The sequence below is a fragment of the Oncorhynchus mykiss genome, chromosome 27, assembly GCF_057628025.1.
Source record: "Oncorhynchus mykiss isolate SJ-2025 chromosome 27, ASM5762802v1, whole genome shotgun sequence".
Taxonomy (NCBI): domain Eukaryota; kingdom Metazoa; phylum Chordata; class Actinopteri; order Salmoniformes; family Salmonidae; genus Oncorhynchus; species Oncorhynchus mykiss.
The window spans coordinates 23,501,322-23,645,500 of NC_143048.1; the positions used below are offsets into that span (position 1 = coordinate 23,501,322).

General features: G+C 42.1%; 5 protein-coding genes, 1 long non-coding RNA gene and 1 pseudogene across 11 annotated transcripts; 5 read left to right on the forward strand and 2 right to left on the reverse strand.

The window, feature by feature from the left end:
• Nucleotides 1–2,350: 2,350 nt before the first annotated feature.
• On the reverse strand, nucleotides 2,351–27,313 carry LOC110507132 (pre-rRNA-processing protein TSR1 homolog; annotated as a pseudogene). Its single transcript, XR_016492430.1, has 14 exons — nucleotides 26,314–27,313; nucleotides 19,871–19,975; nucleotides 19,338–19,566; nucleotides 18,294–18,425; nucleotides 17,625–18,074; nucleotides 13,681–13,828; nucleotides 13,205–13,472; nucleotides 7,445–7,591; nucleotides 6,472–6,497; nucleotides 6,270–6,380; nucleotides 4,870–5,002; nucleotides 4,537–4,653; nucleotides 3,967–4,107; nucleotides 2,351–3,704 (listed from the first exon to the last, which is right to left on the reverse strand). The product of XR_016492430.1 is annotated as a pre-rRNA-processing protein TSR1 homolog (transcript).
• On the forward strand, nucleotides 27,275–57,033 carry LOC110507781 (serine/threonine-protein kinase TAO1). Of its 2 annotated transcripts, XM_021588014.3 has the most exons (20): nucleotides 27,275–27,838; nucleotides 33,339–33,595; nucleotides 33,697–33,768; nucleotides 38,953–39,054; nucleotides 39,171–39,216; nucleotides 39,329–39,425; nucleotides 39,560–39,673; nucleotides 39,827–39,918; nucleotides 40,187–40,280; nucleotides 40,402–40,483; nucleotides 43,548–43,718; nucleotides 44,243–44,443; nucleotides 45,665–45,805; nucleotides 46,366–46,602; nucleotides 46,738–46,866; nucleotides 48,824–49,027; nucleotides 49,278–49,517; nucleotides 50,360–50,572; nucleotides 50,965–51,147; nucleotides 51,430–57,033. In XM_021588014.3, the coding sequence occupies exons 2-20, from the start codon at nucleotides 33,464–33,466 to the stop codon at nucleotides 51,961–51,963; spliced, it is 3,084 nt and encodes a 1,027-aa protein (XP_021443689.1). In that variant the 5' UTR covers nucleotides 27,275–27,838; nucleotides 33,339–33,463; the 3' UTR covers nucleotides 51,964–57,033. The 2 variants fall into 2 exon arrangements, with proteins under 2 accessions (XP_021443689.1, XP_090080062.1); XM_090223936.1 differs by lacking the exons at nucleotides 50,360–50,572; nucleotides 50,965–51,147; nucleotides 51,430–57,033 and adding an exon at nucleotides 49,632–49,760.
• A 596-nt stretch (nucleotides 57,034–57,629) lies between these two features.
• Nucleotides 57,630–60,019, forward strand: LOC149971281 (uncharacterized). The gene is made up of 4 exons (XR_016492509.1): nucleotides 57,630–58,038; nucleotides 58,452–58,589; nucleotides 58,703–58,747; nucleotides 58,967–60,019. It is a non-coding gene; the product is annotated as an uncharacterized LOC149971281 (long non-coding RNA).
• Nucleotides 60,020–60,188: 169 nt separating this feature from the next.
• On the forward strand, nucleotides 60,189–65,580 carry LOC110507783 (RNA polymerase II-associated factor 1 homolog). 2 transcript variants are annotated; one of them, XM_021588016.3, is made up of 14 exons: nucleotides 60,189–60,601; nucleotides 60,804–60,833; nucleotides 61,273–61,365; nucleotides 61,552–61,673; nucleotides 61,789–61,855; nucleotides 61,970–62,071; nucleotides 62,185–62,290; nucleotides 62,701–62,769; nucleotides 62,994–63,097; nucleotides 63,210–63,326; nucleotides 63,560–63,688; nucleotides 63,905–64,010; nucleotides 64,239–64,320; nucleotides 64,430–65,580. In XM_021588016.3, the coding sequence occupies exons 1-14, from the start codon at nucleotides 60,552–60,554 to the stop codon at nucleotides 64,858–64,860; spliced, it is 1,608 nt and encodes a 535-aa protein (XP_021443691.1). In that variant the 5' UTR covers nucleotides 60,189–60,551; the 3' UTR covers nucleotides 64,861–65,580. The 2 variants fall into 2 exon arrangements, with proteins under 2 accessions (XP_021443691.1, XP_021443690.1); XM_021588015.3 differs by having other exon boundaries at nucleotides 60,399–60,601; nucleotides 60,798–60,833.
• Nucleotides 65,581–65,845: 265 nt separating this feature from the next.
• Nucleotides 65,846–67,682, reverse strand: LOC110507784 (glia maturation factor gamma). Its single transcript, XM_090223937.1, has 7 exons — nucleotides 67,551–67,682; nucleotides 66,980–67,076; nucleotides 66,799–66,848; nucleotides 66,630–66,681; nucleotides 66,426–66,506; nucleotides 66,138–66,211; nucleotides 65,846–65,988 (listed from the first exon to the last, which is right to left on the reverse strand). Exons 1-7 carry the CDS (start codon nucleotides 67,551–67,553, stop codon nucleotides 65,917–65,919), a joined length of 429 nt encoding a protein of 142 aa, XP_090080063.1. The 5' UTR covers nucleotides 67,554–67,682; the 3' UTR covers nucleotides 65,846–65,916.
• Nucleotides 67,683–68,906: 1,224 nt separating this feature from the next.
• On the forward strand, nucleotides 68,907–93,546 carry LOC110507785 (protein Smaug homolog 2). 2 transcript variants are annotated; one of them, XM_021588018.3, is made up of 13 exons: nucleotides 68,907–69,432; nucleotides 73,433–73,909; nucleotides 74,086–74,562; nucleotides 74,834–75,064; nucleotides 78,066–78,196; nucleotides 78,498–78,584; nucleotides 78,886–79,165; nucleotides 83,971–84,056; nucleotides 84,380–84,495; nucleotides 84,719–84,920; nucleotides 85,366–85,492; nucleotides 89,721–89,804; nucleotides 90,025–93,546. In XM_021588018.3, the coding sequence occupies exons 2-13, from the start codon at nucleotides 73,714–73,716 to the stop codon at nucleotides 90,051–90,053; spliced, it is 2,046 nt and encodes a 681-aa protein (XP_021443693.3). In that variant the 5' UTR covers nucleotides 68,907–69,432; nucleotides 73,433–73,713; the 3' UTR covers nucleotides 90,054–93,546. The 2 variants fall into 2 exon arrangements, with proteins under 2 accessions (XP_021443693.3, XP_021443694.3); XM_021588019.3 differs by having other exon boundaries at nucleotides 78,066–78,175.
• Nucleotides 93,547–94,961: 1,415 nt separating this feature from the next.
• On the forward strand, nucleotides 94,962–103,120 carry LOC110507786 (suppressor of cytokine signaling 5). Of its 2 annotated transcripts, XM_036965428.2 has the most exons (3): nucleotides 94,962–95,051; nucleotides 95,238–95,266; nucleotides 101,009–103,120. In XM_036965428.2, the coding sequence occupies exon 3, from the start codon at nucleotides 101,177–101,179 to the stop codon at nucleotides 102,827–102,829; it is 1,653 nt and encodes a 550-aa protein (XP_036821323.2). In that variant the 5' UTR covers nucleotides 94,962–95,051; nucleotides 95,238–95,266; nucleotides 101,009–101,176; the 3' UTR covers nucleotides 102,830–103,120. The 2 variants fall into 2 exon arrangements, with proteins under 2 accessions (XP_036821323.2, XP_090079793.1); XM_090223667.1 differs by lacking the exon at nucleotides 94,962–95,051 and having other exon boundaries at nucleotides 95,125–95,266.
• Nucleotides 103,121–144,179: the final 41,059 nt, after the last annotated feature.

The window sequence follows — 144,179 nt, forward strand, 5'->3', positions numbered from 1 at the left end:
CTCCCTCACCCACACCACCTAGCTCTCCCTCTTCCTCTTCAGCTCTTATTCTAATTTCCCAGTTCTATAGATCCCTTTTGCATTCTCTCTCTCCATCTGAACACCCCTAGACGGGTTTTTCCCTTATCTCTCACTCCTTAACTAGCCCCCTCTCTCTTTATACACATCCAACGGAAAAATCTCACCCATTATATCTTCAGTGGGAGCCAGCTAAGTGTGGTGGCAGTGAACTGGGAACCACAGGACATTCCTGCAGCAAGCAGAGCAGGCCTCAGTCAGTCTTGTTAGTTAACTCCTTCTGACCATGGCCAGCACCCAGCAGTACCAAGCACACACTTCACTTACAGTGCCTTGCGAAAGTATTCGGCCCCCTTGAACTTTGCGACCTTTTGCCACATTTCAGGCTTCAAACATAAAGATATAAAACTGTATTTTTTTGTGAAGAATCAACAACAAGTGGGACACAATCATGAAGTGGAACGACATTTATTGGATATTTCAAACGTTTTGAACAATTCAAAAACGGAAAAATTGGGTGTGCAAAATTATTCAGCCCCTTTACTTTCAGTGCAGCAAACTCTCTCCAGAAGTTCAGTGAGGATCTCTGAATGATCCAATGTTGACCTAAATGACTAATGATGATAAATACAATCCACCTGTGTGTAATCAAGTCTCCGTATAAATGCACCTGCACTGTGATAGTCTCAGAGGTCCGTTAAAAGCGCAGAGAGCATCATGAAGAACAAGGAACACACCAGGCAGGTCCGAGATACTGTTGTGAAGAAGTTTAAAGCCGGATTTGGATACAAAAAGATTTCCCAAGCTTTAAACATCCCAAGGAGCACTATGCAAGCGATACTATTGAAATGGAAGGAGTATCAGACCACTGCAAATCTACCAAGACCTGGCCGTCCCTCTAAACTTTCAGCTCATACAAGGAGAAGACTGATCAGAGATGCAGCCAAGAGGCCCATGATCACTCAGGATGAACTGCAGAGATCTACAGCTGAGGTGGGAGACTCTGTCCATAGGACAACAATCAGTCGTATATTGCACAAATCTGGCCTTTATGGAAGAGTGGCAAGAAGAAAGCCATTTCTTAAAGATATCCATAAAAAGTGTTGTTTAAAGTTTGCCACAAGCCACCTGGGAGACACACCAAACAAGTGGAAGAAGGTGCTCAATGCAACAATGCAAAACGTTATGTTTGGCGTAAAAGCAACACAGCTCATCACCCTAAACACACCATCCCCACTGTCAAACATGGTGGTGGCAGCATCATGGTTTGGGCCTGCTTTTCTTCAGCAGGGACAGGGAAGATGGTTAAAATTGATGGGAAGATGGATGGAGCCAAATACAGGACCATTCTGGAAGAAAACCTGATGGAGTCTGCAAAAGACCTGAGACTGGGACAGAGATTTGTCTTCCAACAAGACAATGATCCAAAACATAAAGCAAAATCTACAATGGAATGGTTCAAAAATAAACATATCCAGGTGTTAGAATGGCCAAGTCAAAGTCCAGACCTGAATCCAATCGAGAATCTGTGGAAAGAACTGAAAACTGCTGTTCACAAATGCTCTCCATCCAACCTCACTGAGCTCGAGCTGTTTTGCAAGGAGGAATGGGAAAAAATGTCAGTCTCTCGATGTGCAAAACTGATAGAGACATACCCCAAGCGACTTACAGCTGTAATCGCAGCAAAAGGTGGCGCTACAAAGTATTAACTTAAGGGGGCTGAATAATTTTGCACGCCCAATGTTTGTTTTTAATTTGTTAAAAAAGTTTGAAATATCCAATAAATGTCGTTCCACTTCATGATTGTGTCCCACTTGTTGTTGATTCTTCACAAAAAAATACAGTTTTATGTCTTTATGTTTGAAGCCTGAAATGTGGCAAAAGGTCGCAAAGTTCAAGGGGGCCGAATACTTTCGCAAGGCACTGTATTTTTAGGCTGGATTCCACTGCGTTACCACATCGTCGTTGGTCCCTAAACAACTGCATTTTTATCTGTTTCAAATTGATAGTGTCGGCGGGAAATTTTGTGTACGCTGTCTATAGACATAGTCCCATTCTTTTACGTGTTACTTTAAGGACATTCTCCATGGCGGGTGGGGATATTGCCCCCCCCCCCCCCCTCCCCCTCCTGATCATGAACAGCTAGCTAGAACAGCCACACCACACTCCTTCCTTCAGCTTTAAACAAGATGTGTTCAACACATCACTAAGTGCCCTTGCCTCCATCCACACGAGTAAATCAAAAAAAGCTGATAATAAAGTGTGTTTCAGCAAAACTGTCCAGGGCTCCCGGCGTGCCCCCCAAGGCAATAAAGAGGCATTACTCGTGCGATTGTTTAATCTTTATTTTTCAACTTTTTCCACACTGTAATCAAATTCGCAGTATGAAAAAATGTACACAGTGAACTTTTGATCCCCTCCATTTCTTGGATCATGTTCCGCTCCTCCAACCCCAAGTCTTCACCTTCCAGTTTCCCAGACATATTGGCATGCCTCTTTGGTGCAGTCCCAACAGAGACCCCGGATGAATAATGGAGCTGCAAGCATGCAAGAGAAGTTTTATGATAAATATTACAATTCATAAATCACTGTTTCTCTGAGGAGCATAAAGCATGGGATGAGGATGGGGAGGGATGTAAAACTGTTGAGCGCTGGGGATCCAGAGAGACCAACATGGGGTCATGCGCTCTCTGCTTGAGTCTGACTGGTGATGAAATGGAGTCTTCAGGTCGGGGAGAGACAACCGGGGAGATGGGGGCGATGCACTGTGTAAAAGTCTGAGACCGTAGCTAGTGTGGAGGATATAAGCAGTCAACCAAGTGTTTAGAATAAACTTTTTCAAACAATACAATTAATTGAACAGGCACAAATTGTTTCGTCAGAAATGTACACTATCTGTTTAAAATAAACAAAAAAAACAATTACAATATGGGAATAAAATGTAAAGACCTAAAGGAATGGCAGTGGAAAGAGCTGGAGAAGACTTCCCCAAACAGAGTGAGCAATGGACCTAAATAGAAAAGGCAAGCTAGTTCATCCAAAATTGTGATCATTGTTGTTCAGATGATCTATTTCTGTGTAATTCATGTGCCAAACATGTTGACATTGAGAATGGAATCTGTACAACAGTATTATTGATCTGAACATGCTCCCTCTGATTATGCCTCAACATTTTATTCATGTTTTTTCAAGTTTTTAGTGTTTGAGTACAGGGACATGACAGTGCATGAGTCTCAGATAATCAGTGAGTTCAGTTCCACCCAGTTATCAGTCACTGCAACAAAGAGCCTGTTTCCTCTTATACACTGCTGCCATCTAATGGCCAGGAAACAAACTGGACCACAAGGACGTTTTCTAATGAAATAAAAATAAACAAGTGATTTGGTCTGATAGGTTTTATTTAATACAAATGACAATCCATCTCTTGGAGTGAAAATGTCATCGCCACAGTCCATGCAAGTCCATCAGAACAGACTCCAAAACCCATATAGTACACCTCTTGCAACAGACCTACTCCACGTCAAAATCATCCAGCATCTGAGTCCCTTCTCCCTCGACCCAGGGCAGAGGTACATATGTCCAGCGACGTATTGACAAGGTTTATGTTTCTCTGTCCCTAGGGCCTCCTTGATGTGTCCTCTCCAACCCCACTTGGAGCTCAACAGGCTTAAACCACAGGATGTCATCTACCAGAGAGAAAAGAGCAGAGGTCAGTTAAAATGAAGATACATCATGTAAACCACAGGTGAGTCAGAGCCACTTCCTACATCGCCACATTGGTAGTACGACAGAAGGTGTGGGCCAAATGGTACAGATTCTCTATATATTGCACTATATAAAAAAAAGTAGTGCACTATCAAAGGAATGGGGTGCCATGTGCAACAGACTGTGAGAAGTTATGGGGATATTATTGGGAAACATGTAGTGCTCAGCTCATTGACCCCTCACCCCTGTTGAAGAACATGTATCTGCAGACAGCGGACCGGTGGTTGATCTTGAAAGGGTGTCCACTCAACACAATCCTCTTCAGCACCACACGCTGGGGGTCACAGCTCAGTAGACTACCTGTACCCACCAGGTCCTGCATGCCTGGGGGAGACAACTGTATTTATTATTATTTAATAACTTTTATTTAATTAGGCAAGTCAGTTAAGAGCAATTTTTTTTACAATGACGGCCTACCCCGGCCAAACTCAGACGACGCTGGGCAAATTGCGCACCGCCCTATGGGACTCCCAATCACAGCCGGATGTGATATAGCCTGGATTCGAACCAGGTACTACAGTGACACCTCTTGCACTGAGATGCAGTGTGTTAGACCACTGCGTCACTCGGGAGCCCAGGAGAGATACAGGCTCAAACACAGGCAGAGATACTAATTCAGCTACACATCAGATACACAAACATTTATATGAACACAGAAGCAAAGAATGGCAGTGTGTTCCTCTGGCCTTCCCCATTTTCAAACAGATAGAGACATACTAATTCAGCCAAACATCACTCTATCCAGGTCCTTACCATCCTCCCTCTGTCTGAAGAGCAGTACCCCAGCGGTGGGGAATGTAATGGGGGCTTTTACCGAAACCACCGTGGGGGCGTCAGCTCAAAGGAAACGCTCCAGCTTGTGCTTGTCGGCTGGAGAGAGAGCCAATCACAGGTTAGATACAACACTGAGCCGAACACTGACTGTAGACATGGTTCCATCACTTGCTTTGTTAATGCTAAAGTGCTGAAAGCTAGCCAACACACAATACTCCAGTCCCCACAGTGTCAGCATATTTGCCATACTTTTTATTCAATAGATAATTTTGTTCAAGACATAAATGGTGCAGTTTAGCCAGCTCTCCTAACCTGATGTGTGCTGGGAGAAGATGGCGCAGGCCCTGAACCTCCTGAATCCACAGTGGAACACCAGCTACTCTTTAGACTTGATAGGGTCTGTGTTGATGGGGTGTCTCCTCAACAGCATGTGCATCACTGACATCTGATCACAGAGGATAGAAAGAAACCAAGGGGTAAGGAACTGGAAGAATAGTTTCTGATGAACTATAGTGTTAATAAGACCATAAGCTAGGGTTGTCTATCTATATACAGTGCCTTCGGAAAGTATTCAGACCCATTGACTTTTTCCACATGTTATTAAGTCAGCATTATTCTAAAATGTTTCCCTCATCAGTCTACACACAACACCCCATAATGACAAAACAAAAACTGGATTTTAGAAATGTTAGAACATTTTACAGGCCAAAGAGTTCAATCTTGGACTCATCAGACCAGAGAATCTTGTTTCTCATGGTCTGACAGTCTTTAGGTGACTTTTGGCAAACTCCAAGCGGGCTGTAACCATTTTACTGAGGAGTTGCTTAAGTCTGGCCACTCTACCATAAAGGCCTGATTGGTGGAGTGCTGCAGAGATGGTTGTCTTTCTGGAAGGTTCTCCCATCTCCAAAGAAGAGTTCTAGAGCACTGTCAAAGTGACCATTGGGTTCTTAGTCACCTCCTTGACCAAGGCCTTTCTCCCCCGATTTCTCAGTTTGGACAGGCGGGCAGCTCTGGGAAGAGTCTGGGAAAAGTCTTGCAGCTCTGGGAAGAGTCACAGATCTTCCCCAGATCTGTGCCTCGACACAATCCTGTCTAGGAGCTCTACGGACAATTCCTTTGAATCATTCCAATCAATTGAATTGACCACAGGTGGACTCCAATCAAGTTGTAGAAACAACAAGGATGATCAATGGAAACAGGATGCACCTGAGCTCAATTGAGTCTCATAGCAAAGGGTCTGAATACTTATGTAAATAATGTATTTCTGTTCTTTACTTTTAAAAAATGTGCAGAAATGTCTAAAAACCTGTTTTTTTCTTTGTCATTATGGGGTATTGTGTGTAGAATGCTGAGGATTTAAAAAAAAAACATTTTTTTAGAATAAGGCTGTAACATAACAAAATGTGGAAAAAGTCCAAGGGTCTGAATAACTTCCGAAGGCACTGTACACACGCACACAAATACACACACACACGTTCTCGTCGAACATCTCATTCTGGCTGAAATAGCCACTAATTTGAAGGGGTGTCCACATACTTTTGTATATAGTGCATATTTATAATATACAAATATATATATATATATTCAGAATTTCTATTACTCTGTAGTTTGTGTACACTTTCAGCAACATATTTTACAGCAGAAATGGGTTACAATTATTAACTTTCAGACTTAATACATTCATTCAGGAGTATGCCAATACTGTATACCTTCTGTTCATGTGGCAGTAAGGAGACCAGCACCAGAGGCCTGCCTGCCTGGACACTCTCCATCACCGTGGGGGGAACATCCACTACATGGAGGGTCACATACCAGCCCACCTAGAGAGCAGAGCAAGGTTAATGGATGGGGGGGGCACAGAGAGGGGACAGGGTTGAAACAGGATGTCACACACACACGGCAGACTCTTACCATGGTCCCTCTTCCTCCTGCGCAGCCTCAGCTAGTATGCGGCGGCCTGTGCGCTCAAAGCTCTGAAACTGGAAGATGCGGGAGTAGTCTGCGGACAGGTTTTCCACTGGGTTCCAGGGGGAGGAGCGGAAATTCTTCCGGCCCCTGTAACGCTGGAACCTGAGCACACAGGAAATTAGCAACGTCAACGTATAGCTAAATAATTACGCTGGGCCAGGACGTCCTGGAAAGTAAAGTTTGGGCGTTAACGGCTCGAAGGCATTGTCTACTACATATGACCAGATGTTTCAGACCAGTTTGGTACATTCCTCCCTCCTCAGACTTTCCCTTGAGTGTTGCTAAAGGAAATGTTACATCTTGGAGTGCTTTGACTCTTTGACCAGAGGCCAGGATCAAGTCACTGGCTGGAAATGAGCTGTTCATCAAGGTTATCACATTCTGCTAGACCATTTTTCCAAATGTAAATATAAACGCAACGTACAGGTAACCACCAAAATAAAGGAAACACTTGAGGGACACAAAGTATATTGAAAGCAGGTACTTCCACACAGGTTTGGTTCCTGAGTTAATGAAGCAATTAACATCCCATCATGCTTAAGGTTATGTATAAAAATTGAGAAATTGCCATTATTTTGGCTACTATGGCTAGAAGAGATCTCAGGGGTCTCAAAAGAGCATAAGGGGTTTAAACGGTGTGTGTGTCTCAGTCACCAGATCTCAACCCAATCAAACACTTATAGGAGATTCTGGAGCGCCTGAGACAGTGTTTTCCACCACCATCAACAAAACATCAAACATCAATTTATGGAATTTCTCGTGTGAGAATGGTATCTCATTCCTCCAATAGAGTTCCAGACACTTAGAATATATGCCAAGGGGCACTGAAGCTGTTCTGGCTCATGGTGACCCAACGCCCTATTAAGACACTTTATGTTGGTGTTTCCTTTATTTTGGCAGTTACCTGTATGTGAACCATGGGTGACCATGGCCTCCCGGTAGCGTTTTAACCCCTCCCCTTCCTCTGCCTCATCCATGTACTCATCATAGCGCTGGTCTGATCCACCCTTGTTTGATGTGGAATTCAGCTCCTCCTCCGAACCACCACCTGAGGCAGCATCTACTAGGGATGGGAATTGTATTGCGATTCTCACAATTCTATATGTATTGCGATTAGATATTGTGATTTTATTATGACTCGATGTTCCAAACATATTGCTCACTATATGTCTGCTGCAGAGGGACAAGAGACAGCCATGAGAAAACGAGTTTTGATCAGACATTGAAATAAAAGTGCTGAAAACAAAATTTGCTCCCTATTAAACAAGCTATGAAGGAAATATGCTGGAATTTTGGTGAAAGTACAGCCATCTGGGGCAAAAATAATATTGCGATATTGTCAATACTATATATCGTCAAAAATAATATCCAGACGATATGCAACTGTATCGATCCCCCCCATCACTAGTTTCTACTGTAGAGCTACTGTACATACTACATCATATACACCAGACTTTTTCCACATTTTGTTTGGTTACAGCCTTATTCTAAAATTGATAACATTTGTTTTTCTTCAATCTACACACATTATCCCATAACGACAGAGCAAAAATAGGTTTAGAAATGTTTGTTAATTTATTAAAAATAAAAAAACTTAAATATCACATTTATATAAGTCGTCAGACCCTTTCCTCAGTACTTTGTTGAAGCACCTTTGACAGCGATTACAGCCTCGAATCTTCTTCGGTGTGACGCTACAAGCTTGGCACACCTGTATTTGGGGAGTTTCTTCCATTCTTCTCTGCAGAGCCTCTAGCTCTGTCAGGTTGGATGGGAGTGTTGCTGCACAGCTATTTTCAGGTTTCTCCAGAGATGTTTGGTCGGGTTCAAGTCCGGGCTCTGGCTGGGCCACTCAAGGACATTCAGACTTGTCCCGTAGCCACTCCTGCGTTGTCTTGGCTGTGTGCTTAGGGTCGTTGTCATGTTGGAAGGTGAACCTTCGCCCCAGCCTGAGGTTCTGAGCGCTCTGGAGCAGGTTTTCATCAAGGATCTCTATGTATTTTGCTTCGTTCATCTTTGCCTCGATCCTGACTAGTCTCCCAGTCCCTGCCGCTGAAAAATATCCCCACAACATGATGCTGCCACCACAATTCTTCACTGTAGGGATGGTGCCAGGTTTGCTCCAGACGTGACACTTAGCATTCAGGCCAAAGAGCTCAATCTTGGTTTCATCAGATAGGAGAATCTTGTTTCTCATGATCTGAAAGTCTTTAGTTGCCTTTTGGCAAACTCCAAGCGGACTGTCATGTGCCTTTTACTGAGGAGTGGCTTCAGTCTGGTCACTCTACCATAAAGGCCTGATTGGTGGAGTGCTGCACAGATGCACCAGAGACCTGCACCAAGACCCCCATTTGGGAAGGGAAAGGGGATACCTAGCCAGTTGTACAACAGAATGCATTCAAATGAAATGTGTCTTCCGCATTTAACCCAACCCCTCAGAGAGGTGCGGGGGGCTACCTTAATCTCAGATTGGCCAGGCTGACAGCTCTAGGAAGAGTCTTGGTGGTTCCAAACTTCTTCCATTTAAGAATGATGGAAGCCATTGTGTTCTTGGGGACCTTCAATGCTGCAGAAATGTTTTGGTACCCTTCCCCAGATCTGTGCCTTGACACAATCCTGTCTCGGAGCTCTACGGACAATTTATTCGACCTCATGGCTTGGTTTTTGCTCTGACATGCACTGTCAACTGTGGGACCTTATATAGACAGGTGTGTGCCTTTCCAAATCATGTCCAATCAATTGAATTTACCACAGGTGAACTCCAATCAAGTTGTAGAAACATCAAGGATGATGAATGGAAACAGGAGGCACCTGAGCTCAATTTCAAGTCTCATAGCAACGGGCCTGAGTACTTACGTAAATAAGGCATTTCTGTTTTTTCACTTTGTCATTATGGGGCATTGTGTGTAGATTGCTGAGTATTTTTATTTATTTAATATATTTTAGAATGTGACGTAGAAGTCCGTCACTGGCCGCGGGCAGCATTTGGTTCTTTAACGCACACACATATTCATCACTCCTCCCTGCGCCATTATACCATAAGTTAACAATGTGGGTCGACACACAAATTAACTTCTGTCTTGGTGCAGGCATTTCACACTTGTCAATGTTCATATTTGAGAGATACAATAATTATTATACTTATCAATGTTGTGGATGAGCGCATTGTTTGTTTGTTCTGTTCCTCTCTCTCCATCTCTGTAGCTTCCGGGTATGCTGGAAAAGGACCCGAGCTAAGGGAATTGGGTTGGCTTTATAGTGCCTGTCCCAAATGGCTCATTAATGCATATGGGCATATTGAAAGATATTGTCAGTAGTGATGTAATGTTGTAAATGTTATGTTGTGATATTGTTTAAAACCGTGTTGCAATGTATATCCTTTAGTATGTTTAGTTCATGGAAAATGTAGGTTTGTATTGTTAATTGATTAATTAATTAGGGTTAATTGTTCTGAGGGGAGGGGCTAGCCCTACAAAAGGAGCCTCTCTCCAGTCTCTAAAAAAGGCATTTTTTTTGGATTGAGCTGTGGATGGGGCAGCATTGTTTTTAAGCTGTCCCATAAGGTAGACGTTGATGGCAGTACTGTTGTTTTTTGTTCCGGAATCACTTGTAAATAAACACCTTTACACAGAAGAACTTTTGCGGCTCCGCCATCTTTTTATTTTGATAGAGGTTAGGTTATCCAGTTTAGCCTTCTGGCCTACTCTACGTGACATAGAATAAGGCTGTAACAAAATGTGGAAAAAGTCAAGGGGTCTGAATCCTTTTCGAAGGCACCGTATGTAATGTGAACTACTGGTGTTAATGAGGTTCAAGCCAAGGGCATTATACTATTTATTAGAGGTCGACCGATTAATCGGAATGGCCGATTAATTAGGGCCAATTTCAAGTTTTCATAACAATCGGAAATCGGTATTTTTGTACACCGATTTGGCCGATTTAAAAAAAATAGATATTTTATTTTTTACACACCTTTATTTAATCTTTATTTAACTAGGCAAGTCAGTTATGAACACATTCTTATTTTCAATGACGGCCTAGGAACAGTGTGTTAACTGCCTCGTTCAGGGGCAGGACGACAGATTTTCACTTTGTCAGCTTGGGGGATTCAATCTTGCAACCTTACAGTTAACTAGTCCAACGCTCTAACCACCTGCCTCTCATTGCACTCCACGAGGAGACTGCCTGTTACGCGAATGCAGTAAGCCAAGGTAAGTTGCTAGCGAGCATTAAACTTATCTTATAAAAAACAATCAATCAATCAATCATAATCACTAGTTAACTACACATGGTTGATGATATTACTAGTTTATCTAGCGTGTCCTGCGTTGGATATAATCGATGCGGTGCGTATCATTGCTCCAATGTGTACCCAACCATGAACATCAATGCCTTTCTTAAAATCAATACACAGAAGTGTATATTTTTAAACCTGCATATTTAGCTAAAAGAAATCCAGGTTAGCAGGCAATATTAACCAGGTGAAATTGTGTCACTCCTCACTGCACGCAGAGTCAGTATATATGCAACAGTTTGGGCTGCCTAATTTGCCAGAATTTTACGTAATTATGACATAACATTGAAGGTTGTGCAATGTGACAGGAATATTTAGACTAATGGATGCCACCCCTTAGATAAAATACAGAACGGTTCCGTAATTCACTGAAAGAATAAATGTATTGTTTTCGAGATGATAGTTTCCGGATTTGACCATATTAATGACCTAAGGCTCGTATTTATGTGTGTTATTATGTTATAACTAAGTCTATGATTTGATAGAGCAGTCTGACTGAGCGGGGGTGGGCAGCAGCAGGCTCGTAAACATTCATTCAAACAGCACTTTCATGCGTTTTGCCAGCAGCTCTTTGTTGTGCATCAAGCATTGCGCCGTTTATGACTTCAAGCCTATCTTGTTCTGCATGGGTAACGCTGTTTCGAGGGTGGCTGTTGTCGTTGTGTTCCTGGTTCAAGCCCAGGGAGGAGCGAGGAGAGGGACAGAAACTATACTGTTACACTGGCAATACTAAAGTGCCTATAAGAACATCCAATAGTCAAAGTTTAATGAAATACAAATGGTATAGAGAGAAATAGTCCTATAATTCCTATAATAACTACAACCTAAAACTTCTAGAACCACCAGCTTTCATATGTTCTCATGTTTTGAGCAAGGAACTTAAACATTAGCTTTCTTACATGGCACATTTTGCACTTTTACTTTCTTCTCCAACACTTTGTTTTTGCATTATTTAAACCAAATTGAACATGTTTCATTATTTATTTGAGGCTAAATTGATTTTATTGATGTATTACATTAAGTTAAAATAAGTGTTCATTCAGTATTGTTGTAATTGTCATTATCACAAATACATTTCAAACTTTTTTTGGTCCTCCAATAATCGGTATCGGCGTTGAAAAATCATGGTGTTGGCCCAAGGAAGTTAGAAGAAGTGTAAAAGTGGTTCTCACAGAAGTGGCATTACAGTAAGCAAGAGATACATGGGGGGGGGGGAATCCACACTGCATGGGGTCGATTCACAACCTTCAGAACAACTCCAGCTGTAATAATAATAATAATCACGATCATCCCCAGCACCCTTTCCTCCATTGTTAACATCTCCTAGATGTTAAATCCTGTCTAACCCCAACATCAAACACATTCTAATAACGATTAAAGAAAATAAATGGAGCTGAACCTTTTCTCCAAAGACGAATTTCCCCCTTTCTTTCAAGCAAGGCTGTTATAAATAAATGGCCGTCCCTCCCTTGGTCCAGACAGGAAGTTGTGTCCGCGGAGCAGGAAATCAGGTGGCTTCTCTTGGGACCCTTGCTCCAAACACTATTGTTGCCACGGTGAGCAGCCTGGCACTACAGCCCAGAGGCAGACACTGAGAAAACAAACAGTGGTGCTGCACCGCAGACCAACCACGGGTTACGTATACACTGTTTTGTTCCACCCCCAACCACACACCGCCCGGCGCCGTAACTGTTTTTCTCCACCAATCACTGTCCTGTCTGAGCTGCTTCCCCCTGACGTCTTCCGCATCACCCCACATCAGCTCAGACGTCTCAACAATCAATTCAGACTGTAGGATCACCCTCTTCTCCTTACACTACTCTGTCTGCTTACGCTTTCCTTTAGTAGTTTCACTATCGCAACAGGCAGAGGGTAAACAAACATGTAAACAAACACCTTAGCAGTGCACCCAATGCCCTGGGACAGGACAAGGTCAGTGTAACAGTTGTCACTCTTTCTTCTGTAGTAATGGCTACACCAACTGAGTTGACCCTCACATTAATTTATGCACTGTCTCTATGAACACTCACAGGACTCCACACACTCACACTGACACCACAACACACACATAACATGCATACACATTTACACTAACTCTACACACACACAATCTTCATTTACACTGCTACTACTCTGTCATACATTCTGATGCCTAGTCACCTTACCCCTATACATATCTACCTCTATCACTCCAGTATCCCTACACATTGTAAATATGGTACTGGAACTGACCCTGTATATAGCTTCTTACTTTCTCGTGTTCTAATTTCTAGTGTCTTTGCTTTTCCTTATGTTATTGTTTATGAATACTGCATTATTGGGTTTAGAGCTTGCAAGAAAAGCACTGTACTTGGGCACGTAACAATAAAACTTGAACCTAATGTATGTGCTGGAAAAATACATGCATAACTATTCTTCTGTGCAGACTTTTCAGTTTCCCAGGCTGTGGATTGTATTCACTACACACCACCTGAGAGTCAAGGTCCTCTTCATCTATGGATTCGTCCATCATCGCGTCATCATCCTCCTCATCGTCCGTGCACTCTTCAAGCCTCCTCACCATTCTCATCCTCCTCATCCACAATCCACGTGGCCTGGTAGTCTGATGTCCCCTTAGGCCCCTTCATAGCACGCTTGCTCTTTCTGACCTCTGAGGGGAGGACGAGGGGGGAAGGAGAACATTTATTAAAGAAGTTCATTACATTGTAAACCCAGAGACAATAATAAACTCAATGTGTTGACATGAACCAGTTCAAAGTACCCATACAATGGATGCCAACAACAGCACTGCGACCATAGATCTAACATGTAATTCAACGTAACGACCCTCTATAACTCTGCCCTCTCTCTCCCTTTACCTTCAGCCTCCAGCAGTTCAGTATCAGTGGGCCAGGTCTGCTCTCCATCCATGGGGCCTACCTCTGCCTCGGCCTGCAGACTCTCCCTGCGAGCTGGGTCTGCCTTCATCAGCACCCGCACTGACTCCATTTCATCAACACCACCATCCTGAAACACATAGAGAGCACAGTTAGCACGTACTGCCAACAAGCAGAAGCAGAACTGATAAATGCCTTCACTATAGTTTGTAAGTTATTAATTAAATCACTGTCAATTTTGTATGTAATGATATCAGCCCGTGATAAGCTGTGACCATCTTCGTAACATTGCTAAAATCAGAAATATTGTGCACAAAAATGCAGAATAGCTAAACAATGCCTTTGTCAATTCTAGATTAGACTAGTGCAATGCTATACTCTCCTGCTAAACTGATAAATAAACTTCAGTTAGTGCTAAATACGGCAGCTAGAATCTTGACTTGAACCAAAATATTGTATCATGTTACTCCAGTAATATTACTGACATCCTGTTAAGGCTAATTTCAAGGTTTTACTGTTAACCTACAAAGCATTACATGGACTTGCTCCTACCCATCTCTCCGATTTGGTACATTCCTACACGTACGCTACGGTCACAAGACGCATAAGATCCTTATTGTCCCTAGAATTTCTAAGCAAACAGCTGGAGGCAGGGCTATAGATCTTTGAGGGCTATACTCAGCCTCGTCTGAGGGTAGTAAGTTGGTGGTCTGTTGATATCCCTCTAGAGGTGTGGGGGCTGTGCTTTGGCAAAGTGTGTGGGGTTATATCCTGTCTGGTTGACCCTGTCCAGGGGTATCGTTGGTCAGGGCCACAGTGTCCCCCGACCCCCGCGTCTCAGCCTCCAGTATCTATGCTGCAATAGTCGACAGTTGAAGTCGGAAGTTTACATACACCTTAGCCAAATACATTTAAACTCAGTTTTTCGCAATTCCTGACATGTAATCCAAGTAAAAATTCCCTGTCTTAGGTCAGTTAGGATTACCACTTTATTTTAAGAATGTGAAATTATAGAATAATAGTAGAGAGATTGATTTATTACAGCTTTTATTTCTTTCATCACATTCCAGTGGGTCAGAAGTTTACATACACTCAATTAGTATTTGGTAGCCTTGCCTTTAAATTGTTTAACTTGGATCAAACGTTTTGGGTAGCCTTTGTCACGCCCTGACCATAGAGAGCTGTTTATTCTCTATGTTGGTTAGGTCGGAGTGTGACTAAGGCTGGGTTATTTAGGGGAATTGTATATCTATGTTGGCCTGGTATGGTTCCCAATCAGAGGCAGCTGTTTATCGTTGTCTCTGATTGGGGATCATATTTAGGTAGCCATTTCCCCATTGTGCTTGGTGGGATCTTGTCTATGCATAGTTGCCTGTGAGCATTATTATAGCTTCACATTTCGTTTGTTCGCTTTCTTGTTTTGTTCTTTGAAGGTTTCTATTTCAAAATAAAGGATGGAAACATATCACGCTGCATCTTGGTCTACTCCTTATGACGAACGTGACAGAAGATCCCACCACAAACGGACCAAGCAGCGTGGCCAGGAGGAGCAGGTATCCTGGGCCTGGGAGGAGATAATGGCAGGAGACGAAAGCCTTCCATGGAAGCAGACGCAAGAGGTGAAGGAAAGACAACGACGACACCGGGGTTCGCGGCCACGACGGAAGGGAGCCTCAAAAAGTAAATTGGGGAGGCACACGGAGTGGTCGGAGAAGCCGAGGGGCGAATCTGAGAGCGAAGAAGAATATTGGGATAGACTGAGCGAGGAGTATTGTGAGATAGTTGAGGGGAGGGATGAGGTAGAGTGGATGGTTTGGTGTCTGGAGCGAGACAGTCGCCGTGAGGAGCGTGGGACCAGTCAGGCACCATGTTTTGCGGAGATACGCAATGTGCCTCCAGTACGCATCCACAGCCCGGTGCGTTCTGTGCCAGCTCCTCGCACTTGCCGTGCGAAAGTGAGATTCTAGCCAGGACGGGTTGTGCCGGCTCAGCGCTCCTGGTCTCCAGTACCCCTCCTCGGTCCAGGATATCCTGCGCCGGCTCTACGCACTGTGTTGCCAGTGCGCCTCCACAGCCCAGTGCATCCTGTGCCAGGGCCCCGAACTTGCCGGGCTAAAGTGAGCATCCAGCCAGGATGGGTTGTGCCAGCTCAACGCTCTAGACCTCCAGTGCGCCTCCACAGTCCAGTACGCCTCCTCCTCGCACTCGCCCTGAGGTGCGTGTTATCAGCCCGGTGCCACCTGTACCGGTCCCACGCATCAGGCCTCCAGTGTGCCTCCACAGTCCAGTATGTCCTGTGCCTCCTCCTCGCACTGAGGTGCGTGTCATCAGCCCGGTGCCACCTGTACCAGTCCCACGCATCAGGCCTGCAGTGCGCCTCCACAGTCCAGTACGTCCTGTGCCTCCTCCCCACACTCGCCCTGAGGCGCGTTGTCATCAGTCCGGTGCCACCTGTACCGGTCCCACGCATCAGGCCTCCAGTGCGCCTCCACAGTCCAGTACGTCCTGTGCCTCCTCTCCACACTCACCCTGAGGTGCGTGTCATCAGCCCGGTGCCACCTGTACCGGTCCCACGCATCAGGCCTCCAGTGCACCTCCACAGTCCAGAGCTTCCGGCGACAGTTCCCAGTCCGGAGCTTCCAGCGACAGTTCCCAGTCCAGAGCTTCCGGCAACAGTTCCCAGTCCAGAGCTTCCGGCGACGTTTCACAGTCTGGAAACTCCAACGACGGTCCACGGTCCGGAACCTCCTAGGACGGTCCACAACCTCCTGAGACCGTCCGCGGTCCGGAACATCCAGCGACGGTCCGCCCACCAGAGCCTCCAGCGACAGTCTGCGGTCCAGAGTCCCCGGCGACGAACCGCGGTCCAGAGTCCTCGGCAACGATCTACGGTCCGGAGTCCCCGGCGACGATCCACGGTCTGGAGTCTCCGGTGACGATCCACGGTCCAGAGCCTCCGGTGACAATCCAAGGTCCGGTGCCACCGGCGACGATCCACGGTCCAGAGTCCCCGGCGACGATCTACGGCCCAGTTCCTCCGATGACGTATCCACAAGCGGAGTGGGGACTTTGCCCCGCACCGGAGCTGCCCCCGACGGTAGATGCCCACCCGGGCCCTCCCCTATTGAGTCAGGTTTTGCGGTCGGAGTCCGCACCTTTGGGGGAGGAGAGGGGGGAACTGTCACGCTCTGACCATAAAGAGCTGTTTATTCTCCTGTCTCCAGGAGACAGAACGAGTCTCCTTCCTGAGCGGTATGACGGCTGCGTGGTCCCATGGTGTTTATACTAGCGTACTATTGTTTGTACAGATGAACGTGGTACCTTCAGGTGTTTGGAAATTGCTCCCAAGGATGAACCAGATTTGTGGAGGTCTAAAATTTGTTTTCTGAGGTCTTGGCTGATTTCTTTTGATTTTCCCATGATGTCAAGCAAAGAGGCACTGAGTTTGAAGGTAGGCCTCCAATTGACTCAAATGATGTCAATTAACCTATCAGAAGATTCTAAAGCCATGACATCCTTTACTAGAATTTTCCAAACTGTTTAAAGGCACAGTCAACTAAGTGTATGTAAACTTCTGACCCATTGGAATTGTGATACAGTGAAGTTACAAGTTAAATAATCTGTCTGTAAACAATTGTTGGAAAAATGACTTGTGTCATGCACAAAGTAGATGTCCTAACCTACTTGCCAAAACTATAGTTTGTTAACAAGAAATTTGTGAAGTGGTTAAAAATCTAGTTTTAATGACTCCAACCTGGGTGTATGTAAACTTCCGACTTCACCTGTATGTGCCGGGGAGCTAGGGTCAGTCTATCCTATCTTTTGTCCTGTGTGAACTTAAATACGTTCCCTCTAATCCTCCCATTTCTCTCCCCTCCCGGGGGAACTGAGCCCTAAGAGAGATAGAGAGAGAGAAACTGACCCACCTGCATGCCTACGTCTCCTTCCTTCCCAGGCTTGGCAGGACGGGCGGTCATAGTTGAAGGGAAGGGGGTCTATGGGCGATTCGATCTGACTGAGCTGGAAGTCTCCAAACCCAGAGATGTGCACCAGCCTGTCCACCTGCAGAGGGCAGCCTCGGACATACCCAGACACACGCAGGGTCCCCAGGCCCGTGGGGGCTTCGCCTCTCCCTTTCTCAGAGCTGTTGGGGGTGTAGGGCCTGCTGGCCCAGGAGGTGAGGCCGACGGGAGCAGAAGCCCAACCTCCTCTGCCTCTGTGCTCCCAGGTGTCTGAAGTCAGTGTGGCGTCCTGGTCTGAGTCCAGAGGGAAGAGGCGCGCCCCAGGGAAGCGGATTTTGGATATCTTGGCTAGCTCCCGCCGTGAGTCCACACACTTCTTCACTGCCAGGTCTGAAACACCCTGACACACCAGAGCTGGGGGAGAGAGAAATGGAGGTTATATAGGATAAAGATGACAGTGGATGCAGAGAAAAAATTGATGGGGTAGTTGAGATTTGGAGTAAAGGAATCAGTATAATATCTACAGTATGTCATCTGCTAAACATTTATCTAATCTGCAAGGGGAGAGAACAAGTTGAAAAAAATCAAGCGCACTGTGAGCATCTTTTTTGGATAGCTTGTATGGAAGCTTACAATGGGCTGGTAGCCCCTGTGCAAAGAGACCGAGGCAGTAGTCTCCATAACTGTCCCAGCCTTCTGTAGAGTCCAGCACAAACACCAGACTATCTGCTACCTTCACCACATCCAGTAGAGAGTGCATGTCAACTAGAGAGAGAAGGGAGAGAATAGAGTCAGAGATTATGTTATCGGATTAGTACTAGCGTCAGCATCGAATGAAGGCAGGTAGCCTAGCGGTTAAGAGCGTTAGGCCAGCAACCGAAAGGTAGCTGATTCGAATCCCCGAGCAGACTAGGTTAAATATCTGTTGATGTGCCCTTGAGCAAGGCACTTAACTCTAATTGCTCCTGTAAAGGAGTCAGCATGCTTCAGTTCGGCTGGTGCCTAGCCAAACTCGGCTAGCCGAACCGAATGAGTGCGCTTGCATACTCCCTTAGAAAACCTCTGCTTAAAAAATTTAAATATAACGACAATAGTACTGTTTGTCCATCTTGAGACGCCATAGCAAGTATACACTTCCTCAAAATAGTCAGAATTGATCTAAGATATCTCAAGAAATCTATAATTAAATGATGTTTTTGCAGAGATCTAATTTAACATCTAACTAAGATGTTTGGTGCAGTATTTCTCAATGAAAAAAATGTACATCAAAGTGAGTTGTCTCTCAGTGAATGACAGAGTTTATAGAAGAATCTCTACTGTTGACCAATCACCAACGAAGAAGCGTAGACTTCGGCTCCGAACTTCAGCTTGCCCCCAGAAAATGCACCCCTCCCCCCCAAGTCCAAAACGAACATAAACGTCATCATAATATATGCACAAACACTTCTAAAATGTTTCGGATGGGAAGCATGCGGACGCCTTAAGTCGCTCTGTATAAGAGCGTCCCCTAAATTAATAAAATATCAAATGTAAATGAATGACTCAGAATGCCCCTTATAATTGTTGAGTACATCCAGACATGGATTACACTTTCATTTACGTAAACTATAGTCAGTATCTAAATAACTTTAATTTCGACAACATAAACACATTGTTGTAGCCAAGTCGGTGAGCTACCTGGGTCTGGGTGGAGGAAGGTGAACCTCTGTTTGAAGCGGGCCATGACCAGGCTAAAGCTGTCACTGACCTCATACACACTGTTATCCCCACGCACCAGCCAGCCAGCCTCCTCACACCACAGCAGCCTGGTCACAGCCTCAGCATCTACACCTGCATGGAGGGCCACCACAGCCACCAGGTGGGGGGGACCATCCCTGCTGCCCAGATGACATTTCTCTGCCAGGACCTGGACAGGACAGACACGTAGCATTTAAGATAGACTCAGCAATGTACGAAGTAATAGCAATATCGTGCTGATTTCCACAACAACTAGAGAGTGTATTGATGCTGAACTTCTCCTCTGTTATGGTCCCATAGCTACCACATTGTAGCATATACTCTGTGTGACTGCAAAGTCTTGCATCGTGTTCATCTCAATATGTGCGGTGCTGCTCGTTGCAATGTCATAAAGCTGACTCTACCTTTAACTTGCCTGATTTATACCGCTGTGGTTCCAAAGTGACATTGTGTCAAATGCAAGAGCATCTTACCAGGTCCTTCTTATTTTGCCGCAGCTGGTTGGCTTTGTGTCTTTTGTCCAGCTTTCTCGCCTCTTTCTTCTGTTTTTTGGTAAGAGCAGTCATCAACGTCATCGACTGTTGGGGATGACATCATTCAAAGGTGAATGACAGATCAGGATGGAAACAAATGAAAGGGCATGGCTACCAACATGTGCACTAGCAGATAGACAATTACAGTTGATGTAAGGGTAATGGACTAAACGCCTCTCCATGGTGAAGGAGGTTTCTGATGATCCACCAAAGGTGTGGAGCAGAGACCAGGCTTTTTTTGGAATCTAGCTCCTAATACATGGACTTGCCCAAGGTCAATACTTCAAAAATGTAAATTATGAAACGCCTACCATGTACCCATGTTCGTCCTCTGTAGTTGCGTGCCTTTCATTGTTTGTAGAAATCTATACATTTTCAATAAGCATTCATCAAATACAACCACTGTTTGCTCATTGCTGTTGCTCCCGAGTGGCGTAGCGGTCTAAGCCACTGCATCTCAGTGCAAGAGGTGTCACCTACAGTCCCTGGTTTGAATCCAGGCTGTAGCACATCTGGCTACAGCCATAGCCGGATGTGAACATAGCCGGATGTGAACAAAGAACATATTCTTATTTACAATGACGGCAAACCCCTGCCAAACCCGATACTCCGGCCAAACCCAGACAACGCTGGGCCAATTGTGCGCCGCCCTATGGTACTCCCAATCACAGCCGGATGTGATGCAGCCTGGATTTGAGTAAGTATGCAGTGAGTATGCAGTGCCGACCCGTCATTCAGGGCAGGGGGGGCTCGTTGTTATTTTGTCATTAATACATGTCACATATCAGTTTGCAAACAATGTAAAAAAATATATATATATTTATACACAGTACCAGTCAAAAGTTTGGACACACCTACTCATCATTCAATGTTTTTTCTTAATTTTTACTATTTTCTACATTGTAGATGTCACGACTTCCGCCGAAGTCGGCTCCTCTCCTTGTTCGGGCAGCATTCGGCCGTCGACGTCGCCGGCTTTCTAGCCATTGCCGCTCCATTTTTCTATTGTTCCATTTGTTTTGTCTTGTTCCCTGCACACCTGGTTTTCATTCCCTAATCACACTGCATGTATTTATTCCTCTGTTCCCCTCCATGTCTTTGTGTGAAAATGTTTTTGTTACATGTTCGTGTGTATGCGCCAGGCTGGGTTTTTCCCCGTTATTCCGTGGCTTTTCACGAGGGATGTTTATTGTACAACATTTGCTCAATTTTTGTGACTGTTTCGCGCATAGCACTTTTACCTTTGGCTGGAGGTTTTGACGCAGTGGCGTCTGTCTGTTTTATTGCCTCTGCCTTAATAAAGTGTGCTCCTGTTCACAACTCTCTGCTCTTCTGCACCTGACTTCTCCACCAGTAGCGTACAGTGTGACAGTAGAATAGTCACCAACTGGTCTAAATTGTCCACTCCTTCTTTTGTGGCATTGTAATCCATTATGATTTCTGGTTTTTGATGTTCCTGGCCACAGATTCTCCCATCCCTATGCAGCGTACTCATGAGTACCACATTTTTGCCTTTCTTTGGCACGTAGAACACTAGGGATGTGTCAGCCGTGAACACAAACTTAGAGGAATTGATAGGCCTGTTACGTGTATTCAACAGCTAAGGTGGGAGCTCTGGCTTGGTTTTTCGTACTGTTCCTATCATCAGCTTCCTCTTGAGGAGCTCTTGTCCCAGCTTGTGCAAAGTAAAAAAATTATCCCATGTGATGTTGTGGCCTCAGAGTCCCTGTGTCAAGTCCAGGACAACCCACATCCCTTGGTTTTTCTCAGGGCCTCCTCTATATGGCTTCTCTGTATACACTTGCAAGTTCCACCCATATGATGAAGCAGCATCAAAGCAGCCCAGATCTTGATTCCATATTTTGCGGGTTTAGACGGTATGTACTGCCTGAAGGGGCAGCAGCCCCTAAATGGCATAAGCTGTTCATCAACAGTAACGTTGGGTCCAGGTGTCACGTCCTGACCTTAGTTCCTTTTTTAGGTCTCTGTTTTAGTTTGGTCAGGGCGTGAGTTGGGGTGGACATTCTATGTTTTGTGTTCTATGTTTTCCATTTCAATGTATTTGGCCTGGTATGGTTCCCAATCAGAGGCAGCTGGCAATCGTTGTCTCTGATTGAGAACCATACTTAGGCAGCCTGTTTTTCCCACTTGAGTTGTGGGTAGTTATTTTCTGTTTAGTGTTTTGTGTGTTTCGTTCACTCTCTTTGTTATTCAGTGTCCAGTTGATTTATTAAATATTAACTTGGACACATACCACGCTGCGCATTGGTCCGATCTTGACTACTCTTCCTCAGATGACGAGGAAAACCGTTACACCAGGGTTGTAAAACAGGGGAAGGCGGACCACTCACTTGTCCCACACTGACCTGATTGCAGCTAGCTTGTCTCTCTGCAGCCAAGCTTGTCTGGTGTCTCAGTTATCAAAGCAGATAATCCTGGAAATAATGTGGAAGTTTTCCAGAGACATTGTTGGACGGAAAAGTTCTCTGCCAGTTTCTTCATCCCACAGGGATTCTGTTGATTCCCCATTGGATCTGAACACCAGCAAGGATAAGAACTCCAAAGTATGCATGTAAATGAGTTTGGTCCATCTCCTTCCATCTCTCTCTCCAAAAACACACCTTCCCTCCAAATTAGTGAAGTCCAGAATGATTTTCTGGATGGTGTCTGGGATGAACAGTTCAAAAGAAGACATGAGGAACCGCCATCCGCATCTGCCCTGGTTGCATCCTTATCACATTGGCAGCCACACGGGGTGGCTCATTCCTTGGGCAAGAAGACCATTTAATTTCAGAATTATTTGATGTCCACTTTTCTTCTCCTGCAGGCTGTTGATGAGCTGGTTGCCAACGGGTTGGTCCTGGGCTAGCTGCTGACGGGCTGACTGAGGGTCAATCTCATCCTCTTCTTCCAACTCACTGTCAGACTCCGAATTGACAGAGACATGATCCTCATATTCAGAAAATTCTTCATCTTCCAAAGTGGAAGATGCTCCTTCCACACTAGCTCACACCAGCTCTCTCTGCAAAAATGATGTGTTAGGCCCTCTGAGGAGAGATTACTTTTGCCATACTGATTGATTGTGGTAAGGAGCCACACATGCAAAGCTATATATTTGTTGTGTCCCTCCCCCAATTTGCACCTGGCTGGTGTAGAGTGTGGGAAGATAATTTTGTACAATGTATCAAAATAATGTACTGTAATAACATTGTGCAGGTTCCCACAAGACATTGTGTAGTTTCACACACTACAAAGGGTAAAGTGTGTGAGAAAAGCAGGAGACATGTTATTGGTGATATGTTGAAACAGCAGGCCCAGGGAGGAGGAAGAGTGAAGGCACACAGCAAACCTTACTTACTGTTTTTCACCCACTTTTATCACCCTCAGGTCCACATATGTAATATACATTAGGAGGGAGTGCACAGCACTCAATGAAAATGTGTTATTTTACATGTTCTTCCCAGAAAATTACCAAAGGCCAACGAGTCTCAGATTGAAAACATTATTCATTGTATCATTTTTCTTCTCCAATTTTAGTAAACATTGAAAATGGGTCCCACAGACCAGAACACAACAAGGGTTAAGCAAGTCTCTAGTCACCCCCAAAACCAATTCTTTCTTTGGCCGCCTCTCTTTCCAGTTCTCTGCTGCCAATGACTGGAACGAACTACAAAAATCTCTGAAACTGGAAACACTTATCTCCCTCACTAGCTTTAAGCACCAACTGTCAGAGCAGCTCACAGATTACTGCACCTGTACATAGCCCACCTATAATTTAGCCCTATCAACTACCTCTTTCCCAACTGTATTTTATTTATTTATTTTGCTCCTTTGCACCCCATTATTTTTATTTCTACTTTGCACATTCTTCCATTGCAAAACTACCATTCCAGTGTTTTACTTGCTATATTGTATTTACCTTGCCACCAAGGCCTTTTTTGCCTTTACCTCCCTTCTCACCTCATTTGCTCACATTGTATATAGACTTGTTTATACTTTATTATTGACTGTATGTTTGTTTTACTCCATGTGTAACTCTGTGTTGTTGTATCTGTCGAACTGCTTTGCTTTATCTTGGCCAGGTCGCAATTGTAAATGAGAACTTGTTCTCAACTTGCCTACCTGGTTAAATAAAGGTAAAATATTTTTTTTTTTTTTTAAAGTCAGCCATTTCAGCTGTTTTTTTAAAGGAAGTCAATTCGGCTAAATGAACTGTTTTGCTGCCAGACAAGGCTCTGTTGTTAGCCTGGTGCGGCAGTGGTAAGGTGTTGGGACAGTACGCCATAACAGTATGTGGGCACCGTTTGTCACCGTCATAGCACAATTATTATTGTTATTATTTCACCTTTATTTAACCAGGTAGGCCAGTTGAGAACAAGTTCTCATTTACAACTGTGACCTGGCCAAGATAAAGCAGTGCGACAAAAACAACAACACAGAGTTACACAGAAACAAACGTACAGTCAAAAACACAATAGAAAAAATCTGTACAGTGTGTGCAAATGTAGAAGAGTAGGGAGGTAGGCAATAAATATGCCATAGAGGCTAAATAATTACAATTTAGCATTATCACTGGAGGGATAGATGTACAATTAATGTATTATTTAGTGTTGTGCCTTTGCTGTCATGTATCCCCAAAAAGTTTTTTTGTGTGTTTGCCCCACCAAGCTGTACATGCTAAAATCGACCACTGAAAGTATGGAGTTCCCACATCTGATGATATTAATTTGTCACAGCTAACGTTACGTTCGAAACAGAATTTGAAGCACGTGTTCGGCAGCACAGCAGCAGCACGTCCATGGCTTCAACCAGCGGCAGAAAGGGACACATTCCTCCGTCACAAACGTACCCTTGTTCTCCCGTTCGATTTCTCCTTTCGTCCGATGCTTGCCACGTTTATGTTCTTTGTTTTTCTGTTTAAAAACACTGGCTATGTGGCCCTGTTGTTGTTCTCCACCAGACACCATTTTCGCCACGCTCGTGTGACGGAATGCCAACTTTGATGACGTAGTTCACTTGCTATTGAGAAAGGCCGCCGTAGGCAGACATGGCTCTCAAGAGAAGACAGGCTATGTGCACACTGTCCACAAAATGAGGTGGAAATTGAGCTGTACTTCCTTACCTCCTGCCAAATGTATGACCATATTAGAGACACATATTTCCCCCAGATTACACAGATCCACAAAGAATTCGAAAACAAACCCAATTTTGATAAACTCCCATATCTACTGGGTGAAATACCACAGTGTACAATCACAGCAGCAAGACGTGTGACCTGTTGCCACAATAAAAGGGCAACCAGTGAAGTGAACAAACACCATTGTAAATACAACCCATATTTATGTTTATTTATTTTCCCTTTTGCACTTTAACTATTTGCACATCGTTACAACACTGCATATAGACATAATATGACTTTTGAACTGTGTAATGTTTACTTGTAATTGTTATTGTTTATTTCACTTTCATTTATTATCTACTCACTTGCTTTGGAAATGTTAACATATGTTTCCCATGCCAATAAAGCCCTTAAATAGGGCAGAGGCAGCCCACTCAGACCTATCTCAGGAAATGCCTAGAGGCAGAGATAGGATGAAGGAAGTTCTAGGCAGGATAGCACTACTGAGCTCACAGTTTTCTTCTTCTTAGCAAACACTTGAACAGCTTTGGGATAGGCTACATCTAGTGCCCTGTCATCCAGCCTCTTTCTAAATTGTGTCCTCTTGTAAAAGGGTACATTTAATAGGATTATCTTTCAAAATCCTCTTTATTTTAATCTGGATGCACCTTTCATATACAGCATTGTATTCTTCATGATCACCCTTTTTTCTTTGGCATCAGAATTTTTACTTGCAGTACAGCCCTTTTGTATCTCCCATTCATGACATGGCCTGAAAGGCTTCCTGTTCATTTGGATAAAGAGAGGCTGCAGCCTTACTGGTAGGGCTGGCCATTTGGATGGGAGCCAAACAAGAGTATAAACTGCTTATTTGGAGCACCGATTGGTTCACTGTAGTTTAGAAGAGAAAGTTGTCACCAGCTTTTTTTTACTGCTTCACATTCCGTATAATTAGTCAAAGGTTTTCTTAATGTAGGATCAACTGGATTAGCCTGTAATTCATTCTAATGTGCTATGTGATTACAGTGTTATTACACAAGTCCCTAATATTCCATTAGGGTGTTTTCTTGTAAAATGTTACAGACATTGACTTCACTTTACAAATCTGATTTGTGAAGGCTGATGTTCAAGGATGGAATAATGTGTTATAATATGGTCATATGATCATAACTCATTATAAGTTGTTGTAGACATGTATAAACATGATATGCGCTACACATGAAAAAAAATGCTTCAAGAGCAGCAAACCAAGAAAAAGTCTTACCTGGGTGTGGCCCGTCAGAAAGTCCAGGACCCAGTTGCATAGGGCGGTGTCCTGACCCAGGGTCTCGAGCTTAATGACGAGTTTTGAGGGTACTATTGTGTTAAATGCTGAGCTGTAATAGATGAACAGCATTCTTACATAGGTATTCCTCTTGTCCAGATGGGTTAGGGCAGTGTGCAGTGTAACTGCAATGGCGTCGTCTGTGGACCTATTGGGGCGGTAAGGAAATTGGAGTGGGTCTAGGGTGTCAGGTAGGGTGGAGGTGATATGGTCCTTGACTAGTCTCTCAAAGCACTTCATATTAGGCCTACTAATATCACTGATACAATACATTGTGTTTTCCTTTTCTTTGGGTTGTCGAAATAGAATAGTAGGACTCACAATTGGTCAATCTGTAATAGCGTAGTTATGACCATCGGCATAATTTGTTAGATATTCCAAAAATGTATCTGTCTGAAACTAAATTGCACTAATTGAACCCAACTTCAGTGATGTTAATGGAAATGCCTTGCCCACCTTTGGTCTGTTTGGGTTCTCGAGAGCTATGCTATGTTGTTGTCTTAGGTCTCTTTATGTAGTGTTGTGGTGTCTCTTTTTTAATTTGATTTAACCTTTATTTAACTAGGCATGTCATTTAAGAACAAATTCTTATTTACTATGACGGCCTACCAAAAGGCAGTCTCTCTCTTTTGCCTTTTGGTAAGCCGTCATTGTAAATACGAATTTGTTAAATAAAGATGAAATAAAATAACAATTTAAAAGAGCTACATCATGCTAAGCAATGCTGGGGAAAAGTTGTAAAAACAATGTCCATAGCTTCAATAACTTGTTATGCTATATGGGCATGCCATTTTATTTTGTCCATAGTAATTAGAGAAACTGTTTAGTCTGCAGACCAGTAACTGCATTGTCACCGCTCATAGGGGTTTTGGTAGCTGTTCCATGCGTTTAGGTCAGAGTATTGGGTCAGAGCAATGACTGTATAATTATGAATGGGTCAGAGGGAGTTTACAGCGATAGGGCGGAACTGGCGTTCCAGAAACAGACTGAATTGAAAGAGGACGGGAGAGAATCCCAGCATAAACACTGTGAAATATTGAACATATTCCTACTCTCATTCAAAGAAAAGGCCTCTCCAATTTTCCGACGATATCAAGGGTGCGGTCGCTTTCAGTGTAGTTGTTTTCGTGGTCCTCCTTGAGCTTCCCTCACATTTTTCCCCACCGTATTTGTCACGGAGGGAGGCGGTGGAAAGCACGGCCGCCATCTTTGGGATCTGCCTGTAGTACGGGATTCGACAATTTGGGCCCCCGTTAGTCCAAGGCAAGGGTGGAGATTTTTTGCCAACTCTACACAGCCAATCTAAATCAACAAATCGGTTGACAACTTTGAAAAACATCAGAAATCAGTGTAAGGAAAATATAATAACAGGAAAAAACACACGTCCAGTACTCTTCCTGTCCACAATTGGTTGAACCAAACGACATTCTCTGCTCGGCTCAAACCAGCCAGGCCCGTCGGAAGGGTGAGTTTAAACTGGCTAGCAGCAGCTAATGATAGCTAGCCTCACATTTTTTAACGGGTTAAAATGTGAATGATACGGTGGTAAACAGTACTTGCAACGTAGCCCTAAAATACACGTATACCTACAACACTTGTCATATCACCATGTATTGCTTGCACACCACGTAAGAAACTAAGTTGGCTTCTATGGCTAGCTAACGTTACTAGTAACATCGTTAGCTAACAGTAGTACTAGTTAGCTGCTTCACGTTTTCTTGGCTGCATCGACCGAACTACTCGAATGGGGTGTAGGTAACTAGCTACCGGTAACTTTCCAGTTTGTTGACATTAGTAAAGCAATTACATAGCTTGCTACTGAAGTTGGCAGCATTGTCTCGTAGTAATGTTAAATGTTTTGGGGAGTTCTGACAGAACTTCGAGCAATGTCCTGGCTATAGCTAGCTAGGTATGTGTTAGCTATGCCACTACTAGCATTTGCTGGGCAGCTTGCCAGTGAGCAAGCAAATGGGAGTCTAGGGACGTTTCTCAATGATGAGTTTGCCTTGAACGTCATTCGTCAATTTACAATCTTGCTACTGTACTGTCACATTAACTAGGGTACATATTAGGTGTATGTTGCATCTATTGCAAAGATCAGAAGGTAAACAATAGTGTGTTTTGTTATGTCATCTGTTTCTTTGATCCACACAAAATTGGTTTACAAATGCTGGGTGTTCCGGTCCTTGTGCAATAGGTACACATCAATAAGAACAGAAAACTACTAAATGCATTTGAATAAACCTACAAGTGCACAAGCCTGGCTATTATTATTATTTTTAAGAATGAGACAGCACTTGGCAACAGCTTGCATTCCCATCTAGCTGCTATTACCCTAGTTTAGACCCCTCTATGATTGGATTTGTTAGCTGTGACATTCATATGTCCCAATCCGTTAACGTTGGCCTAAAAGGCTACATGAATGCTGGAAAGCACATTAAATATGATGTCCTCCTTGCATATTGATTAATAATTGTTATTTCCCTGGTTCAGTTTGTGTGTGTGTGGGGGGGTTAATCAATTAAGTGGGTGCCACTTCACCATGTGAACTGAAATGAGTTGGCTATGTGTTCATACTCATTTCATTTGTTTATGGGGCTCTTACATAATCATGAAAACAAAGGGGTTGGGTCAATTCAGTTTTCAAATCAGGAAGTTAATTGAATATTGCTAATTGTTTTCTACTATGAGGATTTATCAATTCATGAATTGCATTTCAATTCACTTCAAAAACAATGTACTGGATACTCCAGAGAGACACACAAATAGGTCCCAGGGATAGGCAATAAGGATGGCCATGTTTGTATCCACAGCCTTGCATTGTGAATACATAAGATGATTGATTAGCCTATCACAGACCACATTACACTTACACAGATAATACAATAGTTTTCCCCTTTAAGAGCTCCAAAGCAACACCATTGCTAGGGTTGTATAAGCTACGATAGAATAGTCTTACTGCCTGAAACAATTCCCAGCAGGGCCTATAGCTGAGCGAACAGGAAATGCTGAGAAATGCAGTGCAGTGACAGCATGCAGAGGGAATTCCATCCCTCCAGCTTTGTTGTCCTGTCCGGTTGTATTCTTGCAGTCTCTCTCTTTCTCCCTCTCTCTCTCTCTCTGTCTCTCTCTGTGTCTGTCTGTCTGTGTGGCACGTCGAAGTGTTTCATTAAATGTATCAGTTACCATCGCTGTCACTACTCTCACATGCACCCTGCCGTTCAAAACGTCATCATCATGAGAGATAGGCTACAACAACAAGGCTCATTCATGAACAACAATGTAGTAAACAACAATGGCAATAAAGCCACAGTCCCATGCCGTTAATGAGACTTTATTTCAGGGCTGTGGCTGCATCTGTACAGCAGGGTAGTGAGTGAGTCGTCCAGTGGGACAAAGGATGTCTGCCTGCTGTGCCTGAGGGACTGGAGTCCGGCTGTGCTGTTCCTCCCAGGCCGAGAAGGAAAGGAACAGTCTTGTGACTCTGGCGTCAGAGGGAGAGTGTTGCTCAGTGTGTCTGTGTGCAGCTGATCATCTGAGCTGGCTGGGCACAGTCAACCTTCCTCAGATAACTAGTTATCTATCAACAATTACATCATGTTTAAGAGCCAGAGATAAGTTACATGTTTATTGAGGCATACAGACCGTGACATATTGTGTTACTGCCAGAAATGTTTTTGAATTTCAAAAACAAATTGGCACTGTAGCCTAGTCAATTTTCTGGTGTTGTCGAGGAGTGGCTATGTTACACAGGCAGCTATGAACCATAGGAGCAACATGTTACCACCACACTTGTTGGTCTTCCTCTGGCAATGTTGGAATAGGCCTAGTAAAAACATTTTTTTTTTTTTTTTGAGGATGGAAAATACCCCCTAAATATATATTTGAATCAATTGACTGAGGAAATATCTGTCTTGACCATACAGGTCTAACAACTAGCCAGTTTTATGTTATGGATGGTATGGTGCATAGCTCATATCATCCATTCCTTAGTCACCTACTGTGTTGTAACGTTGGGTTTTCTTTGTGTGAGGTTATCAGTTGCAGGGCTATTTTCTTTGTTTCCTCCTTACATCTGTCTGTCTGCATCCCTCTGTCTATCAGCCAGGACACAGCCCACTGGCTTTCTTACAGTAGTTGCTGTTTCTATGGAAACAGGAGACTGTGGTCTCTTCCTACTTCGTTTGCCGGAATGGACCGAGAGCTATAACTGGCCACTCTCCAGAGCTCAGCCTTACGTCACTGGCCAGTGTGCCCATCCCTCGCTCCTATTATTAGGCTCTCCTGTGGCAGCCAGGGATGCTCAGAGGGCCATGATCCTACAGTAATGGGCTGGACATGGCAGGCACACTAGTTTCTTTCTCATCGTCTGCCTAAAGCAGCCCATGGCGTGCGTCATATCCGAGGGAGAGAACACTGGACTGAGCCAAAAAAGTTGAAAGCACAGCACTGGTGTTTTTTTCCTCTCAAACCATTGATGACACAACTGAATTTTTACACCTGAGGAAACCTTTGAGATCGAAGACTGCACACAACTCTGCCACTCGAGGGTGTCTCCTTTAGAGGTCGACCTATTATGATTTTTCAATGCCGATACCGATCATTGGAGGAATAAAAAAGCTGATACTGATTAATCGGCCAATTAAAAAAAAAATGTATTTGTAATAATGACAATTACAACAATACTGAATGAACACTTATTTTAACTTAATATAATAAGTTATTAGCGCTCACCTCTCTAACTAGCTAGCCATTTCACATCGGTTACACAAGCCTAATCTTGGGAGTTGATAGGCTTGAAGTCATAAACAGCTGCTGGAAAACGCACGAAAGTGGTGTTTGAATGAATGCTTATGAGCCTGCTGGTGCCTACCATCGCTCAGACAGACTGCTCTATCAAATCATAGACTTAGTTATAACATGATAACACACAGAAATACGAGCCTTAGGTCATTAATGTGGTCAAATCCGGAAACTATCATCTCGAAAACAAGACGTTTATTCTTTCAGTGAAATACGGAACCGTTCCGTATTTTATCTAACGGTTGGCATCCATAAGTCAAAATATTCCTGTTACATTGCACAACCTTCAATGTTATGTCATAATTACGTAAAATTCTGGCAAATTAGGCGGCCCAAACTGTTGCATAGTGACACAATTTCACCTGGTTAATATTGCCTGCTAACCTGCATATCTTTTAGCTAAATATGCAGGTTTAAAAATATTTACTTCTGTGTATTTATTGATTTTAAGAAAGGCATTGATGTTTATGGTTAGGTACACATTGGAGCAACTATATGCAACGCAGGACACGCTAGATAAACTAGTAATATCATCAACCATGTGTAGTGATTATGATGGATGGATTGATTGATTGTTTTTATAAGATAAGTTTAATGCTCGCTAGCAACTTACCTTGGCTTACTGCATTTGCGTAACAGGCAGTCTCCTCGTTGGACTAGTTAACTGTAAGGTTGCAAGATTGAATCCCCCGAGCTGACAAGGTAAAAATCTGTCGTTCTGCCCCTGAACAAGGCAGTTAACCCACCGTTCCTAGGCCACCATTGAAAATAAGAATGTGTTCTTAACTGACTTGCCTAGTTAAATAAAGATTAAATAAGGGTGTGAAAAAAAAAAAATAGGCCAAATTGGTGTCCAAAAATACAGATTTCCAATTGTTATGAAAACTTGAAAACGGCCCCAATTAATCGGCCATTCCAATTAATCGGTCGACCTCTAGTCTCCTTGGCACTTCCTCTCCCTCGTGCAAAAATAATAATGACATGAACCATGTTTCCATATACAGTTTTTATGCGAGTAAAGTCATACCATATATATAATTATATATTATTTTTACGACAGCTGTGATGGGAACAGGAAGTTTCGGTACAATTTTATAAATGCAGACATAATTTGTTTGTTTGACATGGTGGGATCTTTTAGTGTCTGTAAAATATATTAAGTGAGAGATGATGGTGGAAACACCGTTTAAGGGCAATATTAACCATCATATCGAAGTAATCTTGGAGTTGAGCGATGATATGATGTCGAGTCGTAGTTTTTATTAGGCTACAGATGAAAAAAAATGTATGAACTTCACAGGGTCGTGAAAGTGCACAATGATCTTGATGCTCCTTTCCAATAAGTATCGAGGGTCTGATTCTGGTGACATGAGGATCGATGCATGACTGCAGTTTGACTAATAAATATTTTTGTTTGTTTTATCCCCAATAATCTCATGTAGACTAGCCTACCGCGCTGTATCTGCGAGCTGTTGGTTTAAACACAAGTGACAAGACCAGAGTAACAAAACTATTGGTAGAGTTGAAAATGCGATGGAAACACATTCAACTTTAGATTTTTATTCGGTAGACGAAAACATAAGCAAAAAAGTACATTTTGTGTGCACTATGTCATCACGCACTGATTTTTATCCTCAATAAGTCAGTTTGATGGAGACACCACTGGTGGGAAAATGCATATATTTTCTTTATGCCGATTTTAGAATATTCACATGAAAATCTGTCGCCAATTGGATGGAAGCCTAGCTAGAGATGGTGTTTTTTTTCCAGAATAGTGCCTCTTTAGTTATCATGGTTACATGGCCCGATGCTGACTGTGCAGGAAAAGGTTTGAAAGGAGGCTTATTCTGAGCTTAGAGCTGCCCCGTCCCCCATGTAGGCTTTTCAGCATTAGTTAATCAGTATTAAAAGTCCTATTCACTCTCTCTGTTTAGGCGGTTATTCTTCTATGTCCCGGAGAATCAATTTCACCATTCACCCCCTCTCAATATCATAACTTGATTGATTTTGGGTCCCAGTTGGTAGAGTATGTTTCAATGCCAGGGTTGTGGGTTTGATTCCCACAGGGAAAAATAATGAAAAATCTGCTAAATAACTAAAATGGGGAGGGAGTATGATATTGATGTGCTAGTTCTCGCTCTCTGTCCTCTCCATCCCCCCAGGTGTGTACACGTATGAGGCCACTGTCCTGCAGATGAACCGTCGGTGGGGGCTGTCACGTCGCTGTCGCATATCCAGATAATCCCTGGCCGCGGCGGTGGCGGCACTGGCACGTCCCCCCCTCAGCATGCCCAACACTAGTCGGGCGGGGAGCCTGAAAGACCCCGATGTTGCTGAGCTCTTCTTCAAGGAGGACCCTGAGAAACTGTTCTCAGACTTGCGAGAGATCGGACATGGCAGCTTCGGTGCAGTCTACTTTGTGAGTACTTGGACCCGCCACTCTGTGCTCAGTAACAGAGCTGGACTTACATTCAGAACTGTTTAAGATAAGGGCAGGGTGTTGACTATATTTTTCTTCAGGCACGAGATGTGCGGACCACTGAGGTGGTGGCCATCAAGAAGATGTCGTACAGTGGAAAACAATCCAACGAGGTAAGAGACTGACTGTGCATCAAATGCTGTTGGTGTTACATCAAACAGTTATAACCAGTGTTGTACGGTATACCGGTACTATGGTAATATCACTGCACCAAAACGTTATGATACCTCAATTTAGAATACCGTAGTGCTGTTTCATGTGATACTACTAGTCCAATGATATTCACTTCACTTTCAAGCGCATATCACATGTGGCAGCTGTAGTCAGCCATCCACATCCCCTACCAGCCCTGTTACCTGCTTCTCTCCGTCCGCCCTCCATGTACATCTATTCCTCCGTCAGGATTTTCAAATAGAATTTAGCCGTGATGGCGAGCGGGGATGCAGACCCAGACCCTGATTAGTCTCCTCTTGTTAGATTTGTACATTTGTTACATTGGAGCAGTGTGCTAAGCGAGCAATTTTGGCACATTATATAATTTCATCGCATGTTTTGACCAAGAGCACACAGACCAGTCTGAGTAGTCTTTGCAAGTTCACTGTCATGCAGCCTCTGAGTGTCAGAGAGGGGAATGGAGCAGCGCTTCGCCCCAGGCATGGTTGCAGCTTTACAGCAACGAATACGGCTTGTTTCTAGCCTAAACAGTTAAAAAATATCACCCATATTTCCAGTTTTTCTTTCTTTCAGGATTCACGCGCATTTTAAATGATTAAATAAACCATGTTGCGGGCTGTTAACTAATCCTTGGTTTCTAATTATTGGTTTGATAACGAACAACGTTGTTCAGTCATGTTACCTAGCTAGCTAACAACCTGGTAACTTGACTAGGTTTAAGCAAATTTGATTGGCACAGGAAGAAAGGGAAAGGGTCTGCTACTCATGAGGTGTGCTTCAAAGGTAGGATTCATATAGGCCTAGTGTAAGAATAAACTATATCAACAATCTTTCTTTCTGGTGCTCCTTAAATTCTGTTTGGTGCCTAATGCTTTAAAAGTTGGGAGCAGTGTGTTTGGGAGAGGGAGAGAGTGGTGTGTGTTTTTGTTTGGGCTCCAAGTGGCGCAGTGGTCTATGGCACTGTATCTCAGTGCTAGAGGCATCACTACAGACACCCTGGTTCGAATCCAGGCTGTATCACACACAACCGGGGGTGATTTGGAGCCCCGCACAATTGGCCCAGCGTCGTCCGGGTTTGGCTGTGTAGGCCGTCATTGTAAATAAGAATTTGTTCTTAACTGACTTGCCTAGTTAAAATAAAGGTTAAATAATACAATAAAACAATTACAAGAGTAAGGAAGAGAGAGTGTGTGTGTTTATGAGAGCGAGGGAGACTGTGACGAAGGGAGAGAGAGTGTGTGTGTGTTAGTGAGAGCGAGGGAGACTGTGACGAAGGGAGAGAGAGTGTGTGTGTGTGTTAGTGAGAGCGAGGGAGACTGTGACGAAGGGAGAGAGAGTGTGTGTGTTAGTGAGAGCGAGGGAGACTGTGAGGAAGGGATAGAGAGTGTGTGTGTGTCTGTGTTAACCGGTGCAGTGTTTTCCCCTTACTGACACAATAACAAGCAGATCATTATGCAGTGTTTTCCCCTTACTGACACAGTGACATGCAGATCATTATGCAGTGTTTTCCTCTTACTGACACAGTGACAAGCAGATCATTATGCAGTGTTTTCCCCTTACTGACACAGTGACAAGCAGATCATTATGCAGTGTTTCCCCCTTACTGACACAATAACAAGCAGATCATTATGCAGTGTTTTCCCCTTACTGACACAGTGACATGCAGATCATTATGCAGTGTTTTCCCCTTACTGACACAGTGACATGCAGATCATTATGCAGTGTTTTCCCCTTACTTACACAGTGACAAGCAGATCATTATGCAGTGTTTCCCCCTTACTGACACAGTGACATGCAGATCATTATGCAGTGTTTCCCCCTTACTTACACAGTGACAAGCAGATCATTATGCAGTGTTTCCCCCTTACTGACACAGTGACAAGCAGATCATTATGCAGTGTTTTCCCCTTACTGACACAGTGACATGCAGATCATTATGCAGTGTTTCCCCCTTACTGACACAGTGACATGCAGATCATTATGCAGTGTTTCCCCCTTACTTACACAGTGACATGCAGATCATTATGCAGTGTTTCCCCCTCACTTACACAGTGACAATCAGATCATTATGCAGGGTTTCCCCTTACTGACACAGTGACAAGCAGATCATTATGCAGTGTTTCCCCTTACTTACACAGTGACAAGCAGATCATTATGCAGGGTTTCCCCCTTACTTACACAGTGACAAGCAGATCATTATGCAGGGTTTCCCCTTACTGACACAGTGACAAGCAGGTCATTATGCAGTGTTTCCCCGTACTTACACAGTGACAAGCAGATCATTATGCAGGGTTTCCCCCTTACTTACACAGTGACAAGCAGATCATTATGCAGTGTTTTCCCCTTACTGACACAGTGACAAGCAGATCATTATGCAGTGTTTTCCCCTTACTGACACAGTGACATGCAGATCATTATGCAGTGTTTTCCCCTTACTGACACAGTGACATGCAGATCATTATGCAGTGTTTCCCCCTTACTTACACAGTGACAAGCAGATCATTATGCAGGGTTTCCCCTTACTGACACAGTGACAAGCAGATCATTATGCAGTGTTTCCCCGTACTTACACAGTGACAAGCAGATCATTATGCAGGGTTTCCCCCTTACTTACACAGTGACAAGCAGATCATTATGCAGGGTTTCCCCTTACTGACACAATAACAAGCAGATCATTATGCAGTGTTTTCCCCTTACTGACACAGTGACATGCAGATCATTATGCAGTGTTTCCCCCTTACTTACACAGTGACAAGCAGATCATTATGCAGTGTTTTCCCCTTACTGACACAGTGACAAGCAGATCATTATGCAGTGTTTTCCCCTTACTGACACAGTGACATGCAGATCATTATGCAGTGTTTTCCCCTTACTGACACAGTGACAAGCAGATCATTATGCAGTGTTTTCCCCTTACTGACACAGTGGCATGCAAATCATTATGCAGTGTTTTCCCCTTACTGACACAGTGACATGCAGATCATTATGCAGTGTTTTCCCCTTACTGACACAATAACAAGCAGATCATTATGCAGTGTTTTCCCCTTACTGACACAATGACATGCATATCATTATGCAGTGTTTTCCCCTTACTGACACAATGACATGCAGATCATTATGCAGGTTTTCCCCTTACTGACACAGTGACATGCAGATCATTATGCAGTGTTTTCCCCTTACTGACACAGTGGCATGCAGATCATTATGCAGTGTTTTCCCCTTACTGACACAATAACAAGCAGATCATTATGCAGTGTTTTCCCCTTACTGACACAGTGACATGCAGATCATTATGCAGTGTTTTCCCCTTACTGACACAATAACAAGCAGATCATTATGCAGTGTTTTCCCCTTACTTACTCAATGACATGCAGATCATTATGCAGTGTTTTCCCCTTACTGACACAGTGACATGCAGATCATTATGCAGTGTTTTCCCCTTACTGACACAGTGACAAGCAGATCATTATGCAGTGTTTTCCCCTTACTGACACAGTGGCATGCAGATCATTATGCAGTGTTTTCCCCTTACTGACACAATGACATGCAGATCATTATGCAGTGTTTTCCCCTTACTGACACAATAACAAGCAGATCATTATGCAGTGTTTTCCCCTTACTGACACAGTGACATGCAGATCATTATGCAGTGTTTCCCCCTTACTGACACAGTGACATGCAGATCATTATGCAGTGTTTTCCCCTTACTGACACAGTGACATGCAGATCATTATGCAGTGTTTTCCCCTTACTGACACAGTTACATGCAGATCATTATGCATTTGTATTCCTTCTTCCAGACAAATCACAGGTAGGCCTTTGCAAATATGAGCAAATCAGCCAGTCTATGCAGTATTCTATTATACACTGAAAGTGTGACATTAAATTCAATATGTGTTGTATTGAGTAGAAGTGTGCATTTCAGTGAAAACGTGAACAAGGGGCTGGGGTACAGGGGGAAACGGGATGCTAGGCCACAGATTTTTTTCTCCACATGGTATCGTCACAACACTAGTTATAACACAACAGATTCAGCCAAAAATGTCACACTTGTTATCAGTTACCAGGTTAAGCTTACTTTGTTACAGCACCTTTCATAATTCCTTTCATAATGTTAGTTAGCATCTCTCACTTACTTGCAAATAGCATTATTTTTTCAAAAAAATACACAGTGAGCTCAAAAATATGTAAATCAGATAATTGTGTGACAATGTAGGCATGGAGTACAAACAATATGATCTATTAATCCCATGACATTTGATTTAATCAGTGGTGTGATGACACAACGTGTTCTCCAGGAAATGGTTGACTCGTTTTAAAGGTTACCCAACTTCAATGAGTTGAGACAGTGTAGGGCTGTTACAGATGTTTTGTTTGTTGTCTCAATATTGGTTTACAGTGAAAAGGCTCAATAGCATCTAATCTAACAAGGCCTATTCCTTCAAGATCCTTTCCTCATTGAGTTTGGAGCTTTAGGCCTGTAGTTTCTCTTCAAGGGGATTTGTTGTGTTTCTCAGCAGTTAAAGCATCTAGCTTATTTGCTTAAAGTAGTGGAATTGCAAATCAATGGCCTGTTCCCTGAAGCGCAGTCTAAAAACAGTTGATAATCAGATTTGAATCTGGCAAAATGACTGGATTGGGTAATTCATTAACCCAAAGAAGTAGAGTGGAACTCAAAGTGAAGTAACTAAAGTTCCATGTAGAACACATAGTTCCAGCCTGCATCTCTGTCCTTATTGTTTAAAGGGGCAATCTGCAGTTGCTAGATCCATTTTTGGACTTATAAATGAATGATATACCTATTGATTCTTGAAGAATATAACTTTTATAAATACTTCATGAGCTTAGTTTAACTGTCGTACCCCATCAGAACCCCAAATATAACCTTGTTTTACTCCAGTATTTGTAAGCATCGTAATTGTAAACAAACTGTATAGCGTCAAAACATTCTTAAAACTATAAATGTGATATCTTGGATGGTCAGTACATTTCTCCAGGTGCATCCCTCAGCTTTTTACCAAAACAAGAGGATGGGTGAATGCTAATTGCTTCAACTGCAGATTGGCCCTTTTAGAGCTTGTTACGCAAGCATGATGTAATCGTTCCACTGTTTTACCTTACAGAAATGGCAAGACATAATCAAGGAGGTGAAGTTTCTGCAGAGAATACAGCACCCAAACAGCATAGAGTATAAGGGATGCTATCTGCGAGAGCACACTGCCTGGGTAAGAGTGTTATCTGAATGGAAAATATAAACAATAGGTCAAAATGCTATGGTGAATACTCCGAAACAGGTACATTAGTTAACCCTATATAACACTCTCTCTTTCTGTCTCTGTAGCTGGTGATGGAATACTGTCTAGGCTCTGCCTCTGATGTCCTGGAAGGTAAGATGGGAGTTTTTATGACACAGTGATGATTTATAAGATGAGTTCTTCTTTGTGGTTTTCGCCATGATTTGCAGCACTCTCATCCCCTCTATCTCTACATCTTCTGTAGTTCACAAGAAACCTCTACAAGAAATGGAAATAGCAGCGATTACCCACGGTGCTCTACAGGGGTTGGCTTACCTTCATTCCCACAACATGATTCACCGGTGAGTAGTGCTAGTAGCTGTATATGTGGATGTGCTAGACTGACTTCTTTGTGCCCTTAGGGGGGAGTGTGCCTGTGCCAGTGGAACAAAGCTCTAATGCCATAATCGCTCTCCTCTGTTTGTCTGTCTGACAGAGATATTAAGGCAGGGAACGTCTTGCTGACAGAGCCTGGCCAGGTGAAACTTGCAGATTTTGGTTCTGCCTCCATTGTCTCTCCAGCCAACTCTTTTGTGGGGACGCCATATTGGTGAGTGGCAGAATTCCAATGTACAAGAGAAATGGATGGTGTTTGAAACATGGGGAAGAATTTCGAAATGGGGCACCCTCTATAGTCTCATTCAATATTTTCCATCAAATCAAAAGCGGTGTAACGGTCATTAAAATGGGTATGTTTCCTCAGGATGGCCCCAGAGGTAATCCTGGCTATGGACGAGGGTCAATATGATGGGAAGATTGACATCTGGTCTTTGGGGATAACTTGCATTGAATTAGGTAAACTCCTTAGTCCATGTACTCTGCTCTGGTTCAACTCTAGCTCTCCTGTTGTTTTAATGTTCTCCTTTGTTCATTCCATATCTCAAACCAATATCTGGCCAGTAAAGAAAGTATACCTATTTTTCATTTTTTCATACTGGTTGAAATAATACCTGTGCTAGGTTGTCTGTCTTCCTAGTTCTTCTCCTCCCCACTGTCCTCCTTGTTATGTTTGGCTGTTAGTGGATCCTGGTAACCTATTGTTTTCTCTGATATTTTTTTCTAGCTGAGAGAAAACCTCCACTGTTCAATATGAATGCGATGAGTGCCTTGTATCACATAGCGCAGAATGAAAGCCCCACACTGCAGTCAAGTGAATGGTACGTCATGTAGCTTCATCAGAGTTGATTATTTTAGGAGAAGGAATTTGTCCGCTTTTAAAGTGTGTCATGGTGAGAACGAAACTAACTCTTCCCTCTTTTCCCCCATCTCTCACTTCAGGACGGATTACTTCCGAAACTTTGTAGATTCTTGCCTTCAGAAATTCCCCCAAGACAGGCCCAACTCTGAGGAACTTTTAAATGTAAGACCTCCGAATGCTCGTCATTCTAAAAATCATGGACATTAATATGGAGTTGGTCCCCCCCCCTTTGCTGCTATAACAGCCTGCACTCTTCTGGGAAGGCTTTCAACAAGATGTTGGAACATTGCTGCAGGGACTTACTTCTATTCAGCCACAAGAGCATTAGTGAGGTTGGGCACTGATGTTGGGTGATTAGGCCTGGCTTGCAGTCGGTATTCCAATTCATCCCAAAGGTGTTTGATGGGGTTGAAGTTAGGGCTCTGTGCAGGCCAGTCAAGTACTTCCACACCGATCTCGACAAACCATTTCTGTATGGACCTCGCATTGTGCACAGGGGCATTGTCATGCTGAAACAGCCTTACCCAAACTGTTTCCACAAAGTTGGAAGCACAGAATGGTCTAGAATGTCATTGTATGCTGTAGCGTTAAGATTTCCCTTCGTTGGAACTAAAGAACCTAGCCGAAACATTTATTCCTCCACCAGACTTTACAGTTGGCACTATGCATTGGGGCTGGTAGCGTTCTCCTGGCATCTGCCAAACCCAGATTTGTCAGTCGGACTGACAAAGAAAGCGTTTCCACTGCTCCAGAGTCCAATGGCAGTGAGCTTTACGCCACTTCAGCCGACGCTTGGCATTGCATATGGGGGATGTTGGGCTTGTGTGCAGCTGTTTGGTCATGGAAACACATTTCATGAAGCTACCAATGAACAGTTATCGTGCTGACGTTGCTTCCAGAGGCAGTTTGGAACTCAGTATTGAGTGTTGCAACCAATGACAGACAATTTTTACTCGCTAGTCCTGGCAGTCCCGTTGTGTGAACTTGTGTGGCTTACCACTTCGCGGTTGAGTTGTTGTTGCTTCTAGACGTTTCCACTTCACAATACCTGCACTTATAGTTGACCGGAGCTGCTCTAGCAGGGCAGACATTTTACGAACTGACTTGTTGGAAAGGTAGCATCCTATGTTGGTGCCATGTTGAAAGTCACTGAGCTCTTCAGTGAGGCCATTCTATTGCCAATGTTTGTCTATGAATATTGCATGGCTGTGTGCTCGATTTTATACACCAGCAATGAGTGTCTGAAATGGCAAAATCCACTAATTTGAAGGGGTGTCCGTACTTTTGTTTATACAGTGCATTCGGAAACTATTCAGACCCCATGACGTTTTCCAAATTTTGTTACGTTACAGCCTTATTCTGAAATAGATTCAATTCTTTTTTTCCCTCATCAGTCTATACAATACCCCATAATGATGAAGTGAAAACTGTTTTTTTTTTCACCATTTTTACCCACTTATACAAAATTAAAAATAGAAATCAAATCAGTTTATCATATCAAATCAAAGTTTATTTGTCACGTGCGCTGAATAGACCTTACAGGGAAATGCTTACTTACAGGCTTTAACCATTCGTGCAAAAAAAGTATTCAGTGAACAATAGGTAGGTAAAGAAATAAAACAACAGTAAAAAGACAGGCTCTATACAGTAGTGAGGCTATAAAAGTAGCAAGGCTACATACAGACACCGGTTAGTCAGGCTGATTGAGGTAGTATGTACATGTAGATATGGTTAAAGGGACTATGCATATTTGATGAACAGAGAGTAGCAGTTGCGTAAAAGAGGGGTTGGTGGGTGGTGGGACACAATGCAGATAGCCCGGTTTGCCACTGTGCGGGAGCATTGGTTGGTCGGCCCAATTGAGGAAGTATGTACATGAATGTATATATTTAGACCCTTTGAGTCTAGAAACTGAACTCAGGTGCATTTCCATTGATCATTTGGTTGCTAGATTGAATCCCTAAGATCAAATCCCGAGCTGACAAGGTAAGAATCTGTCGTTCTGCCCCTGAACAAGGCAGTTAACCCACTGTTCCTAGGCCGTCATTGTAAATAAGAAATTGTTCTTAACTGACTTGCCTAGTTAAATATAGGTTTAAAAAAATGTAAATCATTTATCCTTGATGTTACTACAACTTGATTTGTCCCCAATAACTGAATGGTCACTATAATAGAGCTCCAGAATTCTTCTTTGGAGATAGGAGAACATTCCAGAAGTACAACCATCTCTGCATCACTCCACCAATCAGGCCTTTATGTTAGAGTGCCCAGATGGAAACCACTCCTCAGTAAAATGACACTCCTCAGGCACATGACAGCCCGCTGACCATGAGAAACAAGATTCTCTGTTCTGATGAAACCAAAATGGAACTTTGGCCTGAATTTCAAGCGTTACTTCTGGAGGAAACCTGGCACCATCCCTACGGTGAAGCATGGTGGTGGCAGCATCATGCTGTGGGGATGTTTGGAAAGATGAACGGAGCAAAGTACAGAGAGATTTTTGGTGAAAACCTGCTCCAGAGCGCTCAGGACCTCAGACTGGGGCGAAGGTTCACCTTCCAACAGGACAACGACCCTAAGCACACAGCCAAGACAACGCAGGAGTGACTTCGGGACACGTCTCTGAATGTCCTTGAGTGGTCCAGCCAGAGCCTGGACTTGAACCCGATTGAACATCTCTGGAGAGACCTGAAAATAGCTGTGCATCAACGCCATCCATCCAACCTGGCAGAGCTTGAGAGGCTCTGCAGAGAAGAATGAGAGAAACTCCCAAAATATAGGTGTGCCAGCTTGTCGTGTAATACCCAAGCAGACTCAAGGCTGTAATAGCTTCCAAAGCTGCTTCACCAAAGCACTGCATAAAGGGTCTGAATTCTTATGTAAATGCAATGTTTTATTTTTTATTTGTAATACATTTGCAACAATATCTTACCCTGTTTTTTCTTTGTCATTATGGGGCTTTGTGTGTAGATTGATGAGAAAAAAATATATTTAATAAATTTTAGAATAAGGCTGTAATGTAACACAATGTGGGAAAGCGGTCTAAATACTTCCCGAATTCATTGTATAGTGTGTCTATCTTATTTATGATTATCATGATCTACCAATGTCAAGACAGATACAGAGCTCTGTTCACTTGATTTTGAGTTTACCTTAAATTAACATGAATCATACCCACCCTCAACTCAAAAGAAAATGATTGTCCCTCTGCCTCCCTCTTTTTTAGCATGCGTTTGTGCAGCGCGAGCGGCCCGACTCTGTCCTGATGGACCTGATCCTGAGGACCAAGGTTGCGGTGCGGGAGTTGGACAACCTGCAGTACCGCAAGATGAAGAAGATCCTCTTCCAGGAGGCTCACAATGGCCCTGCAGCCGAGGCACAGGACGGAGACGAGGAGGTCAGTCGCCCAATCTGGCTCTGCTCTCCTGTGGAGCTTAGTTTGAAAGCATGGTTTATACCAGAACCATCATACTCTTTTGAAAAAAGCCTAGGTAGGATAATAATAATATTAATAATAAGTAGATGTAATTTGTAAAAGTGTATTTCCCACACTCAATAAGGTAGAAAACAAGACACAAACAAAATTCATCAACAAAAAGAAGAAAAAACAGGAAAAAACATTCACAAAACATCAAACCACTTTAAGCGATCAAACATTAAAAACCTGCTTGAATAGGTAACTCTTCAGTTGTGTTTAAAACAAGTAAATTGTTCAATAGAAGTTTCTCTAAATGCACTCTTAACCTTATAATATTACAGTTAATTATTATATTAAGGTAGGCCTGGTGGGTCTTAAAGATTTTCTCAATATTCAGTTGTTCGTTTTTATCTTCTGCTCATAACCTGCTGTAGTTGACGCACTGTCATTCAGAAAGTATTTCACTCACCTGTGTCTTGCTGTTGTTATGGTGTTGTCCCCAGGAACCGGAGAACAGTGGCAGGACAGGCACAGTGAGCAGCGTTGGCAGTAACCAGTCTATCCCCAGTATGTCGATCAGCGCCAGCTCTCAGAGCAGCTCTGTCAACAGCTTGACCGACGCCGGAGATGACAAGAGTGAACTGGACATGATGGAGGGAGACCACACGGTCATGTCCAACAGCTCCGTCATTCACCTCAAACCGGTGGGTAGAGATGATCTTAGAGCTGGACCCGCAGGCAATGTTCCCTCAATTTATCTGGGGTACTAAACACATTTCTGGTCTGCTGAACGCAAACTTGAACGTTGTGAAGATTCTGTGCAACTTTTGGCACGCGTTTACTGTGAACACTGAGGCTGTACCCGCATTAAGTTACAGTCATGATAGTGACCAATTAGGCTACTGTGGCTGTTTATCATAATGTAGGCCTATCAGAGTGGCCTGCCATAAAAAAACAGTTGAGAAAATGCATCTTATAACATTTTAACATGGAAGTAGCTGTTCCATCATTCAGCCTACAGTAGCAGCCGATGTGTGGTGTTCAATGTAGGCCTACATTCCATGAGATTTATGAAAAAAACAGGTAGGGATTGACAACCTGTTTATCCACTTGTCCTTCACACAAGGAGGTAACTGAAAATGTTGTTGTTTGATGCAAGAACCACTTTTTAAAATAAAATGCATTATTATTCTCATACTATTATTAGAGATTCAGACAAATTATGCTACCCTCTGTCTATTGGCTGCTTAGCTTATTCAAGCCGGTCTCAAAATACAACACTGCCACTTTAACTCCCAAGTGGCTCAGTGCTAGAGGCGTCACTACAGACCCTGGTTCGATCCCGGGCTGTATCACAACCGGCCGTGATCGGTAGTCCCATAGGGCGGCGCACAATTGGCCCAGCGTCATCCGGGTTAGGGGAGGGTTTGGCCGGGGTAGGCCATCATTATAAATAAGAATTTGTTCTTAACTGACTTGCCTAGTTAAATAAGGTTAAATACAAATGATTTGCAAATAGGGATACTGCAGCTCTGATTGGTTATGGTGCACCGGTCTGTGTAGAGTATCTCTTGCATAGTTAGTTTTGTTTCGGGAATGTTGCGTTGAAAGTGGCTAATGTTGCATTGATTTGATCACATTTCGCACAATAGAGGGAAATGTTGATAGTGTTAACTAAAGGGGAACACCAGAAAGTTGAGTGAAGTTCACTCTTGTGCTTCTCGGTGCAGGCTGATATTTCTTCTGCACTGCAGTCCCAGGGGATCTTAGAGGGAACATTGCTCGCAGGATAACTGGACACTGCGTTAATAATAGTGAGATGATTCAGTGATATACAAGACATAGTGTTTCCTGGTACCTTTCACAGATTATTTGTAAGGGTATTTTTATACTGTTAATGTGGTGCGTTGTATTTGTTTCTTCAGGAGGAGGAGACGACTTATCGCGAAGAGTCGGAACCTAACAGCCGGCCGCCCACTGAGCCCCAGTCTCCCCCTGCACACACTCCACGGCCAAAACAACACCGCAACCGCGAGCACTTTGCCACAATACGCACAGCCTCCCTGGTAAGAGCCCTAGAAATACAATGATACTGTAGATAACATGATTTTAAAATGGACCCTTAAAGGCCAAGTGCAGTCAAAAACATGATTTTTCATATGAAGATGGAATAATACTGTAGAATTGTAATAATTATTATAATGCCCTTTTAGTGTAAGAGCTGTTTGAAAAGACTGCCTGAAATTTCTGCCTGTTTTGGTGGGATGGAGTTTTGGCATGCCTGGTGACATCACCAGGTGGTAAATTGATTAATAGACCAATAAGAAAGAGTTCCAAACCCCTCTGCCAATAACAGCTAGTTTTTATTTTTCCTCTCCCCACTCAGACCCCTCCCAGACAGTCCTAGCAAAATTCTTGCTTGAGAAATTGATCTTTGCTAAGAAACTTTTTTTTATTTTTGAGTATTTTAATTGAAAACAATCACGGTAAGGTACTTAATTGTTACCCAGAAATAATTTGATATTGAGATAAAGGCCCAATTCAGCTGTTTTTTTTAAGTGTCTGCTCCTGTAGGAGATAATAAGCTGAACCTAGAGTTCTATGATAAGCCCTATGTTTTCCCCAGGTGACCCGTCAGATGAAGGAGCACGAGCAGGACAGTGAGCTGAGAGAGCAGATGTCAGGCTATAAGAGGATGAGGAGGCAGCACCAGAAGCATCTGATGGCCCTGGAGAACAAGCTGAAGGCTGAGATGGACGAACACCGGCTCCGTCTGGACAAAGAGCTGGAGAACCAGAGGAACAGCTTTGCCCAGGAGATGGAGAAACTCATTAAGAAGCACCAGGCCGCCATGGAGAAAGATGTACGGTCGTTTGCTCACTTACGCCATACTTACTTCATAATTCATACTCTGTCTAGATTCTACTACTGTCCCCTAGGTCTCTGTTGAATATTCTTGTTTGAAATGTTCAAGTGTTTAATTTTTGTGTCTCTGCAGGCGAAGACCTTTTCCAATGATGAGAAGAAGTTCCAGCAGCACATCCAGAGCCAGCAGAAGAAAGAGCTCAACAGCTTCCTAGAGTCCCAAAAACGAGAGTACAAACTCCGCAAGGAGCAGCTCAAAGAGGTGGAGAATCACATGCGGTCATACAGATGAACACACATTATACAAAGGCTTCAATATATATATATATATATATATAATTTCAAGAAAAAACACGATATGCACCATTGCTTGCCTAGATACTCCTCTCAGTATGTCAGACAGACTCAATGAATGACAAACCTCTACAGAAAATGTGCAAATATGGACAGCAAGCTCCCATGTCGACTTGCTTAAAGCGGCAATCCGCAGTTGAAACGATAACAAAGCATACTCCCACTGAGGATGAGGGATGTGGCTGGAAAAATTGTAACCACACTTAAGTTCATAGACAGAGTTATGGATGCAAGGACTTTATTTTATTTTTAATTTATTTCACCTTTATTTAACCAGGTAGGCAAGTTGAAAACAAGTTCTCATTTACAATTGCGACCTGGCCAAGATAAAGCAAAGCAGTTCGACACATACAGCAACACAGAGTTACACATGGAGTAAAACAAACATACAGTCAATAATACAGTAGAAACAAGTCTATATACAATGTGAGCAAATGAGGTGAGATAAGGGAGGTAAGGCAATAAATAGGCCATGGTGGCGAAGTAAATACAATATAGCAAGTAAAACACTGGAATGGTAGATTTGCAGTGGAAGAATGTGCAAAGTAGAAATAAAAATAATGGGGTGCAAAATAAAATAAATACAGTAGGGGAAGAGGTAGTTGTTTGGGCTAAATGATAGATGGGCTATGTACAGGTGCAGTAATCTGTGAGCTGCTCTGACAGTTGGTGCTTAAAGCTAGTGAGGGAGATAAGTGTTTCCAGTTTCAGATATTTTTGTAGTTCGTTCCAGTCATTGGCATCAGAGACCTGGAAGTAGATGCGCCCAAAGAAAGAATTGTTTTTGGGGGTGACCAGAGAGATATACCTGCTGGAGCGCGTGCTACAGGTGGGTGATTCTATGGTGACCAGCGAGCTGAGATAAGGGGGGACTTTACCTGGCAGGGTCTTGTAGATGACATGGAGCCAGTGGGTTTGGTCGACGAGTATGAAGCGAGGGCCAGCCAACGAGAGCGTACAGGTCGCAATGGTGGGTAGTATATGGGGCTTTGGTGACAAAACGGATGGCACTGTGATAGACTATCCAATTTGTTGAGCAGGGTATTGGAGGCTATTTTGTAAATGACATCGCCGAAGTCGAGGATTGGTAGGATGGTCAGTTTTACAAGGGTATGTTTGGCAGCATGAGTGAAGGATGCCTTGTTGCGAAATAGGAAGCCAATTCTAGATTTAACTTTGTTTTGGAGATGTTTGATGTGGGTCTGGAAGGAGAGTTTACAGTCTAACCAGACACCTAGGTATTTGTATTCTAAGTCAGAGCCGTCCAGCGTAGTGATGTTGGACAGGCGGGCAGGTGCAGGCAGCGATCGGTTGAAGAGCATGCATTTAGTTTTACTTGTATTTAAGAGCAATTGGAGGCCACGGAAGGAGAGTTGTATGGCATTGAAGCTCGTCTGGAGGTTAGTTAACACAGTGTCCAACGAAGGGCCAGAAGTATACAGAATGGTGTCGTCTGTTTAACAGGCTAGTAATAGGGATCGCAACAATTTCGGCAGATAATTTTAGAAAGAAAAGATTGTCTAGCCCGGCTGATTTGTAGGGGTCCAGATTTTGCAGCTCTTTCAGAACATCAGCTGACTGGATTTGGGAGAAGGAGAAATGGGGAAGGCTTGGGCGAGTTGCTGTGGGGGGTGCAGTGCTGTTGACCGGGGTAGGGGTAGCCAGGTGGAAAGCATGGCCAGCCGTAGAAAAATAGACTGACCATCCATGATATCTAAATGATAGTTTTAACCATGTTTTGAGGCTATACAGTGTTGTTTACATTTACGTTGTTTGCAAACATTGGAAAAACAAGCTTCTATTTTGGCTACTGATGGGGTACGACAGTTGAACTAAACTAATGTCCGCCCTTGTTCTTCCCCCAGGAGTTGAATGAGAACCAGTCGACCCCTAAGAAGGAGAAGCAGGAGTGGCTCTCCAAGCAGAAGGAGAACTTCCAGCACTTCCAGGCTGAGGAGGAGGCCAACCTGCTGAGGAGACAGAGACAATACCTAGAGCTGGAGTGTCGACGCTTCAAGAGGAGGATCCTCATCGCTCGCCACAACGTGGAGCAGGACCTAGTGAGAGAGGTCAGCTGTAATCACTCAGCTCTCCTCATTCATACAGTCCCTTGTTTCTCTCTCTCTCCTCAAAAGAGGGTCCCCTTGCCTGCTCTCGGTCTTTGTTTTGTAACCATGGCTCAGCTGTGTGTTCTGCTCATTTTCTCTACTTCTATACATAGTTCAAACATTCCTTTCGAATACTGCCCGTTGTCTTATAGAATGCAGTTTTCTCCTAACCTGTATGGTTTCTCCTCCCTGCCTGTCCGTCTGTGTGTAGGAGCTGAATAAGCGTCAGACGCAGAAGGACCTGGAGCATGCCATGCTGCTGCGGCACCATGAGTCCATGCAGGAGCTGGAGTTCCGCCAGGTCAACACCATCCAGAAGATGAGGGCTGAGCTGATCCGCCTGCAGCACCAGACAGAACTCACCAACCAGCAGGAATACAACAAGAGGAGGGAGAGAGAGCTCCGACGCAAACACGTCATGGAGGTCCGACAGCAGCCCAAGAGCCTCAAGGTGAGCACACATTGTATACAAACAGACAAATTGTTGTTTTCTGTTACTGTTAACGACCGTTATGTAGGAACCTGACCCCTCACTGTTCTGTTTGTCCTCACTCCTCTGTCCCAGTCCAAAGAGCTCCAGACCTGACCCCTCACTGTTCTGTTTGTTCTCACTCCTCTGTCCCAGTCCAAAGAGCTCCAGACCTGACCCCTCAATGTTCTGTTTGTCCTTCCTCCTCTGTCCCCATCCAAAGAGCTCCAGACCTGACCCCTCACTGTTCTGTTTGTCCTCTCTCCTCTGTCCCAGTCCAAAGAGCTCCAGACCTGACCCCTCTCTGTTCTGTTTGTCCTCTCTTCCTCCCTCCTCTGTCCCAGTCCAAAGAGCTCCAGACCTGACCCCTCTCTGTTCTGTTTGTCCTCTCTTCCTCCCTCCCTCTGTCCCAGTCCAAAGAGCTCCAGACCTGACCCCTCTCTGTTCTATTTGTCCTCTCTTCCTCCCTCCCTCTGTCCCAGTCCAAAGAGCTCCAGACCTGACCCCTCTCTGTTCTGTTTGTCCTCTCTTCCTCCCTCCCTCTGTCCCAGTCCAAAGAGCTCCAGACCTGACCCCTCTCTGTTCTGTTTGTCCTCTCTTCCTCCCTCCCTCTGTCCCAGTCCAAAGAGCTCCAGACCTGACCCCTCTCTGTTCTGTTTGTCCTCTCTTCCTCCTCCCTCTGTCCCAGTCCAAAGAGCTCCAGACCTGACCCCTCTCTGTTCTGTTTGTCCTCTCTTCCTCCTCCCTCTGTCCCAGTCCAAAGAGCTCCAGACCTGACCCCTCTCTGTTCTGTTTGTCCTCTCTTCCTCCTCCCTCTGTCCCAGTCCAAAGAGCTCCAGATTAAGAAACAGTTCCAAGACACATGTAAGATCCAGACCAGACAGTACAAGGCCTTGAGAAACCACCTACTGGAGAGCACACCAAAGTCTGACCACAAGGCTGTCCTGAAGCGTCTAAAGGAGGAGCAGACCCGCAAGCTGGCCATCCTGGCTGAGCAGTACGACCACTCTATCAACGAGATGCTCTCCACACAGGCTGTGAGTCACACGGAGACCTTGAAAACACTGCAGGGAGGGAGGCAGGAGAGGGATACGTTTCTAAAAATCTGACTACTGATGATGGGCCTTTTGGCAATGAGGTCCTTTATCTACTTCCCCAGAGTCATATGAACTCACATTTTTATGTCTCTGCTTGTAGTTTGAAGGAAGTTGCTAACTAGCACGCTAGCAGATACCATAGGCTTCCAGTCATTGTGCTAATCCTCGTTAGTGAAACTACCTCTATCTTCCTTCATACTGGACACATGCATAAAAATGGTATTCACAAGTTCATCTGACTCTGGGGAAGTAGATAAGGGCCTCATTGCCAAAATCCCGAAGTATCACTTTAACATTGTGCTGACCCCCTGTCTGGCACCCCTCGTCTCTAGCTGCGTCTGGATGAGGCTCAGGAGGCTCAGTGCCAGGTGCTGAGGATGCAGCTGCAGCAGGAGCTGGAGCTACTCAACGCCTACCAGAGCAAGATCAAGATGCAGACGGATGCCCAGCACGACCGTGAGCGGAAGGACCTTGAGCAGAGAGTGTCGCTCCGGAGGGCCCTACTGGAGCAGAAGGTCTGATCTTCCATACTGGGAAATTTTTTTTACATGGTGTGCGTCACAAACGGCACTCTATTCCCTGTATAGTGCACTGTGGTCAAAAGTAGTGCATTTTAAGTGGATAGGGTGCCATTTGGGATGTAGTAATGGTGTATTAGTGGCAAAAAGCTTCAATTGAAATTTAGACTTTATTTAATTTCAAGCTCCAGAGTTTGCTCTTATCATTGCTAAACCAGTGCTATTTTTACATGAAAATATTATGATACTGAGCAGCTGTGTGTACGTGTGTATCTTCAGATTGAGGAAGAGATGCTGGCCCTTCAGAACGAGCGTTCGGAGAGGATCCGTAGCCTGCTGGAGCGCCAGGCCAGGGAGATTGAAGCGTTCGACTCAGAGAGCATGCGTCTAGGCTTCAACAACATGGTGCTGTCCAACCTCTCCCCAGAGGCCTTTAGCCACAGCTTCCCAGGGGCCCCAGGCAGCTGGGCCCACCCCCAGACACAGCACCATTCTGGGGGCTCTCAAGGGCCACACTGGGGCAGTGGAGGGTCAGGGCACCAAGGCAGCCATCACCAACACCACTATCACTCTGGTCAAGGAGGGTCCCCCATGCAGCAAGCCTGGGGCCAAGGCATGCAGGGGGGCGGGGGTCCTCAGCCGTGGGGCCACCCCTCGGCAGTGCCCCTAGGGGCCAGAGGCAGTGGAGGTGTGCAGAATAGCCCCCAGGCACTGAGCAGGACAGCCTCAGGGGGGCGCAGTGAGCAGGCTATGAGCAGGAGCACCAGCGTCAACTCTCAGATATCCAACGGGTCGCACCTGTCCTACACATAGACTCCCAGTCCCAGAGTTAGAGTAGGATGCTGCCAAGTCCACAGAGCAGAGTGGGACAGTATGGGCTGAGCTCTACTACACCTCCACCTCTCTTTCACACATTTCTCATCCCCTCTCTCCTATTCCTCTCCTGTCCTGTGTACAGATGTGAATGCGTGTGGAAATAAATGTTGCTCAGGTCAAAAGGGCTGAAAGAGGCACACCCCCTCTACACATCAGTTTATTAGTACACATACAGATCAGTTCTTCTGTTTCTATAGAAACCATTCGGTGTCAACACTAAATACTTATTATTTAGTGTTCTCTCTCTTAGAAATCATTTTCATGTACATATGTGTTATCCATAGCCACTGCTCTCCTTTTGCACCACTGAGACCACTGTCAAAAAGCCTTTTGACATCTGCCAACTGCTTTTAATTTAAAAGTTGCTTAGTGTCTACCAATCACAGCAAACTAAGACAGCCCAGGAAATGCCCCTGCTCCCTCCAAATTTGATAATATATTGGCCCTTCTATCTATCCAGTTACTTTATTATTATTTATTTGTTTACTCTCCTTATGCTAGCCTGCTTTTATGGTCATTTTAAATCGCAGAGATTGTTTCTTTTTCCAAATCTGAAGATTCTAAAATGTTTTAACAGGGAGAGGTTTAATAAACTGCTCAGATACCGTATAGAGCTGCTTGACAATACCTGAAACAAATGAAAGTTGGTTTTACATTATCTTTTAGGTTTGAGATTGTGAGGGACACTGGGACACAATGTTGTTGGCTGGTATTTTGGCCAGCTTCCATGAAACTCGCTTTTGTTGTTGTATCCAAGCCTACTTTTAATCCAGGCAGTTGTTATTAAACATCTCACAAACTTATTTACTATCAACCCCTGTTGCAGGAATGTGGTGAAATTTTGTGAATAGGATTTTTTAAACGTTTTTACATACAAGAATCTGAGGGTTTTGTAGAATTAGATCAATTATATTTTGGCTGTTATTATTTGTCCTTTTTTTATTAAGACAGGAAGATAATAGTTTTTTTGTAATTGCAGCTGGTAAGAGCAAGAGAAGTTTGTGTTTTTAGCAATGTCATATCATCGAGGTAGGATTTTTGTTGTGAATTTCACATACTTGCAGTTTGAAAGATTTAAATGTTTACATTTAATATATTGAAGAAGCAGTAACAGACAGTGAACCTTTTTATATCAATGAGCATTTTGCCAACATTTAGTGATCTGCATTTTATTTTATGCCTCCCTGTGGGAGTTTAAGCTGCTAATTTATCCATTTGCCAATAAGAACACTAAAGCAGAATATGAATGTTTTTAGATGCTATTCTTTGTATTTGTCTGTTTCGAATGCAAAGCTAGGGGTCCAGGCTAACCATAGCTTCAACTATGGCCACATTCAGCTGTTCTGTACTACTGTAGTGTGTGGCATTGGCCACTAGGTTGCAGTCTTCAACCGCTCCTTATGCCATAATAGCCCACCTACTGTAGATCCAAATCTTCACTGTTGTTTAGGGTTTCCAAGTGGGTCGGTGTCTCTCATAGCATTACTACATCAGCCAAAACCAGAGGGACATGGCAGATCCATAATAAACTATAGGCTTAGCTAATAGCTAAAAGTGTATATGTATGTTAATACTCAGTAAGATGGTGCCTTTGTATGCCCTGATACTGATAATTTATTCTCAGTGTAAAACTGGCATATTTTTTTATGTTTTAGTTCAGCTCAGATTGATTAAATAGTTAACCAAGTTTGTATTACATTTCGCATCATTCAATGAAAATGATGTAATTCAGGAAGAGAGGATCCTAACATCTATCCTCATGTACCTCTGAAAATGATGTCCATATCAGGAGTTTTGTGAAGTGATCAATTGAACAGAAGTTCTAAAGGTGATAATATCATGCATACAGGTACTTGAGGGCTGGTTCTGGGTGTCTGCTGTGCGGAGGATGACAGATTGTGAGTTCCATCTTAGTTGGCTGAATGATCGAGGAGGGGATCAGTATAATTAATGATGGGCTACATGATTGTCTGATACAAGAGCCAAGACTCTGTAATACCTTTAATAAGAACCCTGACATTTATCAGTTGATTTTATTTTAGTGCCTTTAAATACTGCTACCTTTTCAAAGCACTTTATACAGTACATACAATGTATACAGTAAAACACATGGTAGTTTGACTTTATTTTAGGCACAGCCACATGAGGGATGAATATTGTGTGTCTGTATTATGTGGTTGAGGTGGGGAAGTTGAAAAGTTTAGCTAATAGTTTACCTTAAAGTCAGATACGTAGTGAGGATTTGAATACCTGGGGTTAATTACAAGTGAGTTAGCAGAGTCATACCAGTATATAGACCTATTTCTATGGCGCTATGGAGGATTCATGTTGGACAAGAACGAACCAGATTATGGTGTATGGTGACAGGGATAGTTAAAGGACTTCTATTGTATGCTTGGTTAAAAAACACCTTTTTCACTAAATGTTGCAGGCCAGGTTTAACATGACGTAAGTGGGCACAGTAGAGCATAGCTTCCATAAGTAGGACAAATATATATGATTTCAGAATGTGTTTGAAAGGGAAAGATTTAATCTCAATGTAATGGCTGTTTTTGACCATGACAGCAGGCTTGGCAAGGAGTACATGTTGTGGGAGCTGGTTAATGTAATGTTGTCAGTGTTTAAAATGATAATGGTCCACAACTTGAGCAACACTAAAAACTCTGCAATCAGGAAAAAAAGAGACCATCTCATCACCCTAAAAGTAACAATGGCAGGTAAATGAAGCGCATATACTTGTTAGTTACTGGTGTTCTGCATGTAAATATAACACTCGCACTAAATGATCATTCTACACTTATGTTGGTGAGTGGTTAAAAAGTGGTTAAAGCTGGAATCCTTAATGGTAAAACTGCCACGTCCATTTGGGATGTTACAACAACCAAAGTTACTGCAAACAACGAACACTATTTTTTTTCCTATCGGACATCAATGCACGCTCTATATTTTTTTACCACACTGCTCAACCCACCTCTCAGTTTCGTCCACAAATTAATAACCAAGGTGCTGGGGCGGACAGTGGCACTGTTTCCCCTAATGCGGATTCCATCTTTTAAAGGTGGCAAAGCACTTATGTAGTTATTTCCTTGGACACCCACAGTGGGTTCTATCTGTGAGCTCGTTCTCTCACCCATGAAACTGCTTCTTTCATGGGTGAGTTTATGCCATTGTGGTTCCCCTCTTTATTTTCTCACCCTCCATTCCCTGAATCACCAAGTCTGCATTTACTATGAGGGTAACTATCTCTGTATGGAAATCTAAAACACTTTAAAAACATATATATTGAGAAGGCCACAAGGCTCTAAAATACCTAATGTTGCAGATATCTTACGAAATTAAAGTGGGGTGAAATGTCCATATTGTGTATATCTACAATTTAAGAGATTAAACGTTTTAACTAAACTTGCTTTGTGACGAAGAACATTTTTAAAAGAAAATCTATAAGACTAACATTATTTAACTTGACAGACACTAACCAAATATTAAACAACATTGAGATTGGTATGAGGGTCTGTAAAAGTTACTGATGAAAAGTGAGCTTGGTTGTGTGTATACTGACTCTTACTGCTTCCTGTGCATGCATAGCCTACACTGTCATTTTCCTTTACTGTCACACACTTTGTTAGTCATTGCACCCTTCATGACGCCTGTCATTGCAGTAAGTCTGTACTTCCTGTGTTTCCTTCTACTCCACCCTCTCTACATTCACATCCACCAGATTAGTACCTATTCTGATGTTTGTTCTTGTTGAATGTGATGCTACAATTGTGCGGCAAAAACTTGTTTGATTTTACGGGCACAAAGAGATGCAGGAGAAGTTTGTTTTAAATGGTTGCAGACTCTAATCCCCCAATACAATTCTCCAATATCTGCCTCAGAATCATATCCAACTGTCCTTTCCAAAAAGCAGGCATGGGTTTCATTATGTTACAGTACATAGGGCTGTGAGTGTGTCCCAATACTCTCCAAAACCTTCCACCTCATGTTTCCTTTCATTTGTAACCACAGAGAGTTGAAACGCCTCAATAGGTTAATTTACCACTATAATGCTTATACCGACCAAGTCTTCTATGATCAGTGGTCAGGGGAAAAATGGTATTTCTGATTATTGGGACCTAGCCCATGTTCAGGTCAACAGCTTCTTAGGTCAATGGTTAATTCACGTCAGGCCAATGAAAGGTCCTTGCTATCCATGGTCCTTGGGATGTCCCTACCCCATTGGAGTTGACATTTTCAAATACTTAGGGTTCAGGGTAGGGATGTCCCAAGGACCCCGGATAGCACTAACCGCCAATGAAACCTCATCTCATACGAGATCGATTGCCAACCCATCACACCTTTTTGTTCATGTTTTTTTATTTTTTTTATTTTGTGAGGGAGACTACTTAGATATTTGTATTCATATTTGTTTTAATGATGTACAAGGCTTCTCCACCAACCTGGATAATGTTTTTAATTATAATTTAGCATTGATGGTGTCAGCTAAATAAAAATGGAGGTCCTCCCTCTGGTCAAACACTGTGCCATCCCAGAGCTGCCAAGCCCAGACACCACTGCATTGTTTCATCTCCAGAGTTCCCTTTGCCTTGGCCTGATGGCATGACATTTTAAAAATAGCATGATGTGAGCTATTTGGTTCTGGTCAGATGGTCAATGTAGTGGCTTGAAAAGATTGAGTGGTGATAGGCTACTTATGAAAACAGAGGATCCATTTCTATGAGGATGTCAGTATTCTTCCTTGGCACAGCATTACCACTACAACTCATATATAACCTGTATTAAAATGTATAAATTGTGAAACCTGTTATTGAATGTCTGAAAGATTATACATACATTTTCACCAAAACAATATACAAAAAAGTTAATTGAAATGTGTAAAAAGATAAATGAAACAGAAGAATAAAACTAGGATCAAATCTACTATTTTGTTTGTATTATAATGACTATTGTGCTGGCAGAGGGATATTGAACAGAAATCAGCTGTAATAAAGTAATTTTAGTATATAATTTGTGTCCTGTCTTTTCAATTTGGAGCAGAAGAAATTTGAACATTGTGTTAGAAAATGTTCACTTTGTACAGAATCATTGAGCCTGGTTGCCATTCTTTGTTCAGTTATTACATTCCACTACCTGTACTGTTATTTGCCAAATTTGGAATATGTATGGCACAATTTCAGTGCCAACAGATATTGCATTTTAATTCCATAATTTTTGAATGTATATATTATATATATATATATATATATATACACTATATATACAAAGGTATGTGGACACCTTCAAATTAGTGGATTTGGTTATTTCAGCCACACCAGTTGCTGACAGGTGTATAAAATTGACCACACCGCCATGCAATCTCCATAGACAAACATTGGCAGTAGAATGGCCTTATTGAATAACGCCGTAACTTTAAACGTAGCACCATCATAGAATGCCACCTTTCCAACAAATCAGTTTGTAGGCAAGCAATAAACATTTCAGAACTACTCGTCGAATAAGACGAATTTTGGCAAAGAGATTTATTTATAGACTAATACACTTGAAACAAATAGCCAAACCGAAAACTGCAGACATTACTAGTGCCTCCCCGCGATCAAACCGTCATAAAAAAAAATACATGAAACGCGAGGGGGGGCTTTTCGGGACAACACCGGAAATAACTCACTGGTAACGCAGTAACTTTGCTGGTGCATGCAGGCAAAGCTGCCCGTGAACATTGAAAACATGCATGTTAGCTGGCTAAATAGCGATACAATGTTATATTTGATCAAGTAAAATTATATTAACTTCCCAAATAAGTTATTAAGCAAGCTAGCTAAGTGTTCTAGCTTGCCAACAATACAAAAAACTCAGTCAGCTGGTGCTAATTGCTATCTAGCTGTATGTAGCAATGCGTATTGCTAACGTTAGCTAGCTAGACCAACCAAGTTTAGCTAAACATCTTGCCTCCATGAATGTTATTGATATTCACGGACTTGGATACCATTAAATCTGCTCCCATCACGATTAACGGTAAGATACTTTATTTCCAATATTTTTTGTTAGCTGGCAATGATGCATGTCACCAAGATTGAGTTAGCTAGCAGCTAGCTACCCTCTCACTGAACACAGCTGATCAACGTTCCTCCCTACTTAGCTAGGACATCTGCTAGTTTGCAAAGACCAACATACTGCTTGTTTGGTATGGGCTTGAGTTCATGTGCTAGTGTTGATAATCCCTGAAATGTCCTTGCTTTCAACCAAAAAACAAACCGTGTTTGCAATCCAGATCTAAAATTGGCATTGCTTAATATTGTTATCTTTCTTCAGGACTAGCAGTTCTCATGTTGCTGCCACCAGTACCTTCACTATTTGTCTGCATAGGACTGTAGTGTTGGTATGTTCCCCTATGGTTTAACTCTCCTCTCTGCTCTGTCTCAATGTAGAAGCCCCAGGATGGTGTGTGAGCTGATTGTCTCCTCACTATGGTTCCTTTTTGTAATATTTTGGGTGGAGACCATAAGCGTGTGGCTATTCCTATGTATTTTCTACCAGGACCAGGCATTTTATCACTGGGGAGATGGGTATGAGTATCTAATCATATTTTACACACAGGCAACTTGCTGATTTACAATCGTCTTACAAATATCCAGATGAAGTATCAAACAGACCTTCCTTTCTCATTGTGTTACTTCAGGGTATTTGCAGATGACCCTGGCCAAATGCTGTACATGTTGAGCAGGTGAGTCCTAATTTTGATTTCTATCAGTTCTTAGATGTGATCAGATTAAATGCAGTACTATAACTTGTATCTGAAATGGGAAACTATACTGTTGTTAATAGTTATTACCATGTAGTATGTCACAAGAATGTGTTTACAGATACTGACAAGTGAATAGGCATGATCCGGTCAAGTTTTTGACACTATCATGAATAAAGTCTCCATTGTTCTCTTTCACAGAGTGGATCCCTCTGGACAGATGCAGACCTGAGATAGGGAAAGAATATGAGGAACAGCACATCATGGATTGTTGGATGGATCTCTCCAGATATAAAATGTTGGGAGCTGTATGTTTGAGCCACTCCTATAAAATAATGAGAACAAGTAGTCGTTTTCTACCTCCCTGCTACTGGTTCCCTCTTAGATATAGCGCATGGTCTTTGTCAACATGAACAAACTGCATTGAATGCAGTTGGATTGTTGTTGGATATGGGTAGAGACACCCAGCTTGGCAGGAAGAACCAGGGAGGGGGTCCTGCAGTAACTGGAAATGATGCATAGTAAGGCTGCTAAGTGTTCCCCACCAAAGCATGAACCATCATACACATGTTCTATTTCTATTGTCTGTGTTAATATGTGATATAGGTCAAAAAATGTGAACAACACTTGGCAGATGCTTTGAAAAAAGTTTTTTAACTGTGATTTAGTCCTTAGTCAATGTCATTTTTGTGGATTTCGGCAGACTTGCACATTATCATGGTTGTACACGTTTGTTTGTTTGTTTTCACAAATCTGTCTATATACATAATCCGCTTCAGTCTGGGCATTTACATGACAGTGTCACTGGATTGTTTTGTGATGTAGAACACTAACATTATTGACATGACACACATATTTAATGAAAAGCTTGGAACTGTTACAACGTTATGAAAATATAATTTGCACTCATCTGTATTTTGCAAGTTTTGAAATTTGCGCTCAAACTAAAATGTTGAATGTAGCTATTTTGATGAAGACCATAGATCTGGGTTTCCTTGTTTTTTGTTGCTGTTGTAAAGCTCACACCTCAATAAAAATGTCATGAATGCTCTAATAGCAAATGAGGAAAATTATTAGAATCCATAGATTAATTCCACATTTCGATTTGTACCTGTTCATAACATGTCAATTGTCTTAATTGAACGATTGTCCTTCTGTAATGTCAGGCATAGCCTAAAACAAGTATTGTCTTTAATGTCGACTTCTTGTTTAGGAAAGTGACATGGCAGGTATTCAACTGGGCAGTGACATTAATGGTACGTTTGTTTTTATTTCTTTGCATCCGAAGACAGAATAAATTCTAGCATTTTCCAAGCTTGTTGCACTTCTATTTCAAACAGTTTTATGCTACAGATTGGTTGTCAGTATGTAATTTCTCCATTTTATATTCCAATACAGTAGAGGGCGATGATATTTTATTTTTGTAGCTTGCTTTCCGACGTAGAATCGTTTAAATTGATACTGACCGGTTTAAGGTACAACTGCCTACCACAAATCCACATACGATATATAGCAAATACATGACGGTAGATCTGCTACGCAATTACATTCAGGCCGCTCCGAAGCTACCCATGAAAATATTAGGGGTCCTACTAGTAGTAAGATGCCGCCAGCCAAGACAGAAAAGCAAAAAGAGCGCAAGCTCTGACTACTTTGGAGTAAATAGCTAGGTAGTCAACGGAGGTTCTTATTCTTTCAGGTAAAGTGTTTTAGTAAGGAGTTACTTGATCGGTTGTTTGAATTTACGTGAAGCTGTGTTTCCAGTCGTGATCATTATTTTAAGAGAATGGCTCCAACTATACAGACACAAGCCCAGCGAGACTCAGACGGTCACAGGTAAATCTTTTCTCCGATGTATTTGCTTTGCCGCAAACTAGCTAATGACGGCATGGCTAGTTAGCGATCATCATAATTTACATATGTTCTGACTGTGCCATCATAAGTTACTATTGAAATGGGGGCTGTGTTACTTCCTATTTATTCAGTCTCAGCTGAGTGTGTAGCTAACAACACTTTCTTTTTCTATCAACATGTCTAGGAGTTCATCACACAGAACTGTTCCAGAGAGGTATGCTTGCAGTTTGATGTTTCAACAAAATAGATTCAGTTACAATTCAATAAGGGTTTTTTAAAATGCAAATAGGGTTGGAGATCTCTATTTTTTGTAACCTTTATTTAACTAGGCATGTCAGTTAAGAACAAATTCTTATTTACAATAACTGCCGACCGGGGAACAGTGGGCTAACTGCCTTGTTCAGGGGCAGAACGACAGATTTTTACCTTGTCAGCTTGGGGATTCGATCCAGCAACCTTTCGGTTACTGTTCTAACCTCTAGGCTGCCTGCCTGCCACCTGCCCCGTCATTGACAGATCAAAACCCATATGACCATTAGGTGGTTATGAGGATATGTGGCATCAGTGGTTGATAGAACATGATGATGACTTTTTCTTCTCTGTACATTTTTTAAAAATGTGTGCTTCCATGTTTGTCCCAACCATTCTCCCAGGTCCGGCGTGGTCTGTCGGGTAAAGTACTGCAATAGCCTGCCTGACATCCCATTTGATCCCAAATTCATCACATATCCATTTGACCAGCACAGGTAAACACCCTTGTTCCTACCAAGTTCCTTCTGCTATAAAGGTCAGTCCAGATGTTGCTATGTATATTAAATGTATTGTTGTTGGAACCACAGTGTGCAGCTTTTCTTTTCTAAGCCTTCTCACATAAATACCGATCTGCCGCTGACTCTGATGTGACTGGATGTTGCTCTGTCTGGTGTTGACAGGTTTGTGCAGTACAAGGCTACATCGTTAGAGAAGCAACACAAACATGAGCTGCTGACTGAGCCTGACCTTGGCGTCACCATCGACCTCATTAACCCAGACACCTACCGTGTCGACCCCAGCAGTACGTTTCTGAACAACATACACACTGTTATACCACACAGTCAGTATATTTTTGTGGTGGTTACTTGAAGCTTGTGTAGTACTGAATTAGAATCGTCGCATCCTTATTTTTCTAGTTCTTCTTGATCCAGCTGATGAGAAGTTATTGGAGGAAGACATCACAGCTCCATCCAGCTCAAAAAGGTTTGGATACAGACTGTGTACCAGTCAATACAGTATCTGTGTGACAAAATTCAACTAAAATGTTAAGAATGACTTGGAATCTGTGTTATGAGCTCTTTGTTTGTTTTCCTGTAGATCTCAGCAGCACGCCAAGGTGGTCCCGTGGATGAGGAAAACTGAGTACATCTCTACAGAGTTCAACAGATATGGTGTCTCCAATGAGAAAGTGGAAGTCAAGTAAGTGTGACCTAACAGGCTAGCTAACCACCACATTCAGCATTCACACTTCCCATCTTGTAATGTTTTCTGTTTGTCCCACCCCTTCTATGACCTATGTGTTCTGTCCTTAGGATCGGTGTGTCTGTCAAACAGCAGTTCACAGAGGAGGAGATATACAAGGATAGGGACAGCCAGATTGCTGCTATTGAAAAGACCTTTGAGGATGCACAGAAACCGGTGAGAGTGCCCCGTGTTTGGCTCGGCACAATTTACTGTGCGATATTCAGTCCAAATAGGCCTTTCAGTAACAACTTCGAAGTCAATGTCCAGCTACACAGAGATGACACAGTTCATTGTATGCTCCTTCTAATATGATTAATTCCATCACAAACAAAGTTAATGTTTGATCTTATTTGTACCTAAATTGTCACAGCAAAATAATCGTGCAGCAACAGGATTTTAATGTTTAGTCCATAATGTTGCTTGATTGGTGGATAGGCTATTAGCTGGTCAAAATGTGGCTACATGAAAAGTGGTACACTTAATGTAGCTGTATAATATAACAGGAAAATTCTCAGCAACAAAAGTGATCAAATTAAGATCCTAGTATCTGTACATCACACGCTGTGTTCCTCCTCTTCCCCCAGATTGCCCAGCACTACAGTAAACCCAGAGTCACTCCTGTGGAGGTGATGCCTGTGTTCCCTGACTTCAAGGTGAGCATCCATAGCACTCATCCGGACATACAGTATCATTGTACTGGTCTTGGCTACCTATCTGGATTATGCCCATTGTCTTTGTTCCTGGGGAGTCATTGGTTCCTGTGGAGTCATTGGTTCCTGTATCTGTTTCAAGCTGGATGTGTTTAACTGTTGTTGTCTTGCCCTAGTGTGTTGTGGTAAAGAGTAAGCATTTGTATGTTCTGTTCTCTGCTCCCCAGATGTGGATCAACCCGTGTGCTCAGGTAATCTTCGACTCTGATCCTGCGCCTAAAGACATGTCAGCACCCCAGGGTGTGGAGATGATGTCACAGGCCATGATTAGGTGAGGAGAAAACATTGCCACATTGTGTGTGTGTGTCTGTGATTTTCTGTGACCGTCCTGCGCTATGACAATTTACATAATGTTCTGAATTGTCTATTGTTGTGACCTGCAGAGGTATGATGGATGAGGAAGGAAACCAGTTTGTGGCCTACTTCCTGCCCAATGAGGAAACAATTCGCAAGCGCAAGAGAGACGTGGATGAGGAGCTGGACTACATGCCTGATGATCTGTGAGTCATCCAACAAGCATTTACACACTTGAGTAGACGGGACACCAACAATTCTACTGATATGTTAACTGAATATTATTGGTATAGTTTTCACGTTGTCATTGTCTACTCCCTCACACCTACTTGGTTCACCATGTCCAAGTACAGAACCTTTATGGTGTTGGAATCTCTGAAACACACTTACTGTAACATTGAACTAGATGTGATGAGGATGGTTTCTTTGTGTGTTCTAGGTATGACTATAAGATAGCCAGGGAGTACAATTGGAACGTGAAGAACAAAGCCAGCAAGGGCTATGAGGAGAACTACTTCTTTATCTTCAGAGACGGAGATGGAGTCTACTACAATGAGCTGGAGACCAGGTAACCACTGGCTGGAGTGGGGGGTCACAAAGTGGGGGTCTGTTGGGTTTACTGTAACAAGAGGTGACATGGGTTTCTCTTGGAAGAGAGAATCGCATTCTGGTAGATTTGTATTTTCTATGGTGGGTTTAGTTAGTTTGTTTTGGCCTGAGGACACCACCTGTGAAGGTTGTTGTTCTGACTGTGTTGTTCTGACTGTGTTGTCCTGGATTGCAGAGTGAGGCTGAGTAAGAGGAGAGCTAAGGCTGGAGCCCAGTCTACTACAAACGCTGTGCTGGTGTGTAAGCACAGAGACATGAACGACAAGGAGCTGGAAGCACAGGTGAAACTGCTAGTCAGGCCCTCCTTTGGGGGGGTTTACTTCTGTTTTTTACTTCTGTTTTCTACACTGAGCATTACTTTAAATCTGTGGAAACTACTGTGTTTACTTAATACGTGGACCTCAACGCTGATAGAGATGAACAGGTAGTGCTGGACATCAGCAGAAAAGTGTACATTTGCAAACATCGAAATAATCAGAGTAATAACAACATCTGTCTTTGTCCATTAGGATGCGCGTAAGGCTCAGCTGGAGAACCATGAACCAGAGGATGAAGAAGAGGACATGGACTTGGGTAAACTGCAGGACTCTGGTCAGTCTCTGTCCTCCCCAATGATTACTACTGTGTCTGAAGAGTCTATGTTTACTGCTTCTTAGATCCATATGAACTAATTGTCTGTATCTGTTTGTTTCCACCCCAGGTGATGAGAAGGAGAAAGGCAGCGAGAGTGAGGCAGACAACTCTGACAGTGACTCTGACAGGGAGGATGAGGATGGGAAGCGGAGTGGAGCTGAGAATGATGATGAGGAGGGAGCGAAACGGAGGAGGAAGGCCAGTGGTAGCGGCAGTGAGAGTGGCGAGGAGGAGGTCAAGCTGGCGGATGAGGTGGAGATCTTCGGTAGCGATGACGACAGTGATAACGATGATAACGAGCCCAAGAATGGAGCAGCCCGGAGCAGTGGGGAGGAGGGCAGTGGGAGCGAGGAGGAGAAGGAGAGCCATAGGGAGAGGAGTAGGAGCGTGTCTCCGGCCCACAGTAGCGGTAGTGACCACTCAGAGGGTGGCCGTGCCCAGAGCGGGAGTGGCAGTGAACAGGCCTCAGATTCCAGCGATGGCAGTGACAGTGAATAAGAGGCCTTCTTACTGTGACAACGCTGGCACTCCATGCCTTACCCCCGAGCTCCAGCCAGCCCAGTCTCACGAGTCCCACCCGCAGAACAGCCCTGTCTTTACAGAGGCCAGCATCTCATTCCTGTTGAGAGTTGGTCTGCTACTTTTTTTTTAGGAGAGACACAATCTCTAAGGGACTACTACAAGGATTTTGGGTACCTGTAAGTGCCAGTTACTCAAATGTCAGACTTTTGCTCATAGATATAGTTGGAGCCACTATCTTAGTAGTTTTGTGTACAGGACATGCTTCATTGAATACAATTATTTCCTACCAACAACATATTTAGTTTGTTCTTTTAAGCCTGGGTTTCTTTTATTTTTTTGTCTCACTCAAAATGAGGCACTTAGTGGTGTGAAGCAGAACTAAAAAAAATACATAATTCTGTAGACTTTTCTTGTGCATAAATCTATTAAATGTTTTTTTTTGTCCTCAGCATTTGAGCATTCAATGCATTATAAATGTAATTGGAGCAGCCAATAAAATGTGAGCTAGTTTTGTAAGGAAAAGTTGTTGTTTTTTTTAAATGTTTTTGAGTTAACTTTCAAAAGAACATTTATTTTTCTGCCCATTTCTTGTTTCCCCCTCAAACTATTACAATGAACCTGAATAAGTTCAGTTGTGACGGAAACTTCTTAACATTTAGACATTGTAAATAAATGGTAGTAGCTGACTTCACAACATTTATGCCTGTATGCTTCTTATACTGCTAACAGTTACCCTCTCCAAAGTCCCCTGTTTTTAGATGAACCTGTATTCCTTGAAACATTTTCCTTCTGATGTAGTAATAATGTAGCCTGGTCCTAGATCTGTTTGGCCTATCAGCAACTCCTCCTCACTCATTGGCATGACCATTCCACGAGGAGTTGTTAAGAGAGCAGAAACTGGCAACCAGGCTAGTAGTAATGGTTTGAGTATAGCTAAGGAATAAGAATGCAATAACACAAGTGACAATAAAAGCAATTTATTGCAAACTGGTAATGAAGTTCATGTTGCACTTTTGCCAACATGAACACTGTTCAGCGAAAGAAAGACAGTTTGTTTATCAGCCACTCTTCAGACAAGTCATCTATGTTTCGCGTCTCAAAAACCTATTGAGAAAAAAGGGGTAGGAGGATCAGGCTTAACATGCTTATTTTCTGAACATGTTCTATTATAACTTCATTTTGTGAGTTTAGTGTTGGGCTTATGTTCAGATCATTATTATCAGTCAATACTCGAAACGGACAATAGTCCTGACCTTTGTGAGCTCTGCTGCGGAGACTAGTTGGTTCTTGCTTCCTGCGTACATCATTTGCTGCTCAGGCTTGCACCCTGTCGAGATGAGGAGGGTGCATAAGCTACAGATGTCTGTCCACTGAACCTTTTTGATCTCCATATGGTAAACACTGATTGAATCTCATTTCTACTTTCAATTATCAACCTTTACTACCTTTAAAAAGTTATTTTGTTCAAAGGGATGTTGCAGTACAGTAATGCTAATTCTTCACTTAATTGGCTGTTCACTGAATTAGGGTGGTTTACTCACCCACTGGACTTGAGAATATGAAACACAGCGGGTAGGACACCCTGCCATCTGTATGGATGTATTTGTAGCTGTAAACAATGAATGTACACTATATTGTCAAGGAGATCCAATCACTGGTCAATGATACAACTCAACACTGGCAGTGCTGGTGAATATGAGGTTAACAGATTTCTGCTGTATCACTCTGATAAGTTATAAAAGGATATCTTGGCTGCCGCTCTGGAAGTTCATTCCTCAGGTCATCCAGGGAGATGTCCTAAAATGTGAAAGCATGTTTTGAGTTGAACTGGTATTGATACAGGCGTGGATGGATTTGAATAATTATTAACTCAGTATGGGATATTCAACATCTCAGGTAGACATTGTGACTTGCCTCATACTCTTCCTCCAGGATCACAAGCTGTTTTGCCATGTCAATTTTCACTGAGGGAATAGGATCATCATTCTATATTGAGTCTTTAACATATGTTTTTCTGTTTCTGGGTTTATTATGTTTTTTTTTTATTAGGTGAAACAGGACAATTGGAACATGCTTTCGATTAAGTCTTACTCACTCAAGATGGCTGCATTGTTGGTCTCTTTTCGAAATCTGAACTTCTTCAGTTTTTCTTTCAGACTCTCATCCACCTCGCACACAACCAAAGAGCTTGACTAGAATGTAAATGTGAAACAAGTTCATCAACCGTGGGAAGTTTTGACACATTGTAATTGTATATGTTGGTCATATTGCTACTGTCAGGCTACATCATTGAAAGTTCTGTCATATTTCACTCAGTGAGAGAGAGAGAGAATGGGGACAGGGGAGAGAGAAAGAGGGAGGGAGGGAACCAGAGAAAGAGGTTTTAGAGCAACTTGTTTTGATATCTTAAGTGCAAGATTCCATGAACGCATAGCTCATAACAAAATCTTAAAGTGACATATTGAGACCAGGAAGTGCTTTTGTTGCATCATGGAACGACACAGCTTCCTCTGTCAAGATGGTATGGGGTAAGGGAGGGAAGTAGCAAAAATACATTTACGCCAGCCTAAAAACCTTTACAACATAAACTAGGACATCACCGTCCATGCCAAAATAAATTTTCCAGGTAAAGTGCAATATCGTAAAAAATAAACGGTCTCCCATACCATTCTAGAAGAGGTCTTGTTTTGGTTTCTTGTCTGCAAAAGTATTGTCTTCTTGTTGAGGTTGTTACTTCTCTGCCAACTGCTTGTGACAGGATGCTGTCTTACTCTCAAGATCCTCCTTTTATATAATAGCACATACAGTAGGGGAAGGCAGACATGTACACATATGAGCATCCCCAGTACCCCCTCACTGCACTGTGTCAGATCTAGCCTTCTTGTTAGGGATATTGTTAGTTCTATCTGCAATCCTTTGTCGCTGTACCCGACAGCAAATTGTGCCTTTTTAATAATACAATGTTGTATACAGGGCGGCAGGTAGCCTAGTGGTTAGAGCATTGGGCTTGTAATCAGAAGGTTTCTAGATCCTTAGCTGACAAGGTAAACGTCTGTCGTTCTACCTCTGAACAAGGCAGTTAACCCACTGTTCCTAGGCCATCACTGTAAACAAAAATGTGTTCTTAACTGACGTGCCTAGTTAAATACAAAAAGAACCAAAATATTTAGTGTTGCAACAAGATAAAATAACAAAGTGATATTCTCTTTTCAAATGTGTTTAATGGGTGCAGTCAGAGAAAGCTGAGCATTCTTTGATATTGTGATTAATTCTACATCAGTGTTTTCAGCCTTTATTTCAAGAAACGGCAAATTTGCCAAGGCACTGTCTGTGTCCTCTGTCATTTCTATCTTCATTCCTCAAACGTGAATCTAACAGATCAAATGCAATCAATCCAAATATGTTTGAGACTAAGGAGTTGAATTTGAATGTGCGGGGTGCTTGGTTTGACAGCAGCTATGCATCATATCAAAGAGGAAGAGAAGAAGCGAGAGGGATAATGGGCCCAAAATCTCGCTTCTCCCGCAGGTGGTGTTTTTGTATGGAGGTCATGAGGATGTTGAATTTGGGCAACAAACATTGCATGGATTATTTGCTACGCGTGGCTTATTTGATCGAATAGAAGTTTCGTAATGGTTAGGTTGTTACAACTGTACTGAAATAAGTAGGACACGTAATATGCCGGCAACTTTGAGAAAAAACACTTTATATCGGAGTGCCTGTTGTTCACACGCGTCTGCACTTTCATTGGCTAGAATCGTCCCACCTGATCTTGCCTCCTCCCGACTGCCTTCCATTTTATTTATTTCCATTGTTAGAGTGGCCACTTGAGTATCTGGTCAATATAATGTATACTCTGTGATCATATTGATCAACTTCAGTTTAGTAGTGGTGTGGGTGTTTGCGTTTAATCCACTAGATGGAGGACTTTTCTCTTTGTTTACCCCGCCCAAACGCCATTACGTTGGTCTCCGACGTTGCGTCAAATCTGAATCGAAGTTGGCTAGCTAGATTGAGCCAAGCGTACTTTCCCTATTTCTCTGTGTTCAAATAAACATGTTGTACATAGCTAGACTGTTTTAAATGTTATATTTGAAATAATCAGAAAATCATTATTTTCAAAGCAACCAACGACAACTGTTGGATCGAAATCTTCGTCTCATCCAGCGTTTATAAATGAAGCAATAGCTGCCTGCTACTTTAGCTAACAAGTGACAATTTACAAAGAAGGTAAACAAACCAACCGCTAGAGGTTGGAGAATGGGATGTGGATATAATGTAAGTAATCTGACGTGTTTTTTTCTACATGGACCATGGAGGACCTTTGCAACGCGAGGACTCAAATGTCGTTTTACGAGATGAAAAATAGAGAGACATTCCAACAGCAACGTCGCTACTGAAAAACAGTAACGTTACCATTCCTGAATCCCCCATCAATTTACACGGTGAAGGCCTGGTGCTAGTTTTTTAGCTAGCTGACTGCCCCCCAGCTCATCAAATACACCCTGGTAAAAGCCGTACCCTGGAAACGTCACCGTTGTCACACAGGTTTGTTTTTACGTTTTCTGACCAACTAGCTTAGCTAGCTACACGTATGACCTGGTCAAACGTAGCTAGCAAGCTAACTTGCATAGGTAAGGCTGCGAGTTGACGTTAACTAGCTACGTTTGACATAGTTACTGGCAAACTTGCTACGTCTACCAACAAACTAGCTAACGTAGATGAGTAACGTTAGCTCTGTAGACAGGCCCTTGTTTCTGGACTGTCTTACGCGAACGTTAGCCTAGTTAGAATAACATACCCCTTATATTTGTTAGCTAGTTACTACTAATACAGACCATCCTGGCCAGAATTTAGCTACTAACGTTACGTTCTGTTTTTTAAAACTTGGACAAATATCTATAGGATGCTGGCTGGTCTCAACGCTTATTCGTACGTATTATTCTGTACGTAAATCCGAGACACTCCATTTAGTATGAAATGTCACGTTTCGTATGGTATGTATTAATTTGTGGATGTCTAACATCCATTTCGTATGATACGTTACGAATTACAATTCGTATATATTTTACGAATTTGCAAAAACGTACAATATCTTATGAATTCTGGTTAGGTGGCTAACGTTAGCTAGGGTTTAGGAGTTAAAGGGTTAAGGTTAGGGGAAGGGTTAGCTAAGTAGTTACAAAGTAGCTAAAAAGTTGTCAGAGAAGAGATTCCAACTTGTAACCTTTGGGTTGCTAGACGTTCTCGTTATACGCCCACCCCACGACAACCACCCTACTTTCGTTTTTACCATAAGTTAACATCTGTCTGGTGTAACCATACCAAACATAACATATTATGGTAGTTTGAGTGCCCGGATTCAAGTTTACTATGTTAAGTCTAGCCTATTAGACCAGGCTAGTTCTATTTATGTAAATGAAACATAACAACTAGGCATTGCAAGTTCTATACCCACAACTTAAGGTGGTCATTGCAGTACTGGGATGGTTGGATGACTGTTTCAGATTTGATTGATCATGCCATGGCCTATTGGCAACCTGTGACACCATTACTTTACCCTGTAACAAGCTCTATTGCAAGTCATCACTTAGTATTTATTGTTCTAAGACTATATAACAGCCATGTAGATTGCAAGGAGATAATGTAGTCTTTGTTTTTTGCTTCAAGTCAAACAAACTCATGCATTGACTGGGCAGTTAAAGCCAACATCTAGGCCTATCAAACATTCACAGATGTTGGCTGAATGGTCAATAGAAATGTGCATGCATACTGCATGGAAGTTCTCTGTGTTGATGCTGAAGTGATGATGCTGGCAATAATGTGCTCTACTTTCACTGCACCATGAAGCTGATTATCCTGCATTATGATTAGCTGGCCTAAATATTAGCATGTTGTACAGAGACCATCTTTACTCTGGCAATTCCACGGTAACAGAGTGACACTAGCTAGGTTTCCATCCAATTGGCAAAAGTTTCATGTGAATATTCTAAAATGAGCATAAAAACTATGCACATTTTACAAGATGTTTCCATCAAATTGACTTGTTGCCGATTTGAAAGCAGTACGTGATGATGATGAGGTAGTGCACATCATTTTACCACAAAAGTTATTTTTTTTTCATGTAAGGAATAAAAAATACAAGATAAATGTGTTTCCATCATATTTTCAACTTTACTGATTATTTTCCTCACAAATTTGTTATGCTTTATATAGCATGTGCCCACTCTGGTATTGGCACGTGCACTCTAGCTAATAGCGCCTTCTGCGAGCTGTTGGCTAGAGCACACGTGTAGCCTAGATCAGGGATGGGCAACTGGTGCGCATGGCCCCCCCTGTTTGTAGGCCTGCAGACCAATTTAAATAATAAAATAAAATTAGTTACTCAGTCGGGGTCTCAACTTACTGTTGGAAGAATAATATAATTCACAAGGTGCAATTTTGAAATTTGGTTGTGCATCAGCAGTCACTCAATTAGCCCGCCCATGTCAACAAAATGTTTTTAGATTGGTAAATTAGTCTAGTGGCTAGCTATCTAAACTTGTAGTAAGCGTTGTCGAAATACCGACCGGGGTAGGGCCCATTAGTTATCATATTAAAAACAGCAAACATTTGCCTCCACCCTATGGCAACATGTTTAGAATTGCAGTGAGTTAGTTGTAAAACTGCTCATTTTTCTCTCCGCCCTAGGGCATAATAAGTAGAATTGCATGACACAAGTTATACAATTGCTAAACCTTCTTTGTGCTCCATGGCAAAATGTGTAGGATTGCAACAAACTTGCTTTAAAATGTCATCTTTTTCTCTATGCCCCATGGAAAAATGTACAGAATTGCAGGAAATGTACTTTTCAAATTTTTTTTAATCTTCGCGGTCACGAGAGGGCCGCAGTTTCTTTTGATGAAGAATAGTGCATATGCAACATTTGTTAACATAATGACTGTTTGTGCCGTCATTCTATTCGTCAAGTAATTGTGTTTTAGTAACATTTTCTGTTGAAATTGTTAAAGTAGTCATTGTGTATGTTTTGTTTTACTTTGCAATCATTGTTTTTTGTTTGACATACATTTTAAAGTGAACAGTAGCTATCCAATTTGTGACAGATTTTCATGTGAATATTATAAATTATGCATAAAAAATATGCACTTTTCCCCACCAGTTTGTTTCCATCAAAACTGACTTGTGGATGAAAGGCTGTGCATGATGACTTAGTGCACATTAGTGCACTCACATTTGCGCAAAAATTCTCATGTACTGAATTTAAAAAAACATAGTGGGGCAAAAAAGTATTTAGTCAGCCACCAATTGTGCAAGTTCTCCCACTTAAAAAGATGAGATGCCTGTAATGTTCATCATAGGTACACTTAAACTATGACAGACAAAATGAGAAAATCACATTGTAGGATTTTTAATAAATTTATTTGCAAATTATGGTGGAAAATAAGTATTTGGTCACCTACAAACAAGCAAGATTTCTGGCTCTCACAGATCTGTAACTTCTTCTTTAAGAGGCTCCTCTGTCCTCCACCCGTTAACTGTATTAATGGCACCTGTTTGAACTTGTTATCAGTATAAAATACACCTGTCCACAACTGTAGACTGCCCTGACTTAAGCCTGTGGTCTATAGTAGTCATGCCACCATGTTAATATTGGTTAGTTCAATTTATTGCATGAACAGCATTTCTGGTATTGGGATTTCATCGTCATGATCAGGGTTCAGTACTAGCATCAAATTCCTAGTTAAATTATACTGAACAAAAATAGAAACGCAACATGCAATTTCTAAGATTTTACTGAGTTACAGTTCATATGAGGAAATCAGTCAATTGAAATACAATTACTAGGCTCTAATATATGGATTTCACATGACTGAATTTAGATGGGCATCTGTTGGTCACAGATACCGTTTAAAAAATGGGCCTCAGGATCTCATTACTGTATTTTTTTTTTAAGCATTATGTTCGTTGTCCGTAGCTAATGCCAGCCTATACCATAACCCCACCGCCACCATGAGGCACTCTGTTCACAATGTTGACAGCAAACCGCTTGCCCACAAGACACCATACATGTGGGCTGCAGTTGTGAGGCTGGTTGGACGTACTGCCAAATTCTCTAAAACAACGTTGGAGGTGGCTTATGATAGAGAAATGAACATTAAATTCTCTGGCACCAACAGCTCTGGTAGACATTCCTGCAGTCTGCATGTCAATCAACTTGAGACATCTGTGGCATTGTGTTGTGACAACTGCACATTTTTAGTGGCCTTTCATTGTCCCCAGCACAAGGTGCACCAGTGTAATGATCATGCTGTTTAATCAGATTCTTGATATGCCACACCGGTCAGGTGGGTGGATTATCTTGGCAAAGGACAAATGCTCAGGAATGTAAACAAATGTGTGCACAATCTGAGAGAAATACTATTTTTGTGAGTATGAACAATTTCTGGGATCTTTTATTTCAGCTCATGAAACATGGGACCAACATTTTACATGTTTATATTTTTGTTCAGTGTATCTTATGTAGTTTTCCTTTCCGTTGATTTGTTAGGATTTGGATGATGCTGATACTGATGCACCTGAGAGAGAACCCTCCTGTCTAAGACACAGCCAGCTGGATTTAACACACCCTCTCCCAGCCCTCCCCTCAGCACCCCCATCTCCTGCATCTGAACCATGTGAGGGCCCCTCTCTCCACTTTGAGGGGATCCCAGGACTGTTGTGTAAAAGCAGCCACTGAGCGGGGCCAGAGTGAACCTGTGTGTGTGCAAGCAGTCTTCCCCCTAACCCCCACCCACATATTCCTGCCCCCCTTCCTGTTGGCAACGCGCCATGATGTTCCGAGACCAGGTGGGCATCCTGACGGACTGGTTCAAGGGCTGGAACGAGTGTGAGCAGACGGTGGCGCTGTTGTCCCTGCTGAAGAGAGCATCTCGTACCCAGGCCCGCTTCCTGCACATCTGCCTGGAGCACTGGCTGGCAGACTGCACTGAGATCCACATCCTGGAGGCTGAGGCCAACAATGCAGGTAGCTAATAACTGCAGATTTCTGAAGAACACATTTGAAACCCTATTGGATTAGTCATATTGTATTACCGGTGTACCCTATCTTATGGTGTAAAAACCATGTAACAAATAGACCTACAACCTGTAAAAATGTATTTTACTTGTAAACAATTGCCCCTCTGTCCTTCACCTCTCCAGACATTGTGAGCCAGTGGCACCTGGAACCCATGGAAAAGGCGGTGTCCCTGCTGCTGTCCCACCTGCCCCTGCTGCAGCCCCGCAACAGCGAGGCCAAGTGTGAGTACATGAAGCTGCTGCAGAAGGTGCTGAGCCACACCATCGAGAGCAGTCTGTTTGTGGAAGAGAGTAGACAGCTGCTGTCCTACGCCCTCATCCACCCGGCCACCACCCTGGACGACCGCACCTCGTTGGCCATGTGGCTCAACCACCTGGAGGAGCACCTCTCCAGCGGCTACCCTGCACCCTCCCGGCCCCCCTCTGGCCCCTACCACCCCCGCCAGGGCTCAGATGAGTGGCCGGGCTCAGCAGAGGTCCTGGACCCTGGCCATGGCTGGCTGGACAAGCCCCCCTCCTCTAGCTCCTCCCCTGCAGGGCAGAACGGACACATGTCTTTCCAGGGTGGGATGCCCTCACCCATAAATAGCAACAATGCAGGTCAGTGGTTCATATCTCCTACCAAGACAGACTGAGGGAGAGCAAGGACGTGTTGTTGGGGTGAATAGGAATATGCTAAACATAACCGAGATACAATACAACTTTTTCTTCATGTGGTTATGTAATCATGCTATTAATCAACTATTTAGTCTGTGATCTTTGTAATGATTGTCACATCTAAAGAATCTCTCTGTTTAGGCCTAGCCTTCATTAAAGGGATGGTTTACTGTGATTGTCTCTAACATCCTGACCCTACTGTGTCCCCTGCCAGGCATGGGTCAGATGGGCCAGCCCAGTCCTCTGAAGAGGTCCTCGTCCCTAATCCCTTCCAATTCCCAGGTCTGTGGCGCAGATTGGCTGAGCCAGGATGACCTGGGGGGGCGACAGGCCTTTGACCATGCCCCCCTGTCCCCCCAGAGTAGTGTGGCATCCTCAGGCAGCGAGCAGACTGAGGACCAGGGCTCCAGAAACACCTTCCAGGAGGATGGCAGTGGCATGAAAGGTCAGGTCAACCATAATACGCCAGGGGTTCAAAGCCAACAACAGGCCAGGGTCGGTCACATTGCCAGAGTGAAATACCAACAACAAAAGCCATGACATGCCAATGGCTACTGCACTTGGCGATGGTTGAATTGCCCAGTCAGTGGGATGTTATTTTTTTGGTCTCCCCTCGTGTTTCAGTTTTTTTTGTTTGCGTGTGCTCCAGATGTCCATGAAAATGAATTAGGACAGCGTTCTCCAACTAATACATCTAAAGTGTTTATGTTGACATGCACTGCACGGATACGTCAAGCATTCCAGAGCAGTATCTATTTAAGTGATAATACCTGAGAAGCCAGTGTTTGGAGGATATATTGGCACAGGTGTTGTTAGTCTCCAAACACCGGCTTTGAGGGCATTATCACTTTTATACAACGTGTTACCAACATATTCAAATAATGAGTGACATATTTTCATGAAAAACATTATTTAGATTAATTTATTCATACTATTTCATCCTTCCACAATATATAGTCCCGACACAAATCTATGGTTGCTGAAGACGCGACCCAGTCGTTCGTTCTAAATGTTCCATTGCCATACGGGCTGGCAACGTATTTATCCCTTGCTTGCTAGCTAGCCAACTACGGCTAACATAGTCAGCCAGAATAACAGCAAAGTATTTGCATTTGTTTAAGCTGTTTAATAGTGCCATTTATTTGCCACATTTCAGGCTTCAAACATAAAGATATAAAACTGTATTTTTTTGTGAAGAATCAACAACAAGTGGGACACAATCATGAAGTGGAACGACATTTATTGGATATTTCAAACTTTTTTAACAAATCAAAAACTGAAAAATTGGGCGTGCAAAATTATTCAGCCCCCTTAAGTTAATACTTTGTAGCGCCACCTTTTGCTGCGATTACAGCTGTAAGTCGCTTGGGGTATGTCTCTATCAGTTTTGCACATCGAGAGACTGAAATGTTTTCCCATTCCTCCTTGCAAAACAGCTCGAGCTCAGTGAGGTTGGATGGAGAGCATTTGTGAACAGCAGTTTTCAGTTCTTTCCACAGATTCTCGATTGGATTCAGGTCTGGACTTTGACTTGGCCATTCTAACACCTGGATATGTTTATTTTTGAACCATTCCATTGTAGATTTTGCTTTATGTTTTGGATCATTGTCTTGTTGGAAGACAAATCTCCGTCCCAGTCTCAGGTCTTTTGCAGACAGAATCAGGGTTTCTTCCAGAATGGTCCTGTATTTGGCTCCATCCATCTTCCCATCAATTTTAACCATCTTCCCTGTCCCTGCTGAAGAAAAGCAGGCCCAAACCATGATGCTGCCACCACCATGTTTGACAGTGGGGATGGTGTGTTCAGAGTGATGAGCTGTGTTGCTTTTACGCCAAACATAACGTTTTGCATTGTTGCCAAAAAGTTCAATTTTGGTTTAATCTGACCAGAGCACCTTCTTCCACATGTTTGGTGTGTCTTCCAGGTGGCTTGTGGCAAACTTTAAACAACACTTTTTATGGATATCTTTAAGAAATGGCTTTCTTCTTGCCACTCTTCCATAAAGGCCAGATTTGTGCAATATACGACTGATTGTTGTCCTATGGACAGAGTCTCCCACCTCAGCTGTAGATCTCTGCAGTTCATCCAGAGTGATCATGGGCCTCTTGGCTGCATCTCTGATCAGTCTTCTCCTTGTATGAGCTGAAAGTTTAGAGGGACGGCCAGGTCTTGGTAGATTTGCAGTGGTCTGATACTCCTTCCATTTCAATATTATCGCTTGCACAGTGCTCCATGGGATGTTTAAAGCTTGGGAAATCTTTTTGTATCCAAATCCGGCTTTAAACTTCTTCACAACAGTATCTCGGACCTGCCTGGTGTGTTCCTTGTTCTTCATGATGCTCTCTGCGCTTTTAACGGACCTCTGAGACTATCACAGTGCAGGTGCATTTATACGGAGACTTGATTACACACAGGTGGATTGTATTTATCATCATTAGTCATTTAGGTCAACATTGGATCATTCAGAGATCCTCACTGAACTTCTGGAGAGAGTTTGCTGCACTGAAAGTAAAGGGGCTGAATAATTTTGCACGCCCAATTTTTCAGTTTTTGATTTGTTAAAAAAGTTTGAAATATCCAATAAATGTCGTTCCACTTCATGATTGTGTCCCACTTGTTGTTGATTCTTCACAAAAAAATACAGTTTTATATCTTTATGTTTGAAGCCTGAAATGTGCCAAAAGGTCGCAAAGTTCAAGGGGGCCGAATACTTTCGCAAGGCACTGTATCCATAACAATGAGCTAATGAGGCACAATTTCACCTGGCATAGAAAATGTGCTTACTCATCAGGACACTGTTCAGAGGAGCTAGCTAACAACACAGCTACAGTAACACAATCACTTCAAGCTGAAGCTGAAAAGACTGCAAATTAGCTGCGTTTTGTTTTACCTTTTTTCAATTGACATTCTTTTGTATATATCCATAAAAATGATGCCAGCTAATTCACCATTTCGACTGGCTGAGAAACTCTGCCTGTCTGTCTCGTCGACTCCCGACTCGTTCATTAGTATGGGACAACAGGAGATTCAATTTGAATATTGAAACAATGTCGTAAATGTCGGAGAGACAGACAGCAATGTTTATACAAATCTCCGCTGTGGAAAACTACGTTAGTCTTAAAGAAATGTGAGATAAGGTCTTGATACTTTTTATAGTGGAGATCAAGTTTCTAAGTTGCCTGGCTGGGCTGATGACACATTGGATTAGTCAGGTGGAACAGAGTAAATAGGCATTTTGATGTCATAGATTTTAGCCGGTGGCGACTTGTGGAATAGACACTGCCTGGAATGCTGTTTTAACCAATCAGCATTCAGGATTAGACCCACCTGTTGTATAATATTCATTAGAGTTCTATCTTTCTCATTGTTCATGGACTAGAGTTACAAGGACTCAGCAGGAGAAGAATAACTTCTGAGCATGTTGTTTTTGTACTTTCTGTTTCAGATGTGCCCATGTGGCTGAAGAGCCTCCGTCTTCATAAGTACGCAGCACTTTTCTCCCAGATGACTTATGAGGAGATGATGATTCTGACAGAGCACCACCTGGAGTCACAGGTTTGTCATCGTTTGTCACAGGTTGGTCAGCTTCTCTCGTTAGTCCTCTCTTTCCCCTGCCCTCCTCATCAGTGTTGAATAGATACGGCCCACTTTTTGTCCAGCATAGTGATACCTCAATGAGCCATGAAATGAATCATCGCTGCATAGAGTTATACAGTTATACACAGCCTCCCCAGCACAGATAAACGTCTTGGCTCTGCTCCATAGCTTTAATGAAACAGATGGTGATCAGAAGTGTTATTTAGTAACTGGATATCTGGATGTCCATGTTTCTGTGAGCAATGATTCCTCCTTTTGTTAACTCTTCGTCGTCTTCCAGAATGTGACCAAAGGTGCGCGGCACAAGATAGCCCTGAGTGTCCAGAAGCTACGGGAGAGGCCAAGCGTTCTCAAGTCTTTAGAGAAGGTTAATCACATACTGTCATCACTATTTTTTTAAAAGCAGTTCAGATTCACTTTTATCTCATGATAGGCATGCTGTTCTGAACAACTTAACTGTTAGTTTCCATTTGGATCCCTGTGGCTTATATGGAGAAATCCAATTAAATGTGAATGAACATATCCACTATAATTATCACCAATATTTTAGATATGATACGACTCACATTTTCTTTCAATTAAAAGTTAACCAGCAAGTTCCGTGAACATTTCCTGTCACACTTCAAGACCGCTTTGCTAATAAGATAATGCTATGATTGATCCAACAGGATATATTGGAGGGGGGCAACCTGCGTAACGCCCTACAGGAACTACAGCAGATTATCACCACCCCTATCAAAGTCTACAGCTACAGCCCTCCCAATGTTTCCCACAGAGATATGGAGGGGAGTGGATCCCCCTCAGACCACACCAACCCTGGGGAGGACAAGGACCTGGCCCAGGAGGGCTTCCAGCCCCACAACCCCCCTCCCTGCGACGGAGAGTCCTCAGCCACACCCATCTCAGACGGCGACATTGCTGGGCAGTTCACGCGTGTCATGGGTAAAGGTAAGAGAGGAAAAAGTACGTGGACAGTCATGGCCAAAAGTTTTGAGAATGACACATATTCATTTCCACAAAGTTTGCTGCTTCAGTGTCTTTTGTCAGATGTTACTATGGAATACTGAAGTATAATTACAAGCATTTCATAAGTGTCAAAGGCTTTTATTGACAATTACATGAAGATGATGCAAAGAGTCAATATTTGCAGTGTTGACCCTTCTTTTTCAAGACCTCTGCAATCCACCCTGGCATGCTGTCAATTAACTTCTGGGCCACATCCTGACTGATGGCAGCCCATTCTTGCATAATCGATGCTTGGAGTTTGTCAGAATTTGTGGGTTTTTGTTTTTCCACCCGCCTCTTGAGAATTGACCACAAGTTCTCAATGGGATTAAGGTCTGGGGAGTTTCCTGGCCATGGACCCAAAATATCGATGTTTTGTTCCCCGAGCCACTTAGTTATCACATTTGCCTTATGGCAAGGTGCTCCATCATGCTGGAAAAGGCATTGTTCGTCACCAAACTTCCTGGATGGTTGGGAGAAGTTGCTCTCGGAGTATGTGTTGGTACCATTCTTTATTCATGGCTGTGTTCTTAGGCAAAATTGTGAGTGAGCCCACTCCCTTGGCTGAGAAGCAACCTCACACATGAATTATCTCAGGATGCTTTACTGTTGGCATGACACAGGACTGATGGTAGTGCTCACCTTGTCTTCTCCGGACAAGCATTTTTCCGGCTGCCCCAAACAATCGGAAAGGGGATTCATCAGAGAAAATTACTTTACCCCAGTCCTCAGTAGTCCAATCCCTATACCTTTTGCAGAATATCAGTCTGTCCCTGATGTTTTTCCTGGAGAGAAGTGCATTCTTTGCTGCCATTCTTGACACTAGGCCATCCTCCAAAAGTCTTCGCCTCACTGTGCCTGCAGATGCACTCACACCTGCCTGCTGCCACTCCTGAGCATGCTCTGGTGGTGATGGTGGTGCCCCGATCCCGCAGCTGAATCAAATTTAGGAGACGGTCCTGGCGCTTGCTGGACTTTCTTGGGTGCCCTGAAGCCTTCACAACAATTGAACCGCTCTCCTTGAAGTTCTTGATGATCTGATAAATGGTTGATTTAGGTGCAATCTTACTGGCAGCAATATCCTTGCCTGTGAAGCCCTTTTTGTTCAAAGCAATGATGACAGCATGTGTTTCCTTGCAGATAACCATGGTTGACAGAGGAAGAATAATGATTCCAAGCACCACCCTCCTTTTGAAGCTTCCATTCTGTTATTCAAACTCAATCAGCATGACAGAGTGATCTCCAGCCTTGGCCTCGTCAACACTCACACCTGTGTTAACGAGAGAATCACTGACATAATGTGTGGCAGGGCTGAAATGCAGTGGAAATGTTTTGGGGGGATTCAGTTAATTTGCATGGCAAAGAGGGACTTTGCAATGAATTGCAATTAATCTGATCACTCATAACATTCTGGAGTATATGCAAATTGCCATCATACAAACTGAGGCAGCAGACTTTGTGAAAATTAATATTTGTGTCATTCTCAAATCTTTTCCCACGACTGTACAGTGCATTCAGAAAGTATTCAGACCCCTTGACTGTTCCACATTTTGTTATGTTACATCCTTATTCTAAAATTGATTAAATAAAAATGTTCCTCATCAATCTACACACAATAGCCCAAAGCGAAAATAGGTTTTATACGTTTTAGCAACTATATTAAAAATAAAGAAACATACACCTTATTTATATAAGTATTCAGACCCTTTGTTATGAGACTCGAAGTTGAGCTCAGGTGCATCCTGTTGCCATTGATCTTCCTTGAGATGTTTCTACAGCTTGATTGGAGTCGACCTATGGTAAATTGAATTGATTGAACATGATTTGGAAAGGCACACACCTGTCTATATAAGGTCCCACAGTTGAGAGTGCATGTCAGAGCAAAAACTAAGCCATGAAGTTGGAGGAATTGTCCATAGAGCTCTGAGACAGGATTGTTTTGAGGGACAGATCTGGAGAAGGCTTCCAAAAAATGTCTGCAGCATTAACGGTCCCCAAGAACACATTGGCTTCCATCATTCTTAAATGGAAGAAGTATAGAACAACCAAGACTCTTCCTAGAGCTGGCAGCCTGGCCAAACTGAGCAATTGGGAGAGAAGGGCCTTGGTCAGGGAGGTGACCAAGAACCTGATGGTCAGTCTGACAGAGCTCCTCTGTGGAGATGGGAGAAATTTCCAAAAGGACAACCATCTCTGCACCACTCCACCAATCAGGCCTTTATGGTAGAGTGGCCATACGGAAGACACTCCTCAGTAAAAGGCACATGACAGCCTGCTTTGAGTTTGCCGAAAGGCACCTAAAAGACTCTGACCATGACAAACAAGATTCTCTGGTCTGATGAAACCAAGATTGAACTCTTTGTCCTGAATGCCACGTGTCACATCTGGAGGAAACCAGGCACAATCCCAATGGTGAAGCATGGTGGTGGCAGCATCATGCTGTGGGGATGTTTTTCAGCGGCAGCGACTGGGAGTCTAGTCAGGATTGAGGGGGGAAAAGGAACGGTGCAAAGTACAGAGATCCTTGATGAAAACTTGCTCCAGAGCGCTCAAGACCTCATACTGGGGGCGAAGGTTCACCTTCCAACAGGACAACAACCCTAAGCACACAGCCAAGACAACGCAGGAGTGGCTTCGGGACAAGTCTCTGAATGTCGTTGAGTGGCCCAGCCAGAGCCCGGACTCGAACATCTCTGGAGAAAATAGCTTTGCAGCGACGCTTCCCATCCAACCTGACAGAGCTTGAGAGCATCTGCAGAGAAGAATGGAAGAAACTCCCCAAATACAAGTGTGCCAAGCTTGTAGAGTCATACCCAAGAAGACTCGAGGCTGTAATCGCTGCCAAAGGTGCTTCAACAAAGTACTCAGGAAAGGGTCTGACTACTTACAGTTGAAGTCGGAAGTTTACATACACCTTGGCCAAATACATTTAAACTCAGTTTTTCAGAATTCCTGACATTTAATCCTAGTAAAAATTCCTTGTCTTAGGTCAGCTAGGAACACCACTTTATTTTAAGAATGTGAAATGTCAGAATAATAGTAGAGAGAATTATTTCAGCTTTTATTTCTTTCATCACATTCCCAGTCGGTCAGAAGTTTACATACGCTCAATTAGTATTTGGTAGCATTGCCTTTAAGTTGTTTAACTTTGATCAAATGTTTCGGGTAGCATTCCACAAGCTTCCCACAATAAGTTGGGTGAATTTTGGCCCATTCCTCCTGACAAGAGCTGGTGTAACAGAGTCAGGTTTGTAGGGCTCCTTGCTCGCACATGCTTTTTCAGTTCTGCCCACAAATCTTCTATAGGATTGAGGTCAGGGCTTTGTGATGGCCACCCCAATACCTTGACTTTGTTGTCCTTAAGCCATTTTGCCATAACTTTGTGAGTATGCTTGGGATCATTGTCCATTTGGAAGACCTATTTGCGACCAAGCTTTAACTTCCTGAGTCATGTCTTGAGGTGTTTCTTCAACAAATCCACATATTTTCTTTCCTCGTGATGCTATCTATTTTTTGATGTGTACCAGTCCCTCCTGGAGCAAAGCACTCCCACAACATGATGCTGTCACCCCTGTGCTTCACGGTTGGGAGGGTGTTCCTCGGCTTGCAAGTCTCCCCCTTTTCCTCCAAACATAACGATGGTCATTAATGCCAAACAGTTCCATTTTTGTTGCATCAGACCAGAGGACATTTCTCTAAAAAGTACAATCTTTGTCCCCATGTGCAGTTTCAAACCGTAGTCTGACTTTTTTATGGCGGTTTTGGAGCAGTGGCTTCTTCCTTGCTGAGCGGCCTTTCAGGTTCTGTCGGATATAGATACTTTTGTACCGGTTCCCTCCAGCATCGTCACAAGGTCCTTTGCTGTTGTTCTGGGATTGATGTGCATTTTTCGCACCAACGTACGTTCATCGCGTCTCCTTCCTGAGCGGTGTGACGGCTGCGTGATCCCATGGTGTTTATACTTGCGTACTATTGTTTGTACAGATGAACATGGTACCTTCAGGCGTTTGGAAATTGCTCCCAAGGATGAACCAGACTTGTGGAGGTCTACAATGTTTTTTCTGAGGTCTTGGCTGATTTCTTTTGATTTTCCCATGATGTCAAGCAAAGAGGCACTGAGTTTGATGGTAGGCCTTGAAATACATCCACAGGTACACCTCCAATTGTCTCAAATTATGTCGATTAGCCTATCAGAAGCTTCTAAAGCCATGACATCCTTTTCTGGAATTTTCCAAGCTGTTTAAAGGCACAGTCAACTTAGTGTATGTAAACTTCTGACCCACTGGAATTGTGATAGTGAAATAATCTGTCTGTAAACAATTGTTTGAAAAATGACTTGTCATGCACAAAGTAGATGTCCTAATCGAAACTATAGTTCGTTAACAATACATTTGTGGAGTGGTTGGAAAAACTTCCTACTTCAACTGTATGTAAAGGTAATATTTTTTTGTGGGAGGGTGTGTGTCTAAGTAATTTTGCTAAGATTTCTAAGCCTGTTTTTGCTTTGTCATTATGGGGTATTTTGTTTAGATTGAGGGGGAAAAAACATTTTAGAATAAGGCTGTAACGTAACAAAATGTGGAAAAAGTCAAGGAGTCTGAATACTTTCCGAATGCACTGTATATCGTGCATTTGGACAAATGTTGCTATTGGTTGTAGTGGATGTGAGATGTGTGTTTTGTTTGGAATTAGTTTTGGAGGGTTTGTGTGTGTTGGTATTGTGTGAACCTCCTGTCCATGTGTTGCAGTGTGCACTCAGCTACTGGTGTCCAGGCCGGACGAGGAGAATATCAGCTGTTACCTGCAGCTCATTGAGAAATGTCTGACACATGAGGTGAGACTGCGCAAAACCACATCTATAAAATAAATACATTTAAACTTTGTCACATTCAGCCAGCTGGTAGTTTAAAATGTGACAAGGCTGCAAACAACGTGTAACAACACGTAATGCTACTCTCAACGGTATGTTGTAAAGATAACTTTCACTGCACTAAGAAAGTAATGGAATGGGTTTTTTGTTTTGTGTTTTTTGCTGCTATGTCCTCTCTCTACCGCTCACTCTCTTACCTCTCCCTCTTTTACCTCTCTCTCGCTCACCCTCTCTCTATCACTATCTCTGTCTGTCTCTTACCGTTTTCTCTTGTCTCCGTCTCTCAGGCTTTCACAGAGACTCAGAGGAAGAGGCTGGTCTCCTGGAAGCAGCAGGTTCTCAAGCTGCTCCGCTTGTTCCCAAGGAAAGCCATGCTGGACATGCCTGTGTACCGACAGAAAGGGTAAGACCACTGAACTTATCTTCTCCTTTTAATCTATCACTCTCCTGTCATGGCAGCTGAGTTTTTGTGCCATGCTCTCTCTGCTACTTTAGTATGCAGTTTGTCCAGGTTCTCTCTCTCTCTGCTACTTTAGTATGCAGTTTGTCCAGGTTCTCTCTCTGCCTCCTCTAGCTGGATTTCCCCCAGGGCTCTGTCTTATGACTTTTCTCTCTGCCTCCTCTAGCTGGGCATATGGTTCCAACTCCCTCCCCACAGCAGGCTCTGTGAGTGCTGGGGGTCTGGCACGTAGGGGGCAGAGGGCATTCCAGATGCCCCCTCGTGGCCTCCCTGCCGGGCGCATGGGGCTCCTGAGTCCAGGTGGCATTGGGGTTGCCTCCCCACGCCACACCCTCACCAGCCCCACACTGCCAGGCCAGGGCAGACAGGTCAGTCATAGGATGGGATCATATGTTATATAGCCTGTTGGCATGGGATACACCCACTGAACTTCATTTATAGGAAAGTCAGATTCATTCACAAGAAATTATTTTCTAAGAAGTATTTTTCATTGAGGGCTACAGCTAGTTAGCCAACATTAGATTTAACATTATTCTATTGATCTACATGTTATTATACCCACAGGGTGATGAACTTTCCTTAGACAACATTTGTTTTGACAGATTAAGTGCAACCACAGAAAGTGCTGACAGTTTAATCAATGCAATACCCAGGGAAACACTTGGGTTAGGCACTGCATTTTGATATGCATTGGTTCATTATCATAGCTGGAAGAGTCTCTTTGTAGTCATCGTGCTGGGAAGACTAACATGGTGTAGAACATATAGGATGAGTGGCATGTTTGTGTTGAGAGATGTTCTGTTGTCCCTGTAGAACCTGTGGTTTGCCAACCCTGGGGGCAGCAACAGCATGCCAAGCCAGAGTCGCAGCTCCGTGCAACGAACCCACTCACTCCCTGTCCACACCTCCCCGCAAACCATGCTCCTGTTCCAGCAGCACGGTAGGATCCTAGTAGGATCCTTCTAAACATCATATACAATGTCTTACACATACCATCCACACCTTGCTTCAATCTCTATTCCTACTGTCTTTTTACACATACTAGTCACACCTTGCTTCAATCTCTATTCCTACTGTCTTTTACACATACTAGTCACACCTTGCTTCAATCTCTATTCCTACTGTCTTTTACACATACTAGTCACACCTTGCTTCAATCTCTATTCCTACTGTCTTTTACACATACTAGTCACACCTTGCTTCAATCTCTATTCCTACTGTCTTTTACACATACTAGTCACACCTTGCTTCAATCTCTATTCCTACTGTCTTTTACACATACTAGTCACACCTTGCTTCAATCTCTATTCCTACTGTCTTTTACACATACTAGTCACACCTTGCTTCAATCTCTATTCCTACTGTCTTTTACACATACTAGTCACACCTTGCTTCAATCTCTATTCCTACTGTCTTTTACACATACTAGTCACACCTTGCTTCAATCTCTATTCCTACTGTCTTTTACACATACTAGTCACACCTTGCTTCAATCTCTATTCCTACTGTCTTTTACACATACTAGTCACACCTTGCTTCAATCTCTATTCCTACTGTCTTTTACACATACTAGTCACACCTTGCTTCAATCTCTATTCCTACTGTCTTTTACACATACTAGTCACACCTTGCTTCAATCTCTATTCCTACTGTCTTTTACACATACTAGTCACACCTTGCTTCAATCTCTATTCCTACTGTCTTTTACACATACTAGTCACACCTTGCTTCAATCTCTATTCCTACTGTCTTTTACACATACTAGTCACACCTTGCTTCAATCTCTATTCCTACTGTCTTTTACACATACTAGTCACACCTTGCTTCAATCTCTATTCCTACTGTCTTTTACACATACTAGTCACACCTTGCTTCAATCTCTATTCCTACTGTCTTTTACACATACTAGTCACACCTTGCTTCAATCTCTATTCCTACTGTCTTTTACACATACTAGTCACACCTTGCTTCAATCTCTATTCCTACTGTCTTTTACACATACTAGTCACACCTTGCTTCAATCTCTATTCCTACTGTCTTTTACACATACTAGTCACACCTTGCTTCAATCTCTATTCCTACTGTCTTTTACACATACTAGTCACACCTTGCTTCAATCTCTATTCCTACTGTCTTTTACACATACTAGTCACACCTTGCTTCAATCTCTATTCCTACTGTCTTTTACACATACTAGTCACACCTTGCTTCAATCTCTATTCCTACTGTCTTTTACACATACTAGTCACACCTTGCTTCAATCTCTATTCCTACTGTCTTTTACACATACTAGTCACACCTTGCTTCAATCTCTATTCCTACTGTCTTTTACACATACTAGTCACACCTTGCTTCAATCTCTATTCCTACTGTCTTTTACACATACTAGTCACACCTTGCTTCAATCTCTATTCCTACTGTCTTTTACACATACTAGTCACACCTTGCTTCAATCTCTATTCCTACTGTCTTTTACACATACTAGTCACACCTTGCTTCAATCTCTATTCCTACTGTCTTTTACACATACTAGTCACACCTTGCTTCAATCTCTATTCCTACTGTCTTTTACACATACTAGTCACACCTTGCTTCAATCTCTATTCCTACTGTCTTTTACACATACTAGTCACACCTTGCTTCAATCTCTATTCCTACTGTCTTTTACACATACTAGTCACACCTTGCTTCAATCTCTATTCCTACTGTCTTTTACACATACTAGTCACACCTTGCTTCAATCTCTATTCCTACTGTCTTTTACACATACTAGTCACACCTTGCTTCAATCTCTATTCCCACTGTCTTTTACACATACTAGTCACACCTTGCTTCAATCTCTATTCCCACTGTCTTTTACACATACTAGTCACACCTTGCTTCAATCTCTATTCCCACTGTCTTTTACACATACTAGTCACACCTTGCTTCAATCTCTATTCCCACTGTCTTTTACACATACTAGTCACACCTTGCTTCAATCTCTATTCCCACTGTCTTTTACACATACTAGTCACACCTTGCTTCAATCTCTATTCCTACTGTCTTTTACACATACTAGTCACACCTTGCTTCAATCTCTATTCCTACTGTCTTTTACACATACTAGTCACACCTTGCTTCAATCTCTATTCCCACTGTCTTTTACACATACTAGTCACACCTTGCTTCAATCTCTATTCCCACTGTCTTTTACACATACTAGTCACACCTTGCTTCAATCTCTATTCCTACTGTCTTTTACACATACTAGTCACACCTTGCTTCAATCTCTATTCCTACTGTCTTTTACACATACTAGTCACACCTTGCTTCAATCTCTATTCCTACTGTCTTTTACACATACTAGTCACACCTTGCTTCAATCTCTATTCCTACTGTCTTTTACACATACTAGTCACACCTTGCTTCAATCTCTATTCCTACTGTCTTTTACACATACTAGTCACACCTTGCTTCAATCTCTATTCCTACTGTCTTTTACACATACTAGTCACACCTTGCTTCAATCTCTATTCCTACTGTCTTTTACACATACTAGTCACACCTTGCTTCAATCTCTATTCCTACTGTCTTTTACACATACTAGTCACACCTTGCTTCAATCTCTATTCCTACTGTCTTTTACACATACTAGTCACACCTTGCTTCAATCTCTATTCCTACTGTCTTTTACACATACTAGTCACACCTTGCTTCAATCTCTATTCCTACTGTCTTTTACACATACTAGTCACACCTTGCTTCAATCTCTATTCCTACTGTCTTTTACACATACTAGTCACACCTTGCTTCAATCTCTATTCCTACTGTCTTTTACACATACTAGTCACACCTTGCTTCAATCTCTATTCCTACTGTCTTTTACACATACTAGTCACACCTTGCTTCAATCTCTATTCCTACTGTCTTTTACACATACTAGTCACACCTTGCTTCAATCTCTATTCCTACTGTCTTTTACACATACTAGTCACACCTTGCTTCAATCTCTATTCCTACTGTCTTTTACACATACTAGTCACACCTTGCTTCAATCTCTATTCCTACTGTCTTTTACACATACTAGTCACACCTTGCTTCAATCTCTATTCCTACTGTCTTTTACACATACTAGTCACACCTTGCTTCAATCTCTATTCCTACTGTCTTTTACACATACTAGTCACACCTTGCTTCAATCTCTATTCCTACTGTCTTTTACACATACTAGTCACACCTTGCTTCAATCTCTATTCCTACTGTCTTTTACACATACTAGTCACACCTTGCTTCAATCTCTATTCCTACTGTCTTTTACACATACTAGTCACACCTTGCTTCAATCTCTATTCCTACTGTCTTTTACACATACTAGTCACACCTTGCTTCAATCTCTATTCCCACTGTCTTTTTACACATACTAGTCACACCTTGCTTCAATCTCTATTCCTACTGTCTTTTACACATACTAGTCACACCTTGCTTCAATCTCTATTCCTACTGTCTTTTACACATACTAGTCACACCTTGCTTCAATCTCTATTCCTACTGTCTTTTACACATACTAGTCACACCTTGCTTCAATCTCTATTCCTACTGTCTTTTACACATACTAGTCACACCTTGCTTCAATCTCTATTCCTACTGTCTTTTACACATACTAGTCACACCTTGCTTCAATCTCTATTCCCATTGTCTTTTTACACATACTAGTCACACCTTGCTTCAATCTCTATTCCTACTGTCTTTTACACATACTAGTCACACCTTGCTTCAATCTCTATTCCTACTGTCTTTTTACACATACTAGTCACACCTTGCTTCAATCTCTATTCCTACTGTCTTTTACACATACTAGTCACACCTTGCTTCAATCTCTATTCCTACTGTCTTTTTACACATACACATGCATGTGTCACTACAACCTTCATTCACATTTCCTTTTATATCCCAACGATATCTCCTTCCAAACCCAATCATACATGGTCTTTATGCATTTCACCCACACAGCCTTCGAAACCCAATTTTACGGCAGCTTACACATCCCACACACATCGCCCTACAAACCGCATTCACACGGCTCCATATCTAATGCATCTGTCAGTTTTTAAAAAAAAGTGATTTATGGTCCAGATATAGTACACACACAAGCGGGGTAACTGAGTGACCTGTGTCTCGTCTCCCAGAATGCCAAGTTACAGGTGCAGACCTGGAGATCAACCCCACGCTGGAGTCACTGTGCCTCAGTATGACAGAGCATGCCTTAGGAGGTGAGTCGAAACACACGTCTTACACTCCCACATCCAACTTCTTGGAAGTGTTATGACACTGATATTTGAAACCACATTTAGGTTCATTGGAATTTTCTGATCTTGTTGAATAGTTTTGTATTTGGCAGAGAGTGAAATAAAGTTACGATATGAAATCAAAATGAAAAAATAATACATTTTGTATCTATTATAAATTTCTTCCCAATCCTCCTTCCTGTAGATGGAATTGACCGAACATCAACAATTTGAAAATAAAAGCAGTGAAAAGAAGAAACCAAACCGACACTTCACTTCAACTGAGGCCTGTTCAGTTTCTCTTGCCCAGCACAAAAATATATGCTTAAAAAACAAAGCAAAATGGTCACTACAAAACGACAACTGTATATGTTCTCTGATATTTTTCTACTTTATTATACTTAAGTAAGTTTATTATAAATGGAATACAGATGACTATTATATTACAGGAGGGAGAAGAGGTTACTTGTGCAACATGCTCAATGTCTTCTGCAGGACTGTGACATTAAAACGAGCAGAATGAGGCTCAGATTGTTGAGCTTTGAGAGGAAAATGGAGGATTGGTGCTGTCTTAAGGGTGTTCTATATTACAGGTTTCTCCCCTTTTCCTCCCAGAAACACGCAGAGCCACGCCTCTCACCCCCAGATACTGTAACTGTACCACCAGGGTCTCCCGACCAGGAGTAAGGCACTTGGCCTCCCACACACTCTGTGGAATTGGGAACTAGAACAGTGATTAATCACACACGACCAGCCTGTAGCGCTGTTCTGATTCTAAAACACAACTACAGCTGTCTACACAACCACCCTACCCAGCTACAGCCAGAGCTAGTTAGGCCCTATACGTAGAGACACCCAACACCCTGGCTCATTCCCCTCACGTACCCAGCATGGGTTTACCCCCAACATGGGTATTACTGGCTCTGACACCTCTCCACCTCTACTAGGCCAAAGAGAAGGGCTCTGTGTGAATCCCTATGTTAGAATGATTTTTGGAGTGGCCAATGCGACAGTATACATGGTAATTGTTTGAAGGTAACGTGTCGGCTGGAACTTGTCTGCATTGATATTTTGTTCCCTACTACAAAAATGATGATGCATCTCATTTGCAAGTTAAGCGCCGAGGCAAACCCCACAGGGTTGAATAAGGGCTGATGAGGTTTGTTCTATGTGGGGCCTGAGTGAGAAATTGCATTGGTAAAGAAAATGGAGAAAAAAAAACAATTCCAAGAGGGGAGCTGTTGGTGCATCTGTTTTCAAGTAGTTATCTCACTATGTTATGCTGTGTGAGGAACCTTAATGAATTCCGTTTCTACCCTGAGGTCCCATTTATGATTGGCTCTGAAAAATGCAAAGGAAGCGCTGTCTCTGCCTCTCAGAATGAACCAGTACCCACCCCCTCACCCTGCCCTCTCCTCAACATGGCCAGTGTAGAGATTTGATGAATCATAATTTTTAAGTAGCCAGAATAGATTTGACCCTACGCTTACTTATAGTTTAAGATGACAGATTAAGACATCTATGGCTCGGAAAACGTACCTCAATCCAGGGATGAGAAATGCGTTTGTACTCCGAATTGGCTCATTATCTCAAATGTTACATCTAGAATATTGAACGACTGCTAGTTTTTAAGTAAACTGCCGTTTTCGCCCTCAGTAGCCACAACAGCCATTATGGACTGGCATGTCACGTTGAACAACAATGGAGCTGATTGGCTGACACTGCCATTCCAAACTGGCTGCTGTGGCTTCTGCTACCTACCACAAGGATGAAACTAGCAGTCGTTCAATATTCCCGGTGTAACAGTTGGGATAATGGGACAATTCGGTGTACAACGCATTTCTCATCCCTGGTTTGAGGTACGTTTTCCAAGCAACATCTCACACCGGCTCCGCGGTGTCTTAATCTAAACAGGAAGCCTGTCCGACCCCGGTGCAACTGTAAGAAAGCGTAGGGTGGGAATCTATTCTGGCTAACCTTTTAAGGTGCTTGAAATATGTACTGTTTGGATCTCTTTGTGTTCCAATTGTAAAACCCTAACATTTATTTTGTGGTATCAGTGTTGAATCAGAAACTCCTATACAACCTCTGTCTTTGAATGTGGCAGAGCGGAGGTGCATGTATGTATATGGTCTTAACGTTTGGATCACCTTTTGGTTGCATCACGTGGCAGGGATATCCATTCGCATTTTATTTCTGCAGAGCCATGGCTGGTCTAATTGTTTAGTAAACATGGTTATTTACAAGCTTGACTTTTCCACTTTTTTTTTACTACCCTCCCTTAATATTTATAACTTGTCCTTTTTTCCTATAATTGCATGTTTTCCCCCACACTAATTGAACGATTGTTGTAGATATTGAGAGAGGGCAGTGTTGCAGTCACAGTAGTGCTCAATGTCTACAAATCCTCCAGAGAGCAGAGATGATGGGACTGTTCAATGTTGATACCTCCTAATAGCACTGTTTACCTCCCTCTGGGAGTGCCCATTTCATGTTCTGTGATGTGTAATGATGGGTCTGAAAATGACTGTTGGCACTTCAGTGCTCATTAATATACTGTCTCCTCAATATGTAAGGCCTAAAGCGCGTAGCTAAGCCTTCTAACACGTGAGCTAGCTGGGTAGAGAATGACAGATGCCTTTTACCCCCTCAGCTGCTTATCTACTTGCTGTAATCATCATTCTCACTAGACTAGATACTAGTGTCTAGTGAGTGAGACCCGTATGAGGGTATGTTGTTGTACCCTCTGCTCTGTGCTCCTGAAGTTTTTGAATGACGAGAAGACTGATATTGCCTGGCCTTGTTTGAACTGTCAGATGCAGCAGGCTGATAGACCGTTGATATCACCTGAATTGCACAGTGACAGCTTCCTCTCTCTCTCTGATTGGCTATTGAGCCAGAGTAGTGTCCTAGTCGTCATGGTTTTCCTCTGAGCTGGCTCTTGGATAGATCTGACTTTATGAATAGATTCATGCTCACTAAGAGAGTCGAATGGTTTAAAAAAATGTTCACAAATTTCAGATTCAGATAGGCAACCAATGATCTCAATCTAAGCTATTAAACTGATAATACATTCATACTAGCATGACATGTAATATGGCTCAGGTTGTAATTTCTCTCAATGCATACAATGGCACCTGAAGTAAGTCCTCCATTTAGGAGGTAGCCAGTCCACTTGTAGAAAAGGCTTAGTTCTTTTAGCCAGGCTAAATTGAGTCTGTTCATGCCAGGGGTTTAGGATGCAGAGAGGGATGAAATGGCCAATCTGAGCCATAATATGTGAGTTTGAGTCTAGCCTAACACTAACAACTGGCCAAGAAATATGTTTACCCCCATGTTTACATTCCAGTGAAATGGGTTAGAAAGTGCACTTCATGAGTCTGGCTTTATTTTCACATGCCACGCAGAATTATGAGGTACATAGCCAGCCTGTCATACATGAGACTCCTTCTCTCCAGTGGTCTGTCAGACGTGGTCAATGTCCCTGCCTGGCATAATAAATAAGCAGTACGTTGTAGGCTTTTTTTTTTTTGCATCTCTGTCTTCTACAATTTATATTTAATTCGGACTCCCCAAACATTTTTCTAATGTTTTATGAATGAACATTTTGCATCCCATGCTTACACACTCTACTTTTTTACTGTCACACATTGTTTGAATAATCTGAAATAGAGCATTGATCAGATAGACAGTCCAAATAAAGGAGTTACATTTTTTTGCTACGTGACTCATGTTTGTGGTATCATCAGTGTTTTCTTTTATTCACAGTATTGTGTGTGTATTTATTTATTACATACACAGTTGAAGTCGGAAGTTTACATACACTTAGGTCAGAGTCATTAAAATTCCATTTTCAACCACTCCACAAATTTCTTAAACTATATCAATGGAAATTAGCCAAGACCTCAGGAAAAAAAAGGAGACCACAAGTCTGGTTCATCCTTGGGAGCAATTTCCAAACGCCTAAAGGTACCATATTCATCTGTACAAACAATAGTTCGCAAGTATAAACACCATGGGACCACGCAGCCATCATACCGCTCAGGAAGGAGACGCGTTCTGTCCTGAAGATGAATGTACTTCGGTGCGAAAAGTGCAAATAAATCACAGAACAACAGCAGAGGATCTTGTGAAGATGCTGGAGGAAGCAGGTACAAAAGTATCTATATCCACAGTAAAACGAGTCCTATATTGACAACCTGAGAGGCCGCACAGCAAGGAAGAAGCCACTGCCTCTTAAAAAAGCCAGACTACGGTTTGAAACTGCACATGGGGACGAAGATTGTACTTTTTGGAGAAATGTCCTCCGGTCTGATGAAACAAAAATAAAACTGGTCATAATGACCATCGTTATGTTTGGAGGAAAAAGGGGGACGCTTGCAAGCTGAAGAACACCCTCCCAACCGTGAAGCACGGGGGTGGCAGCATGTTATGGGTGCACTTCACAACATAGATGGCATCATGTGGAAAGAAAAGTATGTGGATATATTGAAGCAACATCTCAAGACATTGGTCAGGAAGTTAAAGCTTGGTCGCCAATGGGTCTTCCAAATGGACAATGACCTCAAGCATACTTCCAAAGTTGTGGCAAAATGACTTAAGGACAACAAAGTCAAGGTATTGGGGTGGCTATCACAAAGCTCTGACCTCAATCCTATAGAAAAGCGTGTGCGAGCAAGGAGCCCTACAAACCTGACTCTGTTACACCAGCTCTTGTCAGGAGGAATGGGCCAAAATTCACCCAATTTATTGTGGGAAGCTTGTGGAATGCTACCTGAAACGTTTGACCCAATTTATACAATTTAAAGGCAATGCTATCAAATACTAATTGAGTGTATGTAAACTTCTGACCCACTGGGAATGTGATGAAAGAAATAAAAGCTGAAATAAATAATTCTCTCTATTATTCTGACATTTCACATTCTTAAAATAAAGTGGTGATCCTAGCTGACCTAAAACAGGGAATTTTTTACTAGGATTAAATGTCATTAATTGTGAAAACTGAGTTTAAAATGTATTTGGCTAAGGTGTATGTAAACTTCTGACTTCAACTGGATTATATAAGAAACTTTGCAACAGTTACATATAGCCTTATCATAGGTCATTCTGATTTATCATACCTATGAGTATGGATTACAAGTGTGTATGTTTTGCATGTAATGGTGCCATCAGTACATTCCATTCCAGTACACTACATGCCTAGTCAGTTAGTCAACAACATCAGGAGACTCAGTAAGTCAATATTTACAAACTACAATATATGAACTGCATGTACATTCATACATTTCGTCTGGATAATACACCAATCAATTTTCAATACGTTTGCTTTGAAATGTCCTGTGTTATAGATTACATAGAGTTACTTTGATTTTTGTTTTTACTTCCGGGTTGTGAACTTTTCCTGGTTTTATTCACTAGCTTTTGGAGAGAACAACGAAGTTTTTATGGTAAGTAAATTGATCTGATCAAAATGATATAACATTTTCATTACAGTATAACAGTACGGTCAAATAAGGAGACTTCACGAACATTCCTTTGTAATACTTTTGAGTGAACCTTTTTTTCCCCTTGATGTTGCCTTCTGTTAGCTCAACTAGCAAACTTGCTTCCGTTATCATGAACTATTTTAGTTCGTTTTTAGCACATTGACAAAGGGTTTTTGTTATGAAACAAATATATATATTGATTGTCTAAGGTTTAAGTAAGCTAACGCATCTTGCTAAAGAAAATAGTGATTCCTGAGACGTTTCAGAAGATGCTAGGCTAATGCTACATAGCCATTTAGCTAGCTAACGTTAACTGGCTAGCCAGGGGCACCGCTTCAATCGCATCCAGCTATAAAATAACTCTTGCGTCATCTCCGTTATTAAGGAAGGAAGGGAGTAAGTCAGTTATCTACCTGGGTTCTCAAGCATTTTGGAGCCAGGAATCCCATTTGTCATAGCAAATTCATCAGGAACCGCCACATAATCAGAACACAACTGGAGTGAGAAAAAATAGTATACAATGAGATTTACTTTGACTTTGGCATTGCATGTTCGGATGAACGAAGTCTACCCCTGGGAAGGAACTTTTTTAGCAGTTGTATTTTTTTTAATTAACACATTTTCTAGGCTTAAAGCACATTTTCTGCAATTCTACATATTTTGTCATGCAGCGGAGCGACTTTTTGTTGTTGCAGCTTTAAACCTCAAATACAGCAATTCTACACATTTTGCCAGGAGGAAGTCTCATGGCAAAATTTACAATGAACATTTTATTGGTCACATACACATATTTAGCAGATGTTATTGCAGGTGTAGCGAAATGCTTCTGCTCCTAGCTCCAACAGTGTAGTAGTATCTAACAATACACATAAATCTAAAAGTTAAATAATAGAATTAAGAAATATATAAATATTAGGATGAGCAATGTCAGAGTGACATTGACTAAAATACAGTATAGACATATGAAATTAGTTAAACAGTATGTAAACCTTATTAAAGTGATAAGTGATTCCATGTCTATGTACATAGGGCAGCAGCCTCTTAAGGTGCAGTGTTGAGTAATCGGGAGGCAGCTGGCTAGTGATGGCTATTTAACAGTCTGATGGCCTTGAGACAGAGAGACTGAAAAACAGCTTCTGTCTCAGCTTTGATGCACCTATATGGACCTCGTCTTTGGATGATAGCGGGGTGAACAGGCCGTGGCTCGGTGGTTGATGTCCTTGATGATCTTTGTGGCCTTCTTGTGATACCGGGTGCTGTAGGTGTCCTAGAGGGCAGGCACTGTGCCCCCGGGGATGCGTTGGGCAGACCACACCACCCTCTGGAGAGCCCTGTGGTTGCAGGGCGATGCAGTTGCCGTATCAGGCGGTGATACAGCCCGACAGGATGCTCTCAATTCTGCATCTATTAAAGTTTGTGAGGGTCTTAGGAGCCAAGCTGAATTTCTTCAGCCTCCTAAGGTTGACGATGCACTATTGTGCCTTCTTCATCACACTCTCTGTGTGGGTGGACCATTTCAGGTTGTCAGTGATGTGTACACAAAGGAACTTGAAGCGTTTCACCTTCTCCACTGCGGTCTCGTCGATCTGGATAGGGGTGTGCTCGCTCCCACGATCAGCTCCTTTGTTTTGTTGAGGGAGAGGTTGTTTTCCTGGCTCCACTCCGTCAGGGCCCTTACCTCCTCCCTGTAGGCTGTCTCATCATTGTTGATAATCGGGCTACTGCTGTTGTCGTCTGCAAACTTGATCAGGATCAGAATAGTGGAGGTGTTGTATCCTACCTTTACCACCTGGGAGCAGGAAGTCCAGGACCCAGTTGCACAGGGCGGGGGTCAGACCCAGGGCCCGAGCTTAATGATGAGCTTGGAGGGTACATTGGTGTTGAAGGCTGAGCTATAGTCAAAGAACAGCATTTTTACATAGGTATTTGTCTTGTCCAGATGGGATAGGGCAGTGTGCAGTACGATGGTGATTGCATCATCTGTGGCTCTATTGGGGTGCAAATTGCAGTGGGTCTAGGGTGTCAGGTAAAGTGGAGGTCAAATTATCCTTAGCTAGTCTCTCAAAGCACTTCATGATGACAGATGTGAGTGCCACAATGCGATAGTAATTTAGTTCAGTTACCTTTGCTTTCTTGGGAACAGGAACAATGGTGGACATCTTAAAGCAAGTGGGGACTGCAGACTGCGATAGGGAGAGATTGAATATGTCCGTAAACACACCAGCCAGCTGGTCTGCGCATGCTCTGAGGACGTGGCTAGGGATGCTGTCTGGGCCGTGAGCCTTGCAAGGGTTAACGCTTAAATGTCTTACTCATGTCGGCCACGTAGAACGAGAGCCCACAGTCCTTGGGAGTGGGTTGCGTCGGTGGCACTGTGTTATCCGCGTGATTGCCTTATAGAGGGGATAACTACACTGTTTGTATTCAACCATATTCCCAGCACCTTGCCGTGGTTAAATGCAGCGGTTCGCATTTGCGTGAATGCTGCCATCTACAGTGCCTTGCGAAAGTATTCGGCCCCCTTGAACTTTGCAACCTTTTGCCACATTTCAGGCTTCAAACATAAAGATATAAAACTGTATTTTTTTGTGAAGAATCAACAACAAGTGGGACACAATCATGAAGTGGAACGACATTTATTGGATATTTCTAACTTTTTTAACAAATCAAAAACTGAAAAATTGGGCGTGCAAAATTATTCAGCCCCTTTACTTTCAGGGCAGCAAACTCTCCAGAAGTTCAGTGAGGATCTCTGAATGATCCAATGTTGACCTAAATGACTAATGATGATGAATACAATACACCTGTGTGTAATCAAGTCTCCGTATAAATGCACCTGCACTGTGATAGTCTCAGAGGTCCGTTAAAAGCGCAGAGAGCATCATGAAGAACAAGGAACACACCAGGCAGGTCCGAGATACTGTTGTGAAGAAGTTTAAAGCCGGATTTGGATACAAAAAGATTTCCCAAGCTTTAAACATCCCAAGGAGCACTGTGCAAGCGATAATATTGAAATGGAAGGAGTATCAGACCACTGCAAATCTACCAAGACCTGGCCGTCCCTCTAAACTTTCAGCTCATACAAGGAGAAGACTGATCAGAGATGCAGCCAAGAGGCCCATGATCACTCTGGATGAACTGCAGAGATCTACAGCTGAGGTGGGAGACTCTGTCCATAGGACAACAATCAGTCGTATATTGCACAAATCTGGCCTTTATGGAAGAGTGGCAAGAAGAAAGACATTTCTTAAAGATATCCATAAAAAGTGTTGTTTAAAGTTTGCCACAAGCCACCTGGAAGACACACCAAACATGTGGAAGAAGGTGCTCTGGTCAGATGAAACCAAAATTGAACTTTTTGGCAACAATGCAAAACGTTATGTTTGGCGTAAAAGCAACACAGCTCATCACACTGAACACACCATCCCCACTGTCAAACATGGTGGTGGCAGCATCATGGTTTGGGCCTGCTTTTCTTCAGCAGGGACAGGGAAGATGGTTAAAATTGATGGGAAGATGGATGGAGCCAAATACAGGACCATTCTGGAAGAAAACCTGATGGAGTCTGCAAAAGACCTGAGACTGGGACGGAGATTTGTCTTCCAACAAGACAATGATCCAAAACATAAAGCAAAATCTACAATGGAATGGTTCAAAAATAAACATATCCAGGTGTTAGAATGGCAAAGTCAAAGTCCAGACCTGAATCCAATCGAGAATCTGTGGAAAGAACTGAAAACTGCTGTTCACAAATGCTCTCCATCCAACCTCACTGAGCTCGAGCTGTTTTGCAAGGAGGAATGGGAAAAAATGTCAGTCTCTCGATGTGCAAAACTGATAGAGACATACCCCAAGCGACTTACAGCTGTAATCACAGCAAAAGGTGGCGCTACAAAGTATTAACTTAAGGGGGCTGAATAATTTTGCACGCCCAATTTTTCAGTTTTTGATTTGTTAAAAAAGTTTGAAATATCCAATAAATGTCGTTCCACTTCATGATTGTGTCCCACTTGTTGTTGATTTTTCACAAAAAAATACAGTTTTATATCTTTATGTTTGAAGCCTGAAATGTGGCAAAAGGTCGCAAAGTTCAAGGGGGCCGAATACTTTCGCAAGGCACTGTATATACGGTTTTTGGTTTGGGTAGGTTTTAATAGTCACAGTGGGAACAACATCCCCTATACACTTCCTGATGAACTCAGTGTCAATGTAATTCTCCGAGGCAACCCGGAACATATCCCAGCCGTGTGATCAAAACAATATTGAAGTGTGGATTTCGATTGGTCAGATGAGCTGTGATAGACCTTAGCACGGGTACTTCCTGTTGGAGTTTCTGCCTTTAGGAAGGGAGGAGCAGAATGGAGTCTGTTGTGGAGAATCGTAACAAAATTGAACACTTACAAGAACTTGTGAATTCAATATAGGCTTTTAATACAAACATATCAGAAGCCTAGATGGTCCACGGACACACACACTTTTCCAGAGCACTGGCTCTGATTTATACACATACAACATATGAGTCCATCCCACATGCATGACCCCCTCCTTTGTATGTCCCTCTGACCTTGGTATGTCCAGCTGTCCTATGCTCTCATGGCCTTACTTTGGCTTCCTGTCCTATACAATAGACAATGCATTTTACCAGAATGGCAAATGCACTCTATCTTTCTCTTGTGGTACAGTATTATGTTTCTTCCTATATGTACATCTTTCTCCCACAAGTCCTGATCTGATTTGCCGACGGGAGGGCGGGGGAGGGCCTTGTAGTCATCCTGGAAGGTAGAGTAACAATGGTCTGTAGTTTTTGAAGTGCGATTACTACAGACAATGTGTTGATAGAACATCGGTAGCGTTTTCCTTCAATTTGATTTGTTAAAATCCCCAGCTACAATATATGCGGCCTCAGGATTTGTGGTTTCTTGTTAGCACAAAGTCCAGTGTAGTTCCTTGAAGGCTGTCACGGTATCGGCTTGAGGGGGAATATACACAGCTGTGGCTATAACCGAAGAGAATTCTCTTGGGACGGTCGGCATTTGATTGTGAGGTATTCTAGTGTGTTTATGTTCAAAAACATTTTTCAAAAACATTGTAAGGGGAATACAAGAATAATTTTTTTTAAATGGTAAAGTACTGTGGATACCAATATCCCTGTGAGCCTTCCAGACCCATGTTGCCCAGCGTAAATTCTAGATTAAAGGAGCTGTACTATAATTCCAGGAAATGACCTTGTACTTTATCTACAGTAATAGTTGAGTGAAATTACAAAGCAACAAATATTACACCCTCAACTTATTCCACTGATCCTTGGCCAAAATGAATTTAATCTGAGTAATATTCATTTCAGATCTGGTCCCGGACCCCACTTTGAGAACCCCTGATCTACTAGATGGGTTATTGACAATGAATATAGTTTATTGACTGTACCAACCGATAGTCTTTGCTGTCAGGGTGCAGCAAAAATACCTTTTCAATGTTTGACATCATGTTTTGTTAATTTAAAGACATTTTATGAGTTTTATCCTAGTTTTAAAAAAAATTACATTTCTTGTAGAAATCAGTTGACAAGTCTAGTGTGATCAAATTTTTTCTGGCATGCTTTAAAAAAATCTTGCTTATAGGCCTTAGTTATATTTAATGTACATATGATCGTTTACCCCTAATTGCTGCAGCTAAGAGAAATTCTGTTTTTTGTTTCTCTTGTAGCCCCAAGTGACTGTGACAGTGATTCATGGGACATGCTATTGACAGCCTTTGGGAAGATTCTGAATGGGAGGGCTTGCTGCTGAGAACTGACTACAGCCACAAATCACCTTTTCCCTGCAGCTGACCCCGACTGCAACTACCATTATTCCAGCCCATAATTAACCTGTCATGTCTGAACCAAAGGAGTCGGGTGATCGTGGGAAAGACAGGGAGCGGGGCGCCCGTCCCAAGGTGAGACAGAGCCGGTCTGAGGAGAGAAGAGATGCTGGCGGGGGGCAAAAGGGAGGAAGAGGAAAAAAGAAAGGCCAGACGTCCCATGAGCAAGCTGGGGAGCGGCCTGTCAGCGATGGGTTTGAGTATGGGGACCTGCTGACTGGTCTGGAGCCCAGGGACCGCTGTTCCTCCTCTCCACTGAAGGAGGGCAGGAGATGGCAGGGCCTGGAGGGGGTCACTTCACTCAGCCAGGACAGGGGGACTGCCAGGCTGGCACAGGGGACAGCTGAGCCACCAACCAGTGAGGCTGAGGGCAGGGGGGCAGGTGGCAGTCGCACACTCCGCCAAAAGATCCAGGATGCCATGGGGCAGTGTTTCCCCATAAAGACCAACACTCCGTCGTCCAGTTCCACTCAGCATGTCTTTATGCCACAAGCTGCTGCTGCCGGGGCTGGGTCCTCCTCGCGCCGCAAGATCCACCTTACTGAACTCATGCTGGATGACTGTCCCTTCGCTGCAGGCACCGAGCTGGCTCAGAAGTGGTACCTCATCAAGCAGCACACAGCCCCCATCTCCACACCTCCCGTAGTGGACACCTTGGTGGTCAGCGCTAGTGCCTCTGCCTCAAACTTGGCCGCCGTGGTGGAGGATGTGGATGACCGGTTACGAGAGCGCAGGCGCATCAGCATCGAGCAAGGCGTGGAGCCGCCACCCAACGCAGAGATCCACACGTTTGAGGTGACGGCCCAGATCAACCCTCTGTACAAGCTGGGGCCCAAACTGGCCCATGGTATGAATGAGCTTGCAGGGGATGACAGAGCTACCATTCACCAGCAACAGCAGCTGCTTCTCCAGAGGCAACAGCAGCACCAGCTCTTGCTGCAGAGCTGTCTGGACACTCTCGATGAGGTGGTGGCCGTGGCCTCCTCCTCTTCTGCCTCAGCATCTGCCTTGGTCCCTGTCTGTGAAGCTGCTTCTGTGCCTGACCCCATGGTTGACCCTGAGGTCACAGCCAGCCTCCAGCCAACCAAAATTGTTGTGCCCCAGGCTGAGGGTCCCCCTACTCAGGACGGCTATCGCATCCACACCCAGATCGACTACATCCACTGTCTGGTGCCTGACCTGCTGCAGATCACTAACTTACCCTGCTACTGGGGTGTGATGGACCGCTATGAGGCCGAGACACTGCTGGAGGGTAAGCCAGAGGGCACCTTCCTGCTCCGCGACTCAGCCCAGGAAGACTACCTCTTCTCCGTCAGCTTCCGCCGCTACGGCCGCTCGCTGCACGCCCGCATCGAGCAGTGGAACCACAACTTCAGCTTCGACGTGCACGACCCCAGTGTTTTCCATGCGCCCACCGTCACGGGGCTGCTGGAGCACTACAAGGACCCCAACTCCTGCATGTTCTTCGAGCCTCTGCTGTCCAACCCCATCCACCGCACCCTGCCCTTCAGCCTGCAGCACGTGTGCCGGGCGAGGATCAGCAGCTGCACCACCTACGACGGCATCAACGTGCTGCCCATCCCCAACACCCTGAAGAAACACCTGAAGGAGTACCATTACAAGCAGAGGGTGAGGGTACGGAGGATGGACACCTGGTGGGAATAACAAAGACCTTCTGGTGGAAGTGAACCACAACTAGGCTACTAACTTAACACTATGGAGGCAGGCCTCACTCAGTGGACAACCAGTTGACTCACTCCATTTTCTTCCATTTCGCTCTATTAACATACCTACCTACTGCATTCACTGTATACCTAGCTACCTGTTTTATGTATTTATAATTTACAATATAAGACCAATGTCTTAAACTCTGTGGATACTATGTTATTTCAATTCTGATGCACATTCACCCATTTTTCTCTGCTCACAATAAACTTTGGATTCATGGTAATGATACACCATGTGTGTAGAGGTGTATCAATTCTTTGGGTTGAAGTGAACAGAGTCAAGGCTGGTTTGGTGACAATATGGAACACATACAGGTCTAATAATGGGTCAATGAATTACCATTGCCAAATGTAGGGTACTGGAGATGAACAGATGTGACTTCTAGTAGATAATGTGGATGGCATCCTGCTGGCAAGCTGCTGAGGACCTAGCTGGTGGTATAAACCATTTGCAAATTAATTTTTTATATATTTTGTGTCATTCCTTTGAAGGCGAAAGAAAGGTACTTGAAAGGGAATTTTTGACTTGTCCTAATTACTTGAATAATCCAATACTTTCCTGTATAGCCTATAGTTTTCAGAGGTAAACTAAAACTATGGGGTGTAAGGCAGGTAAATGTCTCAAGCTTCTATCCATGTGAGATTTTACCGTTGTTACTTCCTATCAAATTAGAGCACATTGAAGCCATTGCTGAATGCCTAACACAAAATGAATCCAATTGCATGCGAGTTGAAGCCGTTTGTCAGTGTTAGAGCAAACAGACAGTGAGTGACGATAATAGAGCTGTTTTTTGTGGTGCTGAGAACAGAACATGAAGCAGCACCTACTGAGAAGAGCTGAGAACAGTGCTGAGAACAGAACATGAAGCAGCACCTACTGAGAAGAGCTGAGAACAGTGCTGAGAACAGAACATGAAGCAGCACCTACTGAGAAGAGCTGAGAACAGTGCTGAGAACAGTGGTGAGAACAGAACATGAAGCAGCACCTACTGAGAAGAGCTGAGAACAGTGCTGAGAACAGAACATGAAGCAGCACTTACTGAGAAGAGCTGAGAACAGTGCTGAGAACAGAACATGAAGCAGCACCTACTGAGAAGAGCTCTATCTCTGTCTAGCTTTGGTCTATTGATCTTCTCAGCCTACCACTGAGCCTGTGTTGGAATCAGAGTAATGATGATGGAAGCACATTTAGGCTACCCTTACGTTTTGATTATTGAGTCATTGTGCCTTGTGCTTTGAGGCTATTGCTGTAGCCTGGTCCAATATACACATTCCAGCATGATGGTGATTTTCAGAAGGCCTCCATTTTGTATTGCGAAGTAATCTCAATATCATGTTTCAGTAGTGGCTATATCAAAGGGAGCATTGTATTATCAGAAAATAAAACTCCCTTTTTAGTACCTTGTCCTCACATGACCTGAAAACCTTACCAAGCTGTTGTTGAATTTATGCCATCTCGCTGTCGATGATGCTTGCGCCTGGAAGGCTGATGAAATGATACAGTTATTTGTACATTTACACATCCCTTCTGCTGGGACTAAAAGCAGATCTGGAAGAATTCAATAAAGCAGACCTCTAATGTGACAGACAGGAAATTGTATTTGCATATATAAATAGAAACTATCCCTTTAGTAAATTAATTGAATGGAGGACCCATTCATGGATTAATTAAAGAAATACATTTTTGTATTTATTTAACCTTTTTTAACTAGGCAAATTAAAGAAATGAATGCCTTTGTAAATGTTCCCAAACAAGACACGGAGAACAAAAAGCATTTAATGCAAGGACTTTCATTTGACGGTTATTTTGGGGACCCATTCATGGATTAATTGCATAATTTACCTATGCAGTGAAGTGATTGACCGCTTTGTGTGAACACAATTTGGTATTAATGGAAACACACAAAGAGAGGCCTCTGTGCTAATTGATGTGTGCAGTGTGCAATAATACAGTGGAGAGTACAGTGGACAGCCGTACAGTGGACAGCTGTCCTGATATTGAGTGAGCATGGAGAATGGATCACTTCTGTCAGCAGTCATCTTAGGAATCATCACTGTGGTATGTCTTCAGATGGAAGCTTTGATTTAATGTGTTTATTTTATTATGCTACTGTTTGTATTGAACCTTTTATCCACTAAGGAGGATGTCACCATACTTTAGGAAAAGTTCCATGGCAGCACTCAAAATGCAGTGTTAGGGAGCCATCCCACTGGGCACAGACTTCATTTCAACGACTAGTTTTGATTGTATATTTGGTTGTTGTCAACTAACGTTAAAACCACAAAAAATATATAATGTAATTGGATTTAGGTTAAAAGTTGGTTGAAAAAAATGACAAAATTCCCTCATGTTTATAGCTTTTTTCAAATCCAGTCAGTTTTCCACATTGATTCAACATCACAGATTTTTTTTGTAGACATGACGTGGAAATTATGTTGATTCAACCAGTTTTTGCTCAGTGGGATCGCCTTGCATATTTCCATAAGTCTAATGCTAAAATGTTTTCTATGTTGGAGGACACATTTAACCCACAAAACCATTCTTGGGCACATATAACTATTAAAGTGTAGTGTTGGAATGTAACAGTGGATGTGAACATGAATGCCTTTGCCTGGCTAGAGATTCCTCCAGCTTCATATGCGTACAGTAAACTCATTCAACATTCAACTTTAGATTTTCTTTCTTGAGTACTCTCTGTAGCTCTCCTCTAGAGGTGATAACCGTTGGCTATAGGGGGCTGCAGGGTTGGGCAATGCCCACCCAAAATGTCATGTTGCCCACCCAATGGATTTTGCCTGAGTTAATGTTAAACATATACAATTGCAGTAAGCAAGCTTTGAAACAGCCAAAACATTTCTGACTGCCCACTAAGGCATAATCTTAGAAGTGGCCCAGGAGTTGATCTCCAAGTCCTGTATGTCTTACTGTCTTTGCCCTTCCTCTGACTTGTTACATTTTCCACCAAGTGTTTTTATGACGTGTGATTGATATAATCAAGTTTCCACAGTGGGAACTACAGTATCACATCATGCTATTAGGGAGGGATGATTGCTCACTGTGCTGCTGTGAAGAAGAGCATAGTTATCCCAATGGAAAGCAATCTTGTTTGGCTGAGTACCAACTATGTTTTTGCATGGTACATTTTTCTATTCAGATATCTGTCCAAACAACCTTAATTGGATTTAGAGTGCTGAACAAAGAGTGCTGTTCTGGTTGATTAGGTTTAGATGTTGTTGTGGGAAACTGGGAATACTTTCATTGAGTTTCCCAGAATCAGCAATCCTCCCAGACACGGTAACAATTGCCTTTGTACCCAAAATACACAAAAGTGGACTTTCAAATTAGTAAGGAAAGTAACACTTTTTGGTTTATGACTGGGTCTAAAATTAGTCACCATACTATGTTTAGCTTCAGTCTAATTAGAATCATCCCATCTGCCATAGTGTTTATTAGATGCCTCAATCAACTCCTACGATTGCAATCTCTCATGTTGTTCTAAACATCACTCTCAGTACAACCCACAGAGCAGAGAAGCAGTAGTAACACTGCTGTACAGTCAGGAATGCAGTAGGTGGCTCTAAAGAGCTTCAGCAGACTGTGTGTGTGCGCAGTAGATGGGAGGGTGGTTGTAGGTGGGGTGCTGTGGGGGGAGTGTGACTGCTGCAGCTGCCAGCGCCCTGGCTCTCATCATGCAGGTATTACAGGCGCCGGGGGAGAAGGAGGACTTCACTGCGCCTGGATCAACGTGCCCAGAGGGACAGAAGGCACAGCAAGGCACAAAGTTGATTGGCCACACATACTTAGTCTGTTTGGGTCTTTCCCTTCTTCCTTTGAGGGAGAATATTTTCCCTCTCAGCCTAATCTGTAGAATAAGAAATCGGGGGTGGAGAACACGCTTGGAATGTTCACAACACCTGAAGACAATATGTTCCCAAATAATATGTGGTTCAGAATCATAAAAATCTGTGAAACGGCTCATCGTTGGGGTATGAGTCTCTCAGGGGTGGTAATGTTGTCTGTGTCTGTATGTGTTGGGTCCTGAGCAGGAATATAATCATGAGAATCATCCACTCTGTATCTAGGACATGAATTCAGAGGAGGGTGTATCCAACTGATTCCAGATTCATGCCGGATGGATAAGGCTTGACGAAAGATTCCTCTTGTCCACCCAGGGAGTAGGAATACATTTCAGCGAGCAAGCAGGAGTTGTGCTGGCAGAGGAAACTCTGCAGCTGACAAGTTCTTTCACTGTTACTAAATTAATGCCACAGGAGGCCGGTGGCACCTGAATTGGGGAGAATGGGCTCATAGTAATGGCTGGAATGGAATCAATGGAATGGCATTGAACACCTTAAACACAAGGTTTCTATGTGTTTGATACCATTCCATTGACTTCAATCCAGCTGTTATTATGAGCCGTCCTCCCCTCTGCTGCCTCCTGTGAATGAATCCCACTGAAATTCAGCCTTGAGTATGGATTGCATTATGAATCATCAAAACTACAGGACTTTTTCAAATATTTTTTTTCCTTTCACCAAATAAATACACTTACTTGTGTTGTTAAAGCAGTACTCATAATAGTTTTGAAATATTGCTGAATTGGGTAACTTGTGTTCCCTGAGAAAAGCATTTGGTGAATATATTGGATACCACTATCAGTGATAAGCCCACAGTATCCTACTGTAGATATTTCCCTGTATACAAGCTTTAACTTAGTACATGCACACAGCTTATTTTTTGTCATCCAATATTTTCTTGTTTGCTTAGGGCTTTTGTATGTCCTTACACCACAAAGAAACAGTATGTTGTATTTACAGTATATTTCCAGTGCATTACTTATTCTTTGTACTTCTGTTTTCCCTGTGGCATACTGTATCTTCATGGCAGAGAGTTTCCTGCCTGTCTCATAACCCCTCCCTCTCTCCTGCAGTGGCAAATCCTTGTTGCCACAATGGGAGGCGTGTACAAGAGCCAGCGGATGGCGCACACTTTTGATGGAAAGGCATAGCAAAGAACACCAGACATAGCCCAGAAATGCATTTGCCACAAATGACATATTTATGTTAGAGCCAAGGACTCCTAGCAGTGTTATTATTTTACTTTGACTGTTGGGTTCTTGTATGACTTTATCAATTCATATAACATCTAGCATGTAACGTGTGGATTATGACAGTATCTTAAGGAAGTGATTTGAATGTGCTAATTAATGATGCTGTGATATGGTACTTCAGAGAAAGTGCAGCTCAATCTCCAGAACTAATTAGTAACATTGCTCTCCTTGATGAATAGGCCATAATCCACTATGTAGAACTGTTAAAGCTCTCCTTGATGAATAGGCTATAATCCACTATGTAGAACTGTTAAAGCTCTCCTTGATGAATAGGCCATAATCCACTATGTAGAACTGTTAAAGCTCTCCTTGATGAATAGGCCATAATCCACTATGTAGAACTGTTAAAGCTCTCCTTGATGAATAGGCCATAATCCACTATGTAGAACTGTTAAAGCTCTCCTTGATGAATAGGCTATAATCCACTATGTAGAACTGTTAAAGCTCTCCTTGATGAATAGGCTATAATCCACTATGTAGAACTGTTAAAGCTCTCCTTGATGAATAGGCCATAATCCACTATGTAGAACTGTTAAAGCTCTCCTTGATGAATAGGCCATAATCCACTATGTAGAACTGTTAAAGCTCTCCTTGATGAATAGGCCATAATCCACTATGTAGAACTGTTAAAGCTCTCCTTGATTCACCTGGAAATAGAAAACAAACCAGACTCAAAGTAAACAATATATTTTGTTTGTCTTCTTCCATTATAAAAGTGAAAAGTATGAGCCACGTAAATATAAATCTCTCTTCTACAATCTTTCCTCTTATAACAAATCCAAAATATCTTTATGGTCCAAAAACCCTAATCAAAATCAAATCAAACATATTGGTCACATTCACGTGTTTAGCAGATGTTATTACGGGTGTAGCGAAATGCTTGTGTTTTTAGCTCCCACATTGCAGTAATATCTAACAAGTAATATCTAATAATTTCACAACATATACCCAATACACACAAATCTAAGTAAAGGAATGGAATTAAGAATATATAAATATATGGACGAGCAATGTCAGAGCAGCATAAACTAAGATAGAGTAGAATAGAATAGAATACAGTACATACATATGAGATGAGTAATGCAAGATAGGTAAACATTATTAAAGTGACTAGTATTCCATTTATTAAAGTGGCCAGTGATTTCAAGTAAATGTATATAGGCAGCAGCCTCTATGTGCTAGTGATGGCTGTTTAACAGTCTGATGGCCTTGAGATAGAAGCTGTTTTTCAGTCTCTCGGTCCCAGCTTTGATGCACCTGTACTGACCTCGCCTTCTGGATGATAGCGGGTGAACAGGCAGTGGCTCGGGTGGTTGTTGTCCTTGATGATCTTTTTGACCTTCCTGTGACATCTTCCTGTGACCCATTGTTTGTGGTTGAAAATGTTTAATGCATATACAATATCCCCACACGACAGTACTGTACACTGAGTGAACAACATTAGGACCACCTCATAGACCTAATGACCAGGTGAATCCAGCTGAAATGCTATGATCCCTTATGTCACTTGTTAAATCAACCAATCAGTGAAGATGAAGGGGAGGAGACAGGTTAAATAATACTTTTTAAGCCTTGAGACAATTGAGACGGATTGTGTATGTGTTCCATTCATAGGGTGAATGGGCAAGACAAAATATTTAAGTGCTTTTCAACAGGGTATGGTAGTAGGTGCATGGCGCACCGGTTTCGGTGTGTCAAGAACTGCAACGCTGCTAGGTACTTTATGCTCAACAGTTTCCTGTGTATCAAGAATGGTACACCACCCAAAGGACATCCAGCCAACTTGACACAACTGTGGGGAAGCATTGGAGTCAACATGGGCCAGCATCCCTGTGGAACACTTTAAAAACCTTGTAGAGTCCATGCCCCGACGAACATTTGGCTGTTCTGAGGGCAAAATGGGGTGCAACTCAATATTAGGAGGGTGTTCCTAATGTTTTCTACACTAGGTGTGTATCAAACACTTGTTCTCATTAAGTGTAGCTTTAATTAACAATATTGTCTCCATACAAATGTCATGATGATGTGACTCACAGATCAGTTCATAAACATGCACACTGACAATATGCCATTTCACTGCCTGCCAACTGTCTTGTGCAATGATGCTGGAATTAAGATACAGTTTCATTTAGACAGAAAGGGAGCGTGTCTGTCAAATGGACGTGTTGAACTTAGAATCAGTTCTCAACAGTGGAAGCCATTTTCTCCACAGAAACACAGTTGAGGACCTTGTAGCTTTGGTCACTTTCAATATTATTAACAACAGAAGATTTGCTTCTCGCTGCAGCACCAAGCAGCTGCAATCAGGAGCACTGCTCTTTCACGCTCTTGCTCAATAATTAGAAACAGGGTGAATGGAGGGAAGAGAATGTATTTAACCTTCATGTCTCGTTGTTTTCTTCTCAGTGAATTTGCTACATTTTCCAATGTTCCTTCCTGTTTTCTGTTAGCATCCTGTTTTTGGTGCGAACCACAGTAATCCAGATGTTTATGAATATATTTGTAGTCCCCTTTCTGTTGTCACGTGTGTTTCAGATGACCAGTGCAGTAAATGTTGTAACTGCAATGGTTTTTATTTCATTTTAAATGTATAATGGTATAAACTTTGGCTCTGATTGTGACATTTCAGTGCTCGTTCTCTTGACATTTCATGCACAAAGACACCTTGGCGTCCTGCAGGCAAGCTATTTTTACCTTTTGTAAATTGCTTTCTCTGCTTAGGAGGGTAGAAGGAGAAACCTTTCACAGGTAGGGATTTGGGATCTTATTTCTCAAAAAGGTGCTTTTCCATTCTTATCCAAAAAATAGACAAAATTCTGAAATGGTGAATTGCAAAATGAGTGTAGGATTAGGAGTTGTGAGGACATGCTTTGCTCTGCATCCATAGCTCATTTAGCATTCCAACCAGGAAGCTTGGCTTTCAGCCCCTGACTGCCAGAGTAGAGGCGATCCCAAATTCCTGTCAGAAAAGCACAGGAAGCTGTGACCTCCTTTGAAAGGCTATGAATCATCCTGTTATCTTCAGCACTTCACCAAGAGGAACTCTCATTTGAACATATCAGATTCCAGTCATGACTGGGTAAATGAACGGTGTAGGAGATGATTCACACCACAATGATAGCCAGCCCACAGTTTAAATCTGGGAATCAAATTGGAATGGCTTTTAGAAATACCATTTCTCTAATGCACCAACACCAGATTAAAAAACAGTTCCTTTTGGATAGTGAGAGTGATTGAGAATAGATGTGTGTGAGAGAGATTTATTGAATTATACTCCTTCAGCACTGCAAGAGCAGACTAAGGTAATGAAGCAGGAAAGCCATTAGTTTGGCCTATGTGTGTCTATTCAAATGAACTCTCGGCCTTTCAACTGCGACTCAAAACAACCACCTCTTCAAGTCCACTGATTAAATGCAGTGCATCCCAACACTGGTTCATTTCCCTCTTATTACCAGTGAAAGCTCAGGCAACCCAAGTCAAGTTCCTGGTCTAAAATTAATTCTTGGGTTGCCCTTTCAAAGTGTACAGTATATCCTGTCAGCAGGGAACTCATTTGTTCATTAATTATTTTCAATGAAATGGGAAATCGTGGGAGGCCATTGCAAATGAAATGGGCTCCATGCAGTTTCCAGGGCAGGCAGGTGGAGTGATTCAATTTATTCATGTTTATAGTTCAGAGCAAACTGGGAAAAATATCACTGTGGAACTAAAACATGTATTGTTGATTTGTGCTAAAAATAACGTCATATGTTTGGCTTTGTCCATTTTGTCATACACATTAGATTCAGCTGTTTGAATCCAATGTTTGTAGGTTCCCTGGACATCTCGGTAACTTCAAATGCATATACTGCAGTTGGGATGTTTTAGATAATAGTATTTACTCTTGGGATTAATTATAATGTGATTCACTTTTTAGATCAGTTATTAAAGGCTTATGAATATGAATGTTTAGGGCAGATCATTGTGCTGCTGGGGATGGAGCAGATACTTTAGTGAAGACCTAAATGGATTTATTGGTATTGCATTGTGGCATTAATCCCCTAGTCCCATTATGCAGCTCCGAGTGTGAGAGAGAGAGAGCATTCACTAATGCAAAGGACTTACTCTATGAGTTGATAAGAGATGGACTCCCGCTTGTTCTGTTGTAGCTTGGCAGAGTTTGCCAGACAACAATGTAGACAACATTGTGTTTTTAAAGGTCACTACTTCTCCCACACACAGACTTCATGATGAATATGTTGTCGCAACATCATCATATCTCCTGGGAGCTTGGAGACCACAGCGACGTCCGTCGCACCACCCACTGGTTTCACATACAGTAGCTGTGACGTTGTAATCCTGACAATAGTTGCCCTCTGACGATTTGAGAGATGTGTAGTCGTGGAAGGGGAGGTAAGAGAACGGTGGGGAACACCACTGATGGTTGATTGGGTCAGCAGGGGAGAGTGAATGCTGCTCTGTTCTTATTTGCATGTCTTACAATAGCTCTAAATCAAATAAACAAACAGCATTAGAGCACAAATTTATGCTCACGGGCAGAAATGTAACAAATGAGCCCCAATTGCAGGTATAAATGATGGCGTTCATGCCAAATTGAATGATTCTGTGTAATTACAGTGCCTTCAGAGAAGTATTCACACCCCTTGACTTTTTCCACCTGAATTTAAAATGGATTGAATTGGAGTACAATTTTTATAAATGAATACATAATGAAAAGCTGAAATGTCTTGAGTCAATAAGTAATCAACCCCTTTGTAATGGCAAGCCTAAATAAGTTCCGGAGTAAACATTTGCTTAACAAGTCACATAATAAGTTGCATGGACTCACTCTGTGTACAATACTAGTGTTTAACATGATTTTTGAATGATTTTCATTTATGTACGCCACACATACAATTATCTGTAAGGTCCCTCAGTCGAGCAGTGCATTTTAAACACAGATTCAACCACAAAGACCAGTGAGGTTTTCCAATGTCTTGCAAAAAAGGGCACCTATTGGTAGATGGGGGGAAAAACAGACATTGAATATCCTTTTGAGCATGGTGAAGTTATTAATTACACTTTGGATGGTGTATCAATATACCCAGTCACTGCAAAGCTACAGGCCCCCTTCCTAACTCATTTGCCGGAGAGGAAGGAAATGGCTTAAGGATTTTACCATGGGGACTTTATGGCTGTGATAGGAGGAAATTGAGGATGGATCAACAACATTGTAATTACTCCACAATCAGTGGTGATTTTAGCATGTAAATCTAGCGGGCAAATTATTTTTTTTTTGTGGGATGCATGTCAGCTAAGCCACAGCACAATACTAAATAATACATTAATTACACTATAACTGTCACGCCTGCTCTTTCTCTCCCTCCCTGATGCTCAAGGGCGCCAGACTGCCCATCATTACGCACACCTGTCACCCTCATTATGAGCATCAGCGCAATATTGGACTCACCTGGAATCCTTCACTTTGTTGATTGCCCCTTCTATATCTGTGTGTTCCTCAGTTTGTTCCCCGTGTCAGCACTAATGTTGTTTTTGTTTCGCCTCTCCAGACACTGTCTGTGTTCTGTTTCATGTCCGTATTTATGAAATGTTCACTCCCTGTACTTGCTTCTCGTCTCCCAGCATCTGTCCTTACAGAATGCTGACACCACAATTTGAACCATCAGGGAGTTTTAGTTTTTAGTTTTTGTTGGTGATGACGGGCCCAGGTGCCACTGCCGGAGGAACCGGGGGTGCCTCAGCTGGCTCGTCGGGCTTCCACGTCTTAGCTGGCTAGAGAGGTTTCCTCAGCTGGCTCGTCGGGCTTCCACGTCTTAGCTGGCTAGAGAGGTTTCCTTGCCTCAGTTGGCTCGGCAGGCTCTGATCCCACGTCATGCCTCAGCCGGCTCGTCAGGCAGCAGAAAATATGGAGCGCAGCGCTGTGATTGGCTCAGTGTTCTGTCACTCATATGGACACTATTTCACCACAAAGTCTAAGGGTAGAGCTTTAAAATTCATACCAGACATTGTTGGATACCAGACATTGTTGGACTCTGTGCTCACTTGGACAGGAAGGTGGCACGGCGGTCCTTCGTGGGCAAATTTTGTCATCAAAGTCTGGCATTCTCTGGATTTATGGTGCTTTCAAGACAACTGGGAACTCAGGAAAAAAAAGTTTGAATCATCATGATGTCAGTGATCTTCAGGTCATAGATTTGACGTCATTACATCTGTGGCCAGTGACCTTGAGCCTTCTTGGATGGGTACTTCTTATGTAACTCTTTGGCAGCACCCAAAGGGCTTGAATTTTCAAGCTCTACTCTTAGACTTGCCGGTGAAATAGTGTCCCCATGAGTGAAAGAACACTGAGCCAATCACAGCGCTACGCTCCGTATTTTCTGCTGGCTTGCCCCAACAACACAGAAAACACCTGCATTTTGGAGCTGCCTAACTTTTACTGTTTGTATGCGGCTTTATTAACTCAATTGTATATATTGTTTTTTTGCATTGTTTTGACACTGATATGTGACACGTATTGCCAAAAATAACATGCAAAACAGGGGAGCCCCCCAAAACAATTTATTTAAAAAAATGTTTTGCTAAAAATGTGGGGCTCAAAACAGGAGGCGTTTTCCTGTAAAAACTGCAAGAAAAATGGCAAGCAATTAACTTTTTGTTCTGAATACAAAGTGTTATGTTTGGGGCAAATCCAATACAACACATTACTGAGTACCACTCTCCATATCTTTAAGCATAGTGGTGGCTGCAACATGTTATGTGTATGCTTGTGATCGTTAAGGACTGGGGAGTTTTTCAGGATAAAAAAGAAACGGAATGGAGCTAAGCGCAGACAATATTCTAGAAGAAAACCTGCTTCAGTCTGCTTTCCATCAGACACTGGAATTGCTTACTAAGAAGACAGTGAATGTTGCTGAGTGGTCGAGTTATAGTTTTGACTTAAATCTGCTTGAAAATATATGGCAAGACCTGAAATTGGTTGTCTAGCAATGATAAACAACTAATTTGACAGAGCTTGAATAATTTTGAAAATAATAGAGACATACCCAGAAAGACTCACAGCTGTACTCACTACCAAAGGTGATTCTAACATGTATTGATTGATAAATTACTTTTATTTTTCATAGATCTTTTATTTTTATTTATTTTTACAAATGTTAGAATTGTTGTTCCACTTTTACATTAAATTGTATTTTGTGTAGATCGCTGACAAAAATGTACAATTAAATCCATTTTAAACCCACTTTGTAACACAACATAATGTGGAAAAATTCAAGGGGTGTGAATACTTTCTGAAGGCACTGTAGGTTTAAGATGGCAGGCAGCCAGGAACTCTGTGTAAAGCATGCTCAGGCTCTATTACAGCTGCATCTGAGTCGACTTTGATATGGCTTATGTTGTGTAAAGATGGCTAATAATCGCTATTACACATACATACATTAGAAGTTTGATGGTTATCAGTTAGCTAAGGGAATTTTTTGAGCTACAGATACTATAATGACCTCTCATTGTGCAGGGCAACTCATTTAAATCCAGGTTAGGGATGCTTTTTGACTGTTAATGCCTGTGACATTTCTAAATGTCTAGTTACATAAGGTACAGGGCTGCTAGCCCCAAAGAGGGAGACAGTGGACCCCGGGTGAGCAGGCAGAGGCCAGGGGCCCAAGAGGTGGAAAAAAGGATAACCTTTTAAAATAAAATGAGATTAGGTCATTCATCCTTGTCTCAGTGTTTTCTAACTGTTTACCCCAGAGAGAAAACGTATAGCCACGCTGGTACAATCTGAGAACTTCACATACAGCCTGAGTAATCGAAAAGCATTCCATTGTACATCCTCGTGTCTCCTGGAAATGTCCACCACATGACTGCTGGAATAATAGCACAGTTGGCTAAATACAGGACTTTATAGCCAGTTCAATGGAATTAATATTTAATGTGTAACTGGGATATGACTGTTATAACTGATATGACTTATAAGACTATAGCCATTCATTTTCACCTGCACAATTACATGAGGTCACTGTTCATTAGTTTCATGTAGAAGACATGAGCTTTGGGGTAAATTTGATTTACTTTGAGGTACATTTGGTTTGTTTTTGAGATACATTTAGGAGATTTAATGGCCGGTCTAATGCATGACATTGGAATTGTCTGTCTGGCTTTATAAAGGCTTAATAAGTAGTAAATTAACAACCATGAAGTATTCTTATTTAATTACATCCTTTCCTCAAAGCATATAGTTAGTAAATAACTTTATTTTTGAAAATGCACTTGCATTTTTCAGAGGTTCTGCTCTGCTGTTCATTGAACATCAAACAGCATTGAGCCACACCTGTTTAGCTACAACAACAAAAAATAATATACACTACCGTTCAATAGTTTGGGGTCACTTAGAAATGTCCTTGTTTCTGAAAGAAAAGCAAATTTTTTGTCCATTAAAATAACACCAAATTGATCAGAAATACAGTGTAGACATTGTTAATGTTGTAATTGAGTATTGTAGCTGGAAACGGCTGGTTTTAATGGAATATCTACATAGACGTGCAGAGGCCCATTATTAGCAACCATCACTCCTGTGTTCCAATGGCATGTTGTGTTAGCTAATCCAAATGTATAATTTTAAACGGCTAATTGATCATTACAAAACCCTTTTGCAATTATGTTTTTATGTTAGCACAGCTGAAACTGTTGTTCTGATTAAATCAGCAATACAACTGGCCTTCTTTAGACTAGTTGAGTATCTGGAGCATCATCATTTGTGGGTTCGAATACAGGCTCAAAATGGACAGAAACAAAGGACTTTCTTCTGAAACTCGTCAGTCTATTCTTGTTCTGAGAAATGAAGGCTTTTTCATGCGAGAAATTGCATAAAACTGAGGATCTCATACAACGCTGTGTACTACTCCCTTCACAGAACAGCGCAAACTGTCTCTAACCAGAAAAGAAAGAGGAGTGGTAGGCCCCGGTGCACAACTGAGCAAGAGTACATTAGAGTGTCTAGTTTGAGAAACATACTCCTCACAAGTCCTCAGCTGGCAGCTTAATTAAATAGTACCCGCACAACAGCAGTCTCAAAGTCAACAGTGAAGAGGCGACTCCAGGATGCTGGCTTTCAAGCCCTCAGTCCAGCCTCTCTCAGCCTATTGCGGACAGCCTGAGCACTGATGGAGGGGTTGTGCGTTCCTGGTGTAACTCGGGCAGTTGTTGCCATCCTGTACCTGTCCCGCAGCTGTGATGTTCAGATGTACCAATCCTGTGCAGGTGTTGTTATACGTGGTCTGCCACTCGAGGACAATGTCCGTTCAGTCTCCCTGTAGTGCTGTCTTAGGCGTCTCACAATACGGACATTGCAATTTATTGCCCTGGTCACATCTGCAGTCCACATGCCTCCTTGCAGCATGCCTTAGGCACATTCACGCAGATGAGCAGGGACCCTGGGCATCTTTCTTTTGGTATTTGTCAGTAGAAAGGCCTCTTTATTGTCCTAGGTTTTCAGAACTGTGACCTTAATTGCCTACCGTATGAAGCAAGCACCAGCTAGCCTTGAGCTAGGCCCATATATCAGCTAATTCTAGAGCTACAATACCTCCTTTGCCAATTGGCCTGGACCCTTTCTTGTCGACACGGAGACCCAGCCGATCCATTATGACTGGACTGAAGAGGTGATCGCCCGATGTGGTTTCAACATGCTATTCTGTTCGCTGAACAACCATCTACTAGCCCCAGTCCGCTAGCTTTTCTGAACACTGTGTCCCCTGCTCGCCTAGCGTAGTAGTGCCTACCAACGGCCTACCAAACCCTGACTCACCTATTGCTGCTCTTTTGACCCTATGATCACTCGGCTACACAGCTGATGCCCCCTGGACTGTTTCAATAACACGGTACCTCATTTTGTTTACCTGTCGGCCCCAGCCTCGTACTCAGGTCCTGTATGTATCTAACTGACCTGCTCTGCCCTTTCATCGCCATTTACCTGTTGTTGTCTTTGGTCTCCTGATCAACATCTGTGATTGCTTTATGCCTCTCTCTAATGTCAATATATATATATATATATATATATATATATATATATATATATATATACAGTGCCTTGCGAAAGTATTCGGCCCCCTTGAACTTTGCAACCTTTTGCCACATTTCAGGCTTCAAACATAAAGATATAAAACTGTATTTTTTTGTGAAGAATCAACAACAAGTGGGACACAATCATGAAGTGGAACGACATTTATAGGATATTTCAAACTTTTTTAACAAATCAAAAACTGAAAAATTGGGCGTGCAAAATTATTCAGCCCCCTTAAGTTAATACTTTGTAGCGCCACCTTTTGCTGCGATTACAGCTGTAAGTCGCTTGGGGTATGTCTATATCAGTTTTGCACATCGAGAGACTGACATTTTTTCCCATTCCTCCTTGCAAAACAGCTCGAGCTCAGTGAGGTTGGATGGAGAGCATTTGTGAACAGCAGTTTTCAGTTCTTTCCACAGATTCTTGATTGGATTCAGGTCTGGACTTTGACTTGGCCATTCTAACACCTGGATATGTTTATTTTTGAACCATTCCATTGTAGATTGTGCTTTATGTTTTGGATCATTGTCTTGTTGGAAGACAAATCTCCGTCCCAGTCTCAGGTCTTTTGCAGACTCCATCAGGTTTTCTTCCAGAATGGTCCTGTATTTGGCTCCATCCATCTTCCCATCAATTTTAACCATCTTCCCTGTCCCTGCTGAAGAAAAGCAGGCCCAAACCATGATGCTGCCACCACCATGTCTGACAGTGGGGATGGTGTGTTCAGCTGTGTTGCTTTTACGCCAAACATAACGTTTTGCATTGTTGCCAAAAAGTTCAATTTTGGTTTCATCTGACCAGAGCACCTTCTTCCACATGTTTGGTGTGTCTCCCAGGTGGCTTGTGGCAAACTTTAAACAACACTTTTTATGGATATCTTTAAGAAATGGCTTTCTTCTTGCCATTCTTCCATAAAGGCCAGATTTGTGCAATATACGACTGATTGTTGTCCTATGGACAGAGTCTCCCACCTCAGCTGTAGATCTCTGCAGTTCATCCAGAGTGATCATGGGCCTCTTGGCTGCATCTCTGATCAGTCTTCTCCTTGTATGAGCTGAAAGTTTAGAGGGACGGCCAGGTCTGCAGTGGTCTGATACTCCTTCCATTTCAATATTATCGCTTGCACAGTGCTCCTTGGGATGTTTAAAGCTTGGGAAATCTTTTTGTATCCAAATCCGGCTTTAAACTTCTTCACAACAGTATCTCGGACCTGCCTGGTGTGTTCCTTGTTCTTCATGATGCTCTCTGCGCTTTTAACGGACCTCTGAGACTATCACAGTGCAGGTGCATTTATATGGAGACTTGATTACACACAGGTGGATTGTATTTATCATCATTAGTCATTTAGGTCAACATTGGATCATTCAGAGATCCTCACTGAACTTCTGGAGAGAGTTTGCTGCACTGAAAGTAGAGGGGCTGAATAATTTTGCACGCCCAATTTTTCAGTTTTTGATTTGTTAAAAAAGTTTGAAATATCCAATAAATGTCATTCCACTTCATGATTGTGTCCCACTTGTTGTTGATTCTTCACAAAAAAATACAGTTTTATATGTTTGTATATGCTTTATGTTTGAAGCCTGAAATGTGGCAAAAGGTCGCAAAGTTCAAGGGGGCCGAATACTTCCGCAAGGCACTGTATATATATATATATATATATATATATATATATATATATATATATATTTTTACATTTATTTATTATTTTTTATTTTTTTCTCACCTTTATTTAACCAGGTAGGCCAGTTGAGATCAAGTTCTCATTTACAACTGCGACCTGGCCAAGATAAAGAAAAGCAGTGCGACACAAACAACACAGTTACACATGGGATAAACAAAATGTACAGTCAATAACACAATAGAAAAATCTATATACAGTGTGTGCAAATGTAGTAAGATTAGGGAGGTAAGGCAATAAATAGGCCATAGCTGCAAAATAATTACAATTTAGCAATTAAACACTGGAGTGATATATGTGCAGAAGATGAATGTGCAAGTAGAGATACTGGAGTGCAAAGGAGAAAAAAACAATATGGGGATGAGGTAGTTGGGTGGGCTATTTACAGATGGGCTGTGTACAGGTGCAATGATCGGTAAGCTGCTCTAACAACTGATGCTTAAAGTTTGTGAGGGAGATATAAGACTCCAGCTTCAGTGATTTTTGCAATTTGTTCCAGTCATTGGCAGCAGAGAACTGGAAGGAAAGGCAGCCAAAGGAGGAGTTGGCTTTGGGGATGACCAGTGAAATATACCTGCTACCTACCTGGAGCGCATGTAACGGTTGGGTGCTGTTATGGGGACCAGTGAGCTGAGATAAGGCTGGGCTTTACCTAGCAAAAACTTATAGATGACCTGGAGCCAGTGGGTTTGGCGACGAATATGAAGCGAGGGCCAGCCAACGAAGCATACAGGTGGTGGTGTCACGCCCTGACCATAGTTTGCTTTGTATGTTTATATGTTTTGTTTGGTCAGGGTGTGATCTGAGTGGTCATTCTATGTTGTATGTCTAGTTTGTCTGTTTCTGTGTTTGGCCTGATATGGTTCTCAATCAGAGGCAGGTGTTAGTCATTGTCTCTGATTGGGAACCATATTTAGGAAGCCTGTTTTGTCATTGTGGGTTGTGGGTGATTGTCTATGTTATGTTGCACGTTAGCACAATGCATTGGTGTCACGGTTGTCATTTTGTTGTTTTGTAGTGTTCAGTTTTTCCATTAAAATGACGAACACTTACCACGCCGCATCTTGGTCCGATCCTTACTCCTCTTCAGACGAAGAGGAGGAAATCTGCCGTGACAGGTGGTAAGTATATGGGGCTATGGTGACAAAACCGATGGCACTGTAATAGACTACATCCAATTTGCCGAGTAGAGTGTTAGAGGCTATTTTGTAAATGACATCGCCGAAGTCAAGGATCGGTAGGATAGTCAGTTTTACAAGGGTATGTTTGGCAGCATGTGTGAAGGATGCTTTGTTGCGAAATAGGAAGCCGACTCTATATTTAATTTTTGATTGGAGATGCTTAATGTGAGTCTGGAAGGAGAGTTTACAGTCTAACCAGACACCTAGGTATTTGTAGTTGTCCACATATTCTAGGTCAGAACCGTCCAGAGTAGTGATGCTAGACGGGCGGGCAGGTGCGGGCAGCGATCGGTTGAAGAGCATGCATTTAGTTTTACTAGCATTTAAGAGCAGTTGGAGGCCACGGAAGGAGAGTTGAATGGCATTGACGCTCGTCTGGGCCGTTTGTTAACACAGGATCCAAAGAAGGGCCAGACGTATACAGAATGGTGTTGTCTGCGTAGAGGTGGATCAGAGAATCACCAGCAGCAAGAGCGACATCATTGATGTATACAGAGAAAAGAGTCGGCCCAAGAATTGAACCCTGTGGCACCCTCATAGACAGTGCCAGAGATCCGGACAACAGGCCCTCCAATTTGACACACTAAACTCAATCTGAGAAGTAGTTGGTGAACCAGGCGAGGCAGTCATTTGAGAAACCAAGGCTGTTGAGTCTGCCGATAAGAATGCGGTGATTGACAGAGTAGAAAGCCTTGGCCAGGTCGATGAAGATGGCTGCACAGTATTGTCTTTTATCGATGGCGGTCATGATATCGCTTATGACCTTGAACGTGGCTGAGGTGCAGTCATGACCAGCTCGGAAACCAGTTTGTATAGCGTAGAAGGTATGTGGGTGTCGAAATTGTCTGAGCTAATTTTGTTAACTTGGCTTTCGAAGGCAGGGTAGGATAGATATAGGTCTGTAACAGTTTGGGTCTAGAGTGTCTCCCCCTTTGAAGAGTTGGGATGACCGCGGCAGCTTTCCAATCTTTAGGAATCTCAGACGATACGAGAGGTTGAACAGGCTAGTAAATAGGGGTTGCAACAATTGCGGTGGATCATTTTAGAAAGAGAGGGTCCAGATTGTCTTGCCCAGCTGATTCGTAGGGGTCCAGATTTTGCAGCTCTTTCAGAACATCAGCTATCTGGATTTGGGTGATGGAGAAATGGGGGGGCTTGGGCAAATTGCTGTGAGGGGTGCAGAGCTGTTGACCGGGGTAGGGGTAGCCAGATGAAAAGCATTGCCAGCTTTAGAAAAATAATTATTGAAATTCTTGATTATGATAGATTTATCAGTGGTGACAGTGTTTTCTAGCCTCAATGCAGTGGGCAGCTGGGAGGAGGTGCTCTCCTTCTCCATGAACTTTAGTGTCCCAGAACATTTTGGAGTTTGTGCTACAGGATGCAAATTTCTGTTTGAAATAGCTAGCCTTTGCTCTCCTAACTACCTGTGTATATTGGTTCCTAACTTCCCTGACAAGTTGCATATTGTGGGGGCTGTTCGATGTTAATGCAGTACGCCACAAGATGTTTTTGTGCTGGTCAAGGGCAGTCAAGTCTGGAGTGAACCAAGGGCTATAGCTGCTCTTAGTTCTACATTTTTTTGAATGGGGCATACTTATAAGTTGGTGAGGAAAGCACTTTTAAAGAATAACCAGGCATCCTCTACTGATGGAATGTGGTCAATATCCTTCCAGGATACCCAGGCCAGGTCAATTAGAAAGGCCTGCTTGCTGAAGTGTTTTAGGGAACATTTGACAGTGGTTTTTTTGACCACGGACCCATTACAGATGCAGGCAATGAGGCAGTGATCACTGCGATCCTGGTTGAAGACAGCAGAGATGTATTTAGAGGGCAGATTGGTCAGGATGATATCTATGAGGGTGCCCTTGTTTACGGATTTAGGGTTGTACCTGGTAGGTTCCTTGATAATTTGAGAGATTGAGGGCATCTGGCTTAGATTGTAGGATGGCCGGGGTGTGAAGCATATCCCAGTTTAGGTCACCTAACAGTACAAACTCTGAAGATAAATGGGGGGCAATTAATTCACATATGGTGACCAGGGCACAGCTGGGGGTTCTATAACAAGTGGCAACAGTGAGACTTTTTGGAAAGGTGGATTTTTAAAAGTAGAAGCTGGAACTGTTTGGGCACAGACCTGGATAGCATGACAGAACTCTGCAGGCTAACTCCAACCCCCTTTGGCAGTTCTATCTTGGCTGAAAATGTTGTAGTTGGGAATGGAAATTTCAGAATTGTTGGTGGCCTTCCTAAGCCAGGATTCAGACATGGCTAGGACATCAGGGTTGGCGCAGTATGCTAAAGCAGTGAATAAAAAGGTTACAGAAGTCAACAAATGATAGCGCCTTGGGAATAGGAGTGGAGCTGGGGGCTACAGGGCCTGGGTTAACCTCTACATCACCAGTGGAGCAGAGGAGGAGTAGGATAAGGGTACGGCTAAAGGCCATAAGAACTGGTCGTCTAGTGCGTTGGGACAGATTAAAAGGAGCAGATTTCTGGGTAGAATAGATTCAGGGCATAATGTACAGACAATGATATGGTAGGATGCGAGTACAGTAGAGGTAAACCAGGGAGTTGAGTGATGAGAGGTTTCGTCTCTGGAGGCACCAGTGGCCCAGGTGTTTCCCATGAAGCTGACGACCCTCCCAACTCCGCCCACCGGCATCCTAATAAGGAAACAAGAACAAAGACAGAATACGGCAGACAGAGTGGGAGGGTCGTCACATTCCCCCCCATAAAACCGGGGACCAACAAGGACCCCGGAACAACATACCAGCCTCTGCGTCCCAAATTGACACAGCCTCTGCGTCCCAAATTGACACAGCCTCTGCGTCCCAAATTGACACAGCCTCTGCGTCCCAAATTGACACAGCCTCTGCGTCCCAAATTGACACAGCCTCTGCGTCCCAAATTGATGAGGGGTTATGTGTTCACACCTCCACCTGCACCAACCAACCTCCTCCCTAGACTTCAGCAACCTTTGCGCATAGGAAGCAATATTTAAGAGGAAAGAAGAACACAAGACCAGGAGGGAACAGACAGGAAAGATAGAACATGACAAGAACATGACAACCCCAACCAACCCCAACCAATGGTCAGTCACGTAAACATTCAGGAACATGGCACAAAAGACCACAACAGCTACAAACTCCAACGAAAAGAACATCAGGGTCCTTAATTTTTACAACTCCCAACGATTCATAGTCACTTCCACCGATTCATAGTCACTTCCAACGATTCATAGTCACTTCCAACGAAACAGAATTACAATAATTTAACCTTGTAGTGTTCAGCGATCTTCAACAGCTGTTCTTTAGTACATAATTCTAACAGTTCCTGATGGAAAGCAAATTAACTTGTCTACATGAGACACCATAGTCATAAGTAAATAATCTTGCTCAACCCCTCTGCTGAGTACATCAGACCACAACCAGAGAAATGACAATCACCCTGAGCACCACAGAAGAGAGATGAGATACGGAGCTTCCCCAAAACCTACAATAACTCAACCCTAGTCTTCGTGCAGATTTGCGGTGGGTATTTAAGCACTGGATGTGCCCCGAGACAACTGCTCAGTCCACAGACACCACGCAAAAATAAAAACATTTAACCATGCCCAACATGTCCAAAATTGAAACACGTCGCTAAGCCTATCATGGGAAAAAGGCTATAGCTCCAGGTAGCAAGTTCCACTACCCTACACAAATCTCCTACCAAGGTACACAGCCGATTTACTCACCTCCTCAGACTGACTTCAACAGAAAGTAGAACAAGAGTTTCCAGGCTAGGCAGGGCCTGGAAACTAACCATTATCTCTCTCCAACGCAGCACACAAACCAAACAACAAAGGCAACCAATACTGGCCTATCACACTCAAACACAATATGCAAACCAAACACGCACCTCCACGGTCTCCCAAACCAATAGTTCAAAGATCCCGGACCGGCTCAAAGCCCGTAACAAAGGGAGACAACTTGGAGATAAGGAGTAACAAAATATATCTTTATTAACTAAAGCAACTAAGGAAAATACACAATGGTGTGTGTAATCAGTAATCAGTTGTGTAAGTGAGTGTTTTGCATGCATTTACTTTGCCACCATGGCCTTTTTTGGCCTTTACCTCCCTTATCTCACCTCATTTGCTCACATCGTATATAGACTTGTTTCTACTGTATTATTGACTGTATGTTTGTTTTACTCCATGTGTAACTCTGTGTCGTTGTATGTGTCGAACTGCTTTGCTTTATCTTGGCCAGGTCTCAATTGTAAATGTGCCTTGTAAAAAAAAATATTTGTGGAATGTCTTTCCTTAATGTGTTTGAGCCAATCAGTTGTGTTTTGACAAGGTATGGGTGGAATACAGAAGATAGCCCTATTTGGTAAAAGAGCATTTCCATATTTTTATACATTTTTTGTTGTTAAAAATGTACAAATTAACAATTTCAAAGCATGCTAAGTATTATTATAATTTACTCTGCCCAGAAATAAGGCTAATGATATTACACAGTGTGCTTTGCAGTCCACTTTGGCATGTTGATTTTCACATATATACTGAACAAAAATATAAACATAACATGCAACAATTTAAAAGATTTTACTGAGTTACAGTTCATATAAGGAAATCATTCAATTGAAATCAATTCATTAGGCCCTAAATTATGGATTTCACATGACTGGGCAGGGGTGCAGCCATTGGTGAGCCTGGGAGGGTATAGGCCCACCCGCTTGGGAGCCAGGTCCACCCACTGGGCAGCCAGGCCCAGCTAATTAGAACATTATATTTAATCCCCAGAAGGGCTTTATTAAATACAGAATCCCTCCTCAGAAGATCCCGCAGGTAAATAAGATGGATGTGAAGGTCCTGAGCTGGTGTGGTTACACATGGCCGGTTGGATGTACTGCCAAATTCTCTAAAGCGACGCTGTAGGCGGCTTATGGTAGAGAAATTAACATCCATTTATCTGGCAACAGCTCTGTTGGACATTCCTGCAGTCAGCATGCCAATTCCCCCTTTAAAACTTGAGCCATCTGTGGCATTGTGTTGTGTGACAAAACTGTACATTTCAGGAGTGGCCTTATATTTTCCCCAGCACAAGGTGCACCTGTTTTTTTAAAATGTTCTATTTAACTAGGCAAGTCAGTTAAGAACAAATTCTTATTTACAATGACAGCAGGTTAACTGCCTTGTTCAGGGGCAGAACAACAGACCTTGTCAGCTCAGGGATTCGATCTAGCAGCCTTTCGGTTACTGGCCCAACGCTCTAACCACTAGGCTACCTGTCGCCCCAATTACTTAATGATCATGCTGTTTAATCAGCTTCTTGATATGCCACCCCTGTCAGGTGGATGGATTATCTTGGAAAATGAGAAATGCTCACTAACAGGGAAGTAAACACATTTTAGCACAAAATTTGAGAGAAATAAGCTTTTTGTGCATATTCAAAATTTCTGGGATCTTTTATTTCAACTCATGAAAAATGGGTGCCAACAATTTTGTTGCGTTCATATTTTTGATCAGTATACATTTTGGGTCATTTAGCAGACATTCTTATCCAGAGTGACTTTTTTAACTAAGGTAGATAAACAACAACATATCACACTCATAGCAAGTAAAACATTTCTTTAATTGTTTCTGAGAATGTTGTTGCTGTTCGGGTCAGCTACTCGCAAATGTATTTCTGTATTTTAAAATACAAAATACATGTATTTGAATTAAATATATATATATTTTGATACATTGGTCTTTATGGTATTTGTATTTTGTCATTGTATTTTTATTATGTCATTTTAGCCCATCACTGGCTGCAGGGAGTCACAGCCCTTTACCACCCAACATCCATTGGTTTGCATTGGTGAGTCAGAGAGGCAACACTCAGTCCGCAGCTCCAGAGCTCTTGTCACTCCTCCTTAATACTTTCATTAAAGTGATTATACATAACTCTTTTGTTTCAGCTCTTGTCATTGTTGTGGCAAATATAACTTCCTGCACCAAGGAAATGAATTGGCTGGCGTTAACCTGTGGGGTGACAAAGACAAATCCTCTGACTTATGGGATACTTAGTCAGCATGCCCTAAAGGCCCCTCATCATCATACTGAAATAGTGAAGAGGTCTTGAGTGCTACTAAAATAGTCTATCTCTTTAGTATGTGGTACTTCAGGGCTTTCCTCTGTATTCTGTTCACTCACACAGCATGGCCTGCTGCTAGGGCAGAAGGCATGTCTCCGGCTGAAGGATCAAAAGCACCAGCCTGATTTAGTTAGTAGAGAACTTCCAAGGCACTTTCGTACAGCGGCTATATGATCAGTCAGATCCCGATTGCTGGTTTCGAAGATGTTATGCATTCTGAACATTAGTTTTACAATGATGCAGCATCAGCACCGTCCTCTCAATATATCCCCTTCCACTTCATTGGAAAAGTTTATTATGCCTGGAAATGACTTCCTGGCAATATTCCTTTAAACTGTGTGCTGTATGTAACATTTTTCCTCTGTGGCTTCCTCTAGGAGACATGACAATAGGGACAGTGGCGGTGACAACCTGCCTTGCACACATTGTTTCTTCTATTCTAGGACAACACAAATTGGTGACATCATTACAGAATAAGTCATGACACTTCATTCTTCAAATCTGAATGGATAAAAAGTTTTATGAAGCTGGCTACACTGGTATTTTCAGCCTTGTTCTAGTTTTGTATGACACTAGTTATATTAACCTTGTATGAGACTAGTTATATTAACTTTGTTTTAGCTTTGTAATAGACTAGTTATATTAACATTGTTTTAACTTTGTATGAGACTAGTTATATTAACTTTGTTTTAACTTTGTATGAGACTAGTTATATTAACCTTGTTTTAGTTTGGTATGACACTAGATATATTAACCTTGTTTTAGTTTGGTATGACACTAGTTATATTAACCTTGTTTTAGTTTGGTATGACACTAGTTATATTAACCTTGTTTTAGTTTGGTATGACACTAGATATATTAACCTTGTTTTAGTTTGGTATGACACTAGTTATATTAACCTTGTTTTAGTTTGGTATGACACTAGTTATATTAACCTTGTTTTAGTTTGGTATGACACTAGTTATATTAACCTTGTTTTAGTTTGGTATGACACTAGTTATATTAACCTTGTTTTAGCTTGGTATGACACTAGATATATTAACCTTGTTTTAGTTTGGTATGACACTAGTTATATTAACCTTGTTTTAGTTTGGTATGACACTAGATATATTAACCTGGTTTTAGTTTGGTATGACACTAGTTATATTAACCTTGTTTTAGTTTGGTATGACACTAGTTATATTAACCTTGTTTTAGTTTGGTATGACACTAGTTATATTAACCTTGTTTTAGTTTGGTATGACACTAGATATATTAACTTTGTTTTAGCTTTGTAATAGACTAGTTATATTAACCTTGTTTTAGTTTGGTATGACACTAGTTATATTAACCTTGTTTTAGTTTGGTATGACACTAGTTATATTAACCTTGTTTTAGTTTGGTATGACACTAGTTATATTAACCTTGTTTTAGTTTGGTATGACACTAGATATATTAACCTTGTTTTAGTTTGGTATGACACTAGATATATTAACCTTGTTTTAGTTTGGTATGACACTAGATATATTAACCTTGTTTTAGTTTGGTATGACACTAGTTATATTAACCTTGTTTTAGTTTGGTATGACACTAGTTATATTAACCTTGTTTTAGCTTTGTAATAGACTAGTTATATTAACCTTGTTTTAGTTTGGTATGACACTAGTTATATTAACCTTGTTTTAGTTTGGTATGACACTAGTTATATTAACCTTGTTTTAGTTTGGTATGACAGTAGTTATATTAATCTTGTTTTAGTTTGGTATGACACTAGATATATTAACCTTGTTTTAGTTTGGTATGACACTAGTTATATTAACCTTGTTTTAGTTTGGTATGACACTAGTTATATTAACCTTGTTTTAGTTTGGTATGACACTAGTTATATTAACCTTGTTTTAGTTTGGTATGACACTAGTTATATTAACCTTGTTTTAGTTTGGTATGACACTAGTTATATTAACCTTGTTTTAGTTTGGTATGACACTAGTTATATTAACCTTGTTTTAGCTTTGTAATAGACTAGTTATATTAACCTTGTTTTAGTTTGGTATGACACTAGTTATATTAACCTTGTTTTAGTTTGGTATGACACTAGATATATTAACCTTGTTTTAGTTTGGTATGACACTAGATATATTAACCTTGTTTTAGTTTGGTATGACACTAGTTATATTAACCTTGTTTTAGTTTGGTATGACACTAGATATATTAACCTTGTTTTAGTTTGGTATGACACTAGATATATTAACCTTGTTTTAGTTTGGTATGACACTAGTTATATTAACCTTGTTTTAGTTTGGTATGACACTAGTTATATTAACCTTGTTTTAGTTTGGTATGACACTAGTTATATTAACCTTGTTTTAGTTTGGTATGACACTAGTTATATTAACCTTGTTTTAGTTTGGTATGACACTAGTTATATTAACCTTGTTTTAGTTTGGTATGACACTAGATATATTAACCTTGTTTTAGTTTGGTATGACACTAGTTATATTAACCTTGTTTTAGTTTGGTATGACACTAGATATATTAACCTTGTTTTAGTTTGGTATGACACTAGATATATTAACCTGGTTTTAGCTTTGTAATAGACTAGTTATATTAACCTTGTTTTAGTTTGGTATGACACTAGTTATATTAACCTTGTTTTAGTTTGGTATGACACTAGATATATTAACCTTGTTTTAGTTTGGTATGACACTAGTTATATTAACCTTATTTTAGCTTTGTAATAGACTAGTTACAATAACCTTGTTATAGTTTTGTATGAGACTAGTTATAATAACCTTGTTGTAACTTTGTATGAGACTTGTTATATTAACTTTGTTGTAGATTTACATGCTAGTTATATTCCCGTGACTGTGGAACTTATTTGTGTGTTATGGGAATATTGTTTAGCTATTTCTTTGTTTGTTTTCACCATTGATACCCTAAAATGAGATTAAGCCCACATCATTTATCTTTCATAAGCACATCTAGTTTGGGTCTTTTTACAATTAGGGTGTCCTTAGCAATGGGACTCATTAAAGAGTCCTGCTTAAAGCATGCATTATTTATGTAGCCCCACTTTGATGCAACAGAAACCAAATTCCCTTGGACAATACGCTTGAACCCACTAATCTGGTGATCTTCCAGAGGAGGTGCATTGAGAGCGTGAGATCAATGATTTGGATAGAAATAACAGGGCTGCACTGGTGGCTCCTCTCTGCCACTGGGATTACTGAGGTCTTCAATGAGAAATGTGCATCACCAAATGCAACATCTCAAGTGACTCTTTACAGTCTGTCAAAGCTGCCCCGCCTCACTGCTTTAATGTCAATCATAGGTAAACAAGTTGCAGCTGTTGCAATGTCTGTTCTACAGGTATTCTTTTCAAGCAGATTTATAGCCACTAATTCAAAGCCTCATTCCCTCTGTCCTGCATCACCAGAGGATTTTATAGAAACAAAGAGACCATTTAAAAAATACAAATAAAGCAAGCAGACAACACGATGGCAAAGTGCAAAGAAAGGGATGTCTGGTTGGAAGACAATGGACGATAATTACATTAATGATATAGAATATTCTCTCGCTCCAATCAAAAATACAGTAAGATGCATCAGCTTTATCATTTGAAAAATGCTGAAATGTAAACCCTTTTTATAGTCATTTGTACCAATTAGCTTTGAAAATGTCCAACTTTCAACTGTTATCAATTATTCTACATAAATGCAATGATAGGCTCGTTACTGGATTGAAATGTTATAAGTTTAAATAAATGTCATCACAATTACTACTGATACATTATTTACAAGGTAGTTATAAATAAATACAATTATAAATATTCATTAGCTATTCAATAACTTGCTCTAAACCCATACACTGGACTTTGAATATCTTATTTTTATGGGTGCTTCTTCGGTCTACAAGAGTGATATCTCAAATGGAACTCCCTTCCATCTGAAATCACTCATGCAAAAAGCTAAATCAGCTTTAAAAAACAAGTATCACAAGAACTCACAGCACAACGCCTCTCTCCTATCTGACCTAATTAACTGATAGGCATAGAGTACCAGTCAAAAGTTTGGACACACCTACTCATTCAAGGGTTTTTATTTTGTATACTATTTTCTACATTATATAATAATAGTGAATACATCAACACTATGAAATAACACATATGGAATCATGTAGTAACCAAAAAAGTGTTAAACAAATCAAAATATATTTATATTTTATATTATAGATTCTTCAAAGTAGCCACACTTGACTTGATGACAGCTTTGCACACTCTTGGCATTCTCTCAACCAGCTTCACCTGGAATGCTTTTCCAAAAGTCTTCAGAGATTTCCCACATGTGCTGAGCACTTGTTGGCTACTTTTCCTGTTGTCTGCAGTCCAACTCATCCCAAATCATCTCAATTGGGTTGAGGTCGGGTGATTGTGGAGGCCAGGTCATCTGATGAAGCACTCCATTACTCTCCTTCTTTGTAAAATAGCCCTTACACCGCCTGGAGGTGTGTTGGGTCATTGTCCTGTTGAAAAACAAATGATACTCCCACTAAATGCAAACCAGATGGGATGGTGTATTGCTGTAGAATGATGTGGTAGCCATGCTGGTTAAGTGTGCCTTGAATTCTAAATAGATCACAGACTGTGTCACCAGCAAATCACCCCCCACACCATCACACATCCTCCTCCTTGCTTCACGGTAGGAACTACACATGCGGAGATCATCCTTCACACACTCAACATCTCACAAAGACATGACGTTGGAACCAAAAATCAGACCAAAGGACAGATTTCCACCGGCTAATGTCCATTGCTCGTATTTCTTGGCGAAAGCAATTCTCTTCTTCTTATTGGTGTTCTTTAGTTGTGGTTTCTTTGCAGCAATTCGACCATGAAGGCCTGATTCACGCAGTCTCCTCTGAACAGTTGATATTGAGATGTGTCTGTTACTTTCTGAGGCTGGTAACTCTAATGAACTTATCCTCTGCAGCAGATGTAACTCTGGGTCTTCCTTTCTGTGGTGGTCCTCATGAGAGACAGTTTCATCATAGCGCTTGATGTTTTTTTGTGACTGCACCTGAAGAAACTTTCGAAGTTCACAATATACAATATCTGTCTTAAACTAATGATCTACTGTTGTTTCTCTTTGCTTATTTGAGCTGTTCTTTTTCCAAATAGAGCTATCTTCTGTATACCACCCCTGCCTTGTCACAACACAGCTGATTGGCTCAAACGCATTAAGAAGGAAAGAAATTCCACAAATTAACTTTTAACAAGGCACACCTGTTAATTGAAACGCATTCCAGGTGACTACCTCATGAAGCTGGTTGAGAGAATGCCAAGAGTGTGCAAAGCTGTCTTCAAGGCAAAGGGTTGCTACTTTGAAGAATCTCAAAGAAAATCAAATTGATTTGTTTAACACGTTTTTGGTTACTACATGATTCCATATGTGTTTTTTCATAGTTTTGATGTCTTCACTATTATTGTATAATGTAAAAAATAGTAAAAATAAAGAAAAACCCTTGAATGAGTAGGTGTGTCCAAACTTTTGACTGGTACTCTACATCTTGTTCAATTAAAGCAATTACCACGATTGTCTTCGAAATTTGTATTTATTTACACAAAGATTAACCATAAAAGATTAACCATAAATATTGCCTCTTTCCCCTTCACTATAATGGGGATCCTGTTTGCTGAAAACAATGTGTGCAGTATCGCGATCATCCTTGAACTTCGTGGCTTCAATGAGAGGGGGCAGTCATTCTCCCTTGGTTAGCACAAGCATCCTGCCCCACCATAGCTGGGTTAGTGAGGCTGGATTCTCTGCTATCTTTAACCCCTGCTGCAGTGACCTGCTCCTATTTCTCAGACTAGATAAGCCATGGTCCATACACCATTACCACAGTCCAGGGAGGAAGGCCAAGGGAATAAATAAAGTCAAGGATGATACATGTTCTGCGGGTCATTACACCCTAGTTGTACCACGAACCATCCTCTTGTCCCTACCGCTATTGTTTCCTGTTTCCAAATGTGACCAACAATCATCAATTTGTAGGCAGCAACATGCCTTCAGGTTTGGTGATGATAGGACAGCATCATAAGGGAGTCTCAAAGACCTCAAACAGTGCCCATATCACAATGGTCTGGAAAAGACTGTGTGGCTCTAACAACCACAGCCCTGGGCGGACACATTTCTCTTTGCAGTTGACTGTGAATCACGACACCTAAGGAAGCAACATTAAGGAAGCACAAAAGCCTCAGCGATGAGAAACTTATTGAAAATAGACATTCAAGGAGACATGGTAGTGTGGTTTGTAATGGACTGACATCTTTGGAACCACTGCATAATATAAAATTGACTAGATGTTGAGTTACTGCGCTAGTACAACAGCTAGCTAAGTATATTACACATACAAATCATCAATGACAAATGTTCATTAAGACTTAAAGAAGGGGGTGTTTTTGGAAGAAAGGCACTTGTTAAATGTAATGATGCTTCTATGCATATGAAGAGAGACTGCTGTGCTAACAACAATAGATATTACTTGGATGGCAACCGGAACACTAGAAAAATACGTATATTCCCTGTGCTCATTTGTTAAGATGACCCAAATTGCGGGAAAATATTTGGCTGCATGTGTTTGGTAGGCTACAGCTGCAACCATATGGAGGCTCCTCAGAGGAGGAAGGGGAGGACCATCCTCCTCAGTGAATTTCCTAAAAATAGAACATTGAAAAAGTTATCCTTTGTAGATGAAACTATTCTAAATATATTCACGTCACCAAATAATTTATTAACACACACTGTTTTGAAATGATGGTCTAAAGTAGCCTCAGCAGCACTCTGTAGGGTAGCACCATGGTGTAGCCGGAGGGCAGCTATCTTCCATCCTCCTCTTGGTACATTGACTTTAATACAACACCTAGGAGGCTCTTGGTTCTCACCCCCTTCCATAGACTTACACAGTAATTATGACAACTTCCGGAGGACGTCCTCCAAACTATCAGAGCTCTTGCAGCATGAACTAACATGTTGTCCACCCAATCAAAGGATCAGAGGATTTATCTAGTACTGAAAGTGTTCAACAAATTAATTTCTTCAAAAATGAAGGGGAAGCAAGAGAGAGAGAGATTTTGTCATTCTTTTCACTTTCAGTTTTGCTTACTTAGCTAGAAAATGCAGCTAGCTAGCTTAGTTACTCAAACACCCGGCTCAAACATGTTAGTTAGCTGGCAATGATTATCCAACACAACACTGGAACTCTTCCAAGTTAAGGTAAGCTTTTAGTTTTATTAATTTGTTGCCACCTGGGCCCGTCAGTGTAACTGCTTACTGACTATACACTGTAACGTTACTGCATGATTGTAGCATGTTTACTATCGCATTAGTTATATTAGCTATGTTGACTATGACATTACTTTAGCTAATATGGGAACAACGATGTATGCTGTGTGTAGCGGTTATGACATCGTTTGGCTTGGAAAGTTATTTTGGCCTGGTCACATACAGCTGATATGTTCTTCATTGAAGTCCACAAGCGAAGGGAAAAGGTGAGAGGAGGAGAGTGCATAGAGACTAGAATGAATACAACATGGCTGCTATGATCAGGGGTGTATTCATTCCGCCGATTCTGTTTAAAAACGTTTCTTAAACGGAAGCAAACTAAACAGGAATATAAATACCAGAATTTGTCCAATATAAACTCTTGTTTGCAAATGTTGGACTAATGATTACACCCTAGATAAGCTAGATGCAGGCAAGAGTTTGAAAGGCGGTATTGAATGTATCACTGTCTGTCACCTCAAATTGATCTCTCGACCTGTGTGCACCTACGTTGTAAACTTTCATTAATAGGCTAGGTTGTAGCAAACTCATGATGGGTATAGGGAACATTTTTAGTATCAAGTAGTAGCCTAAAACCTATAGCTGTTACTTTGAACTGGGTGAATGGAATATGAACCACAGTCATCCAACATGCTGTAATAGAAATAAGGCCATGCCCATGAAAAACATAATCGTCCTTCCTCATCATAAACGGCACTGACCGCCAACCATGCCCACTAAAATCTTATTTTACAGTGGCCTGCAGGACACATCTGACATTTCTAAAGGTGGAGGTTTACAGGACACCCAATAATAAGTGAAAGAGTTCAGGGTGGGGAAAGTAAGGCCTCTGAAAGTCAAACTTGGGCCATTTTTGTTTATTCTAAATAACCAATCCCAGTTCATGTTTTAGTTTGGCTGTTATTATTTTACTGCTTCTGACCATTTGTCTATTGTGCCAGTATGCTGATATCTACAGTACTTGGTTGTAGACGATCCGCGGAAAAGATACGTAGCTTGGAGCATTAAAAGGAACACATATTTGTGCAAGGTATCAAACACACTGAAGGTGAAGACAACAACAAAGTGTTCTACCATTCATTTCATTCATAGTAGGTCTAGACCTAATGCACACCCCAATTACACTTCATCAAATGTAAAAGTACACCTGCGTTTTTCTCAATGCCATGCAGGATAGTCAGTTACTGCATTTAGCCTTCACCCCAAAACACAATAAATGGCTATATTATCTTCCATAATGGCTGTCTTCAGGGAGATCAAAAAGTGTACAATTTGCACCATCTGCCTAATAAGGAACCCTACTTTACACTTTAATAATGTTTACATATGTTGTATTACTAATCTCATATGGATATACTGTATTCTATATTATTCTACTCTATCTTAGTTTATGCTGCTCTGACATTTCTCGTCCATATATTTATATATTCTTAATTCCATTCCTTTACTTAGATTTGTGTGTATTGGGTATATGTTGTGAAATTATTAGATATTACTTGTTAGATATTACTGGACTGTTGGAGTGTAACGGGTTTCTTCCTGGGAAGGAGAGGAGGACCAAAATGCAGCGTGGTTATTGTTAAGCATCTTTAATAAAATATGAAAATGTGAACACTATACAAAATCAGAAAACATGGAAAAACCGAACCAGTCCTAACTGGTGCAAAACACAGAGACAGGAACAATCACCCACAAGATACCTACAGAATATGGCTGCCTAAATATGGTTCCCAATCAGAGACAACGAATAACACCTGCCTCTGATTGAGAACCACTCCAGGCAACCATAGACTTACCTAGAACACTCAACTGAACACAACCCCATAGACTACAAAACCCCTAGACAAAACAAGACACATAAATCACCCATGTCACACCCTGGCCTAACCAACATAATAAAGAAAACACAGAATACTAAGGCCAGGGCGTGACATGGAGCTAGAAACACAAACATTTTGCTACACCTGCAATAACATCTGCTAAACACGCGGATGTAACCATTTCATTTTTATTTTATTTGATTGATGCAATTTCCATTAGGGTTCCCACGGGGCAATCCCGAACAGTGGCTATGTGTGGTAATGTAACCTATACATGATGGTATCTTGTCTTCCTACAGTTTGAGAAGAGCACCTCATGGTCTGATAAGAATTGTGTTTGTAAAAACAAAAATTGTTGGTTGCCATCACTGTGTTTTCTAAGCTAAAATAACTCCTACTAACTATCAGATAAGGCATTCAGGATCGTTATTCTATTCTGAGGCATCTGAATGTGTTGTTTGCAGTTCTACTGAAAAACAAGATAGCTAGTCTAGTGCTTTAAGTAGTGTGTCACGTTCTGACCTTAGTTCTTTTGTTATGTCTTTGTTTTAGTATGGTCAGGGCGTGAGTTGGGTGGGTTGTCTATGTTAGTTTTCTATGATTTGCTATTTCTGTGTTTGGCCTGGTATGGTTCTCAATCAGAGGCAGCTGTCAATCGTTGTCCCTGATTGAGAACCATATTTAGGTAGCCTGTTTTCTATTGTGTTTCGTGGGTGATTATTTTCTGTTTTCTGTTGTGTGTCTGCACCAGCCAGAACTGTTTTCGGTCATTTCTCTTAGTTATTTTGTATTTTCCGTGTTCATCTATTAAATATGGACACATAGCACGCTGCACCTTGGTCCTCACCTTCTTCCACCGACGACGACCGTTACATAGTGGCTTTCTTTATTATAGTTTAGTTTGGTTTAGTTTATTAATTCGACCATTTAAAAAAACAAGCACACATAAAACTTAATGTGTTTAATGTGTTTATTCACATTAATAAAATCATCGTGGAGAACACACAATAAAGTCTGGGACTTATTTCCATTGTGGTCCTCTTGAGACAAGATGGCTAGACAAGATGGAACACAGTATGGCAGAGAAATAATAAAACAAAAACATAGAAGAAGAACATCTATCTCATCATTCCAGTTACATCATACGGGTTATACTTCTACTGTTGCATCACAAACACGAGTCCATGTTCATTTGCATAATTCTCCCTTGTAAAGTTAATATACTGAACCAGTACTTGGCCGCTAGTGTTTTGTACTGTATAGATATGCTAATAGAAAACAGTTATTTTCCAGTGTCCATGCCATTGTTAGATGGCCACAGGTACTGTAATTTATAACATTGTTTTCACAAGTATTTGAGAACCACCGTCTATACTGTTCTTCTGTTGCATACGAACAAGATGTAACAGTTACAAGGAGGATGTTCGTCTTTTCTCAATTCACTAGGGTTCACACACAAACACAGTTCTGTAAAGTACTTAAGTAAACATACTTTAATTCGTTTTTTTTTTTTACTATTTATATTTTTGACAACTTTTACTTTTACTTCACTATATTCCTGAATAAAATAATGTACTTTTTACTCCATACATTTTCCCGGACACTCAAAAGTACTCTTAACATATTGAATACTTAGTGGGACAGGAAAATGGTACAATTCACACACTTATCAAGATAACATCCCTGGTCATCCCTGTTGCCTGTGATCAGACGGCTCACTAAACACACATGCTTAATTTGTAAATGATGTCTGAGTGTTGTAGTGTGCTCCTGTCTACCCGTAAATTAAAAAAAACATGAAAATGTAATGTTACCATCTGCCATCTGGTTTGCTTTTATAGATTATATGAAATGATTTATAATTTTACTTTTAATACAGTACTTAAGTATAGTTTAGCAATTACATTTACTTTTGATACTTAGTATACTTAAAACCAAATATTTTTAGACTTTTACTCAAGCAGTATTTTACTGGGTGCCTTTCACTTTTACTTGAGTCATTTTCTATTAAAGTAGCTTTGCTTTTACTCAAGTATGACAATTGGGTACTTTTTCCACCACTGCACAAGCGGCTGCAAACTGCGGTCAATATCTCATGTATAGTGTATTAGATGTCAGGTCTTGTTTTTATCTGCTTAGTGGATATACGTCAGCTCCCGCCAGGGCTGGCCGTCATTTGAAGACCACAGCATGGCCTCTGGGACAGGCTGCTTAATGATAATACATCTTACTATTCAAGAAGAGCACTAAGACTGCTAACTGTTAATGCAGTGTATGGCATGCCACAGATATCCCCTAGACCAGAGGCATTAAAACTTTTTCAGTGGGGACCCAATCTTATTTCCGTCAGAATTTCTGGGGACCCCATTTTTTCCAAAATAATTTCTCGCGACCCCAACCTCCAACCCAAATACAATGAGACAATCTTAATATCAGTAAATGTAGATTTTTACATCAACAAGTAACCTTCAATTAATTGTATTTTCCTCTCTTTAAAAATGAAAAGAAACCAATAAATGCAATTTTGTATATTGTCCCATACAATAATATCTACTCTTAGTAATTATATACACAGTTCATTCAGAAAGTATTCAGACCGCTTGACTTTTTCCACATTTCTTTACATTACAGCATTAATATTCTAAAATTGTTTTTTAAAAATTTATTCTCACCAATCTACACACAATACCCCAGAATGACAAAGCAAAAACAGGTTTTTAGACATAAAAAATATAATAATAAAATGAAATATCACATTTACATAAGTATTCAAACCCTTTACTCAGTTCTTTGTTGAAGCACCTTTGGCAGTGATTGTAGCCTCAAGTCTTCTTGGGTATGACGCTACATGCTTGTTCGATCTGGTTCAAGTCCAGGCTCTGGCCTGAAGTCATCTTGGCTGTGTGCTTAAGGTTGTTGTCCTGTTGGAAGGTGAACCTTCGCCCCAGTCTGAAATCCTGAGTGCTCTGGAGCAGGTTTTCATCAAGGATCTCTCTGTACTTTGCTCCGTTAATCTTTCGCTCAATCCTGACTAGTCTTCCCTGTGGCTGAAAAACAACCCCATAGCATGATGCTACCACCCCCATGCTTCACAGTAGGGATGGTGACAGGTTTCCTCCAGGCGTGACACTTGGCAGACCAGAGAATCTTGCTTCTCATGATCTGAGAGTCCTTTAGGTGCCTTTTGGCAAAACATTTTTTTTATTGCTTCTACACCTGCATTGCTTGCTGTTTGGGGTTTTAGGCTGGGTTTCTGTACAGCACTTTGCGATGTCAGCTGATGTACAAAGGGCTATATAAATACATTTGATTTGATTTGATTATTATCATACATTTCTGGGGGGGACACCACCGCAGTTCCCCAGCGACCCCTAGACAGAGGGAATACTTCCATATCACACTTGTGGACAGTAAGTACTGCAATTTTGGCACCCAAATGCTAAGGGATAGCATTTTGTATTGTACCTTTTTCCAATCTACAGTGCCTTGCGAAAATATTCGGCCCCCTTGAACTTTGCGACCTTTTGCCACATTTCAGGCTTCAAACATAAAGATATAAAACTGTATTTTTTTGTGAAGAATCAACAACAAGTGGGACACAATCATGAAGTGGAACAACATTTATTGGATATTTCAAACTTTTTTAACAAATCAAAAACTGAAAAATTGGGTGTGCAAAATTATTCAGCCCCTTTACTTTTAGTGCAGCAAACTCTCTCCAGAAGTTCAGTGAGGATCTCTGAATGATCCAATGTTGACCTAAATGACTAATGATGATAAATACAATCCACCTGTGTGCAATCAAGTCTCTGTATAAATGCACCTGCACTGTGATAGTCTCAGAGGTCTGTTAAAAGCGCAGAGAGCATCATGAAGAACAAGGAACACACCAGGCAGATACTGTTGTGAAGAAGTTTAAAGCCGGATTTGGATACAAAAATATTTCCCAAGCTTTAAACATCCCAAGGAGCACTGTGCAAGCGATAATATTGAAATGGAAGGAGTATCAGACCACTGCAAATCTACCAAGACCTGGCCGTCCCTCTAAACTTTCAGCTCATACAAGGAGAAGACTGATCAGAGATGCAGCCAAGAGGCCCATGATCACTCTGGATGAACTGCAGAGATCTACAGCTAAGGTGGGAGACTCTGTCCATAGGACAACAATCAGTCGTATATTGCACAAATCTGGCCTTTATGGAAGAGTGGCAAGAAGAAAGCCATTTCTTAAAGATATCCATAAAAAGTGTTGTTTAAAGTTTGCCACAAGCCACCTGGGAGACACACCAAACGTGGAAGAAGGTGCTCTGGTCAGATGAAACCAAAATTGAACTTTTTGGCAACAACGCAAAACGTTATGTTTGGCGTAAAAGCAACACAGCTGAACACACCATCCCCACTGTCAAACATGGTGGTGGCAGCATCATGGTTTGGGCCTGCTTTTCTTCAGCAGGGACAGGGAAGATGGTTAAAATTGATGGGAAGATGGATGGAGCCAAATACAGGACCATTCTGGAAGAAAACCTGATGGAGTCTGCAAAAGACCTGAGACTGGGACGGAGATTTGTCTTCCAACAAGACAATGATCCAAAACATAAAGCAAAATCTACAATGGAATGGTTCAAAAAGAAACATATCCAGGTGTTAGAATGGCCAAGTCAAAGTCCAGACCTGAATCCAATCGAGAATCTGTGGAAAGAACTGAAAACTGCTGTTCACAAATGCTCTCCATCCAACCTCACTGAGCTCGAGCTGTTTTGCAAGGAATAATGGGAAAAAAATTCAGTCTCTCGATGTGCAAAACTGATAGAGACATACCCCAAGCGACTTACAGCTGTAATCGCAGCCAAAGGTGGCGCTACAAAGTATTAACTTAAGGGGGCTGAATAATTTTGCACGCCCAATTTTTCAGTTTTTGATTTGTTAAAAAAGTTTGAAATATCCAATAAATGTTCCACTTCATGATTGTGTCCCACTTGTTGTTGATTCTTCACAAAAAAATACAGTTTTATATCTTTATGTTTGAAGCCTGAAATGTGGCAAAAGGTCGCACAGTTCAAGGGGGCCGAATACTTTCGCAAGGCACTGTAAGTAGATTCCTGCCACCGGATTGGACACAAATAAATGCAATTTAGATACACTAATTGAATTCAGATTTGTCTACATGAATATCAACAATCATTTTAGCCGTAAGAAATATGATACATAATATGCTACAAAATTGGGAGTCTACAAAATAGTCTCACCATAAACAAACTCTTGGCTATCCTGCTGAATCCAATTGCGATTCAAAATGTGGGTATACCTCTTTGAGGTTAGAATATTTTTTGGTCAATAGGACATTTCATTATGTTATGCAATTTAAATTATGTTTCGTATCTAATCAGCGCTACAAGGCAATTTGTCATGTCATTAAATATTTTAATTGGACACCAGATTTTGTCCAAGTAAATGTTACACTAAATTAACATGTATCATATTTTGTTTCTGAATAACGCTTCACAAATGCCATTCACATGTAGGCTACATGTACTACTCATGTTCTGCTAATAAGATAAAGTGGTGAGATGGCAGAAACAGCTGTATGCATGTGGCATTACAGCATCACATTAATAACTCTATATGTCATTTTAGATGATCCCAACCAATAAACTAACATGGTTTGTGGCGATGTCCTCATTTTCCTACTGTTTTGTTGCAGTGTATTGGACTTTGGCCAGCAGATAGTAGTAATACCCCTGTCATAACTAGTCAAGCAAGTAAGCAGCGCAACTTAAACTGGTTTACTGTTTCTCAGGGGTAAATGTTCATTAGATAGAGCACAGTGTCGAAACTGGTTGAGAATAAAAGGTTATACAGACCCTTTTAAAACATAACAGAGTCTATTGCTTTATTGGTTTACATGGTAAGGAATTTTTTGGGACAACACTCTGCCTTAAATAAATAACATATTTAGTGAGTTTTTTTTTACTTGATCATGACAAAAAGTTAACCTGATCTATAGTAACACAGTACATTCCTTGTTGTCCATGGTTTTTCAAATGTAGCCTACACCTGTTGGGCATGTGGACGTTTACTGGTAAGATGTTCAGATTGAAAGTTGTTTGACTTGTAAAACCACTCACCTCCTCTATGACCTTTCCTAAATTAGATAAAAGTGTAACCACACTTGTTAGACACACAGTTAGACACACTGCTCACCGCTGTTTTCTCAGTCGTTCAAAACAACCAGAGCTGGAGGGAGATGTCTTGCTGCCAATTCTCTTTAAAACCCTTTCAAACCATGCACATTCAAATGCAAATGTATCAAGTGCAGCTGTTGAAGCGAGCTAACAATTTCGCCCGCATTGCGCTGTAGGAATGCCCCTAGTGGTTTACACAAGCTTGTACAAGTAGTGGTGCTGAGGATTTGATGAAAGTAGAGACAGGGAGTTAGGGGGAATGAGGGGTGAGGAAGAGAGCCTCTTTGATCTCATACTCCTTGAATGAATGCTGGCATAAACCACCGCATTCAGTATCAGACCTGAAAATCACAAGATCATATAGTGGGGTATTGGCAGGGGTCACTGAGATAGTATTAGCATCAGTGTAGCTTGAAGAGACAGAGAAAGATTGACAGGTTGCGCACACCAGATAGCTGACTGTTTACTACTGTAAATTCAGTGTGGGTAGGACAATGGCAATGTGGGTAGGAGATGGCTGCCGCTTTATGGGCTCCTAACCAATTGTGCTCTTGGGTGTGTTTTTTGTGTGTTATTTGTAACTTATTTTCTACATAATGTCTCTTATGACCGAAAAGAGCTTCTGGATATCAGAACTCACCTCGTACTGGACAAATATTTTTTCATCAAGAAGTCGGATGCGAAGTATTTACTTCAGGCACTGGACAAGGCCCAAATCCCTGTCATTCGGATAAAGAAGTGACAGAGACAGAGGGGACGTAGGTTGAGGTGCCTTGTAAATAACCCACCTCTACCATCAGTCCTATTAGCCAATGTGCAGTCATTGGATAATAAATTGGATGAGCTCCGATCAAGACTATCCTACCAACGGGACATTAAAAACTGTAATATCTTTTGTTTCACCGAGTCGTGGCTCAATGACGAAATTAATAACATACAGCTGGCAGAGTTGACTGGATTCTTACAATGGCATTGAGGAGTACACCACATCAGTCACCGGCTTTATCAATAAGTGCATTGATGACGTCATCCCCACAGTGACCTTACGTACATACCCCAACCAGAAGCCATTACAGGATTACAGGCAACATCCGCACTGAGCTAAAGGGTAGAGCTGCCACTTCAAGGAGCAGTACTCTAACTCAGATGCTTATAAGAAATCCCGCTATGCCTTCCGATGAGCCAAACAGGCAAAGCGTCAATACAGCACTAAGATTGAATCCTATTACACCGGCTCCGACGCTCGTTGGATGTGGCAGGGCTTGCAAACTATTACGGACTACAAAGGGAAGCTCAGCCGCGAGCTGCCCAGTGACACAAGCCTACCAGATGAGCTATGACTTCTATGCACACTTCGAGGCAAGCAACACTGAAGCATGCATGAGAGCCAGCTGTTCCAGATGACTGTTTGATCACGCTGTCCGTAGCCAATGTGAGTAAGACCTTAAAACAGGTCAACATTCACAAGGCCTCAGGGCCAGGTGGATTACCGGGAAGTGTACTCCGAGCATGCGCTGACCAGCTGGCAAGTGTCACTGACATTTTCAACCTTTCCCTGACTATGTCTGTAATGCCAACATGTTTCAAGCAGACCACCATAGTCTCTGTGCCAAAGAACACCAAGGTAACCTCCCTAAATTACTTCTGACCCGGTGGACTGACGTCTGTAGCCATGAAGTGCTTTGAAAAACTGGTCATGGCTCATATCAACACCATTATCCGAGAAATCCTAGACCCACTACAATTTGCATACTGCCCCAACAGCCCCACAGATGACACAATCTATATTGCACTCAATACCGC

Excerpts from the sequence above, each read along its gene's own strand:
- LOC110507781 (XM_021588014.3), top strand. The coding sequence starts at position 33,464 with ATGCCCAACACTAGTCGGGCGGGGAGCCTGAAAGACCCCGATGTTGCT. Across the intron at positions 39,055-39,170 it reads TGCGAGAGCACACTGCCTGG|CTGGTGATGGAATACTGTCT; the intron begins GTAAGAGTGTTA and ends CTGTCTCTGTAG. Across the intron at positions 39,919-40,186 it reads GATAACTTGCATTGAATTAG|CTGAGAGAAAACCTCCACTG; the intron begins GTAAACTCCTTA and ends ATTTTTTTCTAG.
- LOC110507783 (XM_021588015.3), top strand. The coding sequence starts at position 60,552 with ATGGCTCCAACTATACAGACACAAGCCCAGCGAGACTCAGACGGTCAC. Across the intron at positions 63,098-63,209 it reads ATGTCACAGGCCATGATTAG|AGGTATGATGGATGAGGAAG; the intron begins GTGAGGAGAAAA and ends TGTGACCTGCAG. Across the intron at positions 63,689-63,904 it reads TACAATGAGCTGGAGACCAG|AGTGAGGCTGAGTAAGAGGA; the intron begins GTAACCACTGGC and ends CCTGGATTGCAG.
- LOC110507786 (XM_036965428.2), top strand. The coding sequence starts at position 101,177 with ATGTCTGAACCAAAGGAGTCGGGTGATCGTGGGAAAGACAGGGAGCGG.
- LOC110507785 (XM_021588018.3), top strand. The coding sequence starts at position 73,714 with ATGATGTTCCGAGACCAGGTGGGCATCCTGACGGACTGGTTCAAGGGC. Across the intron at positions 78,197-78,497 it reads TTTGTCATCGTTTGTCACAG|AATGTGACCAAAGGTGCGCG; the intron begins GTTGGTCAGCTT and ends GTCGTCTTCCAG. Across the intron at positions 84,921-85,365 it reads TGCCAGGCCAGGGCAGACAG|AACCTGTGGTTTGCCAACCC; the intron begins GTCAGTCATAGG and ends TTGTCCCTGTAG.
- LOC110507784 (XM_090223937.1), bottom strand. Across the intron at positions 66,849-66,979 it reads CAACAATGCAGCCATCTTGA|TGAAAATTGACATGGCAAAA; the intron begins GTGAGTAAGACT and ends CTATTCCCTCAG. Across the intron at positions 66,212-66,425 it reads CATATTCTCAAGTCCAGTGG|GGTGCAAGCCTGAGCAGCAA; the intron begins GTGAGTAAACCA and ends TCATCTCGACAG.